Genomic DNA, 118474 nt, shown 5'->3' with positions numbered 1-118474 from the left:
CAGGGTATCGGGCATGGGTTTCAGTTTGGCTGTGTTGATTTTTCTGGGTTTTTGTTTTGTTCTTCTTCACTGGTTTTGATGGACACGGCGTGTTGTGGTTGTTGTGGTTGTGCAGTGATTTTTATGGATTTGGCGGTGGTTGTGGCTGAACGTTGGTGGTTGAAAGAAATATTATTTTATTGTAGTGTTTATATTATTTTATTGTAGTGTTTATATTATTTTATTGTGTTAAAAGCTAAAATAGATCCACTGCTGTAGCATGTATGTAGGTAAAATAGATAAAGTGACTTTTTGTATAGCTAAATAGCTAAAATTTTACATCCACTGCTGTGGATGCTCTTAGGGACTTATTGTAAAATTTGACGTAGTATTTGAGTTATAAGGGTCTTCGTGGACAGGGCCGGCCCTTCCCACTAGGCTAATTAGGCCATTGCCTAAGGCCCTAAGTGGAAAGGAGGCCCCAAAATTTTAAAAAAGAAGGGCTAGTAGAAATAAAAAAATAAAAAATATAGTTTCAGATGAAATTTCAAAAAATCTAATACATTTTTGTGACCAAAGAACAAAAAATCTAAAATATTCTTATAAACATTGGTATCCCAAAACATTCTCTGGTCTAAACAAAATCAATTATCTAAAAAATATCATCCTCAACCTCTAGATAAATAAGAAATAAACTAGATAAAATGCAAATCCAGTCTAAAAAATTACCCACAAAACAAATCAAAAATCTCAAATCCCTAAAATTTACTCATACCTTTTCTCTCTCTCACTCTTGCTCTCCACCACTCTCTCTTAGCTAGATGATGATAGTTTGCGAAAATATTGACTTAAACTTGAATCTTTTCTCAAACATGATGTTTATTATGATATTGATGGTTTAGATTTATATTCAGAGTTAAAATTTTTAAAAGAAATTTTACAAATAAAAGAATATATTCCTATTGACATACTAAATAATATAAAAATGTTAGATTCATTTCCAAATGCATGCATTTCTTATAGAATTTTATTAATAGTACTTGTCATAGTTGCTTCTACAGGAAGGAGTTTTTCAAAATTAAAATTAATAAAATCATATCTAAGATCAACAATATTTCAAGAAAGATTAAGTAATTAACTATACTATCGATTGAAAATGAAATATTAAAAGAACTTGCATACAAAATTTTAATTAGTCAATTTACATCTTGAAAAGCAAGAAAAATAAATTTTAAATGAAATATATTATAATATAAAAATATTAAATAAATATTAATTTAATTAATAAATAAATATAAAAAATGCTCATTTTAGTTCTCATCTAAGGCCCCAAAATATCTAGAGGCTGCCTTGTTTGTAGAACACATATTTTATAGATACTAAAACATAGACCGACGACGAAATTGTCAACTGGTTATGGTTTTAGTTGTTGTAGTTAAAGATTGTATTTGATGCTCTACTTGAAAGAATTTCTAATTGAAGAAACTCACTCGACCGAGAATGAGACGCGCTCAAGTAAGAAAAGAAGTCCACTTAGCGAATCAAATTAAAGTAGGAGATTTTTCATTCAAGCAAGACCAAGGAAAGTAGAATACCTATTTTTCTTTTAACCTTAATTTCAGTTGTCACTTACACCCTACTTTGAGCACCTATATGGAGCGTGCCTTATGCGAGAGAGTAAGAGACTATAAAACTCAGAGCTTTCAAGAAAAAAGAAAAAAAAAATTTCATGCCTTTTTACGTTAAGCTTTATTGAAAAATCATGCTAGACTACCCACTCGCCTAGTGATCAAAAGACAGTGCTTGAGAGTTTGAAACCACAAAGTCTAATTCTAGTGATGTCCACTATAGCAAAATCTTCAAGAAGTTCGTTGAAGTGCTAGAAGTCTTGGTTTGTGCAAATGAGGTGTGCAAGGAGAATATCAATATAAAAGAATTCCGGAAGTTTTAGGGTGCTACGACTGTCGTAGGACGGCGAACAAGGCATTTGCAACTTCGCATAAGTTACAATAGAGGGTCTAACTGTACAAGAGTCATGTAGGGAGGTCATTGTAACTTTATTTCCTACAGTGCATTTTCTGCCTAAGTCCCCATAGTGGTTTTTACATTGAAGATGTTCTTGTTTGATTTTTCACTTTGTTACCAAATCCTATGTTGTACTTTATTGCTTTTATATTTCTAACATTAAGATTTGGTATATGCTAAATTATGGTAATTTGAATTTATCAGGATGTGGATAGGAGATCAAAATCGGTTGCTTCATATTTTTATTTACATTGCAGGATATATTGAACTTTTGGATACAAGTTGCAACCAAGGTAATTTGATAATAAAATCAATAATCTTGCAATTAACATAAGGGGTCTAAAATAGATGTTTTATCAAGGATTTAGTTATTAATGTACCTCGAGACATCGTGAACAAACCTGAATAAATTAGTAGTGGTAGTGAAAACATGTGCACACTTGACACATGACCTATATATAGGTCTGCTGACTCTTCATACTCCTCCTTTCAAGATGGCTCTTAGAGGGACAAGCCACCCTAATATCTAGAAAGAATAAGATCCAAGGTTTTGTCTAATGTTTATAATGCACAACCACCAATTATGGACTAGAATACAAATCTAAGACTCTATAATCTCATATCTGACTATATTACAAGCCCAAGAGAAATAAGTTGTACAAAAACTCACTACCTGAATATGACTACAACATATGCAAATGGGCAAGGGCGAATGGAAGGGGCCAGGCTCCTTGACTTTTCAAATTCCAACCCAGCTTGGCCTTTTTATTTTTCTATAGAAAAATTATATGTATTAAATTGTATAAGTAATCATTTAAAGTTATAAATTTTTAATTTTTGAGTAGTAATTCAGTACTTTCGAAATACAGTTGATTGATATGTCCTCTTTTCACATGAATGATGAGTTCTAATAATGAAATGTATGGTAGAACCCTCTAATCATGTGAGAGGAGAAAGTACCTCACTATACTTTGAGAGTATTAAATATTTTTTTTCTTTTAATATTCAATGTTTTCCACCATAAATAATTCATTAACTTTAAAATATTTAAAACATATGTTTCCAACAAAATCTAAGTATATCTCTCAAAGTAAAATCCAAGTATATCTTCAATGTTCTCCATAGAGCCCTCTCCAGTTGAAGTAGCCCATCGTTGCCTTATCCCCTACGCAGTTTCAAATTGTTCCCCAATTGCTCTATCTTTTCCATAAAGCTCAACCAATTTGTTGTAGTTTGGAATTAGTTTGTTCTTAAGCTATTTTGCTTTAAGTTTAGCCTGTTAAAAAATGACAACAAAATAAGAATTGTATTAGTACAATGAAATGACCTTGACAATTTTGATTGTAATCAAACAATTGGCACATAAGAAATTATAGCTTCCAAAACCAATGATGATTGATATTAATAATTATCAATTTATCATAAATAGAATTAAACCTCAATATTTAAGTTGCAATTAGTGAAGATCAACAAAGAGAAGATAATCATTGTGAGAATTGAGAAGTCAAGCGGTCTATCAAAACTCAAGAGGTTAGAAAGGGTCACATAGTGCTTACTGCAACATATTAATCTTTACAACTCATCTTAACTCAACTAGTACACAAGTCCATGTTAGAAAATCTATTATTGAAACAAATATATACGTAATATAAATGACAAACTTGGATTAGACTTTCCCAAACTTCCGTTTCAACACTCCATGTTTTGGTGATTGGACTCCAAGCAAAACAACTCAATCCATTCTTAAACACATCATAGCAATCTAACCAATTATACTAGATGGTTTTAAAGCGATTTTTTGCCTTTTGCTTGTCTATTGGTTTTTCAAATATTTCATGCAAATCCTTCACAATATTGTCATAGGGATGTGTGGTAAAGACTGAACCATTTCTATTACCTAGATGATGTTGATGCAAGAGTGCATCAATAAGCACATCATCCATAACAGCTATCCAATATTCTCTATCTTTCTTAACCACATCATTAGTAGTCCTTTTTTATAACATATTTGAACATATAAAAATATATTTGAGCAAATAAATATATTTAACAAAACCATCAGATTTAGCTGTTGTCATGTGCTAGCCCATTGAATGAAAAAACTTAACAAACCAATTTGTGAATTTAAAGACAAGCTATTGTCTTTCATTTTTGGAAACAGAAATAATTTAATTTTTATGTGTCAAAAGTAAAGAACTAGCAACAAGAAAATAGGAGAAAAGGCAAAGCATGACCTTTTTTTGCAGGTCACTCCCACCCAAAGTTTGTATTCCCTTATGAACAATGTATTCACTATCAACAACTCCCACTTTCCCAGTGCAGTCCCCCCTTGTATAATGCCATATTTACACATTATCCATGGCTAATGCAACATTTTATGTAGTGGCAACAATTTCAATGTCCTAGCATGGTAGAGGGAGAAGGGGAAAAAAAGAAACAAAAAAGGATTATAAGTCATTGAGCACATATGTAAAATAGACTTGACACCAGCTGGTTGTTACTTGTTATAAAATAATAAGATAATGTATATAACCAAGGCAGACCTGCATCTCAAAAAGGCAGATATGAAAAGTTGATGTAATAAAAGTTGACTTCTCTTTTCCATCCAAATTCTTGTTCTAAATTTAAAATGGGATTTATGTAAACCTCTTATATTATATGTAACCTTTTTGGCAATTTGGTATTCTTGTTATTTCCACGGCCAAAGAAGAAAGGCTGGTGGTGATGTCGCAATGGGGTTTCAAAGGGTTTGTTTGAAATATGCGTGTATTTTAAAAATAAGGGAAAAGAGTTAACCTATAGTTAATTAAAAATTGTTTTAAAGGGTCAAAGGTTTTGTAACTGAATTGGCACCTCCCCATGTACAAAGTGATTGGGGGTTTAGGGGAGAAAGGGTTCGAGCTATGGGGTTAGCAACATGATTTTTCGAGAGTTTGGATTAAAAAGAAAAGAGTTGGATCACCTGGAGGATCTTTATGTTGGGAAATTGCCTCAAATTCCAGTTGTGACTTGGAAAGTCAATTAGGTTTCCTAGTTGAAGAAGGAAAAATTAATTTGGGTTTCTCCTTGTTATAGAAGGAAAGACTATTCCTTGGTGTGGAAGGAAGTCTATTCCTTGTTAAAGAGGTAATGTATTCCTAGTCCAAGAGAGAATAGCAAAAGAGTCTTATAAATAAACAATGCTATAAAGAATTTGATGACTTTGAACCAAGAGTCCTCCCTATGGGGAGAGGGAAAATAGAGCGTGAAACCAAGAGAAAGGAAAAAATGATTTTCGCTTGGGAGGAATGCAAGGAGGAGAAGAGCAGCAGCAAGGATTGCCGCAAAAGAGAAAAGAGAGAGAGCAACCAAGAAGGAGCCACTTAGAGAAAAAGAAGATAGCCAAGAGAGAGCTATGCAAGGACAAGAAAATAAAAAGGAAAGAACAAAGTATTACCGCCTTTGAAAGAGATAATTAGTGTGTGTGTGAGAGCAAATAAAAATAAGAGAGATTATTTTTAGCTGTGAGATATACACAAGAATTATTGTAATTGATTTGATGATAGTGAAATTATTTAGAGTTTGTCCTGTGATTTTTTCCCTTCAAGAGAAAGGGTTTTCCACGTAAATTTTGTATTCTTGTGTGTAATTGCTATTTTGAATTGATAGTTTTTTTGATAATTATTTGGGACCCAATAAATGGTATCAAAGCTAAGGTTAAAGTGGAAGCAATAGCTGGAAAAGAAGGCAAGGCTTCAGGAATTGAGAAGTTTGATGGAACAAACTTTGGATATTAGAGGATGCAAATTGAAGATTATCTCTATGGGAAGAAGTTGCATTTGCCTCTGTTGGGGAAGACACCTGATAGATGAAGAATGAAACCTTGATAGACAGGTATTGGGAGTTATTCGATCAACTCTATTAAGATCATTTGCGCACAATGCTGTGAAAGAAAAGACCAACAGTGGTATCAGAGCTTGGTTGATTTAGTGGATGACTCTTTGTGTGAATTAAGATAAAAGGGAAGGGATTGCTTTGATTAAGGTGGAGCTATTCCAAGAGGAAAAGATGACTACTTGATTATAGGAGCTATCCCAAGAGGAAAGAAGATAGTTGAGGACAATTGATGGAATTTGAGTCAAGGTGGAGATTGTTGGGAAATTGCCTCAAATTCCAATTGTGACTTGAAAAATCAACTAAGTTTCCTAGTTGAAGAAGGAAAAATTAATTTGGGTTTCCTTGTTATAGAAGAAAATACTATTCCTTGGTGTGGAATGAAATCTATTCCTTGTTAAAAAAGTAATGTATTCCTAATCTAAGAGGAAATAGCAAAAGAGTCTTATAAATAGACAATACTACAAAGAATTTGATAAATTTGGTCCAAGAGTCCTCCCTATGAGGAGAGGGAAAATAGAGCGTGAAACCAAGAGAGAGAAAAAAAAAGATTTTCTCTTGGGAGGAATCCAAGAAGGAGGAGAGTAGCAACAAGGATTGCCGCAAAAGAGAAAAGAGAGAGAGCAGCCAAGAATGAGCCGCTTAGAGAAAAATAAGACAGCCAAGAGAGAGTTATGCGTGGAGAAGAAAATAAAAATAAGAGAGCAAAATGTTACCACCTTTGTCCCGTGATTTTTTCTCTTCAAGAAAAATGATTTTCCACATAAATTTTATGTTCTTATGTGTAATTGTTATTTTGAATTGATAGTTTTTTTTATAATATTATTTGGGACCCAACACTTTAATCACCATCTTAAATTAAAAACATACAAATAAATATTATTATAGATTTATCAAGATAAAATCTCTTTAAAAATTGTAACATATAGACATATAGTGGGGATCCACCATGGCTTTCTATCACGAGACATTTACTATTTCCCCCATATCAAACATGATATATAGCTTTCTAAAACCTTATTCCTCTATTAACTAATAAAAACTATGGGAAAAAAAAAAAAAAAAAAAAAAAAAAAAAAAAAAAAAAAAACCCTTGACTACTCAGAATATCAAGAATTTATCAGTTCAAGAAGCACTATTACAGAAAGAAAAATAATAATATAAAACGTATAAACCCACAAATAATATAACCACATAAACCCAATCTGAAGCAGTCCACATATAAATTCTATAATGCCAAGAAATGAATCACTTGCAAGGGGTGAACTTGCATGAGACTTGTCCATAACCAGAATTGGCTCTCCTGAACCGCAGTGCAGCGAGGAGGACATTTCGATTGGAGCCCATCAATGCCCAATTCATGCGTTGGGTCACACCAATTGCATTGTATGGAAATTGAAGGCTATTATAAGAGTTGAGAAAAGCAGTGGTCCCTTCCCTTAGAAGAGTCCTATAAGGGTCTCCTCTTCCTTGTAGGCCTTGCCACAATGTCATGTCTGTCCCATATCTTCTAGCTGCAAGCAAACCAAAAGCAACTGCTACCTTTGTGTCTGGGTTCACTGCCCTCCAGTAACACTTGTACTCAGGCATTGTCCAATTGCTGGGATATCACATAAATCAATTATGGGTCATGATCATACAATAGATTTAAGCCCTATTTTTATCTCTAACAAGAAAATGAGAAGAAGAATTTGAGTCTATGTTCTTCGTGAAAGAATTAGATGATAACACTGAATTACGAGACTCTTGACATATTTAAGCATTATTTAGAGGTAAAGGAATTTTTATTTTATAAAAGTAGGTCTCTGTTTATGACCAATTTTACATCCCCTCATGTAAAATGGAGTATACCTTCAGAAACATCACATTAAAGTTGCAAGAAACCTAAAAGTAACATGTCCAGTAACTAGCAAGTAATAGGTTCATAAAATGGAAATGTTCAATTCAATCCGAAAGTGAACAAATTTATGGCCAGAGCAATGCCCTAGCCAACTAACAACAAACAATTGTCCTTAATTGCTAGAAGAAAATTTATGTGACAAGTTACTCGTGATGCTCTAAAGTGATGTTACTATATTACTTTTTTTTGCTGAAGATGTTACTATGTTACTAATTCACAAGTCCTCAATCCAAAAAAAAAAAAAAAAAAAGAAGTCACAAGTCCAATTATTTGCTTTGTAGGTTCTAGCTTCTAATGGGAGTTGCCGGATTTAGATATTTCATTCTCTTTATCACATGATTTTTACCAAAGGTAATGTTGTCCTGTGCTCACATGTAAATGGTAAACACTTGTAATTATACTCTTTGAAGCCAGGGGGATATGTAAGTTATCATGTACACAGAATTGTTATCTCATTTATTAGTTACATACAATATCTCCCTCATATTTAATGGGCTCCACCACTTGTGAGACCCACATAATGTAAGAGAGATGTTGATTGTTGCATATAGCTGTACATATGATACATTTTTGTGCAGCTAGATTTTACCCTTAAACCTTGGTCAGCTTTCTTACAAAAATAAGGCCATTTTATGATTAAAAAAATCATTTTTCTTAAATCTATATATGTGTACATGATATGTGTAAAATTAGTTTTTATATATGTTATAAAGTAATACCACATATAATTTTCATTTGTCAAAATTATATCTATATTTGTCCATTTTTACATGACAAAATGGAAAGGATTAAAGGTTTGTTTGGAATTCACTTATTTTGTTGAATTTGAAAACTTTTTGTTAAAAACATTATAGATAAAAGTAAAAGTTAGTTAAAATAATACAATAGGCTTCATGAATAGAACCAAAAATAAGCTGAATAATAAAATAAGTTGGCAAAAATAAATAGTACCAAATAGACACTAAGTGTTGTGTTGGGTTGTACAAGCATGATGTAATAATGTACTACTAATGCAAGTATGTTGTAATATCTTAGTAGTAAAAATAAGCTCTGTCAAAAGTCTTGTAATTTATTGATAATTCACCCATAAAAACAACTGAGGTTCAAACTCTTCTCCCTTATGTATTGCCAAAGATAAAAAGTAAAAACCTTAGTGTGGTCAACTTACTCATGTAGGCATGCTGAAGCTTCTGAGAAAGGTAGTGTTGGCATTGGAGGCAGTGGTGGCAAAGGAGGCATTGGAGGGAGTGGTGGCAATGGAGGCAATGATGGCAATGGAGGCATTGGTGGCAGTTTAGGCATTGGGGGAAGCTTGAAAGGCGGAGGAGACACCACTGGTGTTACCGGTGCAGGCACAGGGTTAGTTGACCTTGGGCAAAATGACATAGGCTGAGCAGGCTGAGTAAGCAAAGGATCCACTGTATACATTTCCATGTCAAACATCCTAAACATGAGTCTAAGATTTTGGGCAGGTCCAGCAGCTGCACCACATCCCGTTGAACCCTGTCCACTGCCAGAAACTTGTGCATAACAACCACTCAAGTCCGGGGAACCATCAAACTTCATTGCATAGTTTCCAAACCAATTTGTAGTCTCTTCCCTTGACATTGTGACTTGTCCATTACTATTGGCACAGGCAACTGTAACTTTGATTCCTGCATTTAACAAACTGTATTATTTAGTTCAAATTACATTCTTATGTTATATGGACTCCTAGAAGTTATATGCCCCTTCTTTATTAACTACAACATAAAAGTAACACAACCACTTAAAAACAAAAACAAAAATATATATATATATATATATATATTATTAGGGGTTAAACTGTTAAAGTGTACTTGGAAGTCAACAAGAAATTATTCATAATGTCAAATTTAAGTACATTCCTTAAGTGTGTTGTATCAAAAAAAAAAAAAAAAAGACTCAAGATAATAACATTTATATTGTATTGTCAATTCAACTACCTAAGTTTTATTTAAGTTAATCATGAACTATTTCTCAATTGGGAAATCTTAAACAATTGAGGACTTAATAGCTCATAACAAATGTCCAAGCCCCATTCACAAAATGGCATTAAATGACAAGCATGCCCTCTAATACCATCCAAGATTGGTGAGTTGGTTTAACTGAATGAGGGTATAATATATGGAACTGCCAAAAAAATAAGAGATTTTATGCTACAAGATTGTATAGGAGAGAATATCTCAAACATAAATGAAGAATGTAGTAGGCAGGGGCTGTGGATCTCACCATAAATGGGATAATCAAAGAGAGACCTTTGGCCATCTTTGCACTGGTCACAGAAGACGGTGCCAGTGACCATGGTATCTGACTGAGCTCCATCAATGGCTGCAGCAAGAATGAGGAAACCTATGAAAAAGAGCTTCTCTAGCAAATCCATGAAGGTTTAGAAACTGTGGAAGGAGACCATGAACCAAAAAAGAGTTAAAGAGAAGGTTTGGTGTTATCAGAATGTGACCAATACTAAAGAGTACTAGTATGAGATACTTATATATATAGTTATATTCAACTCTCAACTGCCTACATTTAATGACGCCTGGAAATATGAAATGAAAACTACTGAAACTAGAGGAACTGTAAGTAGTACGGAACTTCATTTAAGATTGGCATTTGTGGGTAATAGACTTGCCTTGAAGATGCTGCATGCCAGAGAAATTGATCTGCTATTTCAAATTTTTACCCGCCAAACACTTAGACGTATATTAACTTCTTGTTATGACTTATTGTCATGAAGATCATGTTGGTTTTATGTTATCAATACATGATGGGAGATTTCAGATTATATAGGGAAGAGACTAAAAATTCTTTAGGTTTTAGATGCAGTGGTTGAATATTTGGCACCTAGTAAGGCAAGTGGTTGGGAATAAGGAGGAAGTCTTGTAGAGCGAAAAAAAAAAAATAGAACTTATTTTTTAGTTTTAAATTTTTTTTACAAGTGGGAGAGGGTGGATTAACCAAAAGGTTAAATCTACGAGTTTAGATCCAATTATGTTATATTAATTTCTCAATTTCTTTACCTTTCATCGATGCGGTAGTGGTACTTCCACCCATATGTGCATAACTCACATTTATAAGCAACAATTTTCCTCTCACGTACGAATTATTATCTCTTTATAGACTTACAGACCTCTCTCTTTTTGGGCCACAAACAAATCTTATTAATCATCTATTTATTGTGGATTTTTTCCTCTCCTATGCGTCATCCATAGTAACCAATTTATTAATCACATATCAAACTCGCACACGCTCATTCATGGAAACTTGGTACATCCACCTCCAATATCCTATTACATGGAATCTCAAGTTGCTTCATTCAATATCCTATTACAATATTGCAATTGCAGCAGTTGGAACCACTGCTATAGCCTATATAGGTCTACATGTGCAGATTTAGGGTTTTATATAGGTCTGTAGGTGCAATTTTAGGGTTTTTAGTGGCAATTCAAAACCTCTGCGATAGGTCCTGTATTTTGTTGTCATTCTTCATTGATATAGCACCATTGTCAATACTAAATGGTTGGGTCTTTTCCCAAGATCATGACCTTGTTGGAGAAACCATGTCCCTTCTCCAACCGAGATACCACTTGTTGGAGAAACAACATCTTAAAGAGACTCTAATTAAGATTTTAATACCACATATAAAAACCTCATTTAATTAAAAGCTTAAACTTGTTGGAATACTTACACTCACACATATATATCCGATAGATTCAAACAATAATTCTCTTTCAAGGGATAGTTGGGCAATACCGTTCAACCACCAAAAACTCTTTAAAGGCATTATAGGCATAGCTCTGTATACTTGCAAATTGATGAGCTTAATTGTACTTACGTTTTACTATCAGGACCTTTTACCTTCTTTTGTAATGTGAACTTCATTGATGGGGCTTGCTTGTATAGCTGTATTCAACCCATTGCCTTGTACTAATGTTGGATTTTCCTGTGCAAGTCGGAAAGATGTGTCACAATACCAATTAGTAGCAATAATGTAGCACGCCTTTGTGAATACTATTGTTTATTTCTGTTTCCACCTTGCATTAAATGTCTATGACCCGCAAGGTATTGAGATCAAGAAATACGATTTAACCAATATCAATATCTTAATTTTTACTGCAAAGAAATGCCAAATTCATAATGTACTCAATGAGTAAAAGTTAACGATAACAAAATTTAATTTCTTTCTGATCACGAACCGACACTGGTCTGAAAGAGATCGACAAATTTATGATCAAGGAATGGACCACACATGGCCCTACAGATATAATTGTAAAAAAAAAAACCTCCATTGAATGCCAGCTTCTAATATCCCAAGTATATTTGTTTTCTGTCCTTGAAATTCTTTGGGGTGATCTAAAAACATAGCTTAAAGTGCATCTAATATGCTAGTATTAAATATCATTTTTACTCTTTACAAAGAAAATAAAGTCAAACTATACATAAATGCCAGGAAAAACACATGCCTCATCATTGACTCTATGCTTATTAAATTAGGAAAAGTTAACAGTTACACAAGACATTTATTAGTTTATGAAATATTTTAAGAAATTTAAAAAAGAAAAAAGTAATCAACTTTTATTTATATATTTTTATATTTCCCATAAAAATGGTATTAAAAATTTCTTAAAATGGTTATTAACAAATGTCCTAAGAGCATCCGTTAATATAACTCAAATAATTTTAGGGAAAAGTTAATGAATGTTTTAAAGACATTAGTTTAAGAAACATTTTTAGAAACATTTATGGAAAAAGAAAAAAGTAACTAATTTTTCTAACAGATTTTTATATTTCACATAAAAACGGTATCTAAACTTTTCTAAAATAGTCCATTAACAAATTTCCTAAGGCATGTTATTACTACTTATTAACATGAGTAAAATTTAGGTACAGTACTTAGATGTTATTCCTTAAGTTCCATTTTTAAGATTCTGCCATGTGAATTTTTGCTCATGAGATGAAAATATATTTTTTAGTTAAGTAGCCACATGGCTGAATCTTAAGAGGAAAACTTAAAGAACAGCACCTAAGGTACTGTATCTAAATTTGTCCTATTAACATTTGGGTAAGATTTAGGTACAGTATTTAGGTGTTGTTCCTTAGGTTCTCCTCCTAAGATTATGTCATATGGATTTTTTCTCAAGGGATAGAAGTGTAGTTTTTAGTTAAACAACCACATGACTGAATTTTAAAATGAGAACCTAAGAAACAGCACCTAAGGTACTGTACTTAAGTTTTATCCTTAACATTTATCCCCAACACACTTGAGAACAAAACTCATCTACGCTAAGAAACCGTAAATAAATATTATTAGAGTTTGAGGCAGCATCCACAGCCTTTAATTCCATCAATTCTTGTAAAACTAGTTCTTTACACATTAGGCATGCCCATCAAGTCAACAAAAAGATGTGACTTGTGAGAGTGAAAATGGCAAGGTGTATGAAGTGTGTCGCACCTAACTCCTTCAAGGCAGTGCTTCTTTTCATATGTTCAAGACGTTGGCAGCTCTATAGCCGTAATACTACTTGACGCTTTAGCGGTAGCGGGCATTAGTTGGCCATCAAAGTAGTAGCGAGCATTGATGAAGAGCCTAGCTAGCTAGAGAGATCAAAGATGCGCTCATGTGCTACAATCCATTCCCCATAACCTTTTTCTTTTCAACTACATTGCACATGCTCAGATATAATGAGACTCATATACATCATTTTGGGTCATAAGCATTCACAATGGGAATGGTAACTACCATATGTTGTCTCTATTTAGCATTTGTCTCTCAAAAACCTCCACCATCCAGTCTTGCAAAATCTTCCAATCGTAAAAAAATTAGCTACAAAATTGATTGTAGCCTTAAGCTACAAAATTGATTGTAGCCTTAAGCTACAAACTCACTCAATATCTTTTTATTGGAAGTGAATTTTGACAAATCCACCATTGGATTACATCTTCTTCTTATATCCTCCATGTTTGCAAAATTTCAAGAAAATTAAAGATTAATAACTATGCCATCAATAAATTTTTAAATTGCAAGGTTTTTGTAATTTAAAATTATACATGAAATATAAGATTATAGATTATATAGTAAATAATATCCGATTGATACAAAAATTGACATGTGTATTAAGAGCATAAAGAACATGTAATTCAACGGTTAGATTTTCAAAATATGTAGTAATATTTATTTTATTGAGTGAGTTTGTAGCCAAAATTTACAACCAATTTTATAGCTAAACTTTGTCCTTGTGCTACAATACCGTCTTACATTTAAGACGGTACTGTAGCACAATTGTAAACCTAAATAATATTTTTTTTATTCCCTACTAAACAAATATCTGCCTCTTTTTCTCTTCATTGTCTCATCTCCTCTCCACTTTAGATTCTCTCTTCCCTCTTCGTCTCCCTCTTCGTCTTCATCACTCCTATCTAGTCTCTCTTCCCTTTCTTTCTCTCTCACCTCTTTTTTCTTCTTCCTCTCTATCTTCCCTTGAATCAAGCCTCCATGATGGAGATGTGGCGTGGGACTCATGGATCGATGGGTGGGTTTCATTTTCGGTGGCTGGGTTTCATTTTTGGTGGTATGGGTTTCAAGGATCAATGGATGGATTTCATTTTTGGTGGTGTGGGTGGATGCGCTTCATCATTCCTTGGTTCAGTGGTTGTGGTTTTTGTGGGTTGGTGGCGGTTGAGGTGGATTGGCAATCGGTGTGGGTTCCGATTTGTGGTGATATTAATATTCCAATTTGTGGTTCCAATTTGGTTCCGATTTGTTGGTCATTTGTGGGTTTTGTTTGGTGCTGATTTCAATGATATTGTTGGATTGGTGTGGGTTCGATTTTGCTAGGTTTCGTTGTTCATTTGTGGGTTTTATTTGGTTCCGATTGTGGTTATATTATTGGATTGGTGTGGGTTTGATTTTGCTAGGTTTTGTTGGTCATTTGTGAGTTTTATTTTGGTGGTGGTGGGTGATGGGTAGTGAGGCACGGGTGGTTTGTTTGAGTTTCGGTAGCCTTTTTGGGTTTGTTCATGGTGGAGGTGGTGGCAATAGGTGGTGGCAACAGGTAGTAGGTGGTTTTAGTGGAAGAGAGACAAAAATTATAGAAAGGAAAGAGATGGGAGAGAATAGATATGGTATTGGGATATATTATTTTATTGTATAGATATATTATTTTAATGTGTTGTATGATAAAATAAAAGTTGGGATGTTGGGTGTATTGTAAAATAGTATGATATAATTGATAAAGTAACTTTTTGAGATAGTAAAATAAAATAGGATAGAATTTTTGAATGAGAATGCTCTTATATGTTGGACCATTCTCATGTGCTTGTGAACATAAATTGGTATCCAAGATAAATTTAAAAAATGAGCTATGCTATATGCATTTTTTTTTTTTTTTTCAAAATGTAGTAAGTTGTAATTAATCTAACATCATTCTCACATATGTCTACCACAAACACAAATTTACACACGCCAAACACAACTTGCTGACAAATTATGAAATTGTGTGTTTATAAGTGTCGTTGGACTTTCCATTTAAATTCTCTATCATATAAGGTAGGAGACTCATTGATGAAACCATGAAACAACTCAATAATCTATTTGTTTGAGCGAAAAATATTTTTTACAATTTCCTATTACAAGTATACAGAAAACATATTAAGTGTATTTTTAGTTTATGGCAAAACATTCTTAAGGAGGTGCAAGGATATAGAGTCCATATTCTCAAAAAAAAAAAAAAAAAAAAAAAGGATATAGAGTCCATATTGATTGCTCAATTTGATCAACTTGCAGGTAGTTGAGCTCGTGATCAAGTTGAAAATTAATGTTCTAATGGCCAAACTAGTATTGATCAACATACAGATAGCCAAGATTGTGATCGAGTTGAAGATTCATATATCTGAATGAATCATGACGTCTCAATGGCCAAACTAGTCCAAATCAAATAGTTTGTTCAAAACAAATCACTCTAAAACTTAAGTTTGATTTTATTTCAAATAAAGAAACAATTTATTTTCGCTGGCTGGTTATTATTTTGGAAAAGAAGCAAATTTATGGTACTAGCTAGTAGCTACTCAAGGAGATGGAATATCGTACATATTTAAACCTTATAGTTTTAGATCAATTTCATTTAAACATATTTGTGTCATGTGTGCTTCAAACTACATTAGAAGGATAGCAACAAAAGGTTTAGATGGTTGCATTTTTTTTTTTTTTAAATGAGGTTTAAATGAAACTAGTTGAGAGCTTAAGGTTTAAATGAGGTTTAAGTGAAATATAATCTATCCAAAATATTATTAACTTTAGAGATATATTTTCCTTGAACAAAACCAAATGCTTCTCTTTTATGAGATTTTTTCTTTCTTTTTCCTTTGTGCTACCAGCCTACCACCCATAAAAATTTCATACACCTTTTTTCCTTTTTCCTTTTTTTTTATAAGATAGAAATTCTACACTACTCTAATCTAAGTATCTATATATGTGAAACTCTCTCTTGAAGACTTGAATTTTAGTCCTTACTCCCCCTACACCTCACAAGCATTTATACTTGTAATGTGATCATCGCACTAAGAATGTGCAGTGGTAAATATGGCTGACTAAATGGGAGAATATAATTATATCAACCACAACTTCGGCTCAATCTCCATGTCTTTAATGTCAAGTTGAATGACTAAATGCAAACCACCGCCTCTGTAGCCCAGCTTTCACACTGGTGGTGGTCCCGATGATTCTTGAAAACCTTTTTCTTTTTCGCTGAAGATTCTTGAAAACCTCTTTAACTTCCATTGGAATCTATAATAATGCCTCTACCAGCAATTCATGGGGTGTCACTTGAACCACAATCTGTGTACAGAGTATACCAGCCAACAGCTGGTTTGTTCCACCTAACAGCTATGGTGGTGCGATCAGATTTCTGATAATTACCGCAAACTATGTAAAAGAATCTCAGCACTGTTTTTTTTTTTTTTTTTTTTTTTTTTGGGTAATTCAATAATTAGGAGAGAAGGATTTCAGTAATAACATCTTTAAAGTGTCAATTGAACTATAAAACTTTTAGAAAAAATTACAATTTACCTACTTATAGTTTGGCCAAAATTTAAGAGCCCGTTTACTACATGTATTTAAACAACAGTTTTCTATTTTTTTAAAAATGTAAGTGAAAAAGTATGTGAAAATACGCGTAATATTGTTTAAAAACTGAAAACATGTGTTTGAACTCGCGTACCAAACAAGGCCTTACCTACCTGTAGTTTGAAATTTGACATTTTACCCACCTGAAATTAGTTCAGTTATAGTTCCATAGCATATCTTTGTTAAAAAAATGGCTACATATATAATTTTGCTCCACTTTTATGTTTCTCCTCAAAAAAACGAAAAACATAAAAATACAAGATCAAAAAGGATCTAGCAAAACATTTTTATTAAGAGATTTCAAACCACAGATAAGCAATTTAAATTTCAGTCAAATCTCGAGTGAATAAAATATCAAATGTCAAATCACATGTAGGCAACTTAAATTTCAGTGACTACAAATGAGTAAGTTGTAATTTACCCAAACTCTAACCCTAAAACTTCTAACACTCTTCTCCCTGTAAACGTTCATAAAAATATATATATATACACAAATTACGATGTCCTTTTAACTTTGAGCTGTACCATTTGTGAAAGGCTGGTTTGTAAAGTTGGGAGTTCTTATGGGCCAAGCATGCCTTTCATTCCAATTAAAATTGATCCATCTTAGGACAGCCTAATCCAAGTTCAACATCCAAACCACCGTTATGGCCCATGGGACAAGTGAAAGTATCTCTACGCGGCGCCATAAAAACGCTACCAGCGAGGAGATGATCCTAAAATTCAATGTCCCTTCTTTCCCACTGAAAGATCATCCATAATAGATTTTAGTTAAAAAAAACTACTCCCCAAGAAGAGGAACTGGTTATGACCAATTCCAATTCTCAATTCTCATAGCATAAAAATAGGACAATTTCTTCTACAAAGTGTAACAAACAAAATAAAATGCTCATAAACAGTAGTAACACTTAAAGGGATAACATCTACACGTATATAATCTCTTAATTTATTTAGTCACTGTTTCAAAACAACCGAACCGTAATCCACACACGTGATTAACATATGAGAACAAAATTTAATTGTAAATAATAATGTGAATAACACAAATGGATCTGAGTTGCAACACCTACTACAAACAAAGCCGTTTAGGCCAAACTAATGTCAGTACTTTAAAAGCCTACCAAAATTGTCTCCATACTGTTCAACAGTAACATTCACGGCATAACACCCAAAAACAGGATATAAATTAACCTAATAAAAAAATAAAGCATCTCATTAACCAAAAGCTTCTCACAATTTCAGTGTCTCTGTCAAACTTCAGCATTGCATGTAAGATCACCTCAATTTTCTTCACCAACACCATTCTCAACATTCTCGCCATTCTCACCATTCTCAATTTTCTCGGCACTGCACCCAAAAGAAAACAAATTAATAATAAAGTAAAATTAGTCATCAGGTTGCAGCAAATATGTAATGAAAGCAATATGGAGCAAGCTCAATAACTCTTTCTTTTGAAAACCATGAATAGATATTCCCTAGTTTTCTAGTTACATGCATTTAAAGTGGTAATATCTCTCACACTTGACATATGAATTAAAAAGAGGAGAGAGGGGGGGGGGGGGGGGGGGGGGGGGGGGGGGAATGGCTATGCATAATATATTGCATATTTGCATAGATGTCACGAGCAAGGTTGTCCAATGCCTGTCCTAATTTTTCCTGCTACATCAAAATCAGAAAGAATTACAACACTACGCAATTTTCAGCATGCAAAAAACCAACCAACATAGAAGTCATCAACTTCTTATACTCATGAATGTTGTAAGGTTCCCCAAAGATACTTTCAATTTAGAGCTGAAAGAGCTGAAATTTAAATACTCCCAATCCGTATGCATGTGAATATAAATGTAAGGATCAACGTTAAGAGGTGTCTCAAAGAGCCAAAAACACAGGTTGTTAGCTGAAAAGTAGATAGCCCATCTTTCATGCAGCAATGGTTATCAGTTCACAAGAAGACACAATAGGCAATAGCTCAAAAGGCAGAACACATATGTTGAAAACAATGAAAATTTTGTTTCACATTATGACCGACCCATACAGCCTACAATTTTCACCCTCTACAATACAAAGATTTAGTCCATTCATGTCTCCATACCTCATCATGTTACCAACATGGGTCAAATGTCTCAAGAAGCAGTGAAAGAAGAACTAGAAACTGTCCCAGGACAGGAATGTTTCAAAAAAAACCTTAATCATTTGCATGGTCCATTAATTAAATGCAATGCATTCATAAGAGAGCAGATTTAAATATGTAATAAGAATCCCGAACCAGAGTTAGCATCAAAAACCATTGAACTGAAAAAGGTGCATGATTTCTGACTGTTGACACTAGAAAGCAATCAGCAGCACCTAAGTGACAGCAAGCATAGTCAAAACACGAACATGTCTAATACAACAGACGACATGTCAATCTTCAAGATAATCAATTCATGAACATCACGTGTTGTACTTTTCGCATACAATAGCATCTTATCCCTCAAACTTTGGTTCACCAAAACCCTAGAGGCTCTTCCTCATGGTTGCCTAGAGCCCTTATCCTCAAAACCAAAACATTGCTCCAAGGTAGTCACTAAATGTTCTGACAAACAGGAACCAAGGGGGGTGGAATAAACCTGCAACTATATCGGAATGCAAGAACCAACTCTCTTTAATAATTCACATAACCTCCTTCTACAAACAATTAAGTATGTGATAGAGAGGATGACTTTGGATAGAACACAATGGCAAGAAAGAATACATGTAACGACCCTGATTAGTCTATTGACATCTATGGCTGACACCAAAGTTTTGGGACAAAGTCTTGGTTGTAGTTGTAAGTTACAAACACAAGTTTTGAACACACAACCACAACCTTAACCTCCACCCATTCTTATGGGAGAAGGAAGCACCACTTGAGCCAAAGCTCATCCTCCTCTCTCTCCCTAAAAAACTACTAGAGCAAATGAAACTAATACTTTCTCATGCCAACTGAGCTGGAAAACAATACTTCTACCAATCAAACAGTAAACAAGCAGGACCCAAAAAGCTATTTCATTCACATAATTCAAAACAATGAAATAAAAACCAATATGCATCAGAAACCAAACAAAGTAACAATCTTTCACAATTCATTGAACTAAACCAATAATAGCACAATTGAACAAACCTCTGGGGACGACTCTCCAACGGTGAATCCGGCTTCCTCCAAGTCCTTTCAGTCCTATCCTCAGCCCGACCACTCCCGAGCCCGAACGACCTCCTCCTCTCCAACTTCTCCGGCGCAGTCTCCTTAATCTTCACAGCCTCCAGCTGCTCATCAATCTTCTTCCAATCCTGCCCTTTCTCCGCCAGCACATCCTCCCTCGGCCTCGCCTCCCCAAACGGATTCACAGAACGCGGCGCAGCCGCCACTGGCACAAAAACCTTCGATTCCGCCTCCTCCCCCTCCTGCTTCTCAATATTCACAACAGGCAAAGTCCTCCGCTGCAAATTCAGCCTCGGCCTATCGCCACCAGCAGCCACACTCTCCTCCTTCTTGTTCCTCCCCCAATTCTCCGACGAATCCGCGCCGCCATTCGAAGCAAACCCCACCACCTTCCTCTCCGAGCTAAACCTCCGCCCCTCCGTCGGCGCAAACGCCTTGCTCGACCCCCAATTGTCCGAATCATCAGCCCTCGACTGCGAATTGAAGAAACCCCCTCTCTCTCTCTCTCCTCCTCTCTCTCCCCCTCTCTCTCCTCTCTCCCTCCGATCGAACCCGTTGCTTCCGATCGAAGTTTTCTTCGCGGCGCCCCAATCGTCGGTCTCATCAGCCCGAGACGGCCCCAACGGCTCCCGATTCGACTCCCGATTCCTCCTCCCCTCATCGGAAACCCTAGAAGACCCCCAGCGAGAACCCGAGTCCCCGTTACTCAAGCCATAAGATTTGAACCCGCCGCCGATCCGGCTTCGATCGCGCTCGATTTCTTCCTCGGTCCGCTGGCGCGGTCCAGTAGGGAGAGCCAAAAGCTCCTCAGTCGTTAAACCCTGCGGCTGCTGATGAGACTGCTTTTGCTGAGCTTGGCCCGGCTTGTAAGTACTGAACTCGGCCAAAGACAGAGTCTGACCCTTCTTCTTCTTCGACTTGGCCGGAGCCGAAGCCGCCGCCGCCGAAAGCGAAGGAAAATCCGCGAGCGGCTCGGCGTGAATCGCGGAATTCTGCTGCTGTTGTTGCTGTTGGAGAAGCTCTTCCTCTTCGTGTTGCTCGGCGTCTAGAGCCCACGCGCCTGGTTTGGCCCATGGAGACACTGTTGCCGCCATTGTTTGCGTGCTTTTTTGCGTGTTTGTTCGAAAGATTTGGGTTTGCGTTTGCGTTTTGGTTTTGGTTTGTTGATAGCGAAGAGAAAAAGGAAAGGGGTTTGAGGGTTTTATATATATATAGTGGGAGTGGATCGGACGGTGGAGAGTCAATGTGGGGGAAGTTGTGATTTGGATGATGGAATGGACGGTTGTGATGTGGGCTTTTATGTCTGCGTAAATCTTTCAGAGGATGAAAAAGTAGATTCTTGCTGAGATTTTTTTAGTTTATTTTTAGTTGTATGGAGTCGAATAAGAACATTCGGTTTGATTTTTTTTTTTTTTTGGGAGCAGATTCGGTTTGATTTTTGTTCTGAACAACAATGATCAAATCTTTTTATCATTCTTTTGGAAAGAAAAAATTTTATTACGTAAAGTGATAAAGAAAAAAAAAAGATCAGGTTAATGTATGGCACATATTATTTATCCATTTTAAAAAATTTATAACGAGAAATTAGTAAAAAAAATTATCATTTTTTATTTTATCGTAAAAAGTTTCTTAATATAGATTATTATTATGTAACTTAATGACACACTTTAGTGAAACCCAAGAAAAAATAATAGTTTCATGTGTAAGTGATAGGCAATCATTTATAGTCTATCACAATAGAATTGTAGTCAAAAGTTGTAAAATAAATTATGGTCCTAAAATCACTAAAAACAAATGTCTATTTTTTCACCCTCTTTTATATTTTTATTTTTGTGTTGTGACAGGTCCAATCTAGTACTATCTCAAATACTATTTAGGTAAGATATAAAAAATTGAATAGACTTTTTTTTGTGTCTTGTAAAGACTGAAATTCATTTTCTTTGCCTTTTTAAGATTTAAGATTGAGCCCCAAAAAAAAAAATTGTAATCCTCTCCTTTTCAATTTATTGGTTTTTTTTTTTTAAGGTTTAAAAATAGTTATCCACATTCTTAAGTGTGGAAGTTTTACAACCCTTAGTTTTTATTATTATATTAACATTTAAAAAAATATTTATATATTTTTTATGAATTATATATATATATATATATATATTGTTAAACTTGGTTGGTGGTAACTCTAATATAAAACAAGAGGCACTTTAAGAGGAGAAGAATGAGGAGTAGAATAGAATTGGTTAAAAATATGTTAATTTTGGGTCAAATTTGCTCTATTCTACTCTACTTCCCCTCTCCCTTAATCCATATGGACCATAAGAATATAACTGCGTGTTTATTTATTTATTTAGTTAATAATTGTGTCATTTCTAATTAAAACTTTTAAAAATAATAATAATACTTCTAAGAGGTGCTCTAGATAGACTTAAATCCACAATTTTTTTAGTTTAGGAAGCTCTTGATTTTCAATCTTTAAGTCAATCAATGAGTTGTCCAAAAAAAGAAGTTTACTCAACGCACTTTTACTATATTGTTATCAATTGCTTATCTTCTTTTTTTCTATTAATGTAAAAAAATATAAGCATTATATTCATTAACATGCGTTGCATTAGATTTGATGTGTGTAACCAAGAAATTTGGTATATCCTTTATCCAAGCACTCATGTCTTCTACATGTTGATATATTTTGCCAAGCATCGGATAACTTTGTTACCTCCCTTACCTAAATTTTGCACTACCCACCTAAATTGTCTAAGGCTATGCTTTGCTTCATCAAGAATGTGTCCCACTCTAGATAGATTTGGTTTGTTGGATGGATGCTTACACAATTGTTGGAGAATTACATCCCAAACACCAACATTCCCAATAAAGCTTATTCCTCAAGCTAATGTAATTGCTTTTTTTTTTTCTTTTTTTTGGGTCCGATTAATGAATGTTATAAGGCATTCAATAAAGAAGCATTTAATGCAACATACTACAATCACTTTTTGTGCTTTTAAAACACATACATGCATTGTCACTTTCTCTCAATCCCATAAAATATGAGGTTATTTTAGTATATTTAATACAACTTTAATGGGTACCATCTTCTTAATTGAAAAAAAAAAAAAGCATTTTATTCGTTCACTAGCATCGCATCATGTTGGAAGTGTGCAAACCATGCAATTCAGTACATCCATCATCCAATCACTCAAAAGTCAAAAGGGTCACATCTTCTATATGTGGAGTAGATATTACCCAAAATGTCGGCAAATTTATTGTCCCTCTCACCTACATGATGCACTTCTCGCCTCCTAAATTGTCTATGGTTGCTCCTTTGCTTCATCAAGAATGTCCCTTCGTAGATGTATTTTGTTCTTTGGACACGCACAGTTGTTAGAGAAATTGCCTTCTAGAATCACATCCCAAACAACATTCCTGACAAGTGACAAGTTATTATTGCTCCCGCTACTGGAATTGCTTCAATTTCCTCTGCATCATAAACCATCCTTTCTTACTTTGCTCAAAGCACCTATTATTAATTTATTAGCAATCCTTTTTCATCCCTTATAACCACACCCATACTAAATAGATATCACCACATATCTATTTTATATTATTCATCTTAAACTACTAAGTTCTTGTCATAACTAGCTAATAAGACAATGAGATCGTATCACATCAGGCATTGCTATTTGGAGAGTTCACAATGGCAAAGAGAAAACCTTCATCCCCTTTCTCATTCTCTCCGAAATCCAAAAAGAGGGTAAAAGATCCCTTTTTTCAATAACTTTTTAATATAAAATAGGAATGAACTAAATTTAGAACTAGCAATCTATAAGCTTCAAAAACCACTTAGTTTTTCTTGTCAAAAAAAAAAAAAAAAAAACCACTTTGTTTTAAGCAACTTTAGACTACCACCTTTCCAAAATTTAATCTTGAAATTATGTAGCTAATCAAGAGAGAATTGAGATGGTGTAAAACTTGTCATGATTAATTTTACACTTAGTCACAAATATATTGCTTAAGATTTCACAAATTAATGGAGTCCATTTTTGTATCAAGAATATATGCTGAGGTCACCTTAAAGGAGAACTAAGGACAAGGGCCACAAAAGACAGTTTAGGGACTAAAACATTGCTTAACCGTTAATTTGGTAATGAAATTTGTTCGCTTTGTCATGTTTAGCTCTGAACGTGAACTTCTTCTCCACACAAAACAAAACAAAACAAAACAAAACAAAAAACAAAAAAACAAAAAACAAAAAACAAAAACAAAAACAAATAAAAACTGTGAACAATTTTACAGTCAAAGTATGCACCAGCGCATCTACCACCAACAAATCAAAAAAAGGGTCAAGTTGAGTTTTTGCCAAAATTTGAAATTCGCAAAGAGAAAATTCCTGCAGCCTAGTCCATGAGAATGTAAATCATGCATCGGGCATATGGCATATGGCATATGCATTATCTCTCTTTTAGTCTGTGGATCCAACAGAAAATCATGTGATCCATATGTTGTAAAAGTAACGATGCATGTATATTATATCTATAATTATTGCTACTCCGCAGCTTTAAAGTTCAAACCACAACATGATGTTTAATCCAAACAAGCTCATCCAGTTGGTTTTGCCAATTCAATTGGCATGTATTCGATCTTTTAACTATGTTACTATTAATTAATGATCACGGTACTTTATGCTGAAAATTGATCAAGTAAAAAACACTAAATTAAACAAACTCAAAAGTGAAAAAAGAATCGAACAAGATAAACCCTCAACTGAACCATCAATATGTACAGCAAAAAATCATGAACTGTTTATTATAGATGATAAAACCTGCCATGAGCTCATTTTCGGTATCTCCACTTCTGCTGAATGCTGATACAGCTCCAACCCCCATTTTGAGTGAAAAAAATATAGCACATCACCCATAGATTCAGGCGTTCCAAGGACCTTGTCCCCTGGTTTCTCATGAACAAGGGAAGATATGTTGCAACCAACTATTGATATCCCAAGGTTTGTCTAGAGAAAATGAGGAGCTCATCATTCTGCACAAGCAATATCTTAACAAGTTGCAGGTTACTTCGGCGACGTGGCCAGTGGATAATTTCTCTTGCAAGAAAAACTCATTGTTCAAGATCTTCTGAATTACGTATAGTGATCAAATGTTCATCTTCAAAACTCTTCACTGAATCCCCACTAACATACCACGTTACAGTCCCTGCAGTTAATAGCAAAAGTACCATCATAAACTAAAGGCTTGATGAGGCAATAAAACCCCCACTTTGTAAACAATTATGAGTTCTTAGTCTATCTTTAAGATTGTACGGAGGACAGCTCTAGGAGCATTTCATTTAAAAAACAGGCACAACAGTTTTTTAAGGTATTAAGGATCCCAACAAATGTACCAGAAAAAAAGGTAACAACAAAAACTATTACAGAAAATCAGCACACCATCAGTTGCTCCATCCAGGATAAATTCTATGATTAAAACTGGTGTAAAAATTATCAAGATTAGGTAGGTAGATAATTGGCCACACTGTTAATGAGCCACAAAAGGAGATAGTCTGTTATATTATTCTACCTATAATAATAACATCTGCAGTTCTGAGATAACATTCATCACCCAGACAGGCATGGGGAACCTGTTAGGATTTACCATCAATGTACTGTTGTATTGATTTACTGTTCACACTATTGTTACTGTGTTAGTTACTGCTTGTGTTAGTTAACTATGGTTAATAGTGAGTCAATGTTTGGTTAAGTGAAGTAACTGTAACTGTTGTTAGTTAATGCTGAGTGGGTTAGTTAGTTGGTTATTGTTGTGAAGAGTGAGTTAGTGAGAGTGACAGAGCAATCTTGTATAAAGGCCAAGGCCATGACCAATGCAGTTCAAGCAAATTGTTCAACAGATTACCTATTCTTCCTATCTCATCTCTCTATCTCTCTATCTCCCTGTTCTGGAGACCTTGCTGTCCTCGAATACAGCTACAACAAGTTTTCCTTTCCTTTCATTAACCAATCAGGATCTAGCCCCAGTCCAAGACAGCAGCTTAATCCACAATTACCAGTTCCAAAGAAAGAGGACAAGTAGATGAGGGTACTGTCCCATTGTAGTCAAATAAGTATTTACCTATATATACCTTGAAGATTACCCATAACTCTAAAAAATAATTCAGTCCTGCTCCTTGACAAACAAGTACATTTAAGAAGGCACAACAGGACCCACCATTCACACAAACTATAGGTGCAGTCATACCCGAAAAATAAATTAAAAGGAAAAAGAAAAAAAAGATGAAAGCCCTCTTTCTAAACAACTCAGAATTACCACCAGGACCTTAGGTAGGATAAAAAGCTTGCAGTCCATAAGCAATAATTTGGTTTTCTGTAATCTCAAAAGGCCTCCTTGTGAGGAATCCACTCAATATGCTAATCCAACCACTATTTCCAATGAAGACCTGTATCTTTACTTGTAAAATACACGCTATGAATTTTCTACTATCCAGTTCAGTTTCTCTCTTTGGCAGGGTTTAATATCAGACCTTGTTGGGATCAAATGCAAGTTTCGTCAGAGTCAAAAAAATCAATTGGCATCAGTCCAAGGATGATATAGATTATGCAGAAATCAAGTTTCATTTCTGACATGCTCATGGTTTGTGCCAACACGTATGGTCTAATGCTTGTATACTTCTTGAAACTGTCAGTGCTTAAGTTTTACTAAATGATGTATAAAGGTTTGAGTTATTAACATTAAATGGAGTTCCTAGGAGATATTGAAAGGGTCACAAGAACATATCAACTATGATAGATTAGATCTGTATCAAATCAAAGGTAATAAAAGCATTTTTAGAATAATTAAGTTAAATTACCTAGAGCAGGACGTGGCTCCTGTTCTCTGGTTGCATGAAGTATGATTGTTCCTGAAAGCACAGTGATGAATCCACATATCTCAGAGGCAATGCTGCTGACAGTCTGACCTGACCAATCCTGCACAATATTCAAGAAGAAAAAAATTACAGCTCACCATTTATCAGTAATGTATGCAAATTATAAAAGCATCATGTAGCATCAGAAGCATATTTCAGGATATGTTTGAGATATCTACCTTGAACATTATGGCACTAGCAATGATAGTCAGAGTTGTGAACATTACATAATATACTGGAGAAACAATTGCTGCATCGAATGTGTCCAATGCCTGAAATGAATATGCCAGAAACATCAGCAAACATGAGAAACTGGCCCTTTCATTTGGCATGGTATTAAAAAAACTTCTACACAGACTTGGACTAAAAGAAAGCCTGAAAACCAACTTATATTGATGGAATAGCCATCTAAGTAGCATACACTATTTAGAAACTTAAAACTTAAGTTTCTATGAAGTGGCATCAATGTATTCAATATTTTGCATTAACAGAGGTATGATTTCACTGGAAAACCTTAAGGACGAGAGCAAACAGGTGCATACGCAGAATGCCTAATTGGAGCCAACTTACAGTCTTACGTGCCCAATTTACACTTGTGTGTATAAATTTGAAGGACTGAAAATTGACACAGATCATTAAGGCTCCAAACATATGACTCATGCCATTAAATTGACATTCAAATATAAATACAGTTGAAAATTATGAATGCTTGATCCAAGACTCCTGTGTTCAGTGACAACCTTATCCCCAATCTTTAGAGAGGCTAATTCCTGAACTCAAACCTGTGACACATTTGCTTGGATGAAGGGTGCTTGCTATCACACCAAGGTTGTCTGACCACTACATTCTAGCTTGAAGACTTTAATAAAAATAGGAGTAACATTCAAGCCCTCTCCAAGGGAAAGCAAGTAATCAACTTGGATTTGAAATATCTTATATTTAATTTTTCATATGCCAAATAATTATAGTATGCACAGTAGGTAGAGATTTGATTTCCTATCACGATATAAATCCAACCAGAGAATAGTACCACTGCCAACAATGATAACACCATACTCACCTTGTTCAGGTAATTTAATTGTGTAATGACGCAGATGAGCGCTACAGTGAAAAAAAACCAAGTCTGAGGATAAGCCATTTGACTTACTCCCTCCAATGTAAGCTTAATTGCAATTCCAATGGCCTTTATGCTTACAACCTGAATCAAAGTGCAGGAAGGTTTCAAAGATAAATGATTAGGATGGTATTAAATTATTAATACTACATTGTGAAATTTAAATGCCATAGGAACTTGATGACATAGTACAATATATAATAGATAACCGTTTGATAAAAAAAATTCAAAAATAAAAATAAAATTTTACCGTAAGTGAACCCATTAAAGAACAAATTCCCAAGTAGATTAGTATATTTGTCTGCCCACAGCGAGGTTCAAAGTCCAAAATAAAGGCCAGCACTATTGAAAGTGAAGCTACAACATATATTAGAAAGGCTGTTGAAAGAGAAACGGAAAGGAAAAACAATTAGTAATCTCAAGAATATAAACAGTCAATCACAAATAACATCGAAGATAGAGAAAAAAAAAGGGGGCGGGGGGTGGTTCTAAACTCTAGACAGTCACACATTTGTATATACCTGGTTGTGTCGCCAAGATCCAGATTTCTTGTACAGAACTTGGAGTGTGCTCCTGAGGTGCATGGATTACAATTATAACTGATCCCACAATGCAGGATACACATCCTACAACACCCATCTTCTGCAGGCGTTCCTTCAACAAGAAGTGAGCCAAAACAGCACTGCACACATATTTTAATCAAATATATAATGAAACAAACTTCAAACAGTTTCCCATATGAAATTACCACATATAAGAAAATCTCACATTGGCATTTACCTGATAATTATACTCAGTGCACCAAGTGGGGTTACTAGAACTGCTGGAGCATAGACATAAGCCACAAAGTTTGCAACCTCTCCAACGATCACTATATTGTCCAGAAATATTTAAGTATAAGATCAAAGCTATTATACAATTCTGCCTACCATTTCGAAGAGAGAGAGAGAGAGAGAGTAGGATCACTATTGCTATACTTACTTGTCACCATGCCTGCCCACCAAAGTGGCTCTAGCAAATAAGTATAACCTCCTACTCCTACATTAGTAAAGAAACAAAAGTCAGTTACAGGAAATAAAAGGCATACATAACCTCAATAAAATCTAGGATTGACAGCACATAACATAACAGCATTACAATAAGCTATTCAACAATACTAGCTTTCTATCTTTTAATAAGTGAAAATTTGTGTTTGATAATTAATTCAAAATTTTGCTATTGTCAAACATATTGAAACTAAACCTTAATGCCTTCCAAGTTTAATATCCTTTTCCTCAATTCATGAGAAGAATGGTAACTTCTGTTTAGCATTTAACCCATCATCTTGTATATTTCTAACATATTTTGAAATTTATATCTAAAAATTTTACTCTATCAAACAACTATAGTTTAGTCACTAACAGTTCCTTATTCATGACTCACTTGAATAGACAGGCAACTAGATTTTTGGTTTTTCATAACTGAGACATATCAGGATACAAACAATAAACAGGCAGCACAGGAAAACGTTTTTGGGGGTAAAATGTCGAAGAAACATGACAACTTCATAATTGCACGCAGTGAAAAAGACATTGACAACCTCATTTAGAAACAACAAAAACAAGAAAGTCAATAATGACAATTTAAAGAAAAGGGCATAGCTCCTATCCAATCCAGTGCTGAACTGGACACATGGTCCACATGCAAAAAAAGCAATGACATGAGTGGCCCCAGAAAACGTACAGCTTGCATTCATGTTCAACACTGGACAGATCAAGGACAATAATAGCAACAAGAAACTTCAAGCATTTCCCTCTCATTTTAACTCTCCTCCTCTTTATCTAAACTTTCCATGAATCAATCTCAACTGGGTATTACAAAACAGACTACCCCAATAGCAACTGGGGGCTAATAGTTCAAAACCCATTAGAAGCCACTCATTACTGCCTAACCAAAGCAACTGGCTCCAATTTTCTAAACACTCCAATAGCACTATCAGTGTGCTCAATACATATATTTCTTTTTTGAAACATTTTATGTACAAGGGGGGGATTTGAAACCTGGAAATAATTGTTAGAAACATGAGGAAATGCCATTTGACATTATAAAAAATTAAAAACAAACATTTTTTCTTAGTTAACAGCAATTTACTATTTAAAAAAGAAACCCCACCTCGAAATTCAACAACCTTCGCACTCTATATTTACACTCCGATGTGTCTAACAGTATTTCTCGGTAATTAAAATCCCAACACTACCAACTTCAATCAGTGAAAAAAAAAAAAACTGAATCTTTCTTTCCTATCAAATACAAAGATTCAAACTTCAAAAAGCAAAATCAAACTAAACCTCTATATCAAACACAAGCACACAATGCATCTAAAAACTAATACATTGAAATTCAATCCAAACTAAATTCACCGATTTCTCCGCCAAACAAACACTCCATAGCGATCCGATACAAACCAAAAAATTACCCAATTGAATAAACAAAAAGTAGAAAGAAAAAAATGACAAACCTGCACGAGTACCAGTGGAACCAGCTCGTTTAAGACCTTTCTTCTTCAAGATGAAGCTCGTCCCAATGAACACACTCGACGCCACCGCTAGTATCAGCCCCTTCGCATTGTCCGACATTCCCATCTCTCTCTCTCTCTCTCTCTCTCTCTCTCTCTCTAGGTCAGAGAATTATAAGTGAAAGAATCAAAGAATAGCTTCAACTTTCCCGCCAAAAAAAGAGAAGCCTCGGATACCCTTTACCTTAAAAACAAAGAAACAAACAAAAAAAAAAAGAGAATTTGTGTGTTTTTTTTTTTACTTTGAAGAGTTTCTTCTGACTTTTCAACCCGGCGACTCAGTAGAGAGAGTGTGACTCAACGAGTTCTGAGTTTCTGAAACCCAATCAAAGTAAATAGAAAAAATACATATATATTTAAATAAATAGCATTGCTTGTTTTATAGAGATTTTATAGTTTAAGAGAGAGATCTAAAAAAAGTCTTCTACTTCTTCACGAAGCGAAACACTCTCTCACAGTCTCACTCTGAACTCAAATCTCAAACTCAATCAACGCGTCGTATTGTTAGAAGCTTCCTCTGATTCCGTGTTTTAGCGGTTTGTTTTTCCCACTTTGCACCCGATCTCCCCGCCGCTGATTTGATGATTTAGCCACGTGGCAGGTTTCGTGTGGATTTTGATTTGTGCTGGAAGTGATACTACGAAAGCGTGTGTACTTTACTATACTAGTACTACTTTTTGGTATTTTGCTTATTATTGCTCATTATTACTTTTTTTTTTTTTTTTTTTTAAGTACAAAAGAAAAAAGAGTGCAAATTAGGTACCGTTTGACAGTGTAACTAAAGCAATAGTTTTTAATGTTTAAACAATATTACACTTATTTTTATACATTTTTTCATCTATATATATTTTTAAAAAATATAAATAATATTACTAGAATAACATTATCAAACACCCTCTTAGTAATTACAACTTGTCTAGTTCAGTTGAAATTTAAGTTGTCTGCTGTTTAAAATTTAACATTTTACTCATCTAAAGTTAACTCAATTAGATTTCCATAACCCATCTTTGTTAAAAACATGGCTAAATATGTAATTTTACTCTATTTTTATGTCTCTCTCCTCTAAAAATATAAAAAACATAAAAATACAAGATAAAAAATTTAAAAAAAAAAAAAGATAAAAAAGAATCCAGTGGAACACTTGCATAATGGGATTTCAAATCACAGATAGACAACTTAAATTTCGATCAAACCTCATATATGAAAAGTGTTACCACAAGTAGGCAATTTAAATTTCAACCAAACCACAAGTGAGTAAGGTGTAATTTGCCAAAAAATTATAAAAAAATATTTTGTTTTTGTAAATTTTGAGGTTAGTCTAGTCATGATGTGGTTCTAGGCCTCGAGGTCACTGTTGGCCCATATGATTGTTGCTGATTTTTTTATTTTTTGGAAAAGATTGCTGCTGATGTTGTGAAAAGACCAAAGTAACCTCTCTAGAATATAATAAATATATTAAACATATTTGATTAATAATAGGCAAAAATGCAAAACCGACCATTTAACTTTCAATTTTGTCATTTCAATCCTCTAACTTTCAGCTTTGTCATTTCAATCCTCTAAATTTCAATTTTTGTTAATGTGGTCTTCTATTAGAACTCGGTTATCTTTTTCCATTAAGTGGCCCTCTTAACTTTCAACTCTTTTTTTTTTTATATAATAATTTTCATAATTAAAAGAAAATTTATAAATATATATATAAAAAAAATAAAAAAAATAAAAAAGCAAGTAAGGGGAACGACATCGTTCCCCTTACATGAGAAATCAAAACCTTGAACATATCGAAGAAGTCTAATTCATGAACCTGAATCTGAGTCCCAAATGAAACATAGCCAACAAGGGTGTTCTTGGGCAACAAACCAATGGCACGCCGCACGCCTTAAAGCTGATTTGACATAGCCCATCTCCTCCTCGATCATGCAAGTATCGAGCATGAAAACGAAAACCAGGGAGAGTGTATTGATCGATGGTGTGTTGAGCATAAAGTTCGCTGGGGAGATTGGTATCAAAGATCATGGAATAGTAAGGAGGGAAATGGTTGCGCTGATAACAAAAGGGGCAGATCCAAATCTTGGCGGCGAAGACGACGCAAGCGTAAGGGTTGAGAACAGAGGCACATGTTTTGCAACGAGGCAAAGCATGGGGATGTCAGGGTGAGGGCGGATTGGAGAAATGGAGGCAGCGAGTGGGATTACACACTTGCTCGCTTCAACCTTCGTTCGTGGCCACACATTCCAACTCATCCAAACTCCGTTGATTCCCTATGGATTTGCGTTCCCCATTTCCGACATGTTTTCCGACATTTTTTTTTTTAGCTTTTTTTTTTTAGTTTTCTTTTAACTATGAAAATTATTATTAAAAAAAAGTCAAAACGGTGTAGTTTTGATCACTTAACGGAAAAAGATAACTGAGTTCTAATAGAAGATTACATTAACAAAAATTGATACTTAGAGGATTAAAATAACAAAACTGAAAGTTAGAGGATTGAAATGACAAAAGCTGAAAGTTAGAGAGTCAGTTTTGTATTTTTGCCTTAATAATATTAATAGCTAAAAATTTTAAAATTAAAGGATTTATAGAGCAAACTTTATCTAATTTATTAACAATTTTTTATTTAATATCAAATTACTCATATTAAAAAAAATTAATAAGTTCTAATTCATTTATTTAAATTTTAAAGCTTCTTAACAAAAAACAAAAAAAAAAAAAAAAACATTTAAATCAATATACCACAGTTTAGCATTATTTGTAACTCTAAAAACCAAACTAATCATAGGGAAAAAAAAAACCAAAATTATATATAAATATATATATATATATATATATATAAGTAAAAAAGATCAATTTCATTCTTGATTATTCATTGGACAAAATTTTTATGCAAACTAAGTGGCAGAAATTTGTAAGCAATCCACTACGTGACTAATAAATACACTAAGGGTCTGTTTGAGATTCGCTTATTTTGCTAAAACTGAAAACTTTTTCCTAAAAGTACTATAGATAAAAGTAAAGTTAGCTAAAATATTACAGTGAAACCCGTAAATAATACCAAAAAGTGTAATAAAACCCATAAATAATAGCAAAAATAAGCTGTATTTTTAATTAAAAAAAATTGAGCCAAAGGCACACTAAATTGCATAAAAACGTTGCTCTTATTTATTTCATCCTTATATGCTCTAATAACAAGTAGAATGACAAGGGGAAAAATACACTATAATATAAGTAAACATTTTTTTTCAGCAAAAAAAAAAAAAAAAGTAAACATTTTTAAGGTGGCTAGTGGCTAGTGGCTAGTTTGTAGAAGAATAGTCTTGTAATTCCAGTAAAGCTCGATGACAGCATAAAGCACAGTATTGTCCATGATTGCATGCAAAAGAAAAGCACAGACATTGGATTTGGGTAGAGGCCCTTTTGGTTTCCCCAATGGCTCTCTCTCATGCACTTGCCATATTGGAGACTCTGAGAAGTGAGAAAATATTTAATGACTATAATCTATAATAATGGACCTATTTCTTTGTTGCCAAGTATAATCATATTACCTTATCAAAAAAAAAAAAAAAAAAGTATAATCATGTTACCTTTGCTAAAAAAAAAAAAAGTATAATCATATTACCAAAATAAAAAGAGTATAATTTTATTAATATTCGAATTTTGTATGATTTTTTTTATAAGAAGATTCTTACTTTAACTTACAACAAGTGAGAAAGATTCCATATTTAAAAATTAAAAAAAAAAAAAAAAAAGTGAGAAAGATTCCATCCATGATCTTTTCAATTGGAGAGACAGCAATACCACTCTTGTACACAAAGACTATTGATGAATTTGGTGTTGAATTGGTAGAGATGGGTCACACATTTAAAATGTCGTATCCATCTCCATATGGGCATGTTCAAGAGACACTTGTAAAGTTGCAATTGTCTAGTACCACAATATGCTAGTATAAGGAGTTTTGTTTGTATAATCATGTATTATTATTATTATTATTATTATTATTATTATTATTATTATTATGTTTTTTTTTTTTATAGTTAAAAATACTATTTACACTAATATAGTAATATGTTGTTCCAGCATCTCATACCCAACATTTAACATGAATACAAGATTCATCAAAGGAGAAGACATGGATATATACACAAACTGTAATAAAGATTCAATCTCACTGTAATAATATACACACATATATGTGTATATAAACATACATATATATATATATATATGACTAGTGGGTGACAAAGTCAAATAATATATATATTCTTTATAAAAAATCATAAAATGGGAGAGGAAATTTTTCAAAATTTAAAAGTTTCTTTGTATTTGCCAGTAGGAAATTTTTCAAAATTTAAAAGTTTCTTTGTATCAAGTCATTTAAATTTATAAATAAGGTAACACCATAAATTTTGTTACATAAAAGGAATAAAGTTTTAACGTGAAATAAGAGAGGTGGTATCTTTCTTTTTCTTTTTTTTTTTTTTTTTTTTTTTTTTTTTTTTTGGAGAAAAAGAGAGATGGTATCTTATGTGCTTAGTGCATGGATTAGACCACTCACAACTATGAAATTCGTGAATATGATAGTTATTCAAAGTTAGGAGAATATTATTTCACATAAATATGGCTTGTATAGTTGTATGAATCTGAATGACTTTTGTGAAATTAACTAAACGAATATATATTAAGGATCTCTATAGATAGAGCTACAATTTTTCTTTTCTGAGAAGTTAAAGCTACAACTGATTGTTTGTGATTTTTTTTTTTTTACTTGTAAGTTACACACATTTAATAAGTTTATACATGACTTTACCCTCTACCTAAAACTTAGGGTACGTTTGGTACACTGTAATGATTATTACATGGGAATAAGAATAAGTATTACAAGAAATACATTAAGTTGGAATGTAATAAGTATTACTATTCATTAGTTTGATGACCATTTAGGAATAGAATCTTATATATGCATCCACAATTTAGTAGAGTATAAAAATAAGCTGTAATTAAATCATTTTTAAGTCAAATTTCCTAAAACACACTTATTTTAGAGTTCAAAATAGAGCTAATAATTAACAAGAATGAAAATTTATTTTCTTTCCTTTTGAAGATGTGGCAAATAATGGTTTTTTAGGAAATTTTTTTAAAAAGTTATTGCATAAGATGAAGGAATAAATATTCAGTACTTTTGATAAGGAATAATTATTCCTCATTTTGAAGAATAACTATTCATAAGGAATAAATATTCATTGTAATAAAAATATAATCAAACAACCGAATAGTTATGTCATAGGAGTATCTATTATATTACAGTATTTATTATAGTTTACCAAACATGCCCTTATAAAATGAAAAACTAATTTAAGAAACACGATTCCCTCCATAAATTAGACTGGTAAAGTAATAAACTTTTGCATCTAGTCAAGACAAAGAAAAACAATGCTTTTCAAGTTTTTCAAACATGTAATCAAAAAAAGCTATTTTTGACACAATAAAGCCACCGATCGACTTGCTTTGAGTCCATTCAGCAACTTTGCTTGCACTTTTCTTCTACATCTCTTTTTAGATGACAAAGAACCACATTGCACAACCCTATATTCTTTATAAATCAAGAAAGGAATCTAATACCTTAGTTCCAACTTCTTTAGCCATATAACCCATTTTACCTATTGGAATGCCGGTGAAAGATTTCACAGTCAGTTTTAATAATTCAAAGATTCCTGAGAAAGGTTAGGGATGCAAGGAAGAATGAAAAGGAAGCTTCCTTTCAATATTATTGCTTGGAGGAAGCTACGTTTAGAAGCATGCTCTAGTAGAATTCGATTTTTTATCTAATTCTCACAAGCAAGAGCAATCCTTGTAAATTTGAAATACTCCTTATGTCTATTATATTGTTTAGCTTGTTTCTTTTTGAGTACTCTCTTGACTAAGCTATAACTATTTCGTGTCCACCTCATGGAGTGAGCCTCTCACATTCAGTGGATCTTATGCAGCAATGAGACCTACAACTTGTGAGAGGTCCATAGCTTGTGAGAGGCTTGTTCCATGAAACGGGCATAGGAGATATCGTTGCCCAAATGGCTAAATATTTAATATTTAAAACATTTTAGTTGGTTTAAAATATAAAAGTTCAAATACTATTTAGACATTTTAAATTTGCAGTCGCTTCTAAATCAATTTCTTAATTATTACAATTTATAAATTTGATTTTTAAGTATGACAACAATACCAATGCATCTCTTTCATCAATATTCATTAGAATCTTGACATCAATTGACCCAAAAACGTTGTGTTAAATAAAAATAGAAAAAAAAAATTTGCAACTTTTTTAGGTAGTTTATTGGTGAAAATGTGACAAGTCACGATTTTGATGGGATGGGCACATCGTTAGGATAATAGGATGTAAATTATCAATTGTAAAAACTTTTAAAAACTGATTTGAAAACGACTTTATAATTAGAGAATGTAAAGTGAATTTTAACCAAGAACAAAATGTGACTCGTCCCCTAATCAATCCAAGTTAAAATATGTGCACATGATTCACACACCAAGAGTGGTGGGGAGCTACGTATAAGTTCTCATAACTCACAAGGCTTTACACACCACAAAAGAGTAGAAACAGAGCATAGGATAAAAAGATATTCCACTGCTTATTAGTGCTTACTCCTAACACTGTCGACCGTAAATTAATAGTGTCCACAGCCACAAGCCCCTCTTCATTATCGAATCCATTGGACAAAAAGTTCAAGATCAAGTTCACCATCACCTAAAAATCATTCTCATCTATCCACTTCCATTGTCTTGCTTGTATCTCAAATGAAAAATGCTAAAGTCACAAACTATTTTATCCAAACTGTTGATATAGTGCTTGATTATTAGTAAGTAACCCGTAAAAAATTTTCTATCAATAATTTGTAAAAATATTATAAAATAATTTGCGGCTGTCTTGCTCCCCCTAAAATTCTATGAGCGACCTCCAAACTAGTACTATATGCCAAGGCCAGTCTCTGTTTTAAACAAGAAACCCAGAACAATTGAGAACTAGTCTCCATCATAAGAGGCCTAAAGGCCCTAAACTATATGGACCGAAAACCTCTCCAAGGCCCATACACACTAGATGGCATTCAATCATACGCAGTAATTCTATCGAGATAGGCCAAAATGGCCCATTAGCATTAATTTTTGAAATATTTAGCAACAGAGCACTGTTTCGGAAATAATTAGGGAAATACCACTTTTTCTGGTACTCGAGCATGGTGAGCTCGAGTACCATCTTTTCATTGGTCAAACATCTTCTCAAAAAAAAAAAGCGCCGCTATAGGGCCCGAAAACGTCACTATAGGGCTTAAAAACGCCACTATAGGGCTCCTTGAATCTGTTATGGGGACTTATAAAAAAAAATTTTGCAGGAAAACGCCGCTATAGGGCCCAAAAACGTCACTATAGGGATTAAAAACGCTACTATAGGGCCCCTTGAACCTGTTATGGGACTTATAAAAAAAAATTTGCAGGAAAACGCCGCTATAGGACCCGAAAACGTCACTACAGGGCCGGGGGGCTTAAAAACGCCGCTATAGGGCCAGAAAACGTCACTATAGGGCTTAAAAACGCCACTATAGGGCTCCTTGAATATGGGGCGATGGTGGATTAAAAAAACATGGTACTCGAGCTCCCCAAGCTCGAGTACCAGAAAAAGTGGTATTTCCCTAATTATTTCCGAAACAGTGCTCTGTTGCTAAATATTTCAAAAATTAATGCTAATGGGCCATTTTGGCCCTCGAGATATCTAAAATTTTAACTGATGTGGAGGTCTTGAGCCCATCGAACCTTTGCTTTTAAGGCCCTTTAAAGAAGGTTTATTCAAGAAACATAGAACCCATTTTGTAATAGTGTTTAAATATGTTGTTCAGTTTTCAATATTTTGAAAATATGTGTTTGAGTGTTACAGAAATACATATCAGAAATGTTATTGTTGTTTAAACACTAAAAACTATTGTTTAATCAATAGTACCAACCAGCCCCATATACTCCATAAACTAAAGAAAATAATTGCATAGTAAAAATTACATAATAAAATAGATTTAAAATATAGTGATAAATAGCATTAAAAATGTACATAATTTTAAGCCTACTGTTTATCAAAAATCAAAGATTGTAGTAGTTAAAATAAACAATTAAACTCATTAAATTTCTTGAAATTTGTAATAATTTAATTTTAATTGAAGTAATATTTCAATTTTTTTTATACTCATTAATAGTGCTTTATTATATAATACATGATATAATATAATGCCAAGTGTGAAAATTGAGAACTCTTGACACAACAATGTCAATAACCTAATCTGTAAACTTTTTTTTTTCCTACTCTAATCTAATCTATAACCAATAGTACTTAAATAGATTGGTTTGCATCACTATTTATGTTGGGAAATTTAGACCCCCGTTAATAGAATTAACAAGTTTTAAACACAAGTTGTTAATTAGATTTATTATAAATAAAACTTGTTAAAACAAACAAACATCAATATCATGTCCAAATTATGCAGCGGAAAAATAAATAAGACAAGATATGATGACCTAGAAAAACCAATGAAATAAACTAGTTTCACAGTAAAAAACCTGGGGGGAAACCTTCTTGAAAAGCAATCTACTATAGTAAAGAGAAGTTTCAGATCTAGTACAAAACATTTGTCTCTAGACTCTACAATCTCCGTAAATGAACTTATAGCAGAAACCTTCTACTGCTTCAAAACTTCTAAACTCTTCAATATATGAATGCCACCCTTTTTGTTACACAAATCCCAGTATGTGACTCACTCACCAACTTGAGGAAGAAGAATATTGGCTGCAAAGTTCTTCACTTCATCAACAATGAAGATCAAGAAGCACTTGGTTACAAAACCCTAAGGCGCAAAGACGCAGTAGCTTCTTTTAGAGAGAATAAGGCATCGGTCATATTTTTCATATGTTCTCCTTGTATTCTCTTATGTGACGACCTCTAAAATAAGCCTTATATATGTCTAGGGTTATGAAAAAAGAAACTCTATACAAATATATAGCATGGGCCGAAAATCAGATTTGAAAATTTGAATTCCCGTAACCTCGATAGATAGTATCTGTCGAGCCTCATTAAATCTCGATAGATAGCTATCTGTCGAGCTCTTTGTCTGCAGGTGTCGAGCTATCTGTCCAGCTTTAGTGAACAGTTTTTCTTCACTTGTTTCTTGGTCCAATCTTCATAGCTTTAATACTAGACTTGAATAACATGTTTCTTGAAATATTAAACACATCCTAGATCTACCCAAATACAAATAAAGTGCGTTTTGTCAGAGGATTAGCCAATTACATAAAATAGTGGCATATGTTCCTAACAAGTGAATCACATATATCCTAACAATTTACAATAATTAAAATTAAATTATTTGATAATATATTTGTAGTTATAGTGAAATTTTAAATTTCTTAAAATTTGGGTAACATTTGAGTTTTATCCAAAATAAAATATCTTTACAATTAATGAGCCACTTGATAATTAGGTAATAGAGTTTCATTTAGAGTAAACTATTTTAATAACTAATGAAAGTATAGCTACTGACTACCACGCACCACTGCTAAGAGTTAGGATTCAAATCTCTAGGAGGGACCTTCACACATATATATACCTAAATTAATCTAAAGTAGAATTTCTATCCTGTATTTTTTTTTAAAAAAAAATGTAGCTACTTGGCGCTTTAACCCAAATTTATTATATAGTATATGAAAATTAGAACTAAGATTTGGTTGTGTAAGTTTGCAAATAAGTTCATAATATAACAAATTATTATTTGCTATTGCTAATATAAAGTCCATTTCATAATAAAAATTACATTTATTTATTTTTATTTATAAATTAAATATAAGGTTAGTGAATCTAATTTTGATAACTTTATAAAGCAAATTTTTTCTATATAATTAACATAATTTCAACTATAATTAGTAATTAATAATTAGCATAGGTTTATAATTTCAACTATAAGTTTTAGTTTTGGTGTTTACCATATATGGAGAGATCAAGTTAATCAAATAATTCATTAACAAACTCGAGCTCAAGTTAATCAAGTTAACCATTCATAGTTTAAGTCGGAGGCTACTGTGAATTGGGATTTGGGAGTTGGGTTCACTATTTTACTAAGTTGAGGTTCATTGTAGAGCACACTTTCATGATACATAGTGAATTTTCTTTGCCTGATAATCTCTCTTTGCTAAAATTTAATATTAAAATGAGAATGTTGTCCTATCAAAAAAAAAAAAAGAGAATGTTGTAGCATTTTAATGTTAAATGATTAATTTAATATTAAAATGAGTGAGGGAATATTATTTGAATTTTTTTTTCCTGTATTTGCACCCACAGTAATCTTAAATTTTTTTCCTCAAAGGAACAAGACCTAGATTTTTTAGCAATTAATTTCTTTACTTCAATAATGATTCTAGGATGCATAATTTTTCAAATTTCTCTTTTGTGATGCAGGGCAACAAATGTGATAGGGGCTAAAATATCATTCTAGCTTAACAAAACTTTAAAATCCATAAATATGACAATCTATACGGAAAAGAAAAACTACTGTAATGAGGTAAAATCTAGCACTCCTCTCATTGCCATAGAAGGCATAGCAAGTTCTACAATCCTTGAGGTTAAAGAACAATTATTTCAGAGCAGCCAGAGCTGTCCAAATTATAAACACTAAAATGTTTGAAAAGAAATTAAACTCCGAAATGGTTATCAACTCAACTCAATGCTTGCCTAAAACATCAATTATGATTTATGAGCAATCAGAGAAATGGAAAAGATAAATAATAATTTGATACCACTCGCAACAGAAAATTTTCAAACTTTTATCTTACACATGCAATGGCTATGATCGCATGTCATAAAATTTAAAATTGCAAACACTTATCACAATAGTTTAAGGGCCTCATTTTTTCACCACACCACCACTTTAAAATTCTCTTATTTCACATCCCTAACTTTTTTCTGAAAGTCATCCAATTAATCTTTGTTGCAGCGGAAGGATAAGCGGAGTAAACAAAAATAGGTTTCTGGTAGATTTGAAGCTGAAGCCAGTAACCATCAGCAGGAAGTGAAATTGAAACAATACCAATTCAACTAGAATATTTGTTGGTCAAGGATGGCCAGTTGAAAAGTATTTATTATTTAGATAAAAAGTTTAGGGTGTTTTTTTAAATAAAAAAGAAAAAGAAAAAGAAAAAACTAGTCCATAGTCTCATTACCCTTTAGGTTTAATAATGCAAGGGTCACTAGACAGACTACACAAAGTATACATGTTGAGCATCTTTGCTCGGTACATGGTCCACTGTCGAAGGGCAACATATGAGAATGAAACAAGGCAGCATATGCACAGTGCCTAAGCAGTGTTTATGCCATATAGCAGGGCTAAGCTAATTCATGGTTCTTGAGTGAAGAAAGAGAGAAACAGGATTGATGAAAGTTATCAAATTTAATAAAACCACAGTACAACTGTCTTTATCCAAATTGTTAAAGACTTATGAGTTATGAGTGAAATTTGTGACGATATTCCTAGTTCAATAAGAACTGCTGCAATTAACAGCACAAGGACATACTGACCTAGCTTCACTGTAAGCTATATACACATCCAAAGTTCTGTGAGATAAACACAATGTAGAGAAATATGAGAATTCCACATTAAATGAAGAATTTTTTTTCTCCTCCAAAAATTCATTGATTTTTTAATTCATCAGAATACCTGAACAAAAGAGTGCAATCATAGCAAAGCCAACAAAGAACAGGAAATCAGCATCTAAAACAAACACACCACATTGCAAACAAACCACCAAACAAAATAGTACAACACAGAGTAGCATCACCTAACAAACAATTCTTTACACCATTACACATAGGCATCAAAGTATCTATTTAATGAGTCCATGCAATCAAATCCTTCAAATTTTATAACTAACACAAACTCGTACAAGTTGAGAGCAATTTGTTGATTTTTTATGAGTTGAAGAAGAGTATAAACCTTTGCTCCGTGAATGATTTTACCTGCCAAAAAATAAAACAAAGGAGAATGAAGAGGGAGAAAACCAACTAAATTGATTAAGCCCAAAACATCAAAATCAAATTAAAATGAAATATGCTATAGACATGAACTCATCATTTAGAAATAAACTTAGTTAACCAATATGTGTATGCTATGGAAATGAGAAGAAAAGGTAGGACTTATAAATAAATAAAAAATTAGAAAGGCCTCAAAATAAGGGGGGGAAAAGAAAGAAGAAATTGTTAAGAAAATCTCATTGCTTAACTTATTAATGATAGTGGCAAATATTAAGAGTCCACAACAAGATGAAGTGGAAAATAATTTGTTTGTAATATAATGGGCAAATAGTAGTGGGTTCAAATCCTATTATATAAGTATGTAACTTGAGGGAAAAAGAATAAATAAGCCCTTCATTCTAATCCAAAGAAGAATTAGTGAATTAGCCTATTAGGGAAAAATTTGCTAAATATTATTTGGGAAAATTGAAATAATTGGACAGTGAGAGATTTGAAAGAAAAGAAGCGCTATAAAATATTTCAAAAATGCAAGTGCAAGAATTCGTTGTTATACCTTGTTAGCTAATAATGCTTATCATTACCGCCTTGAAATACAAGGACACCGACATGTTTGAATTTGTCAGAAAGCATGTCTTCGAATGGCTGTGGCATGCATTTGATCTCCAATTCCTGGAGGTTTGTGATGAATCTCAGTCCATCTGGAATCGTCTTCAACCTACTGCAATTTTCAATTTTCAAATGATGGAGATTGGGCATGGCTCCTTCCTCCACCTGCCACTCCTCTAGGTTTTTTAATTCAGAAACTACAAGAAATTGAAGTAAAGGAAATCCTCGTTCAGAACAGACCATATTCTTCCCTGCAAAAGCGTTATTAAAAAGACAGAGGACTTTTAAGTTGGGCAATTTCTCTAACATTGTCATCGGGTCTTCTTCAAGTAGAGACCCATTTAAGGTCAACTTGGCAAGTTTTGGAGAGAATTGGGAAGCTTCTGGAAGCTTCTTTATTGAGAAATATAGATTTAGCTTATATACACGAGGACAACTTGATATTAGTATTTGTATTGCATCATTGGCCCATTCATTATTATCAGTCTGCACCTGCATGCCAAGGACCTGAAGACGGCTGAATTTGAAACTTGTGGACATTTGGATGGTTTTGAGCTCAACATTCACCAATGTCAGCAAACAACAAAGATCAGCTAGTTCCAATTTCTCATTTACCCTATACTCTTTGGGTAGATAAAGATGCCTTAACTGTACCATCTTCTTAAACACATTTGGAACTTTCACAGGGAAATTGTATTCCCAACATCGCACATCTACCGTCTGCAACAACTTCAAATTTCCTAGAGATGAGGGCAAGCTACGTATATTGCTATTTTTCAGAGAGAAGAATTTCAAGAGGTTGAGACATCCAATGTCTTCAGGTAAGTCTCCAGAATAGGTGGAACAATTCTCTAGATTTAAGACACTAAGCAATTTGAAGTTCTTGAACATAGATGTAACACTGTCTAAAACATGAGGTTGAAAGCATAAAAGAGACCTAAGGAAGTGATAGTTCTTGGATAACATCAAGGGAAGCAATGGATCGAGATCATGTTGCTTCCAAATAATAGCAAGTCTTCGAATTTTTTCATGATGCATTTCACTTGCTTCCATGGAATGAATGTTCATGATTTGGAGAAAATTTTCATTTTGGGCTTTTGATACGCAAAAGTCTCGCATAAGATCATGGATTCGACAAGTTTTGATCCTTCCAAGTGAGCCAATTTTTCCCACCTGTACCATACTCCTCTGTACTAGTTCCCTGAAATATCGCTCTCCCACATCCTCCATTGTATCCTCTCTTCCTTCTTCGTGCTGACTTTGCGATATAAAACCTTCTCCCATCCACATCCGAATCAATTCCTTTGTTGGTATCTCAAAATCTTCTGGAAAATGACCTAGATATAGAAAGCATAATTTCAAGTGACCAGGCAAATCATTATAACTTAAAGCCAAGCATGTGGTGATTCGTAGGTCTTGCACATAGAGGAATGATTTAACATTTTTAAGCACATCCTCCCATTCTTCTTCAGTCTGCTTAACAGCTAAAAGGCCTCCTAATGTCGTGATAGCAAGGGGTAAACCCCCACAATATTCAACCATTTCCCTCCCTAAATTGATCATCCTAAACTTTATTTCAGAGTCTGCAAAGCAAACAAACAAAACTATATTATTCCTTCTTGAAAAATGACTACGAAGACAATAACAATTAAAACATCAACTATATTTTTAGACTTCAAAATGCTTACAAATGACCAAAATATTAACAGAACCATTGATGGTACATTCATTTGGCGAAATGATATAACGACAAAAGAAAAGTAAAAGGCATTGTAATTTGTGATTTTTACGGTAAGGTGCCCTTGCTCCATGCATATGTAATATACTAAGATATAGTTTCGAGCAGGGATGAAACCTGCTCTGTCTTATTATTTGTGTTGAACTTTTATATATTTTTGTATCTTCAAATCACTTTTAACCATATCAAATCAAATTGATATAAAAAGTAATAACATTTATTTCTAAATTTTGGAATAAATTTCTACATTCACATGCACCAATCTGTACATATACTCATGCGCGCAGGCCGCACATATTGATATTTGTCTTTTCCTATTTAACAAATAAAAATTCATAAAAAAATTTATCATATACAAGTTGTTATTGATTTTTTTCTTCTAATATCTTTTTATTAATTAATCAGTGTTTAATATGGAGTTGAGGACATATTAATAGTCATTTTTCACACTAAATATTCATCTACTCCTCTTCAATTAATTAAAAAAAAATTCAAATCAATTAAAAAATGACTAATAATAATAGACTGGAGTAGATTAGATATTAGTTGTACCTTGTCTCCAAGATATTGCCATCTTCTCAAACAAAACCCGACTCTTTTCAAGATTTAAAAGCGGCAGTCTATGCATGAAACCTTTGGGATCTATATGCGAAATCACATCCATATTACGGGAGGTCAACAATATTTTGCTATTAGCATCCTTCCAACGAAAGGCATCACATATAACGTTCCAACTCTCAACACTCCATATATCATCTAGGACAACCAAACACTTTCGCTCCCTTTGAACTTGACAAAGTTTATCAGCGAGCTCTGCATCTGTCAATGGTGGAATTTCATCCCTTTCCTCTCTTGATAGAGACTGAAGGCTCAATAGAATTTGTTCCCAAACATGTCTTCTTTGAAAGTGCTGTGAGATGTACACCCAAGCGGTGCAGTCAAAGTGTTGCTTGACTTTTGGGTGATTATAAACCATCCTGGCGAGAGTGGTCTTTCCCAGACCACCCATACCACATATGGAAGCAACTCTATTGCCTTCCTCTTCTTTCAGCAAAAACTCTACCAATTCTTTTACATTATCTTCAAGCCCAACAACTTCATGTTCAGGATGAGAATAAGTTTCCCTTTGACTCTCTTCCAAAAAATTCGGCCCACCTACTCTTATTATTGATCTTCTTATCCCACAGTTTTGCAAAATGCATTTCAAACTATAAATTTTTGCTGTGATATTTGAAATTAATGACCCAGCCTTGTGGACTGAAATTCCTTCATACAAGATGCAACCACACCTCTTGAGGATTTTTTGTATGAGTCCTCCCCTCTCGGAAGAAGCTTTGAAGATATACATCCCAATGATATCATCGACATCATAAACAAGATCTCTTATTTTAGCAACACACAGTCTTACACTCTCTGATTCATCTTGCCTCACATCTGCATCTTTTAAAAAGCCTTGCATCAGATTGAGCTCAATTTGTAGCCGCTCAACTTGGTTACCCAGCCCGGACAATAATTTTTGTTCTTGTACGAGTAAGTCACCTATCCTTGTCACGACACCCGAAACAACAGCCTCAGCCATTTCGCTTCACCGAAAAGAAGATGAATTGGAGCTTTGGAGGATAATCTGTGAAAACTTTGCTAGAATTGGCACTCTCTGTATGTATGATTTCAGTCAACCCTGCCCTTAGGTCGCAAGATATTCACCTAACATCACGGCAAGTGGGTGTACCATCTGAAGATGAGCGAATGCCCGCACTTTAAGAAAGCATCAAGTTGGATTAAACTAGAATTTAAAAAAATTAAGAGAGAGAGAGTGAGAGAAAAAGTTCGTTGAAGGCATGAACTAGAAGCATCTGTTTGGTGGAGGAAGACTGGTAGATGAGAAAGAGGAAAGAGGAAAGTGGAAAAAGAAGATGAGCAGAGAGAGAGAGAGACAGAGGTGAGAGATGAGGGATTAGGTACAGGCTGAAAATGAAAGTCAGACAAGGATGAGAAAAAGCATAAAGAAAAAAAAAATTGAAAATCAGATAAGGATGAGAAAAAGCATAAAGAAAAAAAAAAGAAAAAAAAGTAAAGAAAGGTTTTTTTAAAACTTTTTTTTTTGTTTGTTTAAAAAACAATTTAAATCCCTCCCTTTTTTTTAACAAATCCAACTTGATGCTTTTTTAAAGTGCGTGCATTCGCTCGCCTTTAGATGGCAGTAGTACACCCACTTGCCGTGATGCTAGGCGAATATGTCGCGACAAAAGGACAAGTTTAGTGATATTAAAGATAATGCTAAATATACCAATTTTTTTATTACAAATTATTGGTTTAGTGAGTAATTATTAATGAATAAAAAAATAATATTAATAGTAAATTTAGTTGAAAATTAATAAGAGGTTATCTATATTAACATTTTATAAAAATATTATAAAATAATTTGTGGTTGTAATATTGCTCCTAATATTAATATGCCACACAAAATGAGTATTTTTTGCTCAATATTGTATAAATTGAAATTTATTTGTGACGTGGAAAGAAATTGTGGCAATATAATTACCGAAATTAGGGGAGAGAAATACCATTGCCGAAATTTAGAAGCCCACAAGGAGAGAGAATTAGTGGAGGAAGGAGAGAAAGTTTGGTAAAAAACTGGTTGTGAATATTTTTTGCCAGAATAGATCCTCTTCAATTGGATGAGTTAAGTTAGGTATCAACCGTTGCCTACGCTAAGCTTTATTCTTTGTAATGAAAGCTAATAATATTTATTCCACATGTTAATAGTAGCTATAGTCTCTTTTCTAAGATTTGTAGCTTTTATGCCACAATTTGACTTTTTTGCACAAAAAATACTAATATTCTTATAATACTTATTATAAGTTATTAGACTCATACTTTACACGTATAATAATGTTATTTTTTATTTATTTGTTTTTTTGGTTTTGTGTTTTTTAATTTAATGAGATAGAGATAGTGTCATAAATTTTAGGCAGGAAGATAAAGAAAAAAGCTTAAAATTTAGTAACAGTAAATTACTCTTTTAACCAATTTGTGTTTTTTAATTTAAAATTATTTGACTAAAAGATAGAGGTATTTTAGAGAGTTTAAAACTTGTGTGAAGGTATTTTAATAAGAAAAATGTTGAAACCCAAACAAGGAATCCTTTTATTAATAGTATATGAAAGCTCAAATATTGTAAAACATTATTTCTTGTTTAGACCCCCAATTTTAAAACAACGGCTAGATTGCGTTTACCCTAATTGACTAAGTGCGGAACCACTAGTTAGTAAGTAGGGATACAAGGATACTAAAAAAAAAACCCTCTAAGCCTAATCTATCCAAAGTAGTTAAGCCCTCTAAGCTCCAGCTACCAATGAATTTCTTAGAGTTTTGTTTTCATTAGTTATCCAGATCCAACAATACCGCTCGATTGCATCTGTCAAGCCTCACCGGCATATTTTGGTAAATTCTCAATGCTTCCCAAGCTCCAAAAGACTCTTTACACTCTGAATATGTATGGGTTGTGTTTGGGTATGTGAGAGTGCTTTTTTCCTTAGCACACAGGCCCACGGATCCTGGGCCAAATAGTTGTATTTTGGTGGACTGGACTTGGTTCACCGCAGCTAAATAGGGGCTGATTACGAACCAAGTTGTGCGCAAGTCACATAAATCCTCTCAAGGCAAAAATGCGATTCCTCCTAAGCAATAAAATACCATTATAAGTGTTTTAGTATCTGTGAGAGTGCCTTTTTCGTGACATTCAGGCCCAAGGATCCCGGGCCTAAATGAAAAGGAAGGATTTGGTGAACCGGGCCTTAACTCACCGCAGCTAACGAGCTGTTTAAGAATCAAGTGGGATGCAGAGGATGCTCCTGACAATACAAAAAAAAAAAAAAAAAAATGACAAGCGAGGATATCGAAGAGTGCCAAAGATTAACAAGGTAAATTCAAAAGGAAAGAAACAGGATTAGCAAAGCGATAAGAAATTAATGCTGAGGGGATCTTGGGAAATATGAAGCATGTTTCATTAATATATTATCTGTTGGATTACAGAAAGCTCACTAGGACGTGATACAAGGTTCAATCAAGCTCAAAAATTACAGTCTTGAATGGCTATTTCAGCCTTCAAAACTTGCAAAGTTTGATTCTCGTTGAATCCGAGTATGTGCAATAATGGCTTTTACAGGATACCGGGAAGCAATATTTGTTTTTCCCTTAGTATTTTCCCTTCTGCACAGATTTTCTGATAGTTTTTTCTAGAGAATTTCTTCTTTCTGGTGTTTCTCTCTTTTTCGCTGTCCTTTCTTCACAACCCATCCCCTCCTTTTATAATGGAGTTTTTTGGTCTTCCTGGGGAACCGTTGGTTCCTCTGTTTTGCTCTTTTGCAAACAGAGCATGTCCTGTTCCCATCGTCTCGGCAAGTCCCTTTTCCGTTTTTTCTCATTCTTTCCTTCTTTCAGCTCTGATTCTTTTGAAAGTTCCTGGTTGGCCATCTTCTTTGGGACGTGCTGAGGTATGCCCTTCTCGGCATCCCCATTTCTGGCGTCTTCCACTTTTCCCTTTTCTTTCCTATTTGGGCGGAATCCTGTTCTGCCATTTTGAAAGTCGTTTGTTATCATTCTTCTTCCCTGTCCTGGTTCCTTGAGGCCTTTTCTGTCTGTGCCATGAGAGGTCGCTCGCGCTCTTTTTGCTTTTGTTTCTTGTTTTCTTCTTCTGTCTTTTTCTATCGAGCTGTCCCAGTCTTCCTTTTTCTTTGTGCCTGAAGGGATCCGCGCCTATTGATGGTTCCTGAGGATCCTTGCTTCTTATCCTTTGCCGTGGTCCTCTTTTTTTTTGGATGCTTCTTTTTCTGGGCTTCAGGATCCTCTGGGCCTTTCTTTTATTCCCTCATGGGTCTCCTGTATCTACTACTTTGGGCTTAGCTTGAATTTTCCTTTTGGGCTTGACTTTTTTTTTTTTTTTTTTTTGGGCTTATTTCACTATGATCCTTTTCAGACCTCAACAGTATCATAAAATGACCCTTTACTCTTACAAAATAAGTAAAATAGATGTTCATAATATTCACAATGAGAAAGAGATTGAAATAGAATATTTAAGACTTATCTTTTATCGTATAAACATTTTAAAGAATTCCTTCACTTGGTACCCCGGGCGTACTGTCGTGGGATCCCGGGAAGTACTGTCGTGGGATCCCGGGGCGTATTAGGCTTGTAAGAACCCAGAATCTCTGGTTCTCTGCACTATACAATCTTTCTCCATGCTTGTTATGCAATGGAGTTTTGTTCTTTCCTTTTACCTCTATAGGTCCTACACAAGAACAACTATACAAGGCACATATCTTCAAATAATTGTTAGTTTCTTAGATTAGGATATATATATATATATATATTAATACATATACATATATGTAAATGAATTTTATGAGAATGATTCAGCCACGAGGATCCTGGCCCCAATTCTCACAGACTTAGTGCTTTTGCACAAAACTTGTGGGATTTGAATCTCAAGTCTGAGTGGCTTTACTTGGGCAAAAGACTCAGCTTTACAAGCAAGAATATATGTATTGAGCAACAAGAAGCAGTAAAGGAAGATAATATAATAAAGAAATATGCAAAGTAATTATTAGAAATTCTCAAATCAATATGAGATATTTCATTATTTTTCTTAATTGTGGATTACAAATGTGCTCACTAAGACGTGATACAAGGTTCAAATAAGCTCAAAAATTACAGACTTTGATGGCTATTCAAGCCTCTAAGACTTGCAAAGTTTGAATCCTTTTGAATCCAAATATGTGCTATGGTGGCTGTTTCTGGGATACCGGGAGACAAATATGTGCTATAGTGGCTGTTTCTGGGATACCGGGAGACGTTCCTCTGTTTTTCTTAAATTTTACAGAGTTCTCATGGCTCTGTTATGATATTCTTCCTACTGAAAATCTTCCCCCCTTTCAACATGGGTTTTCTCTTCCTTTTATAGCGTGTTTTCTAGGGTTCTGAGGTACTAGTGATTTCTCTCTTTTGCCCCTCAGAGCTCGTGTTGTGTCATTTTCTTAGGGGCTGGTCTCTTCCCTTTTTTCTCATGGTTTTCATCTTTTAATACTGTTTCTCTAAAAGTCACTTGCTGACTTTCCATTCCGGGACGTCCTTGGGCAACTAGCCTTCAATCTCTCTTCCTTCAAGATTTCTCACTTTTCAGACTCAGCTGCGGTTGTATTTCCTTGCTCTCATTATTCCCAAATAGTTGGAATCTTTTACTGCTAGGTTGAAAGTTCTCTTCCAGTTGCTTCTACGTATGATTTTCTCATTCTTGGTTCCTTGTGGTACAGCTCCTTTGTTCATGAATGTTTGCTTTATACTTTCTGATTCTTTGCTGCACCACTGGGTACTTGAGAAGGACATCTCTGTTCTTCATTTCTTGTATTTCGTGGTACCTCTCTTGAGCTATCTCAATCCCACAGTAATTGTGCTGCATTACCTGAGGATCCCGGGCCTCTGGCAGCCTCTGGGTATCCCGGCCCAGTTCTTTCACTAGATTTTGTGAGACTTTTTGATGACCTTTTTGCTGGAAATCTAAACATAAATTGGGCCTTAATGTTGATTCTTCTTACTGCTTGAATTGGGCCTTCTTTACTTTTCATGGAATGGGCTTTCTTGTGAAATTTTAGCCTTCAACATTAGCCCCCCAAGCTCGTGGGTTACCTGTAGCCCACGCGCGAGAAAATAAATTGTTTTTGGACACTTTTCTGGTTTGTAGAACCAATGTGTAGATCAAATAATTCTTGAGGGAAACTCCAAAGGAATTGCTACACTTCCTTCATGGGATGAACTAGCATGTTGCAAAAGATTAAAATTCACCTTCATATTAGTATTAGGTTGTAGATTGGTATTCAATAAATCAACTTGGTCAAACTAACAATAATATATGCAGATATATATGTATAACCAAATTATATTGGTATCGCATTTGATGCTAAGAGTATATTTTTAGCACTAACGTTTTTTTTTTTGCTAGCAATTCTAGGATATGCTTTTTTGAAAGTAGCATACAAAAATCGTGATGAATGCATATTAAATCTTAATATAAGATAGCATAGCTTTATCAACAAGATTTTGTTTGTTTTACAAAATAGGTTGAATGAGGGGAGCCCTCATGAACTTTGCCAAAGATATTCTATGCATTGTAGTACATGCTTGCTATGGCTATGGTGAATAACACCAAGATGTTTGCCCCATAAGATTTTTAGTCCATGAATAGTGACTTACCAATGGGACCATGATATCATAAATCATTGAATCATAAAAACATACTGATTTAGAGTCTAATCAAGGTTAGCTATTCTTCTCAAAATGTATTAGAAGATAGAAACTTCCCTGAGGACATGACTTAGAAGGCTTAGGAACATCTCTACGCCTTGCTTTAGCTAAAAACCTTGCTCTTCTGGTGGATGCTCTTGATCTTTGCCTCATTCTTTTTCCAAATTGTGAGAGATTATATAATATTTCAAATTGCAGCAAATTATTCACATACCATACCACCAATTATATTGTTGTTTGAATTGTTATATTCCATATAGTTCACAAGCCAAAGAAAATAACAGTGGCTGAACTTATGTATAGTAAAGTTTGCACTAGACTTCTTAATTTTCATCAAGTAAAAGATATATCTAAGGAAAATTTTTAATCTTGTCTTAGCCCCCAGTGTATGCACTGGAAAAGCCAATTGCCAAATAAGATATGGCAATAAAATTACTTCATGTATATGAAACCATGTGAGGATCTCAACCACACAAGAATTCCAATTTTGATTTTTGATAATTGGTCAAGTAAGAAGACCAAAATTTTTAGAATTTTCGTTTTAATCTATATGAATAAAATATTAGTGTATGGGTGATACCTCTTGCACAACATTTTGCAGTGTTTTGATATATTCAAACATGGTATTAATGAGTGGGCTTACCGAAAGGGTACCTTTCTTTTGTTGAGTCGAAATACCTCCAAGCCTTTGGTGAGTTTGCACCTTGTTGGAGGAGGGAAATGTCGCTAGCTGGTTTGCAATGTCATTGACTAATCTCTTTGTATAGAGACTTGCAAAAGTATCCATGCTTGTGTGGCTTCGAGTGATGTACTCTTAGAAATTTTTTTTTTTTTTTTAAGTTACGCCTTCCTTGCTTCTTTAGGCTCCCTTGAACCAATTCCTTTCAAGGAGGTCAATCTTGTGCACTTTACACACCCACTTTTGGGTTTTCATACCCACTCAAGGTTCTTTCTCTTTGTACCCCTTGTTGGACTTTGCTTACAATTTGCATCCTTTGCTAGGACGTGTTACGGCTTGTACCTATTGCTGGTACGTACTACAGTTTGTACCCAGTGCTAGTACGTGCTACAAAGTTGTAGCCATGACTGGGATATGCTTACAATCTGCACTTTTACCTATTACTGGTATGTGCTACAGCTTGTACCCATAAACTTTTGCTTTTGACCATTTTCTTGGTCGTACTTGGAAACTTTTGCTCTTGGCCAATTTCTGGGCCATGTATTTAGAAAAATTGTTTTAGGCCAAGTCTTGGGCCAGGTACACGGAAAATTTGCTATTACCAAGTCCTAGGCCATGTTACTTGAAAAAATCTATTTTGGTCAAGTCCTGGGCTAGGTACATGGAAAGTTTGCTCTTTCCCAAGTCCTAGGCCATGTCACTTGGAAAAAATTCTGTTCTACTCAAGTTCTGGGTAGGTACATGGAAAATTTGCCTTTTCCCAAGTCCTAGGCCATGCCACTTGGAAAATCTATTTTGGTCAATTCTTGGGCTAGGTACATGGAAAGTTTGCTCTTTCCCAAGTCCTAGGCCATGTTACTTGGAAAAAATTCTGTTCTGCTCAAGTTCTGGGCTAGGTACATGGAAAATTTGCCTTTTCCCAAGTCCTAGGTCATGCCACTTGGAAAATTTGTTCATGACCATTGAATTTTTCAATCTTCAGAAAAAGTTCCTTCGTAGCCCTTCATTTTCAAGTGGGCTTACTGAACTGATTTCTTTTCTTTTCTTTAAAGGGATGAGGATTTGTTTTCTTCTCCGAGGATCTTCTAAAATATCCTTTCTTGGTTGTGAACAAATTCTTTATGGAAAGAATCTTCTTTTATGAGTCATCTAAGGTTGCTCTCAATGGTAGACTGATGGCCAGGAGCTCCACCAAGATGATTCTATCATGGTGTTTTCTTCAAGTGGGGGATCTTCGTACGGGGATCTTCGTACGGGGATCCTGGAAGAGGATGACTTCCTCTAGGCATGCTCGTTGAAGGCTGTCTTCACAAACCTCATGGTCTGTTTCTTTACAAGGATCTCTACCGCTACTACTTTTTTAGAGATCTTCTCACTTAATAGGTATTTCTCTTCTTCGGGGAACTGGGTCAGTGAGTTTGTTACAGCTTAGCTCTTGATAGCTCTGGGGATCCTTCAGACCTATGTTGTATTGGGAAATTAATATTAACCACCGGGCTACTCTTCAAGATTGCAAGAGTTGATTGAGGAGGGCTTTTATTGGATGAGAGCTTGTCACCAATAGGATTTGGTGGGACGAAAAGTAATGATTCAGTTATTGAGATACATGACTACCATACACGCCCTTTCTATGTTGGGATACCTCATTTCAGTGTCCTTCAATGCTTTGTATGCTTGGGATCAAGATCCCAGGTACAACAATAGTGATTTTGCCATGGACTAGTACCCATATGGTAGGCAAATGACTCATGATCTGTTGAAGTTTTATGAAAGACATTTGGTTGCTCAACTCCCCATATAAAAACATTCCCCTTTTTCAACAGTTTGGATAGTCCACTAATGACCAGTGAGTTGCCTTTGGAGACCAATGGTACAAAGTAGTTTCACACCACCAATACCTCATTTAACAAGCATCTTCAAGTTTTGGACTTCAAAGTTTAAGACTAAACTATCTGCATAAATACTAATCAAACTGACCAGCTTTCTTCTCATCACTCCTTCCTACCCTTTCTATTGCTCAGGGTGTGGAGTCATTAGCAGCCAATCCCATGCCATGTTCAAAACATTGTGAACTTTTGATCAATGTCAAAACCATTTAGCAACATGGTCTCAACCACCAATAAGTTGAAATAAAACAATATTGCAGTATCTTTTATGAATATTTTTAAAATGAGGTCCATTTAGTTGGAGGATGAGCATGACAACCAAATTTATCTATGATTCTATATTATGTAGAACAAGTGTCTACTTCTATTACTAAACAATACAATGCTTTTGCTTTCATGCAACATAATGAAAGCTATCCATTTGAAAAACATAGATTTTAGTCCATTATGTTCAAAATATAAAAATGGAGAAAATAATGATGCATAAAACTTATCTTGTGTTGGGAAATTCCCCAAAATTCCATATAGAGTCTCTCGGTAGAACGTTCGTTGGAGGAACTCACACTTTTGGGATCTTGATGTTGAATGCACTAAGAGGAACTTTCCTTCCTCTAGGTGTTTTCTAGCTTTGGAGCCATGCTTGCAAAGGGACTACTTTTTCCCTCTCCTTTTTCCCAGTCTCCAGCGGAGTCGCCAAAATGTGAGAGTGCTTTTTTCCTTAGCACACAGGCCCAAGGATCCTGGGCCAAATAGTTGTATTTCGGTGGACTGGGCTTGGTTCACCGCAGCTAAATAGGGGCTGATTACGAATCAAGTTGTGCGCAAGTCACATAAATCTTCTCAAGGCAAAAATGCGATTCCTCCTAAGCAATAAAATACCATTATAAGTGTTTTAGTATCATAAAATGACCCTTTACTCTTACAAAATAAGTAAAATAGATGTTCATAATATTCACAATGAGAAAGAGATTGAAATAGAATATTTAAGGCTTATCTTTTATCGTATAAACATTTTAAAGAATTCCCTCACTTGGTACCCCGGGCGTATTGTCGTGGGATCCCGGGACGTACTGTCGTGGGATCCCGAGGCGTATTAGGCCTGTAAGAACCCAGAATCTCTGGTTCTCTGCACTATACAATCTTTCTCCATGCTTGTTATGCAATGGAGTTTTGTCCTTTCCTTTTACCTCTATAGGTCCTACACAAGAACAACTATACAAGGCACATATCTTCAAATAATTGTTAGTTTCTTAGATTAGGATATATATATATATATATATTAATACATATACATATATGTAAATGAATTTTATGAGAATGATTCAGCCACGAGGATCCTGGCCCCAATTCTCACAGACTTAGTGCTTTTGCACAAGACTTGTGGGATTTGGAACTCAAGTCTGAGTGGCTTTACTTGGGCAAAAGACTCAGCTTTACAAGCAAGAATATATGTATTGAGCAGCAAGAAGCAGTAAAGGAAGATAATATAATAAAGAAATATGCAAAGTAATTATTAGAAATTCTCAAATCAATATGAGATATTTCATTATTTTTCTTAATTGTGGATTACAAATGTGCTCACTAAGACGTGATACAAGGTTCAAATAAGCTCAAAAATTACAGACTTTGATGGCTATTCAAGCCTCTAAGACTTGCAAAGTTTGAATCCTTTTGAATCCAAATATGTGCTATAGTGGCTGTTTCTGGGGTACCGGGAGACAAATATGTGCTATAGTGGCTGTTTCTGGGATACCGGGAGACGTTCCTCTGTTTTTCTTAAATTTTACAGAGTTCTCATGGCTCTGTTATGATATTCTTCCTACTGAAAATCCTCCCCCCTTTCAACATGGGTTTTCTCTTCCTTTTATAGCGTGTTTTCTAGGGCTCTAAGGTACTAGTGATTTCTCTCTTTTGCCCCTCAGAGCTCGTGTTGTGTCATTTTCTTAGGGGCTGGTCTCTTCCCTTTTTTCTCATGGTTTTCATCTTTTAATACTGTTTCTCTAAAAGTCACTTGCTGACTTTCCCTTCCGGGACGTCCTTGGGCAACTAGCCTTCAATTTCTCTTCCTTCAAGATTTCTCACTTTTCAGACTCAGCTGCGGTTGTATTTCCTTGCTGTCATTATTCCCAAATAGTTGGAATCTTTTACTGCTGGGTTGAAAGTTCTCTTCCAGTTGTTTCTAAGTATGATTTTCTCATTCTTGGTTCTTTGTGGTACAGCTTCTTTGTTCATGAATGTTTGCTTTATACTTTCTGATTCTTTGCTGCACCACTGGGTACTTGAGAAGGACATCTCTGTTCTTCATTTCTTGTATTTCGTGGTACCTCTCTTGAGCTGTCTCAATCCCACAGTAACTGTGCTGCATTACCTGAGGATCCCGGGCCTCTGGCAGCCTCTGGGTATCCCGGTCCAGTTCTTTCACTGGATTTTGCTGGACTTTTTGATGACCTTTTTGCTGGAAATCTGAACATAAATTGGGCCTTAATGTTGATTCTTCTTGCTGCTTGAATTGGGCCTTCTTTACTTTTCATGGAATGGGTTTTCTTGTGAAATTTTAGCCTTCAACAAGGTACAAATATCATCTTAGGGTATAACAATGGGAGAGGGGAGGAGAAGAGACTACAAGGATTTCTCTCTTTGAGGATGAGTAACTCTTTCTAAAATTGCGGGTGTTGTAGAAACCTCTTTAGGGTTTTCTTCTTAATAGTCTCCTTATAATTTTGTGAGTAATGAGGGTATATATAGTATAGGTAAAAAGTATAAGAGTCACACTTAAAGTTCTAACTATCAGTGTATCTCGCGGGTCATCTCATGACATGGCCAACTTACGAGATGATTTGCGAAACACAATGACTCTTCAGCTTCCGGGATGTGGTCCTTGTATTACCTTCAACTGTTGTGATCAAATTTTTACCACTTAAGACTAAACTCATTACAATTAAATCCCAAAAAAAAATACATGGAAATAAATTAATGCAATTACAACATTTTTTGTCATGGAATAAAGTCAACATAAATATTATGTGAAAAACCATAACTTAGCAGTATAGATAGATAACATTTGGAGAAATGATTTCAAATATATTACATCTCCTTAGGAAGGAAAAATGAAATGCAAATTGTTAAAATTAAGATAATTAAGTCCCTGATAGTTGAATAAGGGATATAGATTTCAATTCTCGTCTACACCAAAAACCTATTAGTGTATTGGCCTGATGATAAGAGAAGGAAAAAAAGAAGAGAGAAGACCGGAGAGAGAGAGAGAGAGAGAGAGAGAGAGAGAGAGAGAGAGAGAAGATATATTTTTTGAAAAGAGAGAGAAAAATAAACAAATATTTTTTTTCCTTTGTTGCTATAGTAGACTATTAAAGATGGCAATTTACTTTAGCAAGGTTGGTAAAATTTTTACCTATGGCACCACTGATGTAGCATGTATTTTGTTGTTTGTAGTGCTAAAAATAGTAATTTGGCATTTTAGAGCGCACAAATACTAATGCTCTTATAATACTTATTATAAGTTACTAGACTCATTGCATGCGTTTTGAGTGTGTAATAATATTAATTTTTTATTTATTTGTTTGTTTGGTTTTGTGTTTTTTAATTTAATGAGATGGAGGTAGTGTACTAAGTTTTAGATTGAACGGGGAAGATAAAGGGAAAAAGCCTAAAATTTAGGAACAGTAAATTACTCTTTTGACCAGTTTTTTTTTTTTTTTTTAATTTAAAATTATTTAACTAAAAGATAGATGTATTTTAGAGAGTTTAAGAATTTGTGTGAATGTATTTTAGTACGCAAAATGTTGAAACCCAAACAAGGAATCATTTTATTAATTATATAGATTGATAACTGTGGGGCCAAAGAACTTGTGACGTCGGCCCACTTTGCTTTAGGGCCCAAGGCCCCAGCCGAGGAAGGATATAGCCGAGAACATACAGTGAAAGTCCAACTGGTCTAGAGATATAGCCAAGGATGATTCTGTCCTCGGCATCCCAATGCGCTCCTGAAAGAAAGGGCAAGTACGGTATATGAACAGTTTAAGGAAAAGTTGAACACCTCCACATTGATGGAGAAAGGACCCCTGGACAATATGGCGACAAAGGACAAAGGAAAGGCTGCCATTACTGCAATTAAATACTCTGCGCCAGACAGAGCAATACTTTTCAGCTTTTACAACCACCCCCAACCACTTTGGGTATGGGCTGATGGGATAAGTATCAACCTTGGAAAGCTGAACCTACACATGGACGTTGAATGAAGGGTAAAGGCTAATATAAAAAGAGAAGTAAGCAATCCAGAAAAAGGGCTGGGAGAAAAGGCCAAGAACCAGAGTCTCCCAGGCCATGCCGAAGAGAAAGACTTCTTGAGCAAACATGGTTCATCTCTGTATGAGTACCATGACCATCCACTATCCGGTGACCAAGGCCTAGCCTTTCAACCCACGCTCTAAAAATTATATTGTTTGGGCCCTTAACATACGAACCCAATATCAGTTTGAGATTGTTACAAATTGAGTCCTTACAATCGCCGCCGTCTGTGGGAAAGGCTCGTGCATTGGCACAGGCGGTGGTAGGATCGAGCTCCTATCAGACAAGGGACTGAGAAAGCCCCTCCGTCATCTCCAGCAGACCGCTGTTGTTGCCCTCATATAAAGTTCCACTAGGGACTACGCTTCGAAGCACCAGTGGCACGGGCAGTTTTAGGGGCCTCCAACATCAAGTCAACGCCCCACACCTTGGCTGAGGGGCTAATCCTCGAAACTTAAAGAAAATCTAAGTTTTGGACAGAACCAAGGTATTGCATGGTCCTCGGACTCAAACCTATGGAGAAACCAACTACTTAAGGAAAATCTAAGTTTTTGACAGAACCAAGGTATTGCATGGTCCTCGGACTCAAACCTATGGGAAAACCAACTACTTAAAGACAATTCTAAGTTTTTGATAGAACCAAGGTATTGCATGGTCCTCGGACTCAAACCTATGGGGAAACCAACTACTTAAAGAATATTATGAGTTTTGGACAGAACCAAGGTATTGCATGGTCATCGGACTCAAATTTATGGGGAAACCAACTTCTTAAAAAAAATTCTAAGTTTTGGACAGAACCAAGGTATTGCATGGTCCTCGGACTCAAAGAGGAAACCAACTACTTAAAGAAAATCTAAGTTTTGGACAGAACCAAGGTATTGCATGGTCCTCGGACTCAAACCTATGGGGAAACCAACTACTTAAAGAAACTCTAAGTTTTGGACAGAACCAAGGTATTGCATGGTCCTCGGACTCAAACCTATGGGGAAACCAACGACTTAAAGAAAATTATAAGTTTTGAACAGAACCAAGGTATTGCATAGTCCTCGGACTCAAACCTATAGGGAAACCAACTACGTAAAGAAAATTCTAAGTTTTGGACAGAACCAAGGTATTGCATGGTTCTCGGACTCAAACCTATGGGGAAACCAACTACTTAAAGAAAACTCTAAGTTTTGGATAGAACCAAGGTATTGCATGGTCCTCGGACTCAAACCTATGGGGAAACCAACGACTTAAAGAAAATTATAAGTTTTGAACAGAATCAAGGTATTGCATGGTCCTCGGACTCAAACCTATGGGGAAACCAACTACGTAAAGAAAATTTTAAGTTTTGGACAGAACCAAGGTATTGCATGGTCCTCGGACTCAAACCTATGGGGAGATTAGCCATTAGAAAATGGATTAAGTCTTAGACAGAATGGAAATCCCGTCCTGTCCTCGGATCCCCAACTCTAGGGAAACTAATGTAAACGAGTATTTAGGCCCGGTACAATCATACCTCTGTCCTCAGACCGGATGCCAAAAATGGTTAAAGCTATGAATGTTGTCAGGAACGTGGCAAAGCACCCTAGCGCTCGGCGACCTTTTCGGATAGTTCATTTTGGGTTACCCATCCTCGGATGATCACCTCATACGCAATACAGAGCATTCAACTGTTATCTCCATTAGTCTTGTATGTATAACATTTTTTAGGTTAGCATTATTGTGCCTGTTAGTCTTAATGAATTCAAAATAATAGCTTTTTGTTAACAAGGGTTTCGGCCCTAAGTATCGTTCAAAAAAAAAAAAAAAACATCCATTCACAATATAACTATTGCAGAAAAGAAAGAATACGTAGAATAAAATAAAGTCATCTTTTATTAAGATAAAGAAATAGTACAGCGTACAATGAGGGGTTTAAGCAAGCTTATACCATAAGCTAACTACAGAAGCAAAAAGAAAGGCAAAAAGGAAAAAGATACAAGGGAGTGATAAATCCTTCAAAATTCTGCTCTAGTAGCGACCAAGCATGTCAGGATGGCCCCATTGATGGAAGGGGAGAAGAGGCAGAAGAAGAAGAAGAAGCACCAGGATGCCCCTAGTGATGGAAGAGAAGAAGAAGCGGAGGCAAAAGGAGGCACCAGAGAAGGAGGAGAGGAGGAAGCGAGGATGCCTAGTCCCCATGCCAGCTCTGACTCCCATCAGGCCAGTGCCATGTTAGCAGTGCTCGAGAGAGAGCGGATGGTACCGACGATGAGCAACCCCAGTGCTATCGCACTAAAAATCTGATGTGACCAGCACCTGCTTCGGATTTTAGCTAAGGGAAGAAGAGGCTTCTTTCCCGCCTTGTCAAGGGGGAGAAATGTTTTAAGTCTCTATCTCCCTTACCCTGATCGGGCCATCTTGAGTCTCGGAGAGACCCAGTACTTCTGGAGAGGGTGTGGTCCCTTCACCCCCATCTTCGCCCCAACCATATCATTCCCTAAGGCTTAATCCCACTGGCAGTGAGGACTTTGAGCACAGCAGGTGGTTTAGGAATTTGAAAAGATTGAGGGGTCTGTACGTAAAGGAAATGACCTCCTACCTTGCTTCTTATATGGAAGGCAAGTCTTGTGGCATTTAATCTGTACAGATTTCCAAGAAAAGCTACAAACGAGATAATTTCCACTCAACTCCCAATGCCGTCTACAACCGTTGGATTGGCGTTGCCTCGTAAAGGGAACTTATTAAAGACGCGCCTCGTGTACTGAAGCGGCAAAAGCACGACGTGAGTAAAACTCAAGGAATGTCTCATAACCAGGAGCATTTCCCAGGCAAATGAAGAGACACCGACATTAATGAAGGACAAAGCTTGGCAAGCAGTGACATAGGCCTGACGTCACCAAAACCCTCATCTCCGTCCGAGGGGCCGGATAGCAAGATTTTGAGGGGCTATTGTGGGGCCAGAGAACTTATAACCCCGGCCCACTTTGCTTTAGGGCCCAAGGCCCGAGCCGAGGAAGGATATAGCCGAAGACATACAGTGAAAGTCCAACTGGCCTAGAGATATAGTCGAGGATGATTCTGTTCTCGGCATCCCAACGCGCTCTTGAAAGAAAGGGCAAGTACAATATTGAAACAGTTTAAGGAAAAGTTGAATACCTCCACATTGATGGAGAAAGGACCCTTTGACAATATGGCAACAAAGGACAAATGAAAGGCTGTCATTACTGCAATTAAATACTCTGCGCCAGACAGAGCAATGTTTTTCAGTTTTTACAACCACCCCCAACCACTTTGGGTATGGGCTGATGGGACAAGTATCAGCCCTGGAAAACTGAACCTACACGTGGATGTTGGAGGAAGGGTAAAGGCTAATATAAAAAGAGAAGTAAGCAATCCAGAAAAAGGGCTGGGAGAAAAGGCCAAGAACTAGAGCCTCCCAGGCCATGCCGAGGAGAAAGACTTCTTGAACAAACATGGTTCACCTCTATATGAGTACCATGACCATCCACTGTCCGGTGACCAAGGCCTAGCCTTTCATCCCACGCTCTACAAATTATATTGTTTGGGCCCTTAATGTACGAACCCAATACCAGTTTGGGATCGTTACAAATTGAGTCCTTACAATAACATTTGGAGAAATAATTTCAAATATATTACATCTCATTAGAAAGGAAAAATGAAATGAAAATGATAAAAATTAAGATAATTAAGTCTCTGATAGTTGAATAAAAGATATAGATCCCAATTCCCGCCTACACCAAAATCCGATTGGTGTTTTGGTCTGATGATAAAGAACTATCATTAGGAGTGGACTCCATAGGTTGAAACTCTCTAAAAAAAATATGAATCTATTGCTTGACTGAAGTGATGATATTTAATTATTTCCATAATTTTAGGACACAATTTTTTTACTTCGTATTCTAGATTGTGTGTTATTAAATTTGCTTTTGTTTTTAATTTGTTGAACTTTGTTTCAATCATAGTTGAAACAAATAAATTTGAGCGCTAATAATGATGATGCACAAAATAGTCAGTGAGTTGATCATCCACACGCTCAGCAATTGAAGTGCTTGAAGAACAAAAGAGAATGAAGAACCTACAAAGAGCACTAGTGGGGTGCTGGCCAAAGACCTTTCGAAAGTTAAGTCAGTAATAGAAGAATCTCCAATAACTCGAAATTGTAAGAGTTAGGAAATTTCACATACCTTGGAGAAGAAGAGACTTGGTGCTTATATAGTGATGTAAAGTTGACCAAGATCCCATGAACGTAAGACCTTTCCTTGTAGGGAAGATATGAAGTTAATGTTTCGAGATCTTAGAGTTTTATTTCCCATATTGGGAGTATACGAATATATAGAGGGGTCATTGGACATGGCGTGGAGATCGGATTCGTGGGTTTGGGTTGCCGATTTTGTGATTTGTGAGGTGTTGCCGTGCTCGGATTCATAGGTTTAAGTTAGTTGTGCTCTAATGGCTTGACTATGGCTCGATTGTGGGTTTGATTGTGGCTCGGTGCTAGTGGGTTTTGGTTGTGTTTGTATTGGTGGTGCTGGTTTTAATGGTGGATTTTGTTTCAATAGTGCTTCTTGGCGGCAATGGGTTGCTAGGTTTTGTCTACGTGGGTCTTAGTGGTTTGGATTTTTTTGCTAGGTTTTGCTATGTTTTTTTGTGGTGAGTTATTGATAACGGTGGTTGTCATTGTGGTTTTAGCGGTGGACTTGTTTTGGGTTTTTGTTTTGCTGTGGATTGTGGCTACCATGGTGGTGGTGGTCGTGGTGGTGGTGACAGGATTATGGTGGCTGGTTGCTGTAAAATTTTGTGGGGAGAAGTTTTAATTTATTTTAATAAGTTGTTTATATTATTTTAATGAGATGACTGTCAAAATAGAGTCTTTGTTATTGGGTGTGTGTTGTTAAAATAGATAAAGTTGCTTTTTAAGTTGCTAAAAGCTATATTTTATAACTTCCTTACTATGAATGATCTTAGGGGTATTTTGGTAATTTTCAGGTTTAGGGGGGTATTTTGGTAATTTTTAGTAGTTTGGGGTATTTTAGAGTTGGGTGATTTTTAGAAATGATACTTGGATCATAATTGGATTTAATTGCGTGCCCATTTTAAATCCAATAAACATTAATGTTAATTGGGTTTAATTGGGTTAATACACATTTAACCCAATTAATAATTCGGCGAATTTGGGTTTCATTTAAGTGGGTAGGTTTGGGTGGGCAAATGGGTTTGGGTTGATTTTGCCACCCCTAATTTTCTCCCATTCCATTTCTTTTTATCTTTTCTCTCTCCTCTGTTCTTCTTCCTTTGTAGATCTCTTTCTCATTCACTGTAAACCTAGATCGACTATTTAAGCTATTTGAAATAACCAAGGGTTTCGACCTCACTTAATTCTATAGTTCTCTCCCCCTCTCTCTCTCTCTCTCTCTCCAAACTAGATTGACTCCCATTGTCTTTTGATAAGCTTTCGGATCTCCCATGGTGGACTCATCAAAGACCTACAACAGTGGCACTGAAACTTCAATGGGCGAGGCCCAATGATGATGAATAGATTTGTTGTCAACCAACTGGTGAATAAGAAGAGCAAGGCTCGCTTTGATGTGGGCAAGATGAAGATCATCTAAGCTCAGACAAAGATTTTTCATTTTGCTTTATTCTTTGGGAAATTGTTATATCTTAAATTACATTTTGCACTCCTAAACTTTTCGAATGCACATTTTGCACACTAAATAATGACATTTGTTACACTTTGAACCTCGACATCAAGTTTGTTGTTAATTTGGATGAAAATCCAAAATTTAGAGGATAAAGTGTAATCAGGAGTATAGTTTAAGTTGGTAAAGTATATTTTATTATTTTTTTTAAGAAATTGAGAGGAAGGACAATTAGGTTTTTTTTACGTGATACCATATTTTTCTATCCAAGTTAATAGTAAACTTGACGTCGAGATGCAAAAGCAGTGCATTCGAAAATTTTATGGTACAAAGAGTAATTAGTAATATAGTTTAAAGTAGTAAAGTGTAATTTCCTTTTTTTTTTTTTTTTTTTCTTTATTTATTTAGTTTCGTTTGACTATGTTTGGATCTGAGGAAGTGTGGGAAAGTTGTTCTTGCTTTGGTTTTATCAACTAATACATGTTAAAGTTATTAGTAATGAAATATATGTGATTTATTTGCTCTAATTTTTATTAGAAAAATGGGAAACTGTAAGCTATTGAGAAACCAGTTCGTTTAACTTGTTATGGTCATTACGTAATGTATCTAGGTTTTGTGGATCCGATATTTTCTATAGTCAATTTGTAAACTTCTTGATTTCTTTTTCTTAGTTGGATTAGTATTCTTGTATTTCTCCCCTCAGTGGAATTTTTTTTTGCTTTTTTTGCTTTTTTTTTTTTTTTTTTTTGGTTTTGTATTTTAATGCTCTGTTTGGCTACTGTCCATGTAGGTTTACAACATCAGGATGAGAGAAAGAGAGAGAGGGAGTGAGAGAAATCTACTTGCAAAAAGAAGAACAAAGCAGTGAAAAGAAAAAAAAAAAGTGAATTAAGGGAATTTTTTTTACAAAAAAAAAAAGGATATTAAAATGCCAAGAAACTCTCTAAACTATAGGATACTGGCCATTACATCCCATGTACTTTTATTTTAGGCAATTTACTTCATATACTTTACTCATGTGTCAAATCAATGCATCTATTACATAAATCCTAATATAAGAGCACGTGAACATGTTAATTGAATTAAAAAACCCTAACTATGCAAAAGACTAAGAACAACATAGATCAAACATGCTAGCAACTAAGAATGTGTGAAGAACTAGCAACTAAAGCGTGTTTGAATATAAAAAAATATATATGGCATAATTAAAAAAATGGTTTAGAAATTTTACTTGCATGTACCAACACTATTGAACACTCCAAGCAAGAAAGCTTTTCTAGAGAAGGATTTGTAAGTAAGAAGTTGGTAGCCTTCTCAACTTGTTAGATGAGTGGGATCCTTGTCTAAGTCGTCTTACAAGATGAGAAGTAAAACACCAAAAATACATCACCACATCAACTTGGTTTGAGATACAAAAAGAAATAGAGGAAAGAATTCCCGTATTCTTTCTTCTAATATGTGAAGAAAGCACATGAGGAATAAAAATTCTATTAGCAGACAAAAAGAAAACAAGAAACCACTTTTAGATAATTAATTACCACTGACTCACTGAGTTTTTGACTTTTTTTTTTTTTTTTGGATAGTAGAATTTTTGATTCGTTGGACAACTACAACACCCAAAAATTTTGTTAAAGAGCTGAGTTTTAAGATCATATTCCTTCTTCCTTTCAAGTTTTGTTGGAGCATTGATCTCCTTCCAAGTTTTGGATGTGAACAAGCCAATCCTCACCCTATTAACTTTCCACTGAGATGGGACAATTCACAATGTTCAGCGTCTTCAAAGATGTAGGGCCAGGCATTTGTTTAGGCAATGATCTCAAATTTGAGCTCCAGATTGGGATGCTTTTCTACATGCAAGTGTACCTTACCATTAAAACTTGTTTTCTTGATGTGTTTTAATCCGGTTGTCCAATTAAGGCTTATGAATTATTGTTTTAAAATTTTTAATCATTATGACCTTAAAATTCATTTCATGAATTGCATTTGGAGATCATACAAAGAAAATTACGATTTTTCCCTTGAGACATGATATGGTGATGATATGCAGTGTAATACAAGAGATAAAATGGGAGTTGTAAAATTGAGTGTCTACACTTGCTGACCTCTGTTTTTGTTAAGTAAGATATGGAAAACCCCATTCAGCACGTTGGAGGACTCAACAAATTGTGGAAAACCCATGTTTTCTGTATAAAATTCTCACTTAATTTTTTTTTTCCGGTATATTATTTTTATTCAAGTGGGATATTTTTGCCATCCAAGCATGTTAAATTAAAGTTTATCATGAGACCTTTCCAATGACTTCCCACTCGAATCAATTGGTGGCCATTTGATTATAATTTAATCAAAATTAAACTATAATCACATGTCACAAAAATGGACGATGTTTTTAATCATAAATTTGATTTTTTGCAATATCTTATCTGTTTCAACCCCAATCTAGGCCCAAGAATTGTAATTTTAAGGGGAAATTCATGATCTTCAAAATGAGCACAAATTCATTGATATCATATGATTGGACTTATGGTCAAACTTTGACTAAATCCCATTTAGGGTTGGTTAAATTAGGTCAAAAATGTTAGGGCTCATATTAGTATTTTGGCATGCAAATCAAAGCTAGACAATTATTTCAACACACCTCCCACGCAATATTTTTTTTCTCATTTAGTTTCATGCTTGATCCTATAATTCTTCTCCTCTTTCCATATGGGAAAACCTTTGGACCAAAACTATCAAATACTTTATAGCACTATCTATCTTTAAGAGTTCAATTCCTATTCTTTAATAGAAATGAGGAATGAATTACTTAATTCACAAGGTATATTAATTATTTTCTTACAAGAAATAGAATTTCCTTTCAAATATCAAGGAATAGACTTTTTTCCACAAAGGAACCTCAAAAGTAATCATGTTCATTTTCCTCCTTAGACAAGAAAAACCAAATAGATATTCAAATCATAATAGGAATTTAAGGCATTTATAAACACTCACCAATCTAGGAATCAATCTACAAGCTTCCAAGAATTTCCAAATGTCAAAACTTAATTGAATTCAACCCTTACAGTCTTGAAGAACTTCTACATCCCAATCTTTAAAATTTAAAAACATTCAAATTAAGAAACCTTATTCATATTCCAAGTGTTCCATTGGAGATAAGCTTCAACGCCTCTTGAAACTTCAAGAATCCTTATCAGCGGAGTTCTGTCAAATTTGAACTCTACATTCCAGAAGAACTTTTATCTGCAACCCTACAAAAATAGAACATTCAAAGAGTGTGGAGAACTGGAATATAAGGGTTTCTAACAAGCAAAAACTGGATATTTATCATAATTCTATTGAAAAAGCCTTTCGATCTATTTTCCAATAAAATTGGAGGACATTTTGTGTTCAAATCAAGGTTACATTAGTGCAACTCTTGAAACAAAGACCTTTTCAGTAGATGATTTCAATATGCTACTAATTTCGTAGCTCAAACCTTTTTTCTTTAAAACCCCAAGGACTTTTTATATGAGGATGTGCCAATTCAGTTACAAAATTCTTAGCTAAAAAAATGAGTTTGAAAGATATTAAATCAACAGTTATTCTTTTATACTAGAACACAAATATAAAAAATTATACTTATTCATTTATACAAATTTACATTTGAAAACTAACTTCAATTATTTGTTTTCTAAACTATAAATTTTGCATTACACCACCACTACAAATAGGCAGCTAAGAATATGTTACCGTGTCTGTGCAATCAAGTCCTACAAATTTTATTGTCTCAACCAAAAAAAAAAAGTCCTACAAATTTTATAACTGACACCAACCTGTACGAGTTACAAAGCAATGGCATTATTTTGTTCATTTTTATATGGGTTGAAGAAGGGTAGAAACTTTTGCACCGTGGATGACTTCACCTGCCAAAAAACCAAATTAAGGAGAATGAAAAGGGAGACAAGTGACAACCAACTAAAATAATAGCCCAGAACGACATCAAATGAAATATAATAAAGACATGAACTCATCAAGATAACATTTACATCTATATTTACGCTATCGACCAATATTTTTATGACGGATAATTGAACCAATTTAATTATCTTTCAAAAACAAAAGAAAACGAAAAAAAAGAAGAAGAAGTAGAAAGACCCTAAATAGGGGAAGAAATAAATGAAGAAACTCTTAAGAAAAACTCATGGAATAATTCATTGAAGTGATTAATAGTAAACCACAATTGTGTGTACTCCTTGTGAGTGTTTGTTCCTAAAAAGCAAAAAGGTAATTGTTTCAAAATCCTTAAGAGAATGTATCTCTTGTGTTGTATAACTTGTCACACTTTTCATGAATATTTTTTAGAAAATTCACATGTGAGTGATGAAGTTAGTTAAAAGGTGAAGTCTCACGTTAGATATTAATGAAAAAAGTAAATGGTTAATATATTACAATTAAGCTCGTACTGAAACTTGCAAATCAATTAAATAAATTTCATTCTGATGTGCATAAAAATAGAAATAAATAAAAAGGATATGTTAGCCAAATGAAGAACACATAGTTTTGGATTCAAAACTTACCAAACACGCGTAATTAGGGGAGGGAAACCTGCATTTCTATTAAAAAAAATACATTAGGAACATATATTTTCTAAAGATTATTACGAAAACTATTGGGTTAGTTAAAGATAATGAGTTATAAAAAAAAAAAAAAAAAAAAAAAAATTAAAGATACTGAGAGAGATTTGAGCTATATAAGCGACATGAGTTGTGCCCAAACTTTTGAAAAATTTAAGTATAAGAAATTTTCACTTATTCTTTTGTTTTTTCTACGAAAGTAGAGGAATTCACTGAAATAACTCATTACCTAACGAGATATCATTCTTCTTAAAGTTTGCAGGAACGCACACGTGCTACTTTGTCAAATTCTGTTCCTTCTCTACTATATCTGTGTTTGAATGACTCTGGCATGGTGCTGATATCCAATTCCTGGAGGGTAGTAACAAACCTCAATCCATCTGGAATCATCCTTAGTGCCTGACAAGCAATTTCCAAATGACAGAGTATTTTCATGGCTTCTTCCTCCACCACCCACTCCGACAGGTATGTTAAATCACTTAGGACAAGAGAACGAAGGTGAGGAAATCCATTTTTATTGCAAGTCATTCGATTCCCTTCAAAGGAATTGAGAAGGAGGCGGAGGATTTTTAATTTGCGCAACTTCCCTAATATTGGCATTGGGTCTTCCTGAAGAAAAGTGAACTTTAAGGTTAACTTGGCAATATGTTGACAGATTTCCTCATCTTCTGGCAACTGCCGTATCTTCGACTTCAAATTCAACCTATATAAATGAGGACAACTTGATACCATTGATACTATATCTGTTGTCTCTTCATTGCAAGGATCAGTGCCAATGACAAGAACCCGAAGAGAAGGAAATGTTGGTGGCAGATTACATTTGTTGAGATCAACATTCACTAGCGTCTGCAAATTAGGAAGATTAGCCAACTCCAACTTCTCACTTACCCTATAATTTATGGGCAGATACAAATGCCTCAATTTTTCCATCTTCTTGAACACATTTGGCACTCTAAAACCGTTTGTGCAGGACCGCAAATCTAATGTCTGCAAGCACCTCAAATTGCCTACGGATGATGGCACGTTATCTATGTTGCTGTTTTTCAGAGATAAGAATCTCAAGTGGATAAGACATCCGATGTCTTTAGGTAATTCTCCCTTATAAAAGCCAAAGTTCTTGAGATTTAAGACTCTAAGTGATTTAAAGTTCTTGAACATAGATTTCACCAAATAAGAACTATTCAAATTATCAGGGCAAAAGTATAAAAGAGACCTGAGGTGAGGATAATCTTTGGATATCGTCAAGCGAAGCGGTGGATCAGAATTATGTTGTTCCTCGTTGATGGCAATTCTTCGAACTTTATCATCATTCTCTCTCCTTTCTTTCAAAGAAGGAATATTTATGATTTGAAGAAAATTTTCCTCTTGGGCCTTTGAGACACAAAAGAATAGCATAAAATCATGGATTCGACATGTTTTGATCCTTCCAAATGAGTCCCTTTTCCCAATTTGGACCATGCACCTTCGATCTAGTTCCTCTAAAAATTTTTCTCCCTCCGTCTCCATTGTATTTCTTTCATGCTGAATTTCTGGTATAAAACCTTCTGCCATCCACATTCGAATTAATTCCTTTGCTGGTATCTCAAAACCCTTTGGAAAATGGCCCAGGTGTAGAAAGCATTGTTTCAAACAAGGAGACAAATCATAATAACTTAAAGCTAACCTTTCGATCACTTGTAAGTCTTCTTTTATACAAACATGCCCAACCTGATCCCGCCACTGCTCCGATGTCATTGGTGCTAAATTGCATTGAAGTAAGAAGATGGCCCAAGGAATACCCCCACAATCTTTAACCATTTCCTTCCCTAAATTCTTCATCTCATTACTGATTATAAAGTCTGTGCAAAGACAAAAACAATGAAAAAAATCACTACAACAATAACATTAAGGATATATATATATTACATTTATTGTTCTTATACATCTTACATTGTAAATTAAATCATATCAAAAAAAAAAAAACATTGTAAATTAAACAAATGTATATGGACATTGTTTATTGTTTGTGCAAATGTGTACTTTACATGAATAGTACATGGTAAACCTATAGTCGTAGATTAAATAAATGTGTATGATATTGTACATTTTTCGTGCAATTGTGTAAACTTTACATGAATAGTACATGGTAAATCTATAATTGTCCTAACATCAAACCATATTTTAAGATTCAAAAGCCTGTAAAATCTGTAAAATGGCTTTAAAATTTATTAAACAATTGGTACTTTTTATTGGGAGAAATGATATATAGACCCTTTTTTTTAACCGTAGTTGTTATTGGATATCCTTGCTCCCTGCATATGTAATATACGGATTTATTAATTTTAATTTTTCCAAATTCTGGTTGATTATGGGTCTGTTTGGGATCTGCTTATATTACTGAAATTGAAAACTTTTTGCTGAAAGTATAATAGATAAAAGTAAAAGTTAGATGAAATAATACAGTGGAAGTTATAAATAGTATTAAAAAGTGCAGTAGAACCCATGAATAGTAGTAAAAATAAGCTAAATAGTAAAATAATTTTTGCCAAATGCACACTATGTCTAGAGTTCATTCTCTTTCGACTGAAACGCCAAAAATACCATACTGGTAAGCAAACTGGAATGAGAACCTTGGGCTAAATTCTAGTCCATTCTTGTTTCTTAAAAAAAAATAATAATAATAAAAAAATAAAACTTAGCTATTTTGAATTTATTATTATTATATTTTATAGTTGATGATGAGTAATTATAAGTGTTAATGTTTAGGTTCAGGACTCACCTCCACTAGCTTATGGAAGCTTTGTATCAAGATGCTATTATTTTTTAAATGGATGAATGTTCCATTTTCAAAAAAAAAAAAAAAAAAAAAGTTGTCTTTTCCTCCACACCAAAGTGCTGTAGTTCTAGCCAATTTGGCTAACTTTTAGTAATAAAGATACAAATTTCTTCTAAAAAAACAAAAATAGTCTTGGTCAAAAAGATTAGAGAAATATTTCAATATATACTATTACTAGTATTGAATTTTTTTTTTTTTTTAATTTGTTCATCAAATGCTAGTTCACCATATAACTTTTTTTTCTTGAGGCAACGTTTTTTTTTCTTGCAAGCACAATACGTTTGTGTGTTTTGATATTTATCTTTTCATTTTATAAAGCTATATACTATATAACAAATAAAAATTCATATCTTAAAAAAAATTATATATAAGTTGTTTTTAATGTCTTCTAAATTATTTTACTAATTATTCAGCACAAAAAAATTTATTTTATTAATTAGTTCGTGTTTTTATACAGACAAATTAGGAATCATTTCCGACTAAATAAATTCTTACATTTGTAATGTAAGACTATGATCTACTCTTCTTCCCCATATTTACTAATACCCAAAAAAATCCTTCAAAAGAAAACAATAGACTGAAGTAGGATTAGAAATTGCTAGTACCTTGTCTCTGAGCCATTAGTATCTTCTCAAACAATTGCCAACTCTTTTCATAATCGAGACACTGCAATTCATGAACTAAACAATTGGCATCTACTTTTGAAGGCAAATCTTTATTACGAGAGGTGAGCAATATTTTGCGTTTCTCCCATGGGAAGGCGTTGACTAGCCTATCCCAATCCTTAAAAGTCCAAATACTATCTAGAATCACCAGACACTTATTTTCCCTCTGAACTTCACAAAGTTTTAGAGTGAGATGTGAATCTGACAACTGTAGAACATCTTTCCATTGCTCTTCAGACGTTGAAGGGCAAAGGGACGACAAAATTTCTTCCCAAACCTTTCTTGGTTTTATTTGTTGAGAGAGAGATATCCAAGCACGGCGAGGAAATTTATCTGCAACAGTGGGGTGGTTATAAACCATCCTGGCAAGAGTAGTTTTTCCGATACCAGCCATACCACATATGAAAGCAGTTCTACTGTTTTCGTTCAGCAAAAAGTTCACCAGTTTATCCACATCATCATTCAACTTAACAACATCATGTTCATGATCAGAAGTAGTTTCCCTTTGCTGTGGTCGCCTGTCGGCAACTCCTATCGCGTTGTAGTACGTCCTTTCCAAAAAACAAATTTGTTTCCTGATTTTCCCAACGTCTGATCTAACCTTGTAGATAGTACGTGCTTCATCCAAGATGCAAGTATACCTCTTCATGACCTTTTGTACGCCTCCACCCCTTCTGCTTGCAACATTGAAGGAATATTTCTCAATGACAACTTCTGCATCGCAAAGAAGATTTCTTATTCCAGCAACACACCGTCTTGAAGTCTCTGATTCATCTTGCCTCATATCTGCATCTTTTAATAAGCCTTGCATCACATTGAGCTCAGTTTTTAGCAGCTCAACTTCTTTACTCACCCCGCACAAGAATTTTACTCCTGGTACGAGAGAGACACCAGCCCTTGTCACGCCACCCAAAACAGCAGCCTCAGCCATTTCGCTTCACCGAAAAGAAGATGAATTGGAGATTTGGAAGATAATCTGTGAAAACTTTGCCAGAATTGGCACTCTCTGTATGTCTGATTTCAGTCAACCCTGCCCTTATGTCGCAAAATATTCACCTAACATTACTGCAAGTGTGTGTAATCTGAAGATGAGCGAATGCACGCACTTAAGAAAGCATCAAGTTAGATTAAACTAGAATTTAAAAAAATTAAGAGAGAGAGAGAAAAAAGTTCGTTGAAGGCAGGAACTAGACGCATCTGTTTGGTGGAGGAAGACTGGTAGATGAGAAAGAGGAAAGTGGAAAAAGAAGATGAGCAGATAGAGAGAGAGAGAGAGAGAGAGAGAAGTGAGAGATGAGGGATTAGGTACAGGTTGAAAATGAAAATCAGATAAGGATGAGAAAAAGTATAAAAAAAAAAAGAAAGAAAAAAAAAAAAGAAAGGTTTTTCTAAAACTTTTTTTTTGTTTGTTTGTTTAAAAAACAATTTAAATCCCTCCCTTTTTTTTAACAATCCAACTTGATGCATTTTTAAAGTGTGTGCATTCGCTTGCCTTTAGGTGGCAGTAGTACACCCACTTGCCGTGATTCTAGGCGAATATGTCGCGACAATAGGGATTAATGCTAAATATAGCACTGCAAAAGTTGTAATGGTCATTTTACAAGTGTAAGTGCTTATAGGTTGTAGGAGGTAAGAGTCGGAATTCAAGTCTCCAGAAAAGAGTTTCATACACATATATATTTAGATTAGGTTAGAGTAGAATTTTATTTTATAAAAAAAAAAGAATAATACTAAATATATAAATTTTTAATTTTTTTTTTAAATTACTAATGTGATGAGTAATTATTAATAAACGAAAAAAAGTGATATTAATGATAAACCTAGATTAAAACCAATAAGAGGTTGGCCACATCAATATTTTATAAAAATATTATAAAATAGTTTGTGACTATAATATTAATCCTGATATTAATATTTCTAGAAAAGTTATGGCAATATCATTACCGAAAGTAGGAGAGAGAAATTTCATTGCCGAAATTTAGGAAATTTTGAAGCCCACAAGGAGAGAGAATTAGTGGAGGAAGGAGAGAAAGTTTGGTAAACAATTGGTTGTGATTATTTTTCGCCAGAATAGAACCTCTTCAATTGGATGAGTTAAGCTAGGTATCAACCGTTGGCTACGCTAAGCTTTATTGTTTGTAATGAAAGCTAATAATATTTATCCCAGATGTTAATGGTGGCTATAGTCTCTTTTCTAGAGCATCCGCAGCTGGAGGGCCAAATGCCAAATGTAAGGTACATTTGGCATTTAAACCCAAAATGTGCTCAGCAATTGGAAAGCCATATGGGAAATGTTAAATTTTTTTTGGCATACAGTTACAGTACCATTTTAAATGTAAGATGGTACTGTAGCTGAATGGTATAAAAAAAATTAATTTTTTAATCCTCTCTCCTTATTTTTAACCGGAAATTTCTCTCTCCTCTCTCATTATTTCTATTCTTTTCTCTCTCTTCCTTCTCTCTTTCTCATCTACTCTCTGCTCTCTTCAGACCCAAGACCCCGTGGCTTCCTTAATGGTGAAATCGGATGGGTCGGCGTGGCTCCGATGGGTTTGAATTGGAGCTCCTATGGCTCCGATAGTGATTCCGACGAGGCTAGGCTGGTGGGTTTCTTTGGAGGTGTGGGTTTTGACAACGGTGGAGATCGTGGGTTTTGATGACGGTGGTTCGGTGGGCGTGGGTGTTAATGGTTTTTTTTTTTTTTTTCTTTTCTTCTGGGTTTGCTGGTATATGTGATCGGCGTTGTAGTGGTTGTGGCATGGTGGAGATTGGTGGGTGGCGAGATCGGTGGAGCTGTGGTGGCTATGGCGTTATGGTGGCTGTGGCGTGATCAGCGTGGGTGTTTTTTTTTTTTTTTTTTTTTTTTTTTTTTTTTTTTTTTCTAGGTTTGCTGGTATGTGATCGGCGTTGTGGTGGCTGTGGCGTGGCAGAGATTGGTGGGTGGCGAGATCGGTGGAGCTGTGGTGGCTATGGCGTTGTGGTGGCTGTGGCGTTGTGATCGGCGTGGGTGTTAATGGTTTTTTGTTTTGTTTTTTTTTCTGGGTTTGCTGGTATATGTGATCAGCGTTATGGTGGCTGTGGCGTTGTTATAGGCGTGATGGTTTTTTTTTTTTTCTTTTCTGTTTCGTTGATCTGGGTTGATATGGATGATGGAGGAGTTGTGTGAAGGAGTTGGGTTTATATGGATGATGGATTGGAGGAGGAGGCTGGAAGAAGGTGAAAAGTAAAGTAATGGAGGATTCTGGAAGGGACACGGGGGAGAAAATTGAGAAAAAACAAAAAAGGAAAAAATATATTTTATTACAAAGATATATTATTTTAATGAGTAGAAGAGGAAAATAGAGTTTTGGGATGTTGGGAGTATTGTAAAATGGTATGGTATAATTAATAAAGTAGCTTTTTGGAATGGTAAAATAAGATGGGATAACAAAACCGGCTGTGGATGCTCTAAGATATCTTTTCTAAGATTTGTAGTTTTTATGCCAGCATTTGACTTTTTAGCACAAAAAATACTAGTACTCTTATAATACTTATTATAAGTTACTAGACATATCACATGCGCTTTGTACGTGTAATAATACTATTATTTATTTATTTATTTATTTATTTGGTTTGGTGTTTTTTAATTTAATGAGATAGAGATAGTGTCATAAGTTTTAGGCTGAATGAGGAAGATAAAGAAAAAAGCTTAAAATTTAGGAACAATAAATTACTCTTTTGACTAGTTTTTGTTTTTTAATTTAAAATTATTTGACTAAAAGATAGAGGTATTTTAGAGAGTTTAAGAATTTATGTGAAGGTATTTTAGTACGAAAAATGTTGAAACTCAAACAGAGAATCCTTTTATTAATAGTATATGAAAGCTCAAATGGTGTAAAACATTATTTCTTGTTTAGACCCCCAATTTTAAAACAACGGCTAGATTGCTTTTACCCTAATTAACTAAGTGTGGAATAAATGTAAGTGTAACGCAATAAGGCCGGAACTACTCTAAAGCATATGCATATACAATAGGCGATAAGTATAAAGCATAGAGAGTAAGGGAAGAGAGATGTAAACACAAGATAGCACCGAGACATGTTATCGAAGAGGAAACCAAAGAACTTGACAAAAAACCTCTCCGCGGCCTTTCAAGCCTAAATGATCCACAAGTGAGTAAGTTGGAATACAAGGATACCAAAAAAGACCTTCTAAGCCTAATCTACCCAAAGTACTTGAGCTCTCCAAGCTTCAGCTACCAATGGACTTCTCGGAGTTTTGTCTTCACTAATTATCCGGATCCAACAATACCGCCCTATTGCATTTGTCAAGCCTCACCGGCATATTTTGGCAAATTCTCAATGCTTCCCATTCCCCAAAACACTCTTTACACTCTGAATAAGTACGGGTTGTGTTTGGGTACAAATCTCCTCTTAAGGTATAACAATGGGAGAGGGGAGGAGAAGAGACTACAAGAATTTCTCTCTTTTTGTGGATGAGTAGCTCTTTCTAAAATTGTGGGTGTTGTAGAAACCTCTTTAGGGTTTTCGTCTTAATAGTCTCCTTACAATTTTGTGTGTAATGAGGGTATATATAGTATGGGCAAAGGGTATAAGAGTCACACTTAAAGTTCTAGCTGTCAATGTATCTCGTGGGTCATCTCGTGACATGGCCAACTTACGAGATGAGTCACGAAACACACTGACTCTTCAACTTCTGGCATGTGCTCCTCATATGACCTTCAATTGTGGTGATCAAATTTTTACCACTTAAGACTAAACCCATTACAATTAAATCCCCAAAAAAATACAAGGAAATAAATTAATGCAATTACAACACTTTTTGTCATGGAATAAAGTCAACATAAATGTTATGTGAAAAACCATAACTTAGCAGTATAGATAGATAACATTTGGAGAAATAATTTCAAATATATTACATCTCATTAGAAAGGAAAAATGAAATGCAAATTATTAAAATTAAGATAATTAAGTCTCCAATAGTTGAATAAAGGATATAGATTTCAATTCCCGTCTACACGAAAAACTAATTAGTGTATTGGCCTAATGATAAAGAGAAGGAAAAAAAGAAGAGAGAAGACTAAGAGAGAGAGAGAGAGAGAGAGAGAGAGAGAGAGAGAATAGAGAAGATATATTTTTTTAAAAGAGAGAGAAAAATAAAAAAATAATTGTTTTTTTTTTCCTTTGTTGCTACAGTAGACTACCAAAGATGGTAATTTACTATAGCAAGGTTGGTAAATTTTTTACCTATGACACCACTGATGTAGCATGTATTTTGTTGTTTGTGGTGCTAAAAATAAGGCATCGGTCATATTTTTCATATGTTCTCCTTGTATTCTCTTATGTGACGACCTCTAAAATAAGCCTTATATATGTCTAGGGTTATGAGAAAAGAAACTCTATACAAACATATACGCATGGGCCGAAAATCAGATTTGAAAATTTGAATTCCCGTAACCTCGATAGATAGTATCTGTCGAGCCTCATTAAATCTCGATAGATAGCTATCTGTCGAGCTCTTTGTCCGCAGGTGTCGAGCTATCTGTCCAGCTTTAGTGAACAGTTTTTCTTCACTTGTTTCTTGGTCCAATCTTCATAACTTTAATACTAGACTTGAATAACATGTTTCTTGAAATATTAAACACATCCTAGATCTACCCAAATACAAATAAAGTGCGTTTTGTCAGAGGATTAGCCAATTACATAAAATAGTGGCATATGTTCCTAACAAGTGAATCACATATATCCTAACAATTTACAATAATTAAAATTAAATTATTTGATAATATATTTGTAGTTATAGTGAAATTTTAAATTTCTTAAAATTTGGGTAACATTTGAGTTTTATCCAAAATAAAATATCTTTACAATTAATGAGCCACTTGATAATTAGGTAATAGAGTTTCATTTAGAGTAAACTATTTTAATAACTAATGAAAGTATAGCTACCGACTACCACGCACCACTGCTAAGAGTTAGGATTCAAATCTCTAGGAGGGACTTTCACACATATATATACCTAAATTAATCTAAAGTAGAATTTCTATCCTGTATTTTTTTTTTTTTAAAAATGTAGCTACTTGGCGCTTTAACCCAAATTTATTATATAGTATATGAAAATTAGAACTAAGATTTGGTTGTGTAAGTTTGCAAATAAGTTCATAATATAACAAATTATTATTTGCTATTGCTAATATAAAGTCCATTTCATAATAAAAATTACATTTATTTATTTTTATTTATAAATTAAATATAAGGTTAGTGAATCTAATTTTGATAACTTTATAAAGCAAATTTTTTCTATATAATTAACATAATTTCAACTATAATTAGTAATTAATAATTAGCATAGGTTTATTAAAAGGTGAAAAGTTTTAGTTTTGGTGTTTACCATATATGGAGAGATCAAGTTAATCAAATAATTCATTAACAAACTCGAGCTCAAGTTAATCAAGTTAACCATTCATAGTTTAAGTCGGAGGCTACTGTGAATTGGGATTTGGGAGTTGGGTTCACTATTTTACTAAGTTGAGGTTCATTGTAGAGCACGCTTTCATGATACATAGTGAATTGTCTTTGCCTAATAATCTCTCTTTGCTAAAATTTAATATTAAAATGAGAATGTTGTCCTATCAAAAAAAAAAAAGAGAATGTTGTAGCATTTTAATGTTAAATGATTAATTTAATATTAAAATGAGTGAGGGAATATTATTTGAATTTTTTTTTCCTGTATTTGCACCCACAGTAATCTTAAATTTTTTTCCTCAAAGGAACAAGACCTAGATTTTTTAGCAATTAATTTCTTTACTTCAATAATGATTCTAGGATGCATAATTTTTCAAATTTCTCTTTTGTGATGCAGGGCAACAAATGTGATAGGGGCTAAAATATCATTCTAGCTTAACAAAACTTTAAAATCCATAAATATGACAATCTATACGGAAAAGAAAAACTACTGTAATGAGGTAAAATCTAGCACTCCTCTCATTGCCATAGAAGGCATAGCAAGTTCTACAATCCTTGAGGTTAAAGTACAATTATTTCAGAGCAGCCAGAGCTGTCCAAATTATAAACACTAAAATGTTTGAAAAGAAATTAAACTCCGAAATGGTTATCAACTCAACTCAATGCTTGCCTAAAACATCAATTATGATTTATGAGCAATCAGAGAAATGGAAAAGATAAATAATAATTTGATACCACTCGCAACAGAAAATTTTCAAACTTTTATCTTACACATGCAATGGCTATGATCGCATGTCATAAAATTTAAAATTGCAAACACTTATCACAATAGTTTAAGGGCCTCATTTTTTCACCACACCACCACTTTAAAATTCTCTTATTTCACATCCCTAACTTTTTTCTGAAAGTCATCCAATTAATCTTTGTTGCAGCGGAAGGATAAGCGGAGTAAACAAAAATAGGTTTCTGGTAGATTTGAAGCTGAAGCCAGTAACCATCAGCAGGAAGTGAAATTGAAACAATACCAATTCAACTAGAATATTTGTTGGTCAAGGATGGCCAGTTGAAAAGTATTTATTATTTAGATAAAAAGTTTAGGGTGTTTTTTTAAATAAAAAAGAAAAAGAAAAAGAAAAAACTAGTCCATAGTCTCATTACCCTTTAGGTTTAATAATGCAAGGGTCACTAGACAGACTACACAAAGTATACATGTTGAGCATCTTTGCTCGGTACATGGTCCACTGTCGAAGGGCAACATATGAGAATGAAACAAGGCAGCATATGCACAGTGCCTAAGCAGTGTTTATGCCATATAGCAGGGCTAAGCTAATTCATGGTTCTTGAGTGAAGAAAGAGAGAAACAGGATTGATGAAAGTTATCAAATTTAATAAAACCACAGTACAACTGTCTTTATCCAAATTGTTAAAGACTTATGAGTTATGAGTGAAATTTGTGACGATATTCCTAGTTCAATAAGAACTGCTGCAATTAACAGCACAAGGACATACTGACCTAGCTTCACTGTAAGCTATATACACATCCAAAGTTCTGTGAGATAAACACAATGTAGAGAAATATGAGAATTCCACATTAAATGAAGAATTTTTTTTCTCCTCCAAAAATTCATTGATTTTTTAATTCATCAGAATACCTGAACAAAAGAGTGCAATCATAGCAAAGCCAACAAAGAACAGGAAATCAGCATCTAAAACAAACACACCACATTGCAAACAAACCACCAAACAAAATAGTACAACACAGAGTAGCATCACCTAACAAACAATTCTTTACACCATTACACATAGGCATCAAAGTATCTATTTAATGAGTCCATGCAATCAAATCCTTCAAATTTTATAACTAACACAAACTCGTACAAGTTGAGAGCAATTTGTTGATTTTTTATGAGTTGAAGAAGAGTATAAACCTTTGCTCCGTGAATGATTTTACCTGCCAAAAAATAAAACAAAGGAGAATGAAGAGGGAGAAAACCAACTAAATTGATTAAGCCCAAAACATCAAAATCAAATTAAAATGAAATATGCTATAGACATGAACTCATCATTTAGAAATAAACTTAGTTAACCAATATGTGTATGCTATGGAAATGAGAAGAAAAGGTAGGACTTATAAATAAATAAAAAATTAGAAAGGCCTCAAAATAAGGGGGGGAAAAGAAAGAAGAAATTGTTAAGAAAATCTCATTGCTTAACTTATTAATGATAGTGGCAAATATTAAGAGTCCACAACAAGATGAAGTGGAAAATAATTTGTTTGTAATATAATGGGCAAATAGTAGTGGGTTCAAATCCTATTATATAAGTATGTAACTTGAGGGAAAAAGAATAAATAAGCCCTTCATTCTAATCCAAAGAAGAATTAGTGAATTAGCCTATTAGGGAAAAATTTGCTAAATATTATTTGGGAAAATTGAAATAATTGGACAGTGAGAGATTTGAAAGAAAAGAAGCGCTATAAAATATTTCAAAAATGCAAGTGCAAGAATTCGTTGTTATACCTTGTTAGCTAATAATGCTTATCATTACCGCCTTGAAATACAAGGACACCGACATGTTTGAATTTGTCAGAAAGCATATCTTCGAATGGCTGTGGCATGCATTTGATCTCCAATTCCTGGAGGTTTGTGATGAATCTCAGTCCATCTGGAATCGTCTTCAACCTACTGCAATTTTCAATTTTCAAATGATGGAGATTGGGCATGGCTCCTTCCTCCACCTGCCACTCCTCTAGGTTTTTTAATTCAGAAACTACAAGAAATTGAAGTAAAGGAAATCCTCGTTCAGAACAGACCATATTCTTCCCTGCAAAAGCGTTATTAAAAAGACAGAGGACTTTTAAGTTGGGCAATTTCTCTAACATTGTCATCGGGTCTTCTTCAAGTAGAGACCCATTTAAGGTCAACTTGGCAAGTTTTGGAGAGAATTGGGAAGCTTCTGGAAGCTTCTTTATTGAGAAATATAGATTTAGCTTATATACACGAGGACAACTTGATATTAGTATTTGTATTGCATCATTGGCCCATTCATTATTATCAGTCTGCACCTGCATGCCAAGGACCTGAAGACGGCTGAATTTGAAACTTGTGGACATTTGGATGGTTTTGAGCTCAACATTCACCAATGTCAGCAAACAACAAAGATCAGCTAGTTCCAATTTCTCATTTACCCTATACTCTTTGGGTAGATAAAGATGCCTTAACTGTACCATCTTCTTAAACACATTTGGAACTTTCACAGGGAAATTGTATTCCCAACATCGCACATCTACCGTCTGCAACAACTTCAAATTTCCTAGAGATGAGGGCAAGCTACGTATATTGCTATTTTTCAGAGAGAAGAATTTCAAGAGGTTGAGACATCCAATGTCTTCAGGTAAGTCTCCAGAATAGGTGGAACAATTCTCTAGATTTAAGACACTAAGCAATTTGAAGTTCTTGAACATAGATGTAACACTGTCTAAAACATGAGGTTGAAAGCATAAAAGAGACCTAAGGAAGTGATAGTTCTTGGATAACATCAAGGGAAGCAATGGATCGAGATCATGTTGCTTCCAAATAATAGCAAGTCTTCGAATTTTTTCATGATGCATTTCACTTGCTTCCATGGAATGAATATTCATGATTTGGAGAAAATTTTCATTTTGGGCTTTTGATACGCAAAAGTCTCGCATAAGATCATGGATTCGACAAGTTTTGATCCTTCCAAGTGAGCCAATTTTTCCCACCTGTACCATACTCCTCTGTACTAGTTCCCTGAAATATCGCTCTCCCACATCCTCCATTGTATCCTCTCTTCCTTCTTCGTGCTGACTTTGCGATATAAAACCTTCTCCCATCCACATCCGAATCAATTCCTTTGTTGGTATCTCAAAATCTTCTGGAAAATGACCTAGATATAGAAAGCATAATTTCAAGTGACCAGGCAAATCATTATAACTTAAAGCCAAGCATGTGGTGATTCGTAGGTCTTGCACATAGAGGAATGATTTAACATTTTTAAGCACATCCTCCCATTCTTCTTCAGTCTGCTTAACAGCTAAAAGGCCTCCTAATGTCGTGATAGCAAGGGGTAAACCCCCACAATATTCAACCATTTCCCTCCCTAAATTGATCATCCTAAACTTTATTTCAGAGTCTGCAAAGCAAACAAACAAAACTATATTATTCCTTCTTGAAAAATGACTACGAAGACAATAACAATTAAAACATCAACTATATTTTTAGACTTCAAAATGCTTACAAATGACCAAAATATTAACAGAACCATTGATGGTACATTCATTTGGCGAAATGATATAACGACAAAAGAAAAGTAAAAGGCATTGTAATTTGTGATTTTTACGGTAAGGTGCCCTTGCTCCATGCATATGTAATATACTAAGATATAGTTTCGAGCAGGGATGAAACCTGCTCTGTCTTATTATTTGTGTTGAACTTTTATATATTTTTGTATCTTCAAATCACTTTTAACCATATCAAATCAAATTGATATAAAAAGTAATAACATTTATTTCTAAATTTTGGAATAAATTTCTACATTCACATGCACCAATCTGTACATATACTCATGCGCGCAGGCCGCACATATTGATATTTGTCTTTTCCTATTTAACAAATAAAAATTCATAAAAAAATTTATCATATACAAGTTGTTATTGATTTTTTTCTTCTAATATCTTTTTATTAATTAATCAGTGTTTAATATGGAGTTGAGGACATATTAATAGTCATTTTTCACACTAAATATTCATCTACTCCTCTTCAATTAATTAAAAAAAAATTCAAATCAATTAAAAAATGACTAATAATAATAGACTGGAGTAGATTAGATATTAGTTGTACCTTGTCTCCAAGATATTGCCATCTTCTCAAACAAAACCCGACTCTTTTCAAGATTTAAAAGCGGCAGTCTATGCATGAAACCTTTGGGATCTATATGCGAAATCACATCCATATTACGGGAGGTCAACAATATTTTGCTATTAGCATCCTTCCAACGAAAGGCATCACATATAACGTTCCAACTCTCAACACTCCATATATCATCTAGGACAACCAAACACTTTCGCTCCCTTTGAACTTGACAAAGTTTATCAGCGAGCTCTGCATCTGTCAATGGTGGAATTTCATCCCTTTCCTCTCTTGATAGAGACTGAAGGCTCAATAGAATTTGTTCCCAAACATGTCTTCTTTGAAAGTGCTGTGAGATGTACACCCAAGCGGTGCAGTCAAAGTGTTGCTTGACTTTTGGGTGATTATAAACCATCCTGGCGAGAGTGGTCTTTCCCAGACCACCCATACCACATATGGAAGCAACTCTATTGCCTTCCTCTTCTTTCAGCAAAAACTCTACCAATTCTTTTACATTATCTTCAAGCCCAACAACTTCATGTTCAGGATGAGAATAAGTTTCCCTTTGACTCTCTTCCAAAAAATTCGGCCCACCTACTCTTATTATTGATCTTCTTATCCCACAGTTTTGCAAAATGCATTTCAAACTATAAATTTTTGCTGTGATATTTGAAATTAATGACCCAGCCTTGTGGACTGAAATTCCTTCATACAAGATGCAACCACACCTCTTGAGGATTTTTTGTATGAGTCCTCCCCTCTCGGAAGAAGCTTTGAAGATATACATCCCAATGATATCATCGACATCATAAACAAGATCTCTTATTTTAGCAACACACAGTCTTACACTCTCTGATTCATCTTGCCTCACATCTGCATCTTTTAAAAAGCCTTGCATCAGATTGAGCTCAATTTGTAGCCGCTCAACTTGGTTACCCAGCCCGGACAATAATTTTTGTTCTTGTACGAGTAAGTCACCTATCCTTGTCACGACACCCGAAACAACAGCCTCAGCCATTTCGCTTCACCGAAAAGAAGATGAATTGGAGCTTTGGAGGATAATCTGTGAAAACTTTGCTAGAATTGGCACTCTCTGTATGTATGATTTCAGTCAACCCTGCCCTTAGGTCGCAAGATATTCACCTAACATCACGGCAAGTGGGTGTACCATCTGAAGATGAGCGAATGCCCGCACTTTAAGAAAGCATCAAGTTGGATTAAACTAGAATTTAAAAAAATTAAGAGAGAGAGAGTGAGAGAAAAAGTTCGTTGAAGGCATGAACTAGAAGCATCTGTTTGGTGGAGGAAGACTGGTAGATGAGAAAGAGGAAAGAGGAAAGTGGAAAAAGAAGATGAGCAGAGAGAGAGAGAGACAGAGGTGAGAGATGAGGGATTAGGTACAGGCTGAAAATGAAAGTCAGACAAGGATGAGAAAAAGCATAAAGAAAAAAAAAATTGAAAATCAGATAAGGATGAGAAAAAGCATAAAGAAAAAAAAAAGAAAAAAAAGTAAAGAAAGGTTTTTTTAAAACTTTTTTTTTTGTTTGTTTAAAAAACAATTTAAATCCCTCCCTTTTTTTTAACAAATCCAACTTGATGCTTTTTTAAAGTGCGTGCATTCGCTCGCCTTTAGATGGCAGTAGTACACCCACTTGCCGTGATGCTAGGCGAATATGTCGCGACAAAAGGACAAGTTTAGTGATATTAAAGATAATGCTAAATATACCAATTTTTTTATTACAAATTATTGGTTTAGTGAGTAATTATTAATGAATAAAAAAATAATATTAATAGTAAATTTAGTTGAAAATTAATAAGAGGTTATCTATATTAACATTTTATAAAAATATTATAAAATAATTTGTGGTTGTAATATTGCTCCTAATATTAATATGCCACACAAAATGAGTATTTTTTGCTCAATATTGTATAAATTGAAATTTATTTGTGACGTGGAAAGAAATTGTGGCAATATAATTACCGAAATTAGGGGAGAGAAATACCATTGCCGAAATTTAGAAGCCCACAAGGAGAGAGAATTAGTGGAGGAAGGAGAGAAAGTTTGGTAAAAAACTGGTTGTGAATATTTTTTGCCAGAATAGATCCTCTTCAATTGGATGAGTTAAGTTAGGTATCAACCGTTGCCTACGCTAAGCTTTATTCTTTGTAATGAAAGCTAATAATATTTATTCCACATGTTAATAGTAGCTATAGTCTCTTTTCTAAGATTTGTAGCTTTTATGCCACAATTTGACTTTTTTGCACAAAAAATACTAATATTCTTATAATACTTATTATAAGTTATTAGACTCATACTTTACACGTATAATAATGTTATTTTTTATTTATTTGTTTTTTTGGTTTTGTGTTTTTTAATTTAATGAGATAGAGATAGTGTCATAAATTTTAGGCAGGAAGATAAAGAAAAAAGCTTAAAATTTAGTAACAGTAAATTACTCTTTTAACCAATTTGTGTTTTTTAATTTAAAATTATTTGACTAAAAGATAGAGGTATTTTAGAGAGTTTAAAACTTGTGTGAAGGTATTTTAATAAGAAAAATGTTGAAACCCAAACAAGGAATCCTTTTATTAATAGTATATGAAAGCTCAAATATTGTAAAACATTATTTCTTGTTTAGACCCCCAATTTTAAAACAACGGCTAGATTGCGTTTACCCTAATTGACTAAGTGCGGAACCACTAGTTAGTAAGTAGGGATACAAGGATACTAAAAAAAAACCCTCTAAGCCTAATCTATCCAAAGTAGTTAAGCCCTCTAAGCTCCAGCTACCAATGAATTTCTTAGAGTTTTGTTTTCATTAGTTATCCAGATCCAACAATACCGCTCGATTGCATCTGTCAAGCCTCACCGGCATATTTTGGTAAATTCTCAATGCTTCCCAAGCTCCAAAAGACTCTTTACACTCTGAATATGTATGGGTTGTGTTTGGGTATGTGAGAGTGCTTTTTTCCTTAGCACACAGGCCCAAGGATCCTGGGCCAAATAGTTGTATTTTGGTGGACTGGACTTGGTTCACCGCAGCTAAATAGGGGCTGATTACGAACCAAGTTGTGCGCAAGTCACATAAATCTTCTCAAGACAAAAATGCGATTCCTCCTAAGCAATAAAATACCATTATAAGTGTTTTAGTATCTGTGAGAGTGCCTTTTTCGTGACATTCAGGCCCAAGGATCCCGGGCCTAAATGAAAAGGAAGGATTTGGTGAACCGGGCCTTAACTCACCGCAGCTAACGAGCTGTTTAAGAATCAAGTGGGATGCAGAGGATGCTCCTGACAATACAAAAAAAAAAAATGACAAGCGAGGATATCGAAGAGTGCCAAAGATTAACAAGGTAAATTCAAAAGGAAAGAAACAGGATTAGCAAAGCGATAAGAAATTAATGCTGAGGGGATCTTGGGAAATATGAAGCATGTTTCATTAATATATTATCTGTTGGATTACAGAAAGCTCACTAGGACGTGATACAAGGTTCAATCAAGCTCAAAAATTACAGTCTTGAATGGCTATTTCAGCCTTCAAAACTTGCAAAGTTTGATTCTCGTTGAATCCGAGTATGTGCAATAATGGCTTTTACAGGATACCGGGAAGCAATATTTGTTTTTCCCTTAGTATTTTCCCTTCTGCACAGATTTTCTGATAGTTTTTTCTAGAGAATTTCTTCTTTCTGGTGTTTCTCTCTTTTTCGCTGTCCTTTCTTCACAACCCATCCCCTCCTTTTATAATGGAGTTTTTTGGTCTTCCTGGGGAACCGTTGGTTCCTCTGTTTTGCTCTTTTGCAAACAGAGCATGTCCTGTTCCCATCGTCTCGGCAAGTCCCTTTTCCGTTTTTTCTCATTCTTTCCTTCTTTCAGCTCTGATTCTTTTGAAAGTTCCTGGTTGGCCATCTTCTTTGGGATGTGCTGAGGTATGCCCTTCTCGGCATCCCCATTTCTGGCGTCTTCCACTTTTCCCTTTTCTTTCCTATTTGGGCGGAATCCTGTTCTGCCATTTTGAAAGTCGTTTGTTATCATTCTTCTTCCCTGTCCTGGTTCCTTGAGGCCTTTTCTGTCTGTGCCATGAGAGGTCGCTCGCGCTCTTTTTGCTTTTGTTTCTTGTTTTCTTCTTCTGTCTTTTTCTATCGAGCTGTCCCAGTCTTCCTTTTTCTTTGTGCCTGAAGGGATCCGCGCCTATTGATGGTTCCTGAGGATCCTTGCTTCTTATCCTTTGCCGTGGTCCTCTTTTTTTTTGGATGCTTCTTTTTCTGGGCTTCAGGATCCTCTGGGCCTTTCTTTTATTCCCTCATGGGTCTCCTGTATCTACTACTTTGGGCTTAGCTTGAATTTTCCTTTTGGGCTTGACTTTTTTTTTTTTTTTTTTTGGGCTTATTTCACTATGATCCTTTTCAGACCTCAACAGTATCATAAAATGACCCTTTACTCTTACAAAATAAGTAAAATAGATGTTCATAATATTCACAATGAGAAAGAGATTGAAATAGAATATTTAAGACTTATCTTTTATCGTATAAACATTTTAAAGAATTCCTTCACTTGGTACCCCGGGCGTACTGTCGTGGGATCCCGGGAAGTACTGTCGTGGGATCCCGGGGCGTATTAGGCTTGTAAGAACCCAGAATCTCTGGTTCTCTGCACTATACAATCTTTCTCCATGCTTGTTATGCAATGGAGTTTTGTTCTTTCCTTTTACCTCTATAGGTCCTACACAAGAACAACTATACAAGGCACATATCTTCAAATAATTGTTAGTTTCTTAGATTAGGATATATATATATATATATTAATACATATACATATATGTAAATGAATTTTATGAGAATGATTCAGCCACGAGGATCCTGGCCCCAATTCTCACAGACTTAGTGCTTTTGCACAAAACTTGTGGGATTTGAATCTCAAGTCTGAGTGGCTTTACTTGGGCAAAAGACTCAGCTTTACAAGCAAGAATATATGTATTGAGCAACAAGAAGCAGTAAAGGAAGATAATATAATAAAGAAATATGCAAAGTAATTATTAGAAATTCTCAAATCAATATGAGATATTTCATTATTTTTCTTAATTGTGGATTACAAATGTGCTCACTAAGACGTGATACAAGGTTCAAATAAGCTCAAAAATTACAGACTTTGATGGCTATTCAAGCCTCTAAGACTTGCAAAGTTTGAATCCTTTTGAATCCAAATATGTGCTATGGTGGCTGTTTCTGGGATACCGGGAGACAAATATGTGCTATAGTGGCTGTTTCTGGGATACCGGGAGACGTTCCTCTGTTTTTCTTAAATTTTACAGAGTTCTCATGGCTCTGTTATGATATTCTTCCTACTGAAAATCTTCCCCCCTTTCAACATGGGTTTTCTCTTCCTTTTATAGCGTGTTTTCTAGGGTTCTGAGGTACTAGTGATTTCTCTCTTTTGCCCCTCAGAGCTCGTGTTGTGTCATTTTCTTAGGGGCTGGTCTCTTCCCTTTTTTCTCATGGTTTTCATCTTTTAATACTGTTTCTCTAAAAATCACTTGCTGACTTTCCATTCCGGGACGTCCTTGGGAACCTAGCCTTCAATCTCTCTTCCTTCAAGATTTCTCACTTTTCAGACTCAGCTGCGGTTGTATTTCCTTGCTGTCATTATTCCCAAATAGTTGGAATCTTTTACTGCTGGATTGAAAGTTCTCTTCCAGTTGCTTCTACGTATGATTTTCTCATTCTTGGTTCCTTGTGGTACAGCTCCTTTGTTCATGAATGTTTGCTTTATACTTTCTGATTCTTTGCTGCACCACTGGGTACTTGAGAAGGACATCTCTGTTCTTCATTTCTTGTATTTCGTGGTACCTCTCTTGAGCTGTCTCAATCCCACAGTAACTGTGCTGCATTACCTGAGGATCCCGGGCCTCTGGCAGCCTCTGGGTATCCCGGCCCAGTTCTTTCACTAGATTTTGCTGGACTTTTTGATAACCTTTTTGCTGGAAATCTAAACATAAATTGGGCCTTAATGTTGATTCTTCTTACTGCTTGAATTGGGCCTTCTTTACTTTTCATGGAATGGGCTTTCTTGTGAAATTTTAGCCTTCAACATTAACCCCCCAAGCTCGTGGGTTACCTGTAGCCCACGCGCGAGAAAATAAATTGTTTTTGGACACTTTTCTGGTTTGTAGAACCAATGTGTAGATCAAATAATTCTTGAGGGAAACTCCAAAGGAATTGCTACACTTCCTTCATGGGATGAACTAGCATGTTGCAAAAGATTAAAATTCACCTTCATATTAGTATTAGGTTGTAGATTGGTATTCAATAAATCAACTTGGTCAAACTAACAATAATATATGCAGATATATATGTATAACCAAATTATATTGGTATCGCATTTGATGCTAAGAGTATATTTTTAGCACTAACGTTTTTTTTTTTTGCTAGCAATTCTAGGATATGCTTTTTTGAAAGTAGCATACAAAAATTGTGATGAATGCATATTAAATCTTAATATAAGATAGCATAGCTTTGTCAACAAGATTTTGTTTGTTTTACAAAATAGGTTGAATGAGGGGAGCCCCCATGAACTTTGCCAAAGATATTCTATGCATTGTAGTACATGCTTGCTATGGCTAAGGTGAATAACACCAAGATGTTTGCCCCATAAGATTTTTAGTCCATGAATAGTGACTTACCAATGGGACCATGATATCATAAATCATTGAATCATAAAAACATACTGATTTAGAGTCTAATTAAGGTTAGCTATTCTTCTCAAAATGTATTAGAAGATAGAAACTTCCCTGAGGACATGACTTAGAAGGCTTAGGAACATCTCTACGCCTTGCTTTAGCTAAAAACCTTGCTCTTCTGGTGGATGCTCTTGATCTTTGCCTCATTCTTTTTCCAAATTGTGAGAGATTATATAATATTTCAAATTGCAGCAAATTATTCACATACCATACCACCAATTATATTGTTGTTTGAATTGCTATATTCCATATAGTTCACAAGCCAAAGAAAATAACAGTGGCTGAACTTATGTATAGTAAAGTTTGCACTAGACTTCTTAATTTTCATCAAGTAAAAGATATATCTAAGGAAAATTTTTAATCTTGTCTTAGCCCCCAGTGTATGCACTGGAAAAGCCAATTGCCAAATAAGATATGGCAATAAAATTACTTCATGTATATGAAACTATGTGAGGATCTCAACCACACAAGAATTCCAATTTTGATTTTTAATAATTGGTCAAGTAAGAAGACCAAAATTTTTAGAATTTTCGTTTTAATCTATATGAATAAAATATTAGTGTATGGGTGATACCTCTTGCACAACATTTTGCAGTGTTTTGATATATTCAAACATGGTATTAATGAGTGGGCTTACCGAAAGGGTACCTTTCTTTCGTTGAGTCGAAATACCTCCAAGCCTTTGGTGAGTTTGCACCTTGTTGGAGGAGGGAAATGTCGCTAGCTGGTTTGCAATGTCATTGACTAATCTCTTTGTATAGAGACTTGCAAAAGTATCCATGCTTGTGTGGCTTCGAGTGATGTACTCTTAGAATTTTTTTTTTTTTTAAAGTTACGCCTTCCTTGCTTCTTTAGGCTCCCTTGAACCAATTCCTTTCAAGGAGGTCAATCTTGTGCACTTTACACACCCACTTTTGGGTTTTCATACCCACTCAAGGCTCTTTCTCTTTGTACCCCTTGTTGGACTTTGCTTACAATTTGCATCCTTTGCTAGGACGTGCTACGGCTTGTACCTATTGCTGGTACGTACTACAGTTTGTACCCAGTGCTAGTACGTGCTACAAAGTTGTAGCCATGACTGGGATATGCTTACAATCTGCACTTTTACCTATTACTGGTATGTGCTACAGCTTGTACCCATAAACTTTTGCTTTTGACCATTTTCTTGGTCGTACTTGGAAACTTTTGCTCTTGGCCAATTTCTGGGCCATGTATTTAGAAAAATTGTTTTAAGCCAAGTCTTGGGCCAGGTACATGGAAAATTTGCTATTACCAAGTCCTAGGCCATGTTACTTGGAAAAATCTATTTTGGTCAAGTCCTGGGCTAGGTACATGGAAAGTTTGCTCTTTCCCAAGTCCTAGGCCATGCCACTTGGAAAAAATTCTGTTCTACTCAAGTTCTGGGCTAGGTACATGGAAAATTTGCCTTTTCCCAAGTCCTAGGCCATGCCACTTGGAAAATCTATTTTGGTCAAGTCTTGGGCTAGGTACATGGAAAGTTTGCTCTTTCCCAAGTCCTAGGCCATGTTACTTGGAAAAAATTCTGTTCTGCTCAAGTTCTGGGCTAGGTACATGGAAAATTTGCCTTTTCCCAAGTCTTAGGCCATGCCACTTGGAAAATTTGTTCATGACCATTGAATTTTTCAATCTTCAGAAAAAGTTCCTTCGTAGCCCTTCAGTTTCAAGTGGGCTTACTGAACTGATTTCTTTTCTTTTCTTTAAAGGGATGAGGATTTGTTTTCTTCTCCGAGGATCTTCTAAAATATCCTTTCTTGGTTGTGAACAAATTCTTTATGGAAAGAATCTTCTTTTATGAGTCATCTAAGGTTGCTCTCAATGGTAGACTGATGGCCAGGAGCTCCACCAAGATGATTCTGTCATGGTGTTTTCTTCAAGTGGGGGATCTTCGTACGGGGATCTTCGTACGGGGATCCTGGAAGAGGATGACTTCCTCTAGGCATGCTCGTTGAAGGCTGTCTTCACAAACCTCATAGTTTGTTTCTTTACAAGGATCTCTACCGCTACTACTTTTTTAGAGATCTTCTCACTTAATAGGTATTTCTCTTCTTCGGGGAACTGGGTCAGTGAGTTTGTTACAGCTTAGCTCTTGATAGCTCTGGGGATCCTTCAGACCTATGTTATATTGGGAAATTAATATTAACCACCGGGCTACTCTTCAAGATTGCAAGAGTTGATTGAGGAGGGCTTTTATTGGATGAGAGCTTGTCACCAATAGGATTTGGTGGGATGAAAAGTAATGATTCAGTTGTTGAGATGCATGACTACCATACACGCCCTTTCTATGTTGGGATACCTCATTTCAGTGTCCTTCAATGCTTTGTATGCTTGGGATCAAGATCCCAGGTACAACAATAGTGATTTTGCCATGGACTAGTACCCATATGGTAGGCAAATGACTCATGATCTGTTGAAGTTTTATGAAAGACATTTGGTTGCTCAACTCCCCATATGAAAACATTCCCCTTTTTCAACAGTTTGGATAGTCCACTAATGACCAAGGTTGGTCTTGGTGTGAACTTTCTAATGTAAGAAACTCTTTCTAAGAAGCTCTTGAGTTCCCTGATCGTGGTATGCCTCTTCATGGTTGATATTGTTGTTGCCTTAGTTGGATCTATGAGGAGATCGATGTTAGGCGAAGGAAATTTATCCTTTGGACGCGCCTTATTTAGTTTGAAGGAGTTCACACCAATAAATCTTCATATATTTTTTTTTGATAGCTCCACCAGTTGCTCTTTTTTTTTTTTTTTTTTTTTTTTTTGGCATTGATAACTGACTGCTGATTAGGATGAGCCCCGGGTTCCTTGGGTCAGCCCTTAAGTTGACTCTTCTAGTTTTTCCTTTGGTAGGATTTATGTCTTTCTTTCCATATCCGTAAGTTTCTCTAGGACCTTCATAAGCAGTATATTAACCTTCCTCCTTCTGTCTTTTTCTGTCCAAGGCATCTCTCAAACCATGGGTATTGCTTCTTTCTTCTGGGATAGGAGCCCCCCGGGATCCTAGAGATGGGAGCCCCCCGGGATCCTAGAGATGGGATATTATTCAGTTGAAGCTGATTCACCACAAAGTATATTTTCCACAAAGTTTACTTTGTGCTGGATGAAATGACTAAGATTGGCAGTGACTTTTGTGGGCTTCCCATTCAATCCCTCTTTCACGTACTAGTGATACATTGAGAGGATAAGGCAATAGTTGTGATGTCATGGTTGGCCTTTAGAACTAGTTGTAGGTGTCTTCCAGTGGTCTCTATATCTCCTCCAAATCTTGTTATTTCCATAGGTGAGCCCAATTATTGAGCTGTAAGAAATGATAGATGCATTGTATAGTTGTTGAGCTTTCAATAATGTTGATTTTGCTGCTGACTTGCAATATAGTGTTTCTATTGATTTTCTTCAAAATATATTTAAGGTCCACTGCATAGTAGGCTTTAGCCCCCAAGACATGAGGCGGTTGTTGAATCATGCTTGATCCACCTTCTCTTGATGCTATTATGGAACTTCTATCCATTTTCCGGATGCCTCCATTTTTTTTTTCACAACCATTTTACTTTGCTGGATTCGTGGAAATACTTCGCCTTTGCTGGAACTAACGATCTTTTAGGCTTTGCTGAAATTGAGGGTGTACTTAGCCTTGCTGGAATTAAGGATCTCCTCAACTTTGTTGGGATCAAGGATCTCCCAGGCTTTACTTTCCTGGAGTTAAGGATCTCTTAGACTTTGCTGGAATTAAGGATGTACTCAGCTTTGCTAAGGATCTCCCAGGCTTTACTTTCCTGGAGTTAAGGATCTCTTAGACTTTGCTGGAATTAAGGATGTACTCAGTCTTGCTGGAATAAAAGATCTCCTCAGCTTTGTTAGGATCAAGGATCTCCTCAGCTTTGTTGGGATCAAGGATCTCCCAGGCTTTGCTTTCTTGGAGTTAAGGATCTCCTAGACTTTGCTGGAATTAAGGATGTACTCAGCCATGCTGGAATAAAGGATCTCTTTAGCTTTGTTGGGATTAAGGATCTCTTCAGCCTTGTTGGGATCAAGGATCTCCTCAGCTTTGTTGGGATCAAGGATCTCCCAGGCTTTGCTTTCCTGGAGTCAAGGATCTCTTAGACTTTGCTAGAATTAAGGATGTACTCAGCCTTGCTGGAATAAAGGATCTCTTTAGCTTTGTTGGGATTAAGGATCTCTTCAGCCTTGTTGGGATCAAGGATCTCCTCAGCTTTGTTGGGATCAAGGATCTCCCAGGCTTTGCTTTCTTGGAGTCAAGGATCTCTTAAATTTTGCTGGAATTAAGGATGTACTCAGCCTTGCTGGAATAAAGGATCTCCTCAGATTTGTTAGGACCAAGGATTTCTTAGACTTTGCTGGGATCAAGGATCTCCCAGGCTTTGCTTTCCTGGAGTCAAGGATCTCTTAGACTTTGTTGGAATTAAGGATGTACTCAGCCTTGCTGGAATAAAGGATCTCCTCAGATTTGTTGGGACCAAGGATTTCTTAGGCTTTGCTGGGATTAAGGATCTCCCAGGCTTTGCTTTCCTGGAGTCAAGAATCTCCTAGACTTTGCTGGAATTAAGGATGTACTCAGCCTTGCTGGAATAAAGGATCTCCTCAGATTTGTTGGGACCAAGGATTTCCTAGGCTTTGCTGGGATCAAGGATCTCCAAGGCTTTGCTGGGATCAAGGATCTCCAAGGCTTTGCTGGGATCATGGAACTACTCCATTTTGCTAAACTCGTGGGTGGAGCCAAGGAACTTGTCCATTTTGTTAACCTGCGCCATATGATATTATTATCAAGTTGCTGCAAAATTATTTAGCCCCACAACGTGAGGAAATTGCTTTGCTATGTAATTTACATTCCATCAAATCTCTTTGATTCACTTACTTCTCTTTCTTCTTTTTCTTTTTAAACAAATGAAACAATATCATGAAATTTTCTTTTTAAAAGAAAGAATACATTAGCCCCCAAATGTGGGGCCATTTCTCTATTATGTAGCTCATACAATCTTCATTTCATCAATCTCTATTTTTTTTTTGGCACACTTCTCCATTTTTTTTTTTAATGAGACAATGTTTTGATTGTTAAAAATATTATTACATGACCCCTCTTACCCCCTTTTTGTAAAGAGTAGAATCCTCATGAGAAAAAAGGTTTTGCTTCTTCTAGCTGAGTTTAATATTTATTTTTCAACCTTTTGGTTGTACTCTATAGGTTGGCTGTACTCTCAAAACACTTTTAGTATTAGTTAAGTTTTTCATGAAACCAGTGAGTTGCCTTTGGAGACCAATGGTACAAAGTAGTTTCACACCACCAATACCTCATTTAACAAGCATCTTCAAGTTTTGGACTAAACTATTTGCATAAATACTAATCAAACTGACCAGCTTTCTTCTCATCACTCCTTCCTACCCTTTCTATTGCTCAGGGTGTGGAGTCATTTGCAGCCAATCCCATGCCATGTTCAAAACATTGTGAACTTTTGATTAATGTCAAAACCATTTAGCAACATGGTCTCAACCACCAATAAGTTGAAATAAAACAATATTGCAGTATCTTTTATGAATATTTTTAAAATGAGGTCCATTTAGTTGGAGGATGAGCATGACAACCAAATTTATCTATGATTCTATATTATGTAGAACAAGTGTCTACTTCTATTACTAAACAATACAATGCTTTTGCTTTCATGCAACATAATGAAAGCTATCCATTTGAAAAACATAGATTTCAGTCCATTATGTTCAAAATATAAAATGGAGAAAATAATGATGCATAAAACTTATCTTGTGTTGGGAAATTCCCCAAAATTCCATATAGAGTCTCTCGGTAGAACGTTCGTTGGAGGAACTCACACTTTTGGGATCTTGATGTTGAATGCACTAAGAGGAACTTTCCTTCCTCTAGGTGTTTCCTAGCTTTGGAGCCATGCTTGCAAAGGGACTACTTTTTCCCTCTCCTTTTTCCCAGTCCCCAGCGGAGTCGCCAAAATGTGAGAGTGCTTTTTTCCTTAGCACATAGGCCCAAGGATCCTGGGCCAAATAGTTGTATTTTGGTGGACTGGGCTTGGTTCACCGCAGCTAAATAGGGGCTGATTACGAACCAAGTTGTGCGCAAGTCACATAAATCTCCTCAAGGCAAAAATGCGATTCCTCCTAAGCAATAAAATACCATTATAAGTGATTTAGTATCATAAAATGACCCTTTACTCTTACAAAATAAGTAAAATAGATGTTCATAATATTCACAATGAGAAAGAGATTGAAATAGAATATTTAAGGTTTATCTTTTATCGTATAAACATTTTAAAGAATTCCCTCACTTGGTACCCCGGGCGTACTGTCGTGGGATCCCGGGACGTACTATCGTGGGATCCCGAGGCGTATTAGGCCTGTAAGAACCCAGAATCTCTGGTTCTCTGCACTATACAATCTTTCTCCATGCTTGTTATGCAATGAAGTTTTGTCCTTTCCTTTTACCTCTATAGGTCCTACACAAGAACAACTATACAAGGCACATATCTTCAAATAATTGTTAGTTTCTTAGATTAGGATATATATATATATATATATATACATATATGTAAATGAATTTTATGAGAATGATTCAGCCACGAGGATCCTGGCCCCAATTCTCACAGACTTAGTGCTTTTGCACAAGACTTGTGGGATTTGGAACTCAAGTCTGAGTGGCTTTACTTGGGCAAAAGACTCAGTTTTACAAGCAAGAATATATGTATTGAGCAGCAAGAAGCAGTAAAGGAAGATAATATAATAAAGAAATATGCAAAGTAATTGTTAGAAATTCTCAAATCAATATGAGATATTTCATTATTTTTCTTAATTGTAGATTACAAATGTGCTCACTAAGACGTGATACAAGGTTCAAATAAGCTCAAAAATTACAGACTTTGATGGCTATTCAAGCCTCTAAGACTTGCAAAGTTTGAATCATTTTGAATCTAAATATGTGCTATAGTGGCTGTTTCTGGGATACCGGGAGACAAATATGTGCTATAGTGGCTGTTTCTGGGATACCGGGAGACGTTCCTCTGTTTTTCTTAAATTTTACAGAGTTCTCATGGCTCTGTTATGATATTCTTCCTACTGAAAATCCTCCCCCCTTTCAACATGGGTTTTCTCTTCTTTTTATAGCGTGTTTTCTAGGGCTCTGAGGTACTAGTGATTTCTCTCTTTTGCCCCTCAGAGCTCGTGCTGTGTCATTTCTTAGGGGCTGGTCTCTTCCCTTTTTTCTCATGGTTTTCATCTTTTAATACTGTTTCTCTAAAAGTCACTTGCTGACTTTCCATTCCGAGACGTCCTTGGGCAACTAGCCTTCAATCTCTCTTCCTTCAAGATTTCTCACTTTTCAGACTCAGCTGCGGTTGTATTTCCTTGCTGTCATTATTCCCAAATAGTTGGAATCTTTTACTGCTGGGTTGAAAGTTCTCTTCCAGTTGCTTCTACGTATGATTTTCTCATTCTTGGTTCCTTGTGGTACAGTTCCTTTGTTCATGAATGTTTGCTTTATACTTTCTGATTCTTTGCTGCACCACTGGGTACTTGAGAAGGACATCTCTGTTCTTCATTTCTTGTATTTCGTGGTACCTCTCTTGAGCTGTCTCAATCCCACAATAACTGTGCTGCATTACCTAAGGATCCCGGGCCTCTAGTAGCCTCTGGGTATCCCGGCCCAGTTCTTTCACTGGATTTTGCTGGACTTTTTGATGACCTTTTTGCTGGAAATCTGAACATAAATTGGGCCTTAATGTTGATTCTTCTTGCTGCTTGAATTGGGCCTTCTTTACTTTTCATGGAATGAGTTTTCTTGTGAAATTTTAGCCTTCAACAAGGTACAAATATCATCTTAAGGTATAACAATGGGAGAGGGGAGGAGAAGAGACTACAAGGATTTCTCTCTTTGAGGATGAGTAACTCTTTCTAAAATTGCGGGTGTTGTAGAAACCTCTTTAGGGTTTTCTTCTTAATAGTCTCCTTATAATTTTGTGAGTAATGAGGGTATATATAGTATGGGTAAAAAGTATAAGAGTCACACTTAAAGTTCTAACTACCAGTGTATCTCGCGGGTAATCTCATGACATGGCCAACTTACGAGATGAGTTGCGAAACACAATGACTCTTCAGCTTCCGGCATGTGGTCCTCGTATTACCTTCAACTGTCGTGATCAAATTTTTACCACTTAAGACTAAACTCATTACAATTAAATCCCAAAAAAAAATACAAGGAAATAAATTAATGCAATTACAACATTTTTTGTCATGGAATAAAGTCAACATAAATATTATGTGAAAAACCATAACTTAGCAGTATAGATAGATAACATTTGGAGAAATGATTTCAAATATATTACATCTCCTTAGGAAGGAAAAATGAAATGCAAATTGTTAAAATTAAGATAATTAAGTCCCTGATAGTTGAATAAGGGATATAGATTTCAATTCTCGTCTACACCAAAAACCTATTAGTGTATTGGCCTGATGATAAGAGAAGGAAAAAAAGAAGAGAGAAGACCGGAGAGAGAGAGAGAGAGAGAGAGAGAGAGAGAGAGAGAGAAGATATATTTTTTGAAAAGAGAGAGAAAAATAAACAAATATTTTTTTTCCTTTATTGCTATAGTAGACTATTAAAGATGGCAATTTACTTTAGCAAGGTTGGTAAAATTTTTACCTATGGCACCACTGATGTAGCATGTATTTTGTTGTTTGTAATGCTAAAAATAGTAATTTGGCATTTTAGAGCGCACAAATACTAATGCTCTTATAATACTTATTATAAGTTACTAGACTCATTGCACGTGTTTTGAGTGTGTAATAATATTAATTTTTTATTTATTTGTTTGTTTGGTTTTGTGTTTTTTAATTTAATGAGATGGAGGTAGTGTACTAAGTTTTAGACTGAACGGGGAAGATAAAGGGAAAAAGCCTAAAATTTAGGAACAGTAAATTACTCTTTTGACCAGTTTTTTTTTTAATTTAAAATTATTTAACTAAAAGATAGATGTATTTTAGAGAGTTTAAGAATTTGTGTGAATGTATTTTAGTACGCCAAATGTTGAAACCCAAACAATGAATCATTTTATTAATTATATAGATTGATAACTGTGGGGCCAAAGAACTTGTGACCTCGGCCCACTTTGCTTTAGGGCCCAAGGCCCCAGCCGAGGAAGGATATAGCCGAGAATATACAGTGAAAGTCCAACTGGTCTAGAGATATAGCCAAGGATGATTCTGTCCTCGGCATCCCAATGCGCTCCTGAAAGAAAGGGCAAGTACGGTATATGAACAGTTTAAGGAAAAGCTAAACACCTCCACATTGATGGAGAAAGGACCCCTGGACAATATTGCGACAAAGGACAAAGGAAAGGCTGCCATTACTGCAATTAAATACTCTGCGCCAGACAGAGCAATACTTTTCAGCTTTTACAACCACCCCCAACCACTTTGGGTATGGGCTGATGGGATAAGTATTAGCCTTGGAAAGCTGAAGTTACACATGGACGTTGAATGAAGGGTAAAGGCTAATATAAAAAGAGAAGTAAGCAATCCAGAAAAAGGGCTGGGAGAAAAGGCCAAGAACCAGAGTCTCCCAGGCCATGCCGAGGAGAAAGACTTCTTGAGCAAACATGGTTCATCTCTGTATGAGTACCATGACCATCCACTATCCGGTGACCAAGGCCTAGCCTTTCAGCCCACGCTCTACAAATTATATTGTTTGGGCCCTTAACATACGAACTCAATATCAGTTTGAGATTGTTACAAATTGAGTCCTTACAATTGCCGCCGTCTGTGGGAAAGGCTCGTGCGTTAGCACAGGCGGTGGTAGGATCGAGCTCCTGTCAGACAAGGGACTGAGAAAGCCCCTCCGTCATCTCCAGCAGACCGCTGTTGTTGCCCTCATATAAAGTTCCACTAGGGACTACGCTTCGAAGCACCAGTGGCACGGGCAGTTTTAGGGGCCTCCAACATCAAGTCAACACCCCACACCTTGGCTGAGGGGCTAATCCTCGAAACTTAAAGAAAATCTAAGTTTTGGACAGAACCAAGGTATTGCATGGTCCTCGGACTCAAACCTATGGAGAAACCAACTACTTAAAGAAAATCTAAGTTTTTGACAGAACCAAGGTAAAGAAAACCAACTACTTAAAGACAATTCAAAGTTTTTGACAGAACCAAGGTATTGCATGGTCCTCGGACTCAAACCTATGGGGAAACCAACTACTTAAAGAATATTATGAGTTTTGGACAGAACCAAGGTATTGCATGGTCATCAGACTCAAATTTATGGGGAAACCAACTACTTAAAAAAAATTCTAAGTTTTGGACAGAACCAAGGTATTGCATGGTCCTCGGACTCAAAGAGGAAACCAACTACTTAAAGAAAATCTAAGTTTTGGACAGAACCAAGGTATTGCATGGTCCTCGGACTCAAACCTATGGGGAAACCAACTACTTAAAGAAAACTCTAAGTTTTGGACAGAATCAAGGTATTGCATGGTCCTCGGACTCAAACCTATGGGGAAACCAACGACTTAAAGAAAATTATAAGTTTTGAACAGAACCAAGGTATTGCATAGTCCTCGGACTCAAACCTATAGAGAAACCAACTACGTAAAGAAAATTCTAAGTTTTGGACAGAACCAAGGTATTGCATGGTTCTCGGACTCAAACCTATGGGGAAACCAACTACTTAAAGAAAACTCTAAGTTTTGGACAGAACCAAGGTATTGCATGGTCCTCGGACTCAAACCTTTGGGGAAACCAACGACTTAAAGAAAATTATAAGTTTTGAACAAAATCAAGGTATTGCATGGTCCTCGGACTCAAACCTATGGGGAAACCAACTACCTAAAGAAAATTCTAAGTTTTGGACAGAACCAAGGTATTGCATGGTCCTTGGACTCAAACCTATGGGGAGATTAGCCATTAGAAAATGGATTAAGTCTTAGACAGAATGGAAATCCCGTCCTGTCCTCGGATCCCCAACTCTAGGGAAACTAATGTAAACGAGTATTTAGGCCCGGTACAATTATACCTCTGTCCTCAGACCGGATGCCAAAAATGGTTAAGGCTATGAATGTTGTCAGGAACGTGGCAAAGCACCCTAGCGCTCGGCGACCTTCTCGGATAGTTCATTTTGGGTTACCCATCCTCAGATGATCACCTCATACGCAATACAGAGCATTCAACTGTTATCTCGATTAGTCTTGTATGTATAACATTTTTTAGGTTAGCATTATTGTGCCTGTTAGTCTTAATGAATTCAAAATAATAGCTTTTTGTTAACAAGGGTTTCGGCCCTAAGTATCGTTCAAAAAAAAAAAAAAAACATCCCTTCACAATATAACTATTGCAGAAAAGAAAGAATACGTAGAATAAAATAAAGTCATCTTTTATTAAGATAAAGAAATAGTACAGCGTACAATGAGGGGTTTAAGCAAGCTTATACCATAAGCTAACTACAGAAGCAAAAAGAAAGGCAAAAAGGAAAAAGATACAAGGGAGTGATAAATCCTTCAAAATTCTGCTCTAGTAGCGACCAAGCTTGTCAGGATGGCCCCATTGATGGAAGGGGAGAAGAGGCAGAAGAAGAAGAAGAAGCACCAGGATGCCCCTAGTGATGGAAGAGAAGAAGAAGCGGAGGCAAAAGGAGGCACTAGAGAAGGAGGAGAGGAGGAAGCGAGGATGCCTAGTCCTCGTGCCAGCTCTGACTCCCATCAGGCCAGTGCCATGTTAGCAGTGCTCGAGAGAGAGCGGATGGTACTGACGATGAGCAACTCCAGTGCTATCGCACTAAAAATCTGATGTGACCAGCACCTGCTTCAGATTTTAGCTAAGGGAAGAAGAGGCTTCTTTCCCGCCTTGTCAAGGGGGAGAAATGTTTTAAGTCTCTATCTCCCTTACCCTGACCGGGCCATCTTGAGTCTCGGAGAGACCCAGTACTTCTGGAGAGGGTGTGGTCCCTTCACCCCCATTTTCGCCCTAACCATATCACTCCCTAAGGCTTAATCCCACTGGCAGTGAGGACTTTGAGCACAGCAGGTGGTTTAGGAATTTGAAAAGATTGAGGGGTCTGTACGTAAAGGAAATGACCTCCTACCTTGCTTCTTATATGGAAGGCAAGTCTGGTGGCATTTAATCTGTACAGATTTCCAAGAAAAGCTACAAACAAGATAATTCCCACTCAACTCCCAACGCCGTCTACAACCGTTGGATTAGCGTTGCCTCGTAAAGGGAACTTATTAAAGACGCGCCTCATGTACTGAAGCGGCAAAAGCACGACGTGAGTAAAACTCAAGGAATGTCTCATAACCAGGAGCATTTCCCAGGCAAATGAAGAGACACCGACATTAATGAAGGACAAAGCTTGGCAAGCAGTGACATAGGCCCAACGTCACCAAAACCCTCCTCTCCGTCCGAGGGGCCGGACAGCAAGATTTTGAGGGGCTATTGTGGGGCCAGAGAACTTATAACCCCGACCCACTTTGCTTTAGGGCCCAAGGCCCGAGCCGAGGAAGGATATAGCCGAAGACATACAGTGATAGTCCAACTGGCCTAGAGATATAGCCGAGGATGATTCTGTTCTCGGCATCCCAACGCGCTCCTGAAAGAAAGGGCAAGTACGATATTGAAACAATTTAAGGAAAAGTTGAATACCTCCACATTGATGGAGAAAGGACCCTTGGACAATATGGCAACAAAGGACAAAGGAAAGGCTGCCATTACTGCAATTAAATACTCTGCGCCAGACAGAGCAATGTTTTTCAGTTTTTACAACCACCCCCAACCACTTTGGGTATGGGCTGATGGGACAAGTTTCAGCTCTGGAAAACTGAACCTACACGTGGATGTTGGAGGAAGGGTAAAGGCTAATATAAAAAGAGAAGTAAGCAATCCAGAAAAAGGGCTGGGAGAAAAGGCTAAGAACTAGAGCCTCCCAGGCCATGCCGAGGAGAAAGACTTCTTGAACAAACATGGTTCACCTCTATATGAGTACCATGACCATCCACTGTCCGGTGACCAAGGCCTAGCCTTTCAGCCCACGCTTTACAAATTATATTGTTTGGGCCCTTAACGTACGAACCCAATACCAGTTTGGGATCGTTACAAATTGAGTCCTTACAATAACATTTGGAGAAATAATTTCAAATATATTACATCTCATTAGAAAGGAAAAATGAAATGAAAATGATAAAAATTAAGATAATTAAGTCTCTGATAGTTGAATAAAAGATATAGATCCCAATTCCCGCATAGATCCCAATTCCCGCCTACACCAAAATCCGATTGGTGTTTTGGTTTGATGATAAAGAACTATCATTAGGAGTGGACTCCATAGGTTGAAACTCTCTAAAAAAAATATGAATCTATTGCTTGACTGAAGTGATGATATTTAATTATTTCCATAATTTTAGGACACAATTTTTTTACTTCGTATTCTAGATTGTGTGTTATTAAATTTGCTTTTGTTTTTAATTTGTTGAACTTTGTTTCAATCATAGTTGAAACAAATAAATTTGAGCGCTAATAATGATGATGCACAAAATAGTCAGTGAGTTGATCATCTACACGCTCAGCAATTGAAGTGCTTGAAGAACAAAAGAGAATGAAGAACCTACAAAGAGCACTAGTGGGGTGCTGGCCAAAGACCCTTCGAAAGTTAAGTCAGTAATAGAAGAATCTCCAATAACTCGAAATTGTAAGAGTTAGGAAATTTCACATACCTTGGAGAAGAAGAGACTTGGTGCTTATATAGTGATGTAAAGTTGACCAAGATCCCATGAACGTAAGACCTTTCCTTGTAGGGAAGATATGAAGTTAATGTTTCGAGATCTTAGAGTTTTATTTCCCATATTGGGAGTATACGAATATATAGAGGGGTCATTGGACATGGCGTGGAGATCGGATTCGTGGGTTTGGGTTGCCGATTTTGTGATTTGTGAGGTGTTGCCGTGCTCGGATTCATAGGTTTAAGTTAGTTGTGCTCTAATGGCTTGACTATGGCTCGATTGTGGGTTTGATTGTGGCTCGGTGCTAGTGGGTTTTGGTTGTGTTTGTATTGGTGGTGCTGGTTTTAATGGTGGATTTTGTTTCAATAGTGCTTCTTGGCGGCAATGGGTTGCTAGGTTTTGTCTACGTGGGTCTTAGTGGTTTGGGTTTTTTTGCTAGGTTTTGCTATGTTTTTTTGTGGTGAGTTATTGATAACGGTGGTTGTCATTGTGGTTTTAGCGGTGGACTTGTTTTGGGTTTTTGTTTTGCTGTGGATTGTGGCTACCATGGTGGTGGTGGTGGTGGTGGTGGTGACAGGGTTATGGTGGCTGGTTGCTGTAAAATTTTGTGGGGAGAAGTTTTAATTTATTTTAAATTGTTTATATTATTTTAATGAGATGACTGTCAAAATAGAGTCTTTGTTATTGGGTGTGTGTTGTTAAAAAGATAAAGTTGCTTTTTAAGTTGCTAAAAGCTATATTTTATAACTTCCTTACTATGAATGATCTTAGGGGTATTTTGGTAATTTTCAGGTTTTGGGGGGTATTTTGGTAATTTTTAGTGGTTTGGGGTATTTTAGAGTTGGGTGATTTTTAGAAATGATACTTGGATCATAATTGGATTTAATTGCGTGCCCATTTAAAATCCAATAAACATTAATGTTAATTGGGTTTAATTGGGTTAATACACATTTAACCCAATTAATAATTCGGCGAATTTGGGTTTCATTTAAGTGGGTAGGTTTGGGTGGGAAAATGGGTTTGGGTTGATTTTGCCACCCCTAATTTTCTCCCATTCCATTGCTTTTTATCTTTTCTCTCTCCTCTGTTCTTCTTCCTTTGTAGATCTCTTTCTCATTCACTGTAAACCTAGATCGACTATTTAAGCTATTTGAAATAACCAAGGGTTTCGACCTCACTTAATTCTATAGTTCTCTCTCTCTCTCTCTCTCTCTCTCTCTCTCCAAACTAGATTGACTCCCATTGTCTTTTGATAAGCTTTCGGATCTCCCATGGTGGACTCATCAAAGACCTACAACAGTGGCACTGAAACTTCAATGGGCGAGGCCCAATGATGATGAATAGATTTGTTGTCAACCAACTGGTGAATAAGAAGAGCAAGGCTCGCTTTGATGTGGGCAAGATGAAGATCATCTAAGCTCAGACAAAGATTTTTCATTTTGCTTTATTCTTTGGGAAATTGTTATATCTTAAATTACATTTTGCACTCCTAAACTTTTCTAATGCACATTTTGCACACTAAATAATGACATTTGTTACACTTTGAACCTCGACATCAAGTTTGTTGTTAATTTGGATGAAAATCCAAAATTTAGAGGATAAAGTGTAATCAGGAGTATAGTTTAAGTTGGTAAAGTATATTTTATTATTTTTTTTAAGAAATTGAGAGGAAGGACAATTAGGTTTTTTTTACGTGATTCCATATTTTTCTATCCAAGTTAATAGTAAACTTGACATCGAGATGCAAAAGCAGTGCATTCGAAAATTTTATGGTACAAAGAGTAATTAGTAATATAGTTTAAAGTAGTAAAGTGTAATTTCCTTTTTTTTTTTCTTTATTTATTTAGTTTCGTTTGACTATGTTTGGATCTGAGGAAGTGTGGGAAAGTTGTTCTTGCTTTGGTTTTATCAACTAATACATGTTAAAGTTATTAGTAATGAAATATATGTGATTTATTTGCTCTAATTTTTATTAGAAAAATGGGAAACTGTAAGCTATTGAGAAACCAGTTCGTTTAACTTGTTATGGTCATTACGTAATGTATCTAGGTTTTGTGGATCCGATATTTTCCATAGTCAATTTGTAAACTTCTTGATTTCTTTTTCTTAGTTGGATTAGTATTCTTGTATTTCTCCCCTCAGTGGAATTTTTTTTTGCTTTTTTTGCTTTTTTTTTTTTTTTGGTTTTGTATTTTAATGCTCTGTTTGGCTATTGTCCATGTAGGTTTACAACATCAGGATGAGAGAAAGAGAGAGAGAGGGAGAGAGAGAAATCTACTTGCAAAAAGAAGAACAAAGCAGTGAAAAGAAAAAAAAAAGTGAATTAAGGGAATTTTTTTTACAAAAAAAAAAAGGATATTAAAATGCCAAGAAACTCTCTAAACTATAGGATACTGGCCATTACATCCCATGTACTTTTATTTTAGGCAATTTACTTCATAAACTTTACTCATGTGTCAAATCAATGCATCTATTACATAAATCCTAATATAAGAGAACGTGAACATGTTAATTGAATTAAAAAACCCTAACTATGCAAAAGACTAAGAACAACACAGATCTAACATGCTAGCAACTAAGAATGTGTGAAGAACTAGCAACTAAAGCGTGTTTGAATATAAAAAAATATATATGGCATAATTAAAAAAATGGTTTAGAAATTTTACTTGCATGTACCAACACTATTGAGCACTCCAAGCAAGAAAGCTTTTCTAGAGAAGGATTTGTAAGTAAGAAGTTGGTAGCCTTCTCAACTTGTTAGATGAGTGGGATCCTTGTCTAAGTCGTCTTACAAGATGAGAAGTAAAACACCAAAAATACATCACCACATCAACTTGGTTTGAGATACAAAAAGAAATAGAGGAAAGAATTCCCGTATTCTTTCTTCTAATATGTGAAGAAAGCACATGAGGAATAAAAATTCTATTAGCAGACAAAAAGAAAACAAGAAACCACTTTTAGATAATTAATTACCACTGACTCACTGAGTTTTTGACTTTTTTTTTTTTTTTTTTTTTGTGGATAGTAGAATTTTTGATTCGTTGAACAACTACAACACCCAAAAATTTTGTTAAAGAGCTGAGTTTTAAGATCATATTCCTTCTTCCTTTCAATTTGTTCTGCATAATTGTTCAATAACCAGGAATAATAATTGGCAACACAATTAAAGAGGATGAAGAAGAAGAATTTTGCTTTGCATAATTAATTTCAATACCTGAATATTCTTGTTTTGTTGGAGCATTGATCTCCTTCCAAGTTTTGGATGTGAACAAGCCAATCCTCACCCTATTAACTTTCCACTGAGATGGGACAATTCACAATGTTCAGCGTCTTCAAAGATGTAGGGCCAGGCATTTGTTTAGGCAATGATCTCAAATTTGAGCTCCAGATTGGGATGCTTTTCTACATGCAAGTGTACCTTACCATTAAAACTTGTTTTCTTGATGTGTTTTAATCCGGTTGTCCAATTAAGGCTTATGAATTATTGTTTTAAAATTTTTAATCATTATGACCTTAAAATTCATTTCATGAATTGCATTTGGAGATCATACAAAGAAAATTACAATTTTTCCCTTGAGACATGATATGGTGATGATATGCAGTGTAATACAGGAGATAAAATGGGAGTTGTAAAATTGAGTGTCTACACTTGCTGACCTCTGTTTTTGTTAAGTAAGATATGGAAAACCCCATTCAGCACGTTGGAGGACTCAACAAATTGTGGAAAACCCATGTTTTCTGTATAAAATTCTCACTTAATTTTTTTTTTCCCGGTATATTATTTTTATTCAAGTGGGGTATTTTTGCCATCCAAGCATGTTAAATCAAAGTTTATCATGAGACCTTTCCAATGACTTCCCACTCGAATCAATTGGTGGCCATTTGATTATAATTTAATCAAAATTAAACTATAATCACATGTCACAAAAATGGACGATGTTTTTAATCATAAATTTGATTTTTTGCAATATCTTATCTGTTTCAACCCCAATCTAGGCCCAAGAATTGTAATTTTAAGGGGAAATTCATGATCTTCAAAATGAGCACAAATTCATTGATATCATATGATTGGACTTATGATCAAACTTTGACTAAATCCCATTTAGGGTTGGTTAAATTAGGTCAAAAATGTTAGGGCTCATATTAGTATTTTGGCATGCAAATCAAAGCTAGACAATTATTTCAACACACCTCCCACGCAATATTTTTTTTCTCATTTAGTTTCATGCTTGATCCTATAATTCTTCTCCTCTTTCCATATGGGAAAACCTTTTGACCAAAACTATCAAATACTTTATAGCACTATCTATCTTTAAGAGTTCAATTCCTATTCTTTAATAGAAATGAGGAATGAATTACTTAATTCACAAGGTATATTAATTATTTTCTTACAAGAAATAGAATTTCCTTTCAAATATCAAGGAATAGACTTTTTTCCACAAAGGAACCTCAAAAGTAATCATGTTCATTTTCCTCCTTAGACAAGAAAAACCAAATAGATATTCAAATCATAATAGGAATTTAAGGCATTTATAAACACTCACCAATCTAGGAATCAATCTACAAGCTTCCAAGAATTTCCAAATGTCAAAACTTAATTGAATTCAACCCTTACAGTCTTGAAGAACTTCTACATCCCAATCTTTAAAATTTAAAAACATTCAAATTAAGAAACCTTATTCATATTCCAAGTGTTCCATTGGAGATAAGCTTCAACGCCTCTTGAAACTTCAAGAATCCTTATCAGCGGAGTTCTGTCAAATTTGAACTCTACATTCCAGAAGAACTTTTATCTGCAACCCTACAAAAATAGAACATTCAAAGAGTGTGGAGAACTGGAATATAAGGGTTTCTAACAAGCAAAAACTGGATATTTATCATAATTCTATTGAAAAAGCCTTTCGATCTATTTTCCAATAAAATTGGAGGACATTTTGTGTTCAAATCAAGGTTACATTAGTGCAACTCTTGAAACAAAGACCTTTTCAGTAGATGATTTCAATATGCTACTAATTTCGTAGCTCAAACCTTTTTTCTTTAAAACCCCAAGGACTTTTTATATGAGGATGTGCCAATTCAGTTACAAAATTCTTAGCTAAAAAAATGAGTTTGAAAGATATTAAATCAACAGTTATTCTTTTATACTAGAACACAAATATAAAAAATTATACTTATTCATTTATACAAATTTACATTTGAAAACTAACTTCAATTATTTGTTTTCTAAACTATAAATTTTGCATTACACCACCACTACAAATAGGCAGCTAAGAATATGTTACCGTGTCTGTGCAATCAAGTCCTACAAATTTTATTGTCTCAACCAAAAAAAAAAAGTCCTACAAATTTTATAACTGACACCAACCTGTACGAGTTACAAAGCAATGGCATTATTTTGTTCATTTTTATATGGGTTGAAGAAGGGTAGAAACTTTTGCACCGTGGATGACTTCACCTGCCAAAAAACCAAATTAAGGAGAATGAAAAGGGAGACAAGTGACAACCAACTAAAATAATAGCCCAGAACGACATCAAATGAAATATAATAAAGACATGAACTCATCAAGATAACATTTACATCTATATTTACGCTATCGACCAATATTTTTATGACGGATAATTGAACCAATTTAATTATCTTTCAAAAACAAAAGAAAACGAAAAAAAAGAAGAAGAAGTAGAAAGACCCTAAATAGGGGAAGAAATAAATGAAGAAACTCTTAAGAAAAACTCATGGAATAATTCATTGAAGTGATTAATAGTAAACCACAATTGTGTGTACTCCTTGTGAGTGTTTGTTCCTAAAAAGCAAAAAGGTAATTGTTTCAAAATCCTTAAGAGAATGTATCTCTTGTGTTGTATAACTTGTCACACTTTTCATGAATATTTTTTAGAAAATTCACATGTGAGTGATGAAGTTAGTTAAAAGGTGAAGTCTCACGTTAGATATTAATGAAAAAAGTAAATGGTTAATATATTACAATTAAGCTCGTACTGAAACTTGCAAATCAATTAAATAAATTTCATTCTGATGTGCATAAAAATAGAAATAAATAAAAAGGATATGTTAGCCAAATGAAGAACACATAGTTTTGGATTCAAAACTTACCAAACACGCGTAATTAGGGGAGGGAAACCTGCATTTCTATTAAAAAAAATACATTAGGAACATATATTTTCTAAAGATTATTACGAAAACTATTGGGTTAGTTAAAGATAATGAGTTATAAAAAAAAAAAAAAAAAAAAAAAAATTAAAGATACTGAGAGAGATTTGAGCTATATAAGCGACATGAGTTGTGCCCAAACTTTTGAAAAATTTAAGTATAAGAAATTTTCACTTATTCTTTTGTTTTTTCTACGAAAGTAGAGGAATTCACTGAAATAACTCATTACCTAACGAGATATCATTCTTCTTAAAGTTTGCAGGAACGCACACGTGCTACTTTGTCAAATTCTGTTCCTTCTCTACTATATCTGTGTTTGAATGACTCTGGCATGGTGCTGATATCCAATTCCTGGAGGGTAGTAACAAACCTCAATCCATCTGGAATCATCCTTAGTGCCTGACAAGCAATTTCCAAATGACAGAGTATTTTCATGGCTTCTTCCTCCACCACCCACTCCGACAGGTATGTTAAATCACTTAGGACAAGAGAACGAAGGTGAGGAAATCCATTTTTATTGCAAGTCATTCGATTCCCTTCAAAGGAATTGAGAAGGAGGCGGAGGATTTTTAATTTGCGCAACTTCCCTAATATTGGCATTGGGTCTTCCTGAAGAAAAGTGAACTTTAAGGTTAACTTGGCAATATGTTGACAGATTTCCTCATCTTCTGGCAACTGCCGTATCTTCGACTTCAAATTCAACCTATATAAATGAGGACAACTTGATACCATTGATACTATATCTGTTGTCTCTTCATTGCAAGGATCAGTGCCAATGACAAGAACCCGAAGAGAAGGAAATGTTGGTGGCAGATTACATTTGTTGAGATCAACATTCACTAGCGTCTGCAAATTAGGAAGATTAGCCAACTCCAACTTCTCACTTACCCTATAATTTATGGGCAGATACAAATGCCTCAATTTTTCCATCTTCTTGAACACATTTGGCACTCTAAAACCGTTTGTGCAGGACCGCAAATCTAATGTCTGCAAGCACCTCAAATTGCCTACGGATGATGGCACGTTATCTATGTTGCTGTTTTTCAGAGATAAGAATCTCAAGTGGATAAGACATCCGATGTCTTTAGGTAATTCTCCCTTATAAAAGCCAAAGTTCTTGAGATTTAAGACTCTAAGTGATTTAAAGTTCTTGAACATAGATTTCACCAAATAAGAACTATTCAAATTATCAGGGCAAAAGTATAAAAGAGACCTGAGGTGAGGATAATCTTTGGATATCGTCAAGCGAAGCGGTGGATCAGAATTATGTTGTTCCTCGTTGATGGCAATTCTTCGAACTTTATCATCATTCTCTCTCCTTTCTTTCAAAGAAGGAATATTTATGATTTGAAGAAAATTTTCCTCTTGGGCCTTTGAGACACAAAAGAATAGCATAAAATCATGGATTCGACATGTTTTGATCCTTCCAAATGAGTCCCTTTTCCCAATTTGGACCATGCACCTTCGATCTAGTTCCTCTAAAAATTTTTCTCCCTCCGTCTCCATTGTATTTCTTTCATGCTGAATTTCTGGTATAAAACCTTCTGCCATCCACATTCGAATTAATTCCTTTGCTGGTATCTCAAAACCCTTTGGAAAATGGCCCAGGTGTAGAAAGCATTGTTTCAAACAAGGAGACAAATCATAATAACTTAAAGCTAACCTTTCGATCACTTGTAAGTCTTCTTTTATACAAACATGCCCAACCTGATCCCGCCACTGCTCCGATGTCATTGGTGCTAAATTGCATTGAAGTAAGAAGATGGCCCAAGGAATACCCCCACAATCTTTAACCATTTCCTTCCCTAAATTCTTCATCTCATTACTGATTATAAAGTCTGTGCAAAGACAAAAACAATGAAAAAAATCACTACAACAATAACATTAAGGATATATATATATTACATTTATTGTTCTTATACATCTTACATTGTAAATTAAATCATATCAAAAAAAAAAAAACATTGTAAATTAAACAAATGTATATGGACATTGTTTATTGTTTGTGCAAATGTGTACTTTACATGAATAGTACATGGTAAACCTATAGTCGTAGATTAAATAAATGTGTATGATATTGTACATTTTTCGTGCAATTGTGTAAACTTTACATGAATAGTACATGGTAAATCTATAATTGTCCTAACATCAAACCATATTTTAAGATTCAAAAGCCTGTAAAATCTGTAAAATGGCTTTAAAATTTATTAAACAATTGGTACTTTTTATTGGGAGAAATGATATATAGACCCTTTTTTTTTAACCGTAGTTGTTATTGGATATCCTTGCTCCCTGCATATGTAATATACGGATTTATTAATTTTAATTTTTCCAAATTCTGGTTGATTATGGGTCTGTTTGGGATCTGCTTATATTACTGAAATTGAAAACTTTTTGCTGAAAGTATAATAGATAAAAGTAAAAGTTAGATGAAATAATACAGTGGAAGTTATAAATAGTATTAAAAAGTGCAGTAGAACCCATGAATAGTAGTAAAAATAAGCTAAATAGTAAAATAATTTTTGCCAAATGCACACTATGTCTAGAGTTCATTCTCTTTCGACTGAAACGCCAAAAATACCATACTGGTAAGCAAACTGGAATGAGAACCTTGGGCTAAATTCTAGTCCATTCTTGTTTCTTAAAAAAAAATAATAATAATAAAAAAATAAAACTTAGCTATTTTGAATTTATTATTATTATATTTTATAGTTGATGATGAGTAATTATAAGTGTTAATGTTTAGGTTCAGGACTCACCTCCACTAGCTTATGGAAGCTTTGTATCAAGATGCTATTATTTTTTAAATGGATGAATGTTCCATTTTCAAAAAACAAAAAAAAAAAGTTGCCTTTTCCTCCACACGAAAGTGCTGTAGTTCTAGCCAATTTGGCTAACTTTTAGTAATAAAGATACAAATTTCTTCTAAAAAAACAAAAATAGTCTTGGTCAAAAAGATTAGAGAAATATTTCAATATATACTATTACTAGTATTGAATTTTTTTTTTTTTTAATTTGTTCATCAAATGCTAGTTCACCATATAACTTTTTTTTCTTGAGGCAACGTTTTTTTTTCTTGCAAGCACAATACGTTTGTGTGTTTTGATATTTATCTTTTCATTTTATAAAGCTATATACTATATAACAAATAAAAATTCATATCTTAAAAAAAAATTTATATAAGTTGTTTTTAATGTCTTCTAAATTATTTTACTAATTATTCAGCACAAAAAAATTTATTTTATTAATTAGTTCGTGTTTTTATACAGACAAATTAGGAATCATTTCCGACTAAATAAATTCTTACATTTGTAATGTAAGACTATGATCTACTCTTCTTCCCCATATTTACTAATACCCAAAAAAATCCTTCAAAAGAAAACAATAGACTGAAGTAGGATTAGAAATTGCTAGTACCTTGTCTCTGAGCCATTAGTATCTTCTCAAACAATTGCCAACTCTTTTCATAATCGAGACACTGCAATTCATGAACTAAACAATTGGCATCTACTTTTGAAGGCAAATCTTTATTACGAGAGGTGAGCAATATTTTGCGTTCCTCCCATGGGAAGGCGTTGACTAGCCTATCCCAATCCTTAAAAGTCTAAATTCTATCTAGAATCACCAGACACTCATTTTCCCTCTGAACTTCACAAAGTTTTAGAGTGAGATTTGAATCTGACAACTGTAGAACAGCTTTCCATTGCTCTTCAGACGTTGAAGGGCAAAGGGACGACAAAATTTCTTCCCAAACCTTTCTTGGTTTGATTTGTTGAGAGAGAGATATCCAAGCACGGCAAGGAAATTTATCTGCAACAGTGGGGTGGTTATAAACTGAAGAGGATAAAATATGAGCCTGGCGGGCCTATGGTAATGGGCCTGACGGATGGGAACTGTTGGGCCAGTTTAAAGATGATCCAACACTCTTCGAAGGCCCATCGCCGAAGGGCACAGTAAGGGCCCATGATCTAAGATCTCTATCGCTCATTGCCTAGAAACGCCCTAGAATTCTAATATGGAAATCCGAGCACAAGGGTGATTCTAGAAGACACGCACACTGAAAATAGATCTCCTCTATAAGGAAAACCTTGCTCACCACGCTCAGAAAGACTTGAAGTAGAGTCCCATATGGAAAAGACTTGGACATCAAGAAGGAAAAGCCGACTCTCTACTACTATAAAAGCCCTAATACCCTCGCAAATCAAGGTACGCATAATTTACCCTCTCTAGCACTCTAGAGTTGTGAGAATAGTTCTAACTTGACCTTCGGAGAGTATTTGGCCGGCACCACACCGGTGCTCTCTAAGGTTTTCTTTCAATCATTTTTGTTGTGCAGGTTCGCTTCGAGTCGTGAGTGCTGTGTGACCTATTGGTGATATTTTCGGCATCATCAATTGGCGCCGTCTGTGGGAAAACGTAGCACATTATCGCTTCCTAGACAAAAGAGTTACATGGTACTCACTCGCTCAATGGCGACCACTAACGACGTTCAAGAAGAAGAAGAAGCCCCTACGACCACTCTTGAGAGACAGGTCAGGATGCTCGCCACAGCCGTGGAGCGTCTCACCAAACAAAACCACGACCTAGAAGAGCAGCTGAACCAGAAAAATGCAGCAACCAATAACCAAGGAGCGGATCAAAAAGGGACCAGCGCTGAAAGGAGGAATCACGAAGGACCATAGGAGAGCAAAGCCCCAAGCAGACCAGAGCGACGGGACACTAGCATTCCTTCTCTGGCAGATACGGCTCCACCACCCATCATCGCGGAGATGCAGGCGATGAAGGAACAGATGGAAGTGATGATGAATGCTCTCAAGGGACGAGTGTCCAATGATCTTGACGACTTTGTCAACCGGACTGACTTGCCATTTACGACAACCGTCAACTCCTTCCCCCTGCCAAGTAAGTTCCGCATGCCAAATATGGATAGTTATGATGGGGTCAAGGACCCTCTAGATCACCTAGAGACCTTCAAGACCCTGATGCACCTTCAGGGAGTGGCAGACGCGATTATGTGCAGGGCCTTTCCTACAACCCTAAAGGGCGCAGCAAGGATTTGGTTCAGCCGGCTAGCACCTAACTCCATTAGCACTTTCAAGGAGCTAAGCGCTCAATTTACTACGCACTTCATTGGAGGACATCGGTATAAGAAGTCCACAGCTTGTTTAATGAATATCAAGCAGCGAGAGGAGGAGACATTAAGGGCATACATATCACGCTTCAATAAAGTGGCGCTCTCGATCGACGAAGCCGACGACAAGATACTGGTAGCAGCATTCACGAATGGGCTGAAGGGGGGTAAGTTTTTGTTCTCACTATACAAGAACGACCCAAAGACTATGTCAGAGGTGCTTTACAGGGCCACCAAATATATGAATGCTGAAGACGCGTTATTAGCCCGAGAAGATAGGCCCAAGAAAAGAGACAGACAAGAAGACCCCCGACAGGACCAGGGGCGGAAGAAAGGCAGGATGGGAGAACGAAGGGAGGAGAGACGCCCTAAACCCATGGGCGGAAGGTTCACGAGTTTCACCCCGTTAACAGCCCCGATAGACCAAGTCCTAATGCAGATTAAAGACGAAGGGGCCCTGACGTTTCCGGGAAAGCTGAAGAGTAATTCCAACAAACGATCCAGGGATAAATATTGCCGCTTCCACCGTGACCATGGTCACGACACAGCCGATTGCTACGACTTGAAGCAGCAAATTGAAGCCCTTATCCGACAAGGAAAGCTGCAAAAGTTCGTTAGCAAGGAGAGAATGGATCCACCCCCGCAAGAACAACACCCTCGGCGAGAGAACGAGCGACCAAGACCTCCCATAGGAGACATAAGGATGATAATTGGAGGAACAGTTGTAACCGGGTCTTCAAAAAAGGCCCGCAAAACGTACCTCCGAATGGTGCAGAGTGTCCAGCTGACGGGCACCATGCCGAAGATAGCAAGGAGAGAAGGCCCCATTATCGAGTTCTCAGAAGAAGATGCACGACGCCTACACCATCCACATGATGATGCCCTCGTCGTCAGCATGCGGGTAGGACCGTAGGAGACTACAACATGCACCGGGTGTTGATCGACAACGGTAGCTCGGTCGATATCTTGTACTATCCGGCGTTCCAGCAAATGAGGATTGACAAGGAGCGATTGATACCGATGAACTCCTCGCTCGTTGGTTTCGAAGGGAGCCGGGTATTCCCTTTGGGCACGGTCACGTTATCAGTGACGGTAGGCGATTACCCCCAATAAATCACCAGGGACGTAACCTTCCTGGTGGTCGATTGCTCATCCGCTTACAACGCTATCCTCGGACGACCCACGCTCAACTCGTGGAAGGCGGTGACATCAACTTACCATCTGATGATCAAGTTTCCTACGGATTATGGAGCAGGAGAGCTCCGCGGAAGTCAAATGGCCGCACGGGAATGCTACGTGGCTATGATGGAGATGGAAGACCAAATCCAGACCTTGAACATAGAAAAGCACCGAACGGTGGCAGAACCAACAGAGAAGCTAGAGGAGATAATACTCGACAGCTCCAATCCGGACCGAACAACCAAGATCGGAACGCTCGCCAAACCCACAATCCGTCAAGAGCTCATAACTTTCTTGAGGAGCAATCAAGATGTGTTCGGCTGGAGTTATGACGACATGCCAGGAATCAATCCCTCAGTCATGGTACATAAGTTGAATGTATTGCCCTCCTTTCCACCAGTCCGACAGAAGAAGAGAGTGTTCGTCCCGGAACGAGACCAAGCAATAGCGGAAGAAGTCCGCAAACTACAAGAGGCAAGCTTCATTAGGGAAGTCTACTATCTCGATTGGCTGGCGAATGTAGTAATCGTGAAAAAAGCGAGCGGCAAGTGGTGGATGTGCGTGGACTTCACCGATCTTAACAAAGCGTGTCCCAAAGATAGCTATCCCCTTCCAAGGGTCGACGTCCTAGTAGACTCGACGGCTCAACACCAGTTACTAAGCTTCATGGACGCTTTCTCGGGTTATAACCAGATCCGCATGCGCGAGGCTGATCAGGAGAAGACTTCGTTCGTGACCAGTCAAGGACTCTTCTGTTACAAAGTAATGCCATTCGGCCTAAAAAATGCGGGGGCAACATACCAAAGACTGATGAACAAGATATTCGCGCAGCAAATCGGGAGGAATGTTCAGGTCTATGTCGATGACATGCTAGTGAAGAGCCGGAAGGAGGAAGACCACCTGGAAGATCTTAGGGAAACATTCGGTATGCTTCGATCCTATAACATGAAGCTCAATCTGGGAAAGTGCACATTCGGCGTAACGGCAGGAAAATTCCTAGGATTCATGGTATCTCAAAGGGGGATTGAGGCTAACCCGGACAAGATCCGAGCCATAATAGAGATGCCCCCCCCCCCCCCCGGCGAAATGTGAAGGAAGTACTAAGCCTTAACGGCAAGATAGCGGCGTTAAATAGATTCGTGTCGAGAGCCACGGACAAGTGTTTGCCCTTCTTTCGCACGTTAAAGAAGTCTTTCGAGTGGACGGACGAGTGTCAGCGAGCATTC

The 118474-nt window shown here is 35.4% G+C and overlaps 6 protein-coding genes across 12 annotated transcripts; all 6 read right to left on the bottom strand.

Moving 5' to 3' along the window:
* Window positions 1–6735: 6735 nt before the first annotated feature.
* Window positions 6736–10273, bottom strand: LOC126706579 (protodermal factor 1). The gene is made up of 3 exons (XM_050406109.1): window positions 10028–10273; window positions 8946–9432; window positions 6736–7477 (listed from the first exon to the last, which is right to left on the bottom strand). Exons 1-3 carry the CDS (start codon window positions 10176–10178, stop codon window positions 7126–7128), a joined length of 990 nt encoding a protein of 329 aa, XP_050262066.1. The 5' UTR covers window positions 10179–10273; the 3' UTR covers window positions 6736–7125.
* A 7573-nt stretch (window positions 10274–17846) lies between these two features.
* LOC126707658 (eukaryotic translation initiation factor 4B3) lies at window positions 17847–21284 on the bottom strand. Its single transcript, XM_050407428.1, has 2 exons — window positions 20059–21284; window positions 17847–18263 (listed from the first exon to the last, which is right to left on the bottom strand). The coding sequence occupies exons 1-2, from the start codon at window positions 21189–21191 to the stop codon at window positions 18197–18199; spliced, it is 1200 nt and encodes a 399-aa protein (XP_050263385.1). The 5' UTR covers window positions 21192–21284; the 3' UTR covers window positions 17847–18196.
* A 3405-nt stretch (window positions 21285–24689) lies between these two features.
* On the bottom strand, window positions 24690–31120 carry LOC126706493 (probable magnesium transporter NIPA6). The gene is made up of 9 exons (XM_050405991.1): window positions 30606–31120; window positions 29090–29146; window positions 28889–28979; window positions 28630–28790; window positions 28359–28486; window positions 28055–28192; window positions 27174–27266; window positions 26938–27055; window positions 24690–25289 (listed from the first exon to the last, which is right to left on the bottom strand). Exons 1-9 carry the CDS (start codon window positions 30727–30729, stop codon window positions 25195–25197), a joined length of 1005 nt encoding a protein of 334 aa, XP_050261948.1. The 5' UTR covers window positions 30730–31120; the 3' UTR covers window positions 24690–25194.
* An 11344-nt stretch (window positions 31121–42464) lies between these two features.
* On the bottom strand, window positions 42465–85680 carry LOC126706327 (putative disease resistance protein At1g50180). Of its 3 annotated transcripts, none has more exons than XM_050405739.1 (3): window positions 84280–85680; window positions 43277–44912; window positions 42465–42708 (listed from the first exon to the last, which is right to left on the bottom strand). In XM_050405739.1, the coding sequence occupies exons 1-2, from the start codon at window positions 85304–85306 to the stop codon at window positions 43285–43287; spliced, it is 2655 nt and encodes an 884-aa protein (XP_050261696.1). In that variant the 5' UTR covers window positions 85307–85680; the 3' UTR covers window positions 42465–42708; window positions 43277–43284. The 3 variants fall into 3 exon arrangements, with proteins under 3 accessions (XP_050261696.1, XP_050261695.1, XP_050261694.1); XM_050405738.1 differs by lacking the exon at window positions 84280–85680 and adding an exon at window positions 45620–47020; XM_050405737.1 differs by lacking the exons at window positions 42465–42708; window positions 43277–44912 and adding exons at window positions 81125–81368; window positions 81937–83572.
* Window positions 67810–74205, bottom strand: LOC126706329 (probable disease resistance protein RXW24L). Of its 5 annotated transcripts, none has more exons than XM_050405740.1 (5): window positions 72894–74205; window positions 69703–71311; window positions 69417–69452; window positions 68673–68762; window positions 67810–68108 (listed from the first exon to the last, which is right to left on the bottom strand). In XM_050405740.1, the coding sequence occupies exons 1-2, from the start codon at window positions 73882–73884 to the stop codon at window positions 69723–69725; spliced, it is 2580 nt and encodes an 859-aa protein (XP_050261697.1). In that variant the 5' UTR covers window positions 73885–74205; the 3' UTR covers window positions 67810–68108; window positions 68673–68762; window positions 69417–69452; window positions 69703–69722. The 5 variants fall into 5 exon arrangements, with proteins under 5 accessions (XP_050261697.1, XP_050261701.1, XP_050261698.1 ...); XM_050405744.1 differs by having other exon boundaries at window positions 67810–68100; XM_050405741.1 differs by having other exon boundaries at window positions 69417–69444.
* A 23594-nt stretch (window positions 85681–109274) lies between the features above and the next one.
* On the bottom strand, window positions 109275–116897 carry LOC126705146 (probable disease resistance protein RXW24L). Its single transcript, XM_050404087.1, has 6 exons — window positions 116830–116897; window positions 114356–114522; window positions 111168–112776; window positions 110882–110917; window positions 110138–110227; window positions 109275–109573 (listed from the first exon to the last, which is right to left on the bottom strand). Exons 1-3 carry the CDS (start codon window positions 116895–116897, stop codon window positions 111188–111190), a joined length of 1824 nt encoding a protein of 607 aa, XP_050260044.1. The 3' UTR covers window positions 109275–109573; window positions 110138–110227; window positions 110882–110917; window positions 111168–111187.
* Window positions 116898–118474: the final 1577 nt, after the last annotated feature.

This window comes from Quercus robur, chromosome 11 (genome assembly GCF_932294415.1).
Source record: "Quercus robur chromosome 11, dhQueRobu3.1, whole genome shotgun sequence".
NCBI classification, from domain to species: Eukaryota; Viridiplantae; Streptophyta; class Magnoliopsida; order Fagales; family Fagaceae; genus Quercus; species Quercus robur.
The sequence above is the reverse complement of the archived record's forward strand: the minus strand, read 5'-3'. Positions and strand labels throughout refer to the sequence as shown.

What these genes read in the sequence shown, in the direction of transcription:
- LOC126706493 (XM_050405991.1), bottom strand. Translation starts at nt 30,729, where the DNA reads ATGGGAATGTCGGACAATGCGAAGGGGCTGATACTAGCGGTGGCGTCG. An exon ending in CTAGTGCCATAATGTTCAAG is followed by an intron (nt 27,056 to 27,173) that starts GTAGATATCTCA and finishes AATATTGTGCAG; the next exon opens with GATTGGTCAGGTCAGACTGT. An exon ending in GGAGCCACGTCCTGCTCTAG is followed by an intron (nt 25,290 to 26,937) that starts GTAATTTAACTT and finishes TATTAACTGCAG; the next exon opens with GGACTGTAACGTGGTATGTT.
- LOC126706327 (XM_050405739.1), bottom strand. Translation starts at nt 85,306, where the DNA reads ATGGCTGAGGCTGTTGTTTCGGGTGTCGTGACAAGGATAGGTGACTTA. An exon ending in GGCAATATCTTGGAGACAAG is followed by an intron (nt 44,913 to 84,279) that starts GTACAACTAATA and finishes TTTGCTTTGCAG; the next exon opens with ACTCTGAAATAAAGTTTAGG.
- LOC126707658 (XM_050407428.1), bottom strand. Translation starts at nt 21,191, where the DNA reads ATGGCGGCAACAGTGTCTCCATGGGCCAAACCAGGCGCGTGGGCTCTA. An exon ending in TTGGAGAGTCGTCCCCAGAG is followed by an intron (nt 18,264 to 20,058) that starts GTTTGTTCAATT and finishes TTTTGGGTGCAG; the next exon opens with TGCCGAGAAAATTGAGAATG.
- LOC126706579 (XM_050406109.1), bottom strand. Translation starts at nt 10,178, where the DNA reads ATGGATTTGCTAGAGAAGCTCTTTTTCATAGGTTTCCTCATTCTTGCT. An exon ending in CTTTGATTATCCCATTTATG is followed by an intron (nt 9,433 to 10,027) that starts GTGAGATCCACA and finishes TGTTAAATGCAG; the next exon opens with GAATCAAAGTTACAGTTGCC. An exon ending in GCTTCAGCATGCCTACATGA is followed by an intron (nt 7,478 to 8,945) that starts GTAAGTTGACCA and finishes GTGATATCCCAG; the next exon opens with CAATTGGACAATGCCTGAGT.
- LOC126706329 (XM_050405740.1), bottom strand. Translation starts at nt 73,884, where the DNA reads ATGGCTGAGGCTGCTGTTTTGGGTGGCGTGACAAGGGCTGGTGTCTCT. An exon ending in ACTAATGGCTCAGAGACAAG is followed by an intron (nt 71,312 to 72,893) that starts GTACTAGCAATT and finishes GTCTTTGCACAG; the next exon opens with ACTTTATAATCAGTAATGAG.
- LOC126705146 (XM_050404087.1), bottom strand. Translation starts at nt 116,897, where the DNA reads ATGGGGCCTTCTCTCCTTGCTATCTTCGGCATGGTGCCCGTCAGCTGG. An exon ending in ACACTCTGCACCATTCGGAG is followed by an intron (nt 114,523 to 116,829) that starts GTACGTTTTGCG and finishes GGATTGGGATAG; the next exon opens with GCTAGTCAACGCCTTCCCAT. An exon ending in ACTAATGGCTCAGAGACAAG is followed by an intron (nt 112,777 to 114,355) that starts GTACTAGCAATT and finishes GTCTTTGCACAG; the next exon opens with ACTTTATAATCAGTAATGAG.